At 40.3% G+C, this 144,179-nt stretch overlaps 3 protein-coding genes and 3 pseudogenes across 6 annotated transcripts in view; 4 read left to right on the top strand and 2 right to left on the bottom strand.

The window, feature by feature from the left end:
• PP2D1 (protein phosphatase 2C like domain containing 1) overlaps positions 1–16,472 on the top strand; it is a 27,677-nt gene extending 11,205 nt beyond the window's left edge. Inside the window, exons 2-3 of one of the 2 annotated variants that reach the window (XM_003826180.5) lie at positions 1–48; positions 14,550–16,472. The exon at positions 1–48 is cut by the window's left edge and continues 1,019 nt beyond it. In XM_003826180.5, coding sequence (XP_003826228.1) covers positions 1–48; positions 14,550–15,352 — 851 coding nt within the window. In that variant the 3' untranslated portion in view covers positions 15,353–16,472. Of the gene's footprint in view, positions 49–10,582; positions 11,061–14,549 lie in introns of those variants that run through there. The other variant, XM_055109559.1, reaches the window with a different exon arrangement.
• On the bottom strand, positions 3,758–3,880 carry LOC112439331 (U4 spliceosomal RNA; annotated as a pseudogene).
• On the bottom strand, positions 15,556–53,312 carry RAB5A (RAB5A, member RAS oncogene family). Its single transcript, XM_003826178.4, has 6 exons — positions 52,727–53,312; positions 49,190–49,445; positions 24,991–25,142; positions 24,571–24,693; positions 22,334–22,427; positions 15,556–17,029 (listed from the first exon to the last, which is right to left on the bottom strand). The coding sequence occupies exons 2-6, from the start codon at positions 49,350–49,352 to the stop codon at positions 16,911–16,913; spliced, it is 651 nt and encodes a 216-aa protein (XP_003826226.1). The 5' UTR covers positions 49,353–49,445; positions 52,727–53,312; the 3' UTR covers positions 15,556–16,910.
• A 3,772-nt stretch (positions 53,313–57,084) lies between these two features.
• LOC117979600 (heat shock cognate 71 kDa protein-like) lies at positions 57,085–60,245 on the top strand (annotated as a pseudogene).
• A 2,720-nt stretch (positions 60,246–62,965) lies between these two features.
• Positions 62,966–125,969, top strand: EFHB (EF-hand domain family member B). Of its 3 annotated transcripts, XM_034955953.3 has the most exons (14): positions 62,966–64,078; positions 66,754–66,989; positions 79,647–79,709; positions 80,237–80,380; positions 81,780–81,960; positions 84,777–84,887; positions 94,374–94,503; positions 100,614–100,697; positions 101,276–101,343; positions 103,280–103,434; positions 111,471–111,678; positions 115,506–115,718; positions 117,377–117,558; positions 120,284–125,969. In XM_034955953.3, exons 1-14 carry the CDS (start codon positions 63,844–63,846, stop codon positions 120,455–120,457), a joined length of 2,184 nt encoding a protein of 727 aa, XP_034811844.2. In that variant the 5' UTR covers positions 62,966–63,843; the 3' UTR covers positions 120,458–125,969. The 3 variants fall into 3 exon arrangements, with proteins under 3 accessions (XP_034811844.2, XP_034811842.1, XP_003826229.1); XM_034955951.3 differs by lacking the exon at positions 62,966–64,078 and having other exon boundaries at positions 65,056–66,989; positions 115,506–115,696; XM_003826181.5 differs by lacking the exon at positions 62,966–64,078 and having other exon boundaries at positions 65,058–66,989.
• A 27-nt stretch (positions 125,970–125,996) lies between these two features.
• On the top strand, positions 125,997–128,367 carry LOC134729927 (uncharacterized; annotated as a pseudogene).
• The last annotated feature ends 15,812 nt before the right edge of the window (positions 128,368–144,179 follow it).

Here is a 144,179-nt window from a genome sequence, read left to right as displayed (position 1 = left end):
AAGAGATGCCAAAAATAATTTCTGGAATATTACATGTTGCAAACACTGGTATGTACATTGAATAGCACCAAATAACACCTTTATGTTTTTGGTTCCTTGCAGCAAAACCCCTCATGCTTCCACAATTTTTTATTGTCTATTATTTAGTGACTTAGTACCTAGAAATTGCATTGATCAATATAAGAAACAACAAATAACCACAATTTAAATGCAGATTGCAGGCACAAAAATAATTGTAATTATTTTTTAAAGAGGCACAGATATGATATAATGTGACAAATATGTTAAAGTTTCCCAAAGGGGTAGCAACAGAGTGGTTGATAAGGATGAAAAGCAAAGTTACTACATATGCTTAAATCTGAACAAAATTAAAAACATTTTGTACACTTCCTTTTTTCAGAAAAATGGAAAGTTGTTTGCTCATTGTTAGTGTAGTTGTTTAAATTGGTCAATTACTCTGATAACTGTATTTGCAATAGGTCATTCTCATGCTCACTGGCCAAGTAGCATCTATTTCATCTCAGAGGGAATAATAATAGTTCATGCCTCAGTTTTATGAGCGTGTATTCTCTTCTTTAAGAAGTTACCTGTATTGTTTAAAGGTTATTTCAGGGAGTTTAGGAACTTGCCAAAATGGAAAGCTCAGAGGTAAAACTTTTTAGCAAAATTGACATGAGTTCCACACTGAGTTCCATGAGATACTTAACTACAGTTCTACTACCCTTTTCATAGATAGAATTATCATTAATGATAGTGTCCACTTACTGAATATTGAATACAGAGTAATTTCCTCATCTAGTCTTACAATAACTTTGATATCTAGTGATATCTAAGTATTGTTAACCCAATGTTTCAGATGAGAAATTAAAGCTAAAAAATGTGAGATAATTTGTTCAAGGTCTCAGAAGTAATAGGAATTGGAGTTGGAAATCAGTCCTACCATATCATGTTACCTCTTAAGGGGATTGTTTCCAAAGCCTGAGGAGGCTGGGCCTCCACGAGTGGGACTTTGTGGCAGAGACAGTGTTGCAAGGCTAGATAATCACAAAGAATACTACAACAAATGTCAAGGTGCCAGAAAGTCAGCCTGTTTCTGATCCAACCTGGTTCTGAGCCTGAAATGTCAAGGGCTCCAGACTAAACAATACCAAGAAAGCTAAGTGCATGTCCACTGCCTCACAGTCTTTGTCGTTTCTCAGGCTCTATGCTGAGGTTCCAAATACTTCATAGACATAATCATTACAGATTTAAGGCCAATCTGTGAACTGACCCATAGTCTTGGAATTGGGACCCCTATAGAAGATATCATTAATTATAAAAGTCTTTGTGAAATTAATATGACAAATTATGACATATTCAATAAGTGGATACTGTCATTAAATGTCTAGACACAGCTGTGGGTGGTGGCTCACGCCTGTAATTCCAGCACTTTGGGAGGCCGAGGTGGGTGGATCACCTTAGGTCAGGAGTTTGAGACCAGCCTGGCCAACATAGTGAAACCCCGTCTTTACTGAAAATACAAAAAAAAAAAAAAAAAAAAAAAAAAAAAAATTAGCCAGGCGTGGCAGGCGCCTGTAATCCCAGCTACTCAGGAGGCTGAGGCAGGAGAGTCGCTTGAGCCTGAGAGGCGGAGGTTGCAGTGAGCTGAGATCACACCACTGCACTCCAGACTGGGCAACAAAGAGAGACTCCGTCTCCAAAAAAATAAAAAATAAAAAAATGGCTGGGCGCAGTGGCTGACGCCTGTAACCAGCACTTTGGGAGGCCAAGGCGGGTGGATCACGAGGTCAGGAGATCGAGACCATCCTGGCCAACCTGGTGAAACCCTGTCTTTACTAAAAATACAAAAATTTTTCAAGAATTATTTTGTATTTTATAGAACAGGATTAATTATAGCAAGGGAATTAGGTTTCCTTGTTTAAAATTCATAATATATCAATGTCATCATGACTCTAGAATTTAAAAAAATTATTACCTTATAATGAAATATGAGTTCAATGATGAAGCCATTGAATACATGTGGAATTTGTGCATGTAGAAAAAGGTACTGCCAAACTCACATTCTTTTTAAAAATGTTTATCTATTTTATTGATACATAATAATTATAAATATTTATGGGGTACATGTGGCATTTTGATATATGCATATAATATGTAATGATCAAATCAGAGTATTTAAGATATTCATCACCTGAAATGTGTATTATTTCTTTGTGTTGGGAACACTTCAACTCTTCTAGCTATTTTAAGATATACAGTGAATTATTGTTAACTATAGTCACCCTAATGTGCTATCAAACACTAGAACTTATTCCTTGTCTCTAACTGTATGTTTGCACCTTTTTTTTTTTTTGAGACGGAGTCTCACTCTGTTGCCTAGGCTGGAGTGCAGTGGCGCGATCTCGGCTCACTGCAATCTCCGCCTCCTGGGTTTAAGCCATTCTCCTGCCTCAGCCTTCTGAGTAGCTGGGATAACAGGTGCATGCCACCACAGCTGGATAATTTTTGTATTTTTAGTAGAGACAGGGTTTCACCATGTTGGTCAGGCTGGTCCCGAACTCCTGGCCTCAGGTGACCCACCCTCCTCTGCCTCCCAAAGTGCTAGTATTACAGACGTGAGCCACTGTGCCTGGCCTATTTTTGTATTTTTAGTAGAGACAGGGTTTCAACATGTTGGTCACCCTGGTCTCGAACTCCTGACCTTGTGATCCGCTCATCTCAGCCTCCGAAAAGTGCTGGGATTACAGGGGTGAGCCACTGTGCCTGGCCTGTTTGTACTTATTAACCAACCTTACTTTATCTCCTCCTGCCCCGTCCCCAACCTTTCCCAATCTTTGGTAACCATCATTCTGCTTTACCTCATTGAGATCAACAATTTTTAGGACCCACATATGAGAGAGAACATGTAATGTTTGTCTTTCTGGTCTGGCTTATTTCACTTAACATAATGCCCTCAGTTCCATCCATGTTGCTACAAATGACAGAATTTCCTTCTTTTTCATGGCTTCATAGTATTCCGTTGTGTACATATACTATATTTTCTTTACCCATTCATCTACTGATGGACATTAAGTTGACCCTGTATCTTTACTATTGTGAATAGTGCTGCATAAAACGTGGGGGTGCAGGTATCTCCTTGATATCCATTGGCTACATACTCAGTAGTGGGATCTGCTCCCCATGACTCAAACATCTATCAGAACCCATCTCCAACATTGTTGATAAAATTTCAACATGATGTTTGGGGGGAACAAAAATACATACCATAGCAGGGCCTTTATTATGTTGAGATATGTTTCTTCTATGCCTAATTTGTTGAGAATTTTTATCATGAAGAGATGTTTAATTTTATCAGAAAAATTTGGGGGGCATTTATTGAGATAATCATATGGTATTTCTCCTTCATTCTGTTGGTAATGTGTCATATTTATTTTATTTTTAATGCTTGCTGTATTACAAGTCGTCATGGTGGGCTATTTATCATATTCAGTAGTGGGATCTGCTCCCCATGACTCAAACATCTATCAGAACCCATCTCCAGCATTGCTGATAAAATTTCAACATGATGTTTGGGGGGAACAAAAATACATACCATAGCAGGGCCTTTCTTCTGTTGAGATATGTTTCTTCTATGGCTAATTTGTTGAGAAGTTTTATCATGAAGAGATGTTAAATTTATCAAAAAAATGTTTGGCCATCTATTGAGGTTATCATATGGTATTTCTCCTTCATTCTGTTGGTAATGTGTCATATTTATTTTATTTTTAATGCTTGCTGTATTACAAGTCGTCACGGTGAGCTATGGGGAAAAGTTTTCAATTAGCAATAATCACAACGTGGCTAAACCTCACTGGCTATGATACTGCCTCTGCACAAAGCTTCACATTTATTGATTTCTGTGTGAACCATCCTTGCATCCCTGGAATAAATCCCACTTGATCACGGTGCTTTTTTTTAAAAAAAAAATATGTTGTTTGATTCAGCTTGCTAGTATTTTGTTGAGGATTTTCACATCTACATTCATCAGGGATATTGGCCTATAGTTTTCTTCTTTGTTGTGTGTTTTCTGATTTTGGTATCCAGGTAATGCTGGGCTCATGGAATGAGTTAAAAAGAATTCCTTCCTCTTCAATTTTCTGAAACAGTTTGAGAAGAATTGGTGTTAATTCTTTTTTATAAGTTTGGTAGAATTCAGCAGTGAAGCCATCTGGTCCCGGGCTTTTCATTTGGGGGACTTTTTATTACTGACTCAATCCTGCTACTTGTTATTGGTCTGTTCAGGTTTTCTATTTCCTCCTGGTCCAATCTTGGTAGGGTTGTAAGTGTCCACGTGTTTATCCATTTCCTCTAGGTTTTCTAATTTGTTAGGGTATAGTTGTTCAAATAGTCTCTAATGATCTTTTGTTTTTTAGTGGCATCTGTTGTAATGTCTCCTTTTTCATTTCTGATTTTTTTGGGATTTTCTCTCTTTTTTCTTGTTTAGGCTAGCTAATAGTTTATTGACTTTTAAAATCTTTTCATAAAAACAACCTTTTGTTTTATTGCTCCTATGTGTATTTTTTTAGTGTCTACCTTGGTTAATTCTGCTCTGATCTTTATTTTTTTCCTTCTATTAATTTTGAGTTTGGTTTGTCCTGGATTTCCTAGTTTCGTGCAGTGCATTGTTACGTTGTTTATTTGGAGTTTATTACTATAAATTTCCCTATTAGTATCACTTTTGCTGCATCCCATAGGTTTTGGTATGTTATATTTTGATTTTCATTTGTTTCAAGAAGTTTTTGATTTCCTTTTTAATTTCTTCACTGACCCTATGATTGTTGAGGAGCACGCTGTTTAATTTCCATGTATTTGTACAATTTCCAATGTTCCTCTTGCTATTGATTACTAGTTCTATTCCATTGTGGTATGAAAAGATACTACTTTTAAAAAATCATATATGTCTCTAACTTTTGAACAAATGGCATACAGTTATAATAACTTATATCCATGCCTGCTAATTGCAACATCTGTGCCATTTTGGAGTTGGTTTCAATTGATTGACTTTTCACTTATCATGGGTGTTATTTTCCTTCTTATTGGCATGCCTGGTGTACTAGTTTCCTAAGGCTGCTGTCACAAGTTACCACGAACTTGGTGGCTTAAAACAGCAAACATTTATTCTCTCATGCTTCAGGAGGCCAGATGCCTGAAGTCAAGGTGTTCACAGGGCCATGCCTCTTCTAGGGTAGAATCCTTCCTTGGGTCTTCCAGCTTATGGTGGCTCCAGGCATTCCCTCACCCACAGCTGCATAATTCCAGTCTCTGCCTTGATTTTCACATGGCATTTTACTGTTCCACCCATGTGTCTCTACTCTGTGTATCTCTTACAAAGACATTTCTCATTGGAATTTGGGCCCGCCTGGATAATCCAGAATGGTATCATTTTGAAATCCTTAACTACAACCGCAAAAACTTTTTTTTTTTTTTGCCAATAAGAACACATTGACAGGTTGTGGGTGTTAGGAGTAAATGTGTGTTTTTGGATATATGGTCTTCAGCTTTGTTTTGGGATGAAATTACTTGGAAATAGTTTGATCCTTTTAGATCCTGTTTTTGTAATTTATTAGGCAAGTCCAGGGCAGTGTTGAGTTTGGTCCAATTATTCTCTACTACTGAGGCAAAACATTCCTAAGCATGCTACCTAATGATTCACGAATTAATATCTTTTCAGTCTGGCTGGTTGGAACAGGAATTATTCTCCAGCCCTATGAGTCCTCAGCAATGCTCCCTCTAATCCTTTTCAAATGTTTCTTTTCCCAGTGTTGTGGAGTTTCCTCACACACATGTATTCACCAGTACCCATCTAAACACTTGAGAAAGACTCACTTGAGAAAGACCCTTGAAAGATATCTGGAATACTCTGTGCCTTCTTTTCTCTCTGGTATTCTGTCCTCGGCAAGCTCTAGCTGCATTGGTTTCCCTGGACTCTTGGCTCTGTCTCTTCAAAACAGATGAAAGTGTAAATCCAGTCACTGTTATTGTATCTTGACCAGAAAGATAAGAAATTCCATATAATGTATGTTTAGGGGAATTATTTGAGAGATGTGTCATCCAGAGTACTGCATTTCCTCCTGCCTGGTGTCTGCCTGTTGACACTATCAATATGTACTAAGTGATCCATTTGAGGATTTCAGACTACAAATACATGAAGGTTGGTGGTTTCACATTCTTTGTTTTGCAGAGATGGGGTGTTGTTATATTGCCCAAGCTGGTCTCAAACTCTTGGACTCAAGTGATCCTCCTATTTGGCCTCCCAAAGTGCGCTGATGCTTTGATGAGCTTTAATCTTCTAATGTATTAAACATGTGATTATCCTTTCCTCACAGGATTACAGATGTGAGCTACAATGTCAAGCCAGTTCCAAGTTCTTTGTAGCTTCCTTTCTTCCCTCTTTCTCTCTTTGGCGTAATTTGAAATAGTCATTTTTTCTGTAGTCTGTGTGGTGGCAACAGGCATAGGTTTATTTTTGGTTCACTGTTTCGGTGAGGCCATCATCCTCTGGGGTCCTAGCTTTGTTGTGGTGAGTCATTTAGTCTTCCCCATCTTGGACAATCCCTAGGTTTTGTCTCCTGTTTCATAAACCTGTGATTTTTTTTTTTAAGACAGAATTGGGCCTGGTGCAGTGGCTCACTCCTGTAATCCCAGCACTTTGGGAGGCCAAGGTGGGTGGATCACAAGGTCAGGAGTTCAAGACCAGCCTGGCCAACATGGTGAAACCCAATCTCTACTAAAAAATACAAAAATTAGCCGGGGGGTGGGCACCTGTAATCCCAGCTACTTGGGAGGCTGAGGCAGAGAACTGCTTGAACCTGGGAGGTAGAGGTTGCAGTGAGCTGAGATCGCACTACTGCACTCCAGCCTGGGCGACAGAGCGAGACTCCATCTCAAAACAAACAAACAAACAAACAAACAAACAAACAAACAAACAGTCTTGCTCTGTTATCCACACTGGAGTAGAGTGGCTCGATCTTGGCTCACTGCAACCTCCACCTCCCGGATTCAGGGTCCAAGCGATTCTCCTGCCTCAGCCTCCCAAGGAGCTAAGATTACTGGCATGTGCCACCATGCCCAGCTAATTTTGTTTTATGTAAAGACGGGGTTTCACCATGTTGGCCAGGCTGGTCTCAAACTCCTGACCTTAAGTGATCCACCCGCTTTGGCCTCCCAAAGTGCTGGGATTATAGGTATGAGCCACTGCACCTGGCCACCTTGTGAAAATTTAATGTGGATTCGGCTCAATACGTGGTCTCAGGTAAAAGCTGGTTTCTTCTCTTGGTATACCTGAATTTAGTCATTATTCGTCTTGAGTATTTTGCACTTTCTGCTATATTATCCAGGATATTTACTTGTTCTCAGTGGAAGGGTCAATCTAAGACCCAGACTGCCCCATTACTGCTCCTTTTTGAGTGCTTTAGTGTATCTGTTATTCCAATATCTTTATGTCTAGATTGTACATTTGTTAATAATTCTTTTTAATGAGGCCCTGTAAACTACTTTTATTTCTAGTGTCCTAGCTTTCTGTCTCATAAGCTCACAGTAGATTCAGAGACCAGGCACAACTTTACCCACCATTTCACAACTTTACCCACTATTTCTCTATTATTCTTTTTCTTTTTCTTTTGAGATGAGGTTTTGCTATGTAGCCAGGAGTGCAGTGGTTATTCTTAGGCTCACTCAGAGGATACTGCAGCCTGGAACCCCTAGCCTCAAGCAGTCCTCCTGCCTCAGCCTCCCAAGTAGCTAGGCCTTCAGCCTCCTGCCTCAGCCTCCCAAGTAGCTAGGCCTTCAGCCTGCGCCACCACAGCTGGCTATCACAATTTTTAAATTGGTGGCCACCTGAAGCCCCCTTCCCTTCTCAAGACTGCCATGTCACTCCTTTCATCTAATCTTCAAAATCTGTGAGGAAAGGATAATCACATTTTTAATATATCAGAAGACTAAAGCTCATCAAAGCATTATACAAGGTTATATAACCAGTGAGTGAGCCAGGACTCCAGTCTTCCAGGCTTGAAGTCTGGTTACTTCAAATGAACAGTACTAGCTTTCTCCTGTTTTTAGGATATCTTCATTTTTATGTGGACCTTTCTGTCTTCATTCATCACTAATGCGGTATTTGCAGACCTAAGTTGTCTTTCTTCTCTAGATGTGATTGTTTCCATGGGTGTGAAAATGTGTTCATTTGGACTAGTTTAATAAGTTGCTTTTAAAATTATCCCCATCCCTACCGTTTTCCTCTAAAGTCTAATTCAACTCCAGAATCTCCTTCAATTTTGTGCAGGAAAAAAGCCAAATTCTTAACACTGACATTTTATATACCTTCCCTTCCCCTTCTCCGTTTTTTTTGATGGTGGTGCTGAGGAACTCTCACATGCTTACGAACCTGATTCTGAGAACACATTCAACAAATATTTCACACATAGTTGAGACTTGTGCGTAATATAGTTAGGCTTTAGGGGTACAATGGTGAGCAATGAACAATGGACATGAATTTCATGATCACACATCTATAAAACAAAAGGACATTTTGAACATCCAATGAAAGCTAGTTCAACATGAGTAAGACTCTTATGCTAACCATTCTTAGGAAGTCACAAAGCTCCTGTCCATGCATAAAATTAAACAAATTCAGCCTCTTTTGCTGAAACTACAGCACTGAAGAAAAACTGGATACAGACTGTTTCCCCTAACCTTGTTTACATGCAATCCTAATTTACCTATGCTCCTTTACAATTGTAATTTTTCCTTTCCCCAGTAACTATTTCAATTTTCCCTAAGTTCCAAGTTACCACTGCCTACTATCTTAAGCCTGTAATTCTACTTCGCATTTTCTTATAATTCTTTTATAAATGGGTCTGAAATGAAACATTTTTCATTTCCCCTCAATTTCTTTTGAATAGCCTCTCTACCTGCTTTTCTCTTCTTGGAACACTAAATAACCTCTAAGTGTCTACCTCTTAAATTAGCTTATTGAGTTTCACAATAACTTTGACAAATAACACTGCAGGTGAAAACCTGTTACTTAGTGAAATAAAGTGACCTAATGAAGGCCACATAGACAAAAGTTTGGGGTTAAAGTCTGACTGTCAGGCTCCTAAATCCTTCCACTCCCCATACTGTTTTTCTACACCAAACTGTCCTTATTACCCCTGGCAACGTTGTGCATCCTAGGTGTGTTTTTATTTTTCCTGCTTCACCCATCACGTATATAGGTATGTCTTTTTCTGACCACCACATAAAGTTTCTTTTCCTCTTCTCTCATTCTTTCTTTAAACTCTCTTGTTTTAATCAACACTAAGTCACCTTTCTGGCTTTATCTGAGAAAAATGCTGATATTGCCTACTCAGCTCTAGAATTCCCTGGTTGGGATTCCAGAGTTCACTCTGTAAGTTTACTGGACTTTTCCTTTTCACAAAAGTCAGTGATAACCCAGTAATTGCAGGAGGCAGCCACATCATTACCCTCTGCATAAGAAACACTGTACCTGACTATGCCACTTTAAAAAGGCTTGAGCATCATCTCAAAGCGGCTCTTTTTAATCCCCAAGATTATTGTTCCTAAACACATTGCTCTTCCAGTAATCCTGTTCCATTTTTGTTCTGATCACATTTTCTGAAGAGCGCAATCTCTCCAAATACTGAAAGCTGTTACCTTTGTCTAGGAATTCATTTATGCTTAGATTAAAATTGTGTAGTGGTCTTCAACACAGTTCATTGCTTGGTTAGCTGTTCGCATTTCCTCCAAACAGATGTTACCAATAAACTTTTTTAAAAGCCAAATTGTCCTTTCTCTTAAACTATTGAAGGCTGGTTCCTCTCCACTTCTCCAGACTATGTGGACATAACAGTGATACTTAATAATCTTCCTCTACTTGCAGTGAGCCGAGATCGCACCACTGCACTCCAGCCTGGGCAACAGAGCAAGACTCCTCAAAAAAAAAAAAAAAAAATCTTCCTCTAATTTCCCATCTTCATGGAAACCTTTTGTTCATTATTCTGTTCAAGCTTTCAGTTTAATATAGCACTTGACTTCAAACACCGTTTGTAGCTGACAGCATATGCCACTCATTGTTACAAAATGAAACTATTGACTCTGCACATCTAGTTTTTTAGTTCGTTCTATTAGTAGTCTTCCTGATGAATCTCACCCTCTGCTTCCTGGGTTATATACACAAATAGTTAAGAAACGCTGGCTACTTCTTCTCCTTCACTTTTTCTTTCCTTCATGCACCATTCATACAGGTAAAGAATGTGCTGCTGGGTGCAGTGACTGGCACCTGTAATCCCAGCATTTTGGGAGGATCGATTGAGCCCAGGAGTTTGAGACCAGCCCGGGCAACATAGCAAAAGCCTGTCTCTACGAAAAAATGTAGAAATTAGCCAGGTGTGGTGGAACATGCCTTTAGTCCCAGCTCTCGGGAGGCTGAGGTGGGAGGATCACCTGAGCCCAGGGAGGTCAAGGCTGCAGTAAGCCGTGATCATGCCACTGCACTCCAGCCTGGGTGACTGAGTGAAACCCTGTCTCGCATTATCTCCCTTTTTAACAGGTAGAGGAAGAACTGCAACCAGGATTTAATGTCCTTTCTCCTAGAATATTTTATTGTGCTGAATCCAAAGGATGTTCACAAGTAATAAAGTGGGCCAACATGGTATGTCCTACTCTGTAGCACAGGAAAAAAAAAAAAAGGCAAATAGTGCATAACGCTACACTTGTCAAGCTCTCTGCAGAGGTAACTAAAATAAAAATAACCTGTTTACCATCCTTCCATTGTAAGTACATATTTCTATTAAATTATTTTCAAATCACATACTAGGAAAATAATGCTTTTTCTTTTTGCTAAATGGCCTTTGACTTGCCACATGCAAATAAACATTTACAAAGTCAATGGATTTGACTATTGTGAGCCAAACTATGTCCCTTTCGTTTTCAGAGCTATGGCCGCACAATTCATATGTATGCACACACGTAAAAATTTTTCTCATTTAAGAGGTACTGAACCATATGTACTAACAATTCCATTTACTCAGTTGGCACATTAAGTGCCACTTCATGTTGTCTTGCTGATTCAGTAATAATTTATAATCCAGCAAAAGTCAAGATTTTACTGACTTATGTTCTGCAAAATCTAAGTCGAATAATCAACAGTAAGACAAGTTAACACACAATATTAATAACCAAACTATAAAGAAATGAGGGGCCATATAGCCTTTAGAACTATGTATGTAAAGTTTCCAAAATGTTTTTCACAAACACCATCTTTTAGTCCCAATCCAGTAGCTCAGCTATTAAAAATTCCTATTATATAAATGAGACAACAGTTTCTGTCTATATCTGATACTAATGCTTTACCAATTTAGGCTTTTTTTGAGTCTCACTCTGTCGCACAGGCTGAAGTGCAGTGATGCGATCTCGACTCACTGCAACCTCTGCCTCCCGGGTTCAAGCAATTCTTGTGCCTCAGCCTCCTGAGTAGCTGGGATTACAGGTGTGCACCATCACGCCCGGCTAATTTTTGTATTTAGTAGAGACAGAGTTTCACCATGTTGGCCAGGCTGGTCTCGAACTCCTGGCCTCAAGTGATCCTCCTGCCTCAGCCTCCCAGAGTGCTGCAATTACACGCATGAGCCACCACACTGGCCACCAATTTAGACTTTCCAATTATACCACTATACTAGTTGCATGGACCTCAACCTTTTTTTTTTTTTGGGGAGTCTTGCTTTGTCACCCAGGCTGGAGTGTAGTGGCATGACTTCGTATTACTGCAACCTCCACCTCCTGTGTAGAGGCGGTTCTTGTGCCTCAGCCTCCCGAGTAACTGGGATTACAGGTGTGCATGCGCCACCATGCCCTATCGGGGGAACCACCCCCAATATTTCATGTAGGTTCTTTCCTATTTCCCTAAGTGTCCGTCGGTCTCAGAAATAAAGGGAAAGAGTACAGTAAAGACAGAAATTTTAAAGCTGGGTGTCCGGGGGAGACATCACACGTTGGCAGGTTCCGTGATGCCCCCTCAAGCCACAAAACCAGCAAGTTTTTATTAGAGATTTTCAAACGGGAGGGAGCGCACGATAAGTTGTGGGTCACAGAGATCACATGCTTCACAAGGCAATAAAATATCACAAGGCAAACGGGGGCAGAGCGAGATCACAGGACCTGGGTGAAATTAAAATTGCTAATGAAGTTTTGGGCATGCATTGTCATTGATAACATCTTATCAGGAGACAGGGTTTGAGAGCAGGCAACAGGTCTAAAATTTACTAGGCAGGAATTTCCTCATCCTAAAAGGCCTGGGGGTGCTACAGGAGACTGGGGCTTATTTCATCCCTTATGTGCAACCGTACAAGAGACATTCCCAGAGAGGCCATTTCAGAGACCTCCCCCTAGGAATGCATTCTCTTTCTCAGGGCTGTTCCTTGCTGAGAAAAAGAATTGAGCGGTATTTCTCCTATTTGCTTTTGTAAGAAGAGAAATATGGCTCTGTTCCGCCCAGCTCTCAGGCAGTGATACCTGATGGTTATCTCCCTTGTTCCCTGAACATCGCTGTTATCCTGCTCTTTTTTCAAGGTGTCCAGATCTCATATTGTTCAAACACACATGCTTTATCAACAATTTGTGCAGTTAACGCAATCATCACAGGGTCCTGAAGCGACATACATCCTCAGCTTATGAAGATGACAGGATTAAGAGATTAAAGACAGACATAAGAAATTATGAGTATTGACTGGGGAAGTGATAAATGTCCATGAAATCTTCACAATTTATGTTCAGAGATTGCAGTAAAGACATGCGTAAGAAATTATAGAAGTATTAACTTGGGGAACTAATAAATGTCCATTAAATCTTCACAATTTATGTTCTTCTGCCATGGCTTCAGCCAGTCCCTCTGTTCAGGGTCCCTGACTTCCCGCAACAATGCCCGGCTAATTTTTTTGTGTTTTTAGTAGAGATGGGGCTTTGCCATATTGCCCCAGCTGGTCTCAAACTTCTGGCTTCAAGTGATTTGCCTGCCTCAGCCTCCCAAAGAGTGGCGATTACAGGTGTAAGCCACCATACCTGGCCTTGGACCTCAACCTTCTAAGCCTAAATACGTAAAAAACTGTGGGCCTAGAATTGAACTCCCCCTGCAAGCAACTAAATGATCCCAGGTACAATATCATATTTAAAACCAGAATATTCTATGTAAATTTGGCTTCCTATTCCAGGAATTTTAAATCTCAAAGATGTTATAATATTCAAATATCATTAACCCCATCTCAGAAGTTTAATAACTTTCTATAAATCACAAATGATTTAATATCAAGAAAAACAATATGTAATTATATGTAATTTAAAAAATACGTAATTATATTCCTAAAAACTTGGGGAAAATCAATTTTTCCTAACAAACTAAAAAAATTCAGTGGTTCTTAAAAAATACACCAAAAAAAGTTACAGTAATATATAACCACCCTGCAATCTGTTCAGATCATGTTTAAACTGTAAGATTTCAATGAAGCACACCATCACAGATTCATTTGAACCACGGACAAACTACAATCAACTTTTAAGATTTCAGTTTCCAACCAAAGGGTTTAATGTTGGCTGCCTATTATTCATGTAATACATTAATAACATATTTCTCCACAGGAATGATTTTTTTTTTTTTTTTTTTTTGAGGCAGATTTTTGCTCTTGTTGCCCAGGCTGGAGTGCAATGGCATCATCTCAGCTCACCACAACCTCCACCTCCCAGGTTCAAGCAATTCTCCTGCCACAGCCTCCCAAGTAGCTGGGATTACAGGCACATGGCCACCACGTCCGGCTAATTTTTTGTATTTTTAGTAGAGATGGGGTTTCTCCATGTTGGTCAGGCTGGTCACGAACGCCTGACCTCAGGTGATCCGCCCACCTCAACCTCCCAAAGTGCTGGGATTAAAGGCTTGAGCCACCACACCTGGCCGATTGACTTAAATTTTAGAATCTACACATTATAGCAACCTAGTTAAGACTACATTAATAGTGACATTCTAATTTTTTCATCACCCATGACCTAAGTACATTCAAGTTTTAACTTGTACTGGTTACACAACTGTCATTCTGTTTTTTAAAAAAATCAAAGTTTGTGTTTTAAATTGAAAAAGCATTTATCTTAAAAACATTTAAAAATCTGCTAGATGGAATACATGTTGGCTATAAAAAAGTTCAACTCATGACTCTGCAATGTGAGTAATATTAAGTCATTTCATTTCAAAATTTAGAAGTTACTTTGCATTATCTGTAATGTTAATACTAAATGTAATAGTTTTAAACACTAAAAGTTGCTTAACAAATGAGGGATAAATTGACCTGTTTGAAATCTGTATTTACTGTAAATCATTCAGTAGTGATATATTACACATATTTAAACAGTACTTTTACATAGCCTGCTTTCTGTTTAGCATTGAAACACAGAATTTACTAAAGTTAGCAGTAGATTTTGATACAATTGGTTATCCCTAGGATAAAAATTTCTTCTTTTAAAAAATAATCTTTTAGGTAATGTGCAAGCAGTCTTATGCAGAAATGGGAAAGGTTTTTGCCTAACCAAAGAACATACTACACGAAACACAAATGAAAGAAGAAGAATACTTCAGAATGGAGCAGTCATTAGTTCAAATGAACCATACGGGCTTGTAGAGGGCCAAGTAAAAACTACACGAGGACTTGGATTTCATGGAAATCTCAAGCTGAAAAAATCCATTATCCCAGCACCTCAAACTATTTCTGTCCCTATAGATGACCTATGTCAATTCCTTATTTTAGCTACTAATGGACTTTGGGAAGTTTTGGATAAAGAGGAAGTTACTGCCCTGGCAATGACAACATTTCACATGTATAAAGAAACATACTGTCCTATCATACCTAACAAATCACCATCCAAAGGGCCTCTGCTTTTTTCAACCAGTGAACCAAACCTTACTAAATCACAGAGTAATATCCACGTATTGTTTCAGTATAAATCTGTATCTGAAGTACGTGTGTCAACTACAAATTCCAAAGAAAATTTATCCGATTCAAACTATTCTAAATACTGTATTTATAACCCTGAGAATGTAGAAACATTTCCAGCAGAAACGACTCATCGTAAACCTTGCAGTGAAAAAGTAACTGACAGACCAACTAGTGTAAATGATGTGGCAACAAATGAAAAAGAATCAGACACTAAGAGTTTCTATGAAGGCGCAGCTGAGTATGTTAGCCATGAACTTGTAAATGCTGCTTTACTGGCTGGCTCCAGAGACAACATTACAGTTATGGTAATATTTCTCAATGGAAGTGAATATCAGCTTCTGACATAAAAAATAAAGTTCCAATTATCCAGAGCACCAAAATATAAAGCGATTCTTCAATGATCCAGCTATTAGGATGATTCATCAATACCATGCAAATAATTTTATGAACATAGTAAAGAAAATATAAAAGCGGATACTAGGTCATATAGTATCATTTATATATATTCACTGTTTTATGCCAAAAAAAAGGAAAAGAGAAAAGCCGATACTTGCTTTTTATACCACTTTATTCCAACCTGAGCACCTCAATATAAAACTAAACACTGGTGAACCGTTTTCCTAATTCTGCATTATCATAAATGTACAAGTTCTCCTAGCAGTCCAACACTTAAATAGATTAAATCATCTCTGACACATGGTAGCTTTCATATAATGAAAATACCTAAAATAATTAGTGCAATATACTGAACTGATCAAAATAAAATGAACTTTGGAAAGGAAGGCTGCAAGATTGTTACTAACATATTGCAATACTTTATGTTACAAATTACGGGTACATTGTTTATTATGGTTCTAGCCATGGAGGAACAACTGAAGCCCCTTCCTGTCAAAGGGGGAGAGAGAAATAATTAGCTGTTTTAGTAACAGTACATTTTGTATACTTTTAAGCAACTCTTAAATATTACAGAAAAGTAATACAGATATGGAGACTACAATGCAGTACCCTATTTACAGTACAGCTGAAGATCAAATTTAAAATAATCAAGTTTGAATATACATAATTGTTAGTGCATTGACTATATTATGTCAAAAGGGAACAAAAGCCCCCTCCCCACCCCAAACAACAAAACCTGTGTAATGGCCAGCGGTGATTAATTAGAAATCACAGACACCTGGTTTATTTCATTTTTGTTAAAGAACTCACATGTTTGAAAGGAACACTGTCCATTAAGGTGCATTTATTAGTTCTCAAAATTCCTAAAACAAGATGGGGTTGCATTTGATTTTTACCTCATTTAAAAAAAAAAAAAACCAGACTGGGTATAATTAAGATACCATTAATACTCTTCCCCACCCCTGACCTTGTATATGTGGGATTATTTTCTTGTGGTTAATTTATTAAAATGTGGAATGTGCATTTTAAATACAGGTACCAGGAGAAATGAACATGTGCCTGAATACTATGGCTAAACATCATAAATAACTTTAGAATCTCCTTCTAAACAAAGAATGTTTTTGAAAAGCCCAAATTAGTAAGTTCCAATTTTTTTTTTCACAGGTGACTACTGTACCAGTGTGGAGAAATGGGCTGGTTAACTGTGTGGGTCCAGACAGTCATTTGTCTATATTCCTAGTGATGAGAAATTATTCCCCCTAACCTTCCAATGAAACAAGTGTCCACATAGTTCTCATTTTTCCCTATTGTTGAAACATTAGTGAGAGGGACCCATGCATGTTATTAAAAATTAAGTTCAAAACACTTAAAATAATTCTGTATTAGAAACTTGACTCTATCATAAGTCTCTTCTTTTGGAAGTCATACTGGGCTGGTTAAATGCTCCAATTCCATTGTTATTAACATTTAGGAAGCAGACGACTATTCCAGCTAGTTCAAACTAGAGGTTTAGTTACTACAACACTGATTCCTGGTTGGTTGTGTGGGTTCGGTAAGGTCTACTCCTCCTCTTCCTCTGGCAGAATTTGCTCCTGGATTTTGTGGTTCATTCTTTGGCAATTTTTTAGCTGAAAGAAAATGATCAAATAAATAGAATATTTGAATACTCATATTAATATCAGTTTCACCTGCTTATCTATAATTTTTCTTTCCAGTTAGGTTACCCCCAAAGTATCATATAACCATATGTTCATTCTTTTCAAATGTTTACTGAGTATTGAACGCCAAAATATTGGTTGCTGTCTTAGGGAGTTTGATTTCTGGGGTAATTGTGTTGGGGGAAGGGTAGATGGGGACTGGTTGTAGATACAATTAAAACTTAAGCCTAACTAGTGCTTTATGTAATTCTCTATACCGATTCACTCAATAATACCAGAAAAGTTCTATTTTATTTTATACTCATTATTACTTCTTTTTTTTTTTTTTGAGATGTAGTCTCACTCTGTCACCCAGGCTCACCTAGGCTGGAGTGCAATGGCGTGATCTCAGTTCACTGCAACCTCCACCTCCTGGGTTCAAGTGATTCTCGTGCCTTGGCCTCTCGAGTAGCTGGAATTACAGGCATGCCCCACCACACCCAGCTAATTTTTGTTTTTTAGTAGAGACGGGGTTTCACCATGTTGCCCAGGCTGATCTTGAACTCCTGACCTCAGGTGATCCACCTGCTTCAGCCTCCCAAAGTGTTGGGATTATAGGCGTGAGCCATGGCACCTGGCCTCATTATTACTTCTATTAAATAAAATCTAAGTCAATAAAGATGATGGCCAGCCAGTAAGTTTATAAAGAAGCTCAGCTCATATCAGCGTTCTCTAGACTGCCACAAACATTTTTTAGAACAAGTCAGGATACAAATACCTTTGCAATCATCACCCCAACGAAACTTGTCCTCTACTGTGCAACTAATTATCACCCCGAATTGTGACAGATCATATCTACTATTTCCTTCCTGGCTTCCACAGCCTTTGGCCTTAAAACATCTATATACATGTTCTCTCTCTCTTTTTTTTTTTTTTTAAGAGACAAGGTCTCACTCTGTCACCCAGGATTAAGTGCAGTGGTATGATCATGGCTTACTGCAGTCCTGAGTTCCAAAGTGAGATGGGGTCTCACTTTGTTGCCTAGGCTGGTCTTGAACTCTTGGGCTCAAGCAACTCTTCCGCCTCAGACTCCCACGTGCTGGGACTGCAAGCATGAGCCACCATGCTCGACCGCTTAGTTTTTAAAAGAGAAACTTACACCTTGCAGAGTAACCATCAGCTGCCTTCAAATAAAGGGGAAATAGATAAGAGTTGCATTTTTGAGAATGAACAATTATAATCTATGCTTTGGGCAAAGGAAGGACAGATAACACCCAAGTTAGATGCCTGCATGTGTCAAAACTTAGCATACTGGAGGAAACATACACACAAACATACCTTAGCATGCTAGTGGAAATACACTTAGACACAAACATATCCACATACATTTAGACATACTCAACACTTTGTTGTGATCTTAGTTTGAATGTAGCCTGCAGCCATACTTCTTTTCATTTTGGAGACAAGGTCTCCCTCTGTAGCCCAAGTTAGAGTGTGGTGCATCAATCATAGCTCACTGCAGCCTTGAACTCCTGGGCTCAAAAGATCCTCCCACCTCAGCTTTCCAAGTAGCTGAGACTAGGGTGTGCACCACCATGCCTGGCTTTTTTTTTTTTTGGTAGAGATAGGGTTTTCTTGCTCTGTTGCCCAGTCTGGTCTAGAACTCCTGGCCTTGAAGATCATCCCACCATGGCCTCTCAAAGTATTGGGATTATAGGAGTGAGCCACCTCAACCAACCTCATTTTCTACTTTTATGGGCTGATGAATCCTAATCTGACTGACCAGTAGCTGTACCTAATCCAAATAGAATTATCCTGAAGACCTCATCTCCAAAAACTATTTCTGAATTTTATTTGAGTCCGATGAGTGTGGCTTGTCAAATTCAGACAACACTCTCAACCAGCAGTTACGGCTTTACCTCTGCCAAGCTCTATACAGCTAGTGGCTGTTCTCTGGAGTGTGCTTCCCACTGATTAAAAAAACTTACCTGCTGGATATACAGATCCTCCTTGACTTACAATGGGGCTACATCCTGATATATCCATCCTAAGTTGTATGTTTTTGATTTATGATTTTTTTTTTTGAGGCGGAGTCTCGCTCTGTCACCCAGGCTGGAGTGCAGTGGCACGATCTCAGCTCGCTACAACCTCTGCCTCCTGGGTTCAAGCAATTCTCCTGCCTCAGCCTCCCAAGTAGCTGGGACTACAGGCACATACCACCACACCCAGCTAATTTTTCTATTTTTAGTAAAGACGGGGTTTCGACATGTTGGCCCGGCTTGTTTCCTGACCAACTCCTGACCTCAGGTGATAGCCCGCCTTGGCCTCCCAAAGTGCTGGGATTACAGGTAGTGAGCCACTGCGCCCAGCCTGATTTATGATATTTTTAATTTATGATGGGTTTCTGTATGTAATCCCGTAGTAAGTTAAGAATGTACTAAATGCATATCACTTTCACCCCATCGAGTTATAAAGTCGTAAGTCAAACCACTGTAAAGTTGGAGATTGCTGTAGTTTGTTTTAATACGTAAGATCCTTGATGTGCTAAATTCATTTTTTGAGGGGAGGCAGAATATTAAAGATGACTAAGAGTACTGATTTTAAGAGTGGCTGCACACACTGATCTCTATCAATCTTGGGGACAGACCACTATGGTAAGACTCTAACTTTACCATAGCTTTGACTCAGGTTACTCAGAAATTGAATACACTCTGCTTTGAGATCGGATCGCCTAGTTGCATTGTGGACCTTTTATCCTTTATTTGTTCTACACATTCCATTCTACATCAGCATCAATCATTTTTAGAATCCTAGATGCTGGGTTGGGCAATGGATTTGGGAGCCAGGAGCACTGAAGTTTGGAAAGAAAACCTTCAATTGGGCCACTTCTCTGGGACTGGCTCTGGGCTGGTAGCATAAATAGTATTATAATGGTAAATCTCCAGTCAAATGTATTTACAAGCAAAGCCCCAGAAATGTTGAACACTGGTACCTGGGACACAAAATAGCATTATATATTGTATATAATAACAACTTAGGTTCCGAATTGAGTAATCAATCATGTATCCCTTTAGCATGTTTCCCTAAGTGTTTAAATCAGAGGTGAGTGAGATTAAGAGGATGAAGGAGGTAAACTAGAACGAGTAACTTTTTAGTCCTTGCATTGATTAGAGTTGTTATGAGTGCACTGTGTGATTTAAGTTACTAATCTATCAAAGTATTCCTTCATAACAAAAAAAAAAAGAAAAAAAAATTTACTAACCTAGTGAAGGAAATGGAAAGGCCACAATTCCATTTACAACATAGATTTTCTTTTAAGAAGTGAAACATTCTAATTTCAGAAAAAAACAAAAAACTAAAATATGTAGGCTGCTTTCTAACTCGAAAAATGACTATTAGCATGTTTGAATAAAAAGGTACAAACTAAAGCCCATCTGGTAGAGTTTAAATATTGTGAGAAAGGTTTACAGTGCAGGCTGATTTGAGAGGCCTATTATCTCATTGTTTCCTCTAACTTTTCAGATGTGATTCTGGGTGTCATCTGTCACATTTGTAAAATGAGTATATTATCACACAATCCTTCGCAACTGTGCCAGCACTTCCCTAGCAAACTGCAAACTTGAGTTTTTCAGGAAAACAGTTTACATGAGAAAAGGCAAGTTCTTTCCCATTTCGAATGAAGTACCATTAAACTCTGTCACCTAGAGAAAAATAATAAAAATACTTGCAACTTTTACTGGGTTTTCATTATTCTCTGATTCAGCTATTAACTATTTATTTATGAGTTCAATTTAAGAATATTTCTTACTTGGGGTTAGGACTGTGAACACCCCAGTTAAGAATCAGTGCTGTAAAATAAAAGGTGTTATGGGATGAGAAGAGTGCTGGGCACATGAAAACCACAGACGGCAAACTTTGAGAACCACCAAAACAGACCCTTCAGGTAGAATCTATACATTAAAACCACTGGAAAGAGGAAAGGGTTAAAAAAAAAAATCCAAAACCAAAAAACAAAACCAACCCTTATTTTTGTTATAGAAAAAAGGAGGCTTATTACTACTCCAACTTCATTACTTATAACTGAAACAGCAATTACCATCAGTTAAAAGTACCTTAGGGCCAGGGGCAGTGGCTCGCGCCTGTAATCCCAGCACTTTGGGAGGCTGACGTGGGCGGATCACAAGGTCAGGAGATTGAGACCATCCTGGCTAACATGGTGAAACCCCGTCTCTACTAAAAATACAAAAAAAATTAGTCGGGCGTGGTGGTGGGTGCCTGTAGTCCCAGCTACAGGAGAGGCTGAGGCAGGAGAATGGCGTGAATCCAGGAGGCGGAGCTTGCAGTGAGCCGAGATCGTCCCACTGCACTCCAACCTGGGTGACAGAGCAAGACTCCATTTCAAAAAAAAAAAGAAAGTACCTTAGGCTGGGTGCAGTGGCTCACGCCTGTAATCCCAGCACTTTGGGAGGCCGAGGTGGGCAGATCACGAGATCAGGAGTTCGAGACCAGCCTGACCAACATGGTGAAACCCTGTCTCTACTATAAATACAAAAATTAGCTGGGCATGGTGGTGTGCACCTGTAATCCCAGCAATTCAGGAGGCAGAAGCAGGAGAACCGCTTGAATCCGGGAAGTGGAGGTTGCAGTGAGCTGAGATCGTACCATTGCACTCCAGCCTGGGCGACAGAGCGAGACTCTGTCTCAAAAAAAAAAAAAGTACCTTAAAGCAACAGCAAGAACATTGTGTAAGATCAAATGACCATCTGAGGTAATATAAAGTATGGATGTTGTTTTGTTTTCCTTTTTTCTCCTTACGCCTCTATGCTTTGAAATCATCTTCCTTATAATGTTTACATTAAAATAATTTGTCAATCTGTATACTTATGTGTCATGTTCTTCTGAGTTATATTTACCAATAATTTGATTTTTTAAAAGTATAATCTAATAAAAAAACATATTTATCCAAATTTCCCAGCGAAACCTTTGCAAAATCTGTCTGTCTGAACTATCAGGTTAAGGTTAAGGCTTAACTCACCTGGAAGAAGCTGCCTAAACTGACAGTATTACAACCTAATAGGTAATCATCTTTCAAATTTAACAATATTACCAACAAAATATTGTTTTGTGGAAGGGACTTAGAAAAGTGGTATAATCTCTCTCTCTCTCACACACACACACATAAACATACACACAAACCCACCCCCAAAAATTTTTTTAAAAAGAGACAGTCAAACCAAATATGCTTCACACTTGTTTTGCTTATATTGATCATTTAAAAAGAGATATTAATCTTACCTATTGCCATGAATATTTCATTTACATTCATTGATGTTTTAGCGGATGTCTCCATGAATAATAAACTATTGTCATCTGCATAGGACTGTGCTTCCTGTTTACAGAACAATAAATGAGATATATGAGATATATCTCTTGGAAATACGCTACACCTGCTTTAAACTTGTTATAGAAAAGGAGACTTTCTTATTACTACAACCTGATTCCTATAATCATCTATAATCAACAACTATATAATAAGCTACAACAGAGGTAAGAGCACTGTGCAAGATAATTTTATAATGGACTATTTCCTTTTTTGTCTGAAATTCTTGCATTATCCCACCTTGATTAATCTTTTCTTACATTAAATCTGCTTTCAAATACTGAGTTCCAGAGATGGGGGAGAATTATCTTATTCTAAATAAAACTCTCTTTGATCTCAATGGCAATTTTTATTTGCACTTACTGTCTGCAATGAAGACAAAGGGAAACCAAATATCTAACACTGGCTTCAAACACTAAATGACACCCTCATATTTAATTTTCAATGACTTCTACAGCAATATTATAATCTTGAATATATCATAAATCATTCCTTTGAAAATTACATCACTGCCCTACATTTTTGTCATGCTTTTACAGTTTACATATATTATTACTTTTGATCCTCATAGCTGTTGTGAGGGGTAACCAATGATCTTTCCCATTGGACAAAGAAACAACTGAGGTTCCTCTGAACTGTTATGTGACAGGGCCACTTCTGACTGTAATTTAAGTGTTTTCTCTGCCACTCTTGTGCTGGGAAGGCAACAATTTTGGAAAGAGTAATGGACACTACATCTCACATCGTTGTCCTAAGAATTAAATAAAATTACAAATGTAACATGCCCAACTTAATACCTAATGGTGCAAGAATACATAGATTCCATCTACTGTCATCAAAAAAGAAAACTATTCCATCACTGATATATACAGAACAGCCACAACCACCCTTCTAGTAGAGAAGCCAAAGAGCAAGAGAACAGGCACAGTTTTAAAAGGTCTAAGTATGCCGGGCGTGGTGGCTCACACCTGTAATCCCAGCACTTTTGGAGGCGGAGGCGGGTGGATCACAAGGTCAGGAGATCAAGACCACCCTGGCTAACACAGTGAAACCCTGTCTCTACCGAAAACACACAAAAAATTAGCCAGGAGTGGTGGTGGGCGCCTGTAGTCCCAGCTACTTGGGAGGCTGAGGCAGCAGAATGGCATGAGCCCAGGAGGTGGAGCTTGCAGTGAGCTTGAGATTGCACCACTGCACTCCAGCCTGGGCAACTGAGCAAGACTCCATCTTAAAAAAAAAAAAAAAAAGTCTAAGTAGAGGACTTGCTTTGTTTTTAAGTGATTGCACTTGCTCTATTTTGCAGCAGCAAACATTCTGAATTAGCAATCGTAACACAAAACTGGTTTTTCTCAGCCTTAAAAAATTTTTTTTAAATTATTAGTTTTTAGCTTATTATTTTCCAACTCTGGATACAGATTGGCAGAACCTTTATGTTTGAATGCCCCTTTAAGAACAACCACATAAGTGTTTGCGTATGTACATATGTGGGGTACACACATGTGCTGATACATATTTGCACATGAGTAGAAGAGGGTTAGGACATAAAGTATGTGTGGGATGGAGGAATTAGGGCAGGATACAATCACTTTCTGCACTGTGAACAATGACTACTTTTACTGTTTTTCTTTTTTATTTTGAGACGGAGTTTTGCTCTTGTTGCCCAGGCTGGAGTGCAATGGTGTGATCTTGGCTCACCACAACCTCCGCCTCCTGGGTTCAAGCGATTCTCCTGCCTCAGCCTCCCAAGTAGCTGGGATTACAGGCATGCACTACCATCTCCAGCTAATTTTGTATTTTTAGTAGAGACAGGGTTTCTCCAAGTTGGTTAGGTTGGTCTTGAACTCCCAACCTCAGGTGATCCACCCACCTCGGCCTCCCAAAGTGCTGGGATTACAGGCGTGAGCCACTGAACCCGGCCTTTATTGTTTAAGTCTACGAAATCTTTGGGTCAGTTTATATATTACAATAATCTATTTAAAAATTTAGGTTTATCAGAAACATTTTATTATATGTAGTACTTCATATTTGTTTTAAAAATCAGTATTTTCTATTACTTGCATGGTTTTAACATTATAACTAATTCAAGTGTTGACATGAAAGAAAAACATACAGGAAAAAAGTGCCTTTCAAATGAGAGTTAAATTTAACATACCTGGAAATCTACTGCTCTTTTATTTGCTAGGTCGGCCTTGTTTCCTGATAAAGCTATTACAATGTTAGGACTTGCTTGCCTCTGAAGTTCTTTAACCCAATTTTTTGCTCTTGCAAAGGACTCCTGTTAAACAAATAAACAGCCATTGGGCATAGGCTCAAAAAATGGTTAGGAAGCATCTTTGTGATACAAGGCTTTAAAAGACTGTCCCAAGTGACTGTGGGAAAGAAATTATTAGGACTATTGTATTATGAGACATTTTCATTTTTTTTTAAACCAGATTTTCTAATTCACAAAAGCTTCAGCAGAAAGGTCATGATTGACTATCAAAAAAAGATTTTCCAAAACATTTAATCAAAATTCTGAACACCAAAAGTGGGTACTCAAATTAGTTTTACTGTGGAATGCATCCATACTTACCTCATTTGTGATATCATATACAACTATGGCTGCTTGTGCTCCTCTGTAGTACATTGGTGCTAGGCTATGGTATCGTTCTTGACCAGCTGTATCCCATATTTCAAACTTTACTGTAGTGTCATCAAGACATACAGTTTGGGTTAGAAAAGCAGCTGAAAGAAAAGGACTACAATAAGTCAATCATTTTTCTCCAAATGTTTTCATAATATAGAAAACACCTGCTTGTATACATCTATCAAAATGTCACACTGTACCCCGTAAGTATGTACAACTATTATGTGTCAGTTAAAAGTAATAAATGAGGGGGAAAAAAAAAAGAAAACACCTAGAAACTTGACAGATTGCATACCCACAGCTGATAATAGCTTTAAATACTGGCAAACCTGTGCTTCTAAGTTATTTACATATATGCTTACATATAGGGCCTTTGTAGTGAAATCACAGATTGAAAAACTTCTGCATCTTAAAAAAGCTTGTTATAATACTAAATAAACTTAAGACTACATTTCTTTTCCTTCTTCTTTTTTTTTTTTTTTTTGATACAAGAGTCTCAGGCTAGAGTGCAGGGGCGTGATCTCAGCTCACTGCAACCTCCGCCTCCCGGGTTCAAGCAATTCTCCTGCCTCAGCCTCCTGAGTAGCTGGGACTACAGGCATGCACCACCACACGTGCCTAATTTTTGTAGTTTTAGTAGAGATGGGGTTTCACCATGTTGGCCAGGCTGGTCTGGAACTCCTGATCTCAGGTGATCCGCCCACCTTGGCCTCCCAAAGTGCTGGGATGACAGGCGTAAGCCACCAAGCCCAGCGAAGACTGCATTTCAAAATTGCTCTACAATTAAAGAAATGCACTGATAGTCTTAAAAAATGAAATTGGGGGAAACCCAGTGTGCCTAAAAGTACCATCTACACTGCTGACACCATGTCCTGTTCCATTTTACTAGTTTTTATTGGCGCACACTGGCAATTTAGTCCCAGTCCGTTACCACCAAATTAGTATTTCTTGTTATATTATCTTTTTTTTTCTTTTTTCTTTTTTTTTCCTGAGACACAGTCTTGCTCTATCTCCCAGGCTGGAGTGCCTCCCAAAAGTGCTGAGATTATAGGCGTGAGCCACCGTACCAGGCCTCTTGCTATATTATTTTTTAAAACATTGTGACACTTTAATTGTGGTAGTTATTATTACCTTAACCTAGATTTAATTTGTTCAGTTGATTCAATATTTGCTCCTACCTTTCATTCCCTGCCATAAGAATTTTTTGGATCTGTACTTTCCCTGATTCTAATTTTAACCCTAGGAAAGTAGCATTATAGGCCAGGCGTGGTGGCTCATGCCTGTAATCCCAGCAGTCTGGGAGGCTGAGGCAGGCAAATCACGAGGTCAGGAGATCAAGATCATCCTGGCCAACATGGTGAAACCCTGTCTCTACTAAAAATACAAAAATTAGCTCGACATGGTGGTGCTCGCCTGTGGTTCCGGTTACTCGGGAGGCTGAGGCAGGAGAGTCATTTGAACCCATGAGGCAGAGGTTGCAGTGAGCTGAGATCGCACCACTGCACTCCATCCTGGCAACAGAGACTCTGTCTCAAAAAAAAAAAAAAAAGTAGCATTATAAAATGATACAATATTGTTAAAATTAAAAGACCCACACACAGCCATTAGACCTCCCTCTGCTGCTGCTCTATCATTCACTGTAAATTGGTATGCTCCTCCCTTCCTTCTACGTTTAGCTCAAGGTGTGATATTCAAGCCCTATTTCCAAATTGGTATGCACTTGAATTACAATTTTCTAAAACTGTCATATTATGCAAAAGAATTATGATATATCTCTCTAAATTACAGCAGTTTATCTAGTGACATTGATAGAGATGTACTAACCAGTATCAAATGTGCTAAAGAAACAAAGTCTAATGAGATATATCTCTTTTACGTTAGACATAACATTTATTTTTCATGCTCTTTTAGGTTAACTGGTTGCTGGCTTTAGTATCAACAACTAAAATCTTCTGAATTTTGCAAACAATACTGTAAACATCTTCATTTGGACCTAGATTCTAATTAATAGTTTTATGAATTCTCATTAATCACATTGTAAATATATTCTAATCCAGTTCAAACTTTTTTTTAACCAACAATTAGCAGAATTGTCCATTTTCTAAAATATTGTATTTATGGTAAAGGATATCCAGACAGCACTATGTCACTTTTTGAAGGTCACGAGAGGTTCTCCTGTAGGATCAAAAAATGTTTTTAAACTAAAATTTTAAACTAAAATTAAGTCCCTAAGACAGTACTCTTACCAAAAAGGAAAAGAGGAAAATAAGTCACAATACATAAGCCTTTTTTCAAGTATAGTTTGATGCAGACTTGCAAAAAAAAAAAAAAAAAAGGAATTAAAATGTGCACAGACTGTTTCATTTTTCAGACATACTATGATCACAAAGTATACTAGTACTAAAAACATTCACTTATATGTCCATAAGTAAACTTCAGGCTCAGGGAAATAGCTATAGTCGTCCCTCAGTATCTGTGGAGGACTGTTTCCAGGACCTCCCCATATATCATGAAGGACTGGTTCTAGAATCCCCAATGGATAACAAAATCTGAGGATGCTCAAGTCCCCAATATAAAATTGCAAAGTATGTGTATATAACCTAAGCACATCCTCCTGTATACTTTAAAGCATCTCTAGATTACTTATAATATCTAATACAATGCCTGCACCTCACGTCATCCACATAGATTCAACATAGTATTAAGTGTGTGGCAAATTTAATTTTTGCTTTTTGGAGCTAAGTTAATTTTTTCCCCCTTAATATTTTCAACTTGCAGTTGGTTGCATTTATAAATGTGGAATTCACAGATTCAGAGGGCCAACTGTATTAGAGATGTTGCCTTAAAGAAAATATGATCCAATTCTCAAGCCAGTTAAAGACACAAGAGGCCACCATACAGGTACACCATACATGTACAAAAATGCCAAATACAAAGAAATTGCAATAAATACATTAAGACAAACAAACGCCCATGACCAAGTACATTCTTTCGGAAATACAAAACTATTACATTAACAGGCTAATGAAGAAAAATCCATTTTATTTAAACAAATTACAAAAAGGCATTTCAGTCAATATCCATTCCTAATAAACACACGAGATTCTTCCTTATGGCAAAACAGGGCATCATTCCTAAATCTAGGAACAAAACCAAGGGAAATCATGCTGAACAGGAATGGATCCCATTCAGATTAACAAAGAAGATAATCAATTTATTCCTCAACTCTGCTTAGAAACCTTCCTTCATTCCACCCTAGTTAATATCTCCTACATCTGTGCTCCCAGAGTTCTCTGTGTAATAACGTTTCACACCTTTTATAATCATTGGTTTATATCTTTTTCTTCTCCTTGATTGGGAGTTACTTGAGCAATGACCACAGGTTAAGTATCCCTTATCTGAAATGCTTGGAACCAGGAATGTTTTGGATTTTTAAAGATTTTGTAATATTTGCATAATGAGATATTTTTGGGAAGGGATCCAAGTCAAAACATGAAATTCGTTTGTTTCACATAAAGCTTGTACACATAGCCTGAAGCTAAAATAATTTTGTGCATTAAACCAAGTTTATGTACACTGACTCATCAGAAAGCAAAGGTGTTAAGTGTGGAAATTGTTCACTTGTGACATCATATTGATGCTCGAAGAATTTGGGAGCATTTCAGACTTCAGATTAGGGATGCTCAACTTGTAGTAGCTCCTCTCTGTACCAACATTTAATATAAATCCTTGTTCATACAGATGTTCAAAAATGTCTACTAAAAGAAGGAAGTTCAAAAAGATACATGGAACCATTTAGAGGCTACTTCAGATAACATTTGAATGTAGAGAGAGGCAGCTCCCAAATGTGAAAAAATAGATATTTCACAAGGTATCTACTCAAGTTGTAACACAACCTCAAAAACATCAAGATATTTTTCACCTGATAAGACTGTACTGGGCCAGGTGTGGTGGCTTCCGCCTGTAATCCCAACACTTTGTGAGGCCGAGGCAGGTGGATCACCTGAGGTCAGGAGTTTGAGACCAGCCTGACCGGTATGGCGAAACCTCGTCTCTACTAAAAATACAAAAACAATTAGCCAGGCATGGTGGTGCATGCCTGTAACCCCAGCTACTCGGAAGGCTGAGGCAGGAGAATCACTTGAACTCGGGAGGCAGAGGTTGCAGTGAGCTGAGATTGTGCCATTGCTCTCCAGCCTGGGCAACAAGAGTGTAACTCTGTCTCAAAACAACCACCACCACCACCACCACCACCACCACCACCACCACCACCACCACCGTACTACTGTTCATGTGGTATGATAAAGCATAATTTTGGGGGAGAAAAAGACCAACATTAGAGGCCAGGGAAAATCAGTTTTATAATATACTTTAAAAAATGAAAAGTGCTACATGAACAGAAATATTACTGGAATAGTGTAGCCCAGTATAATAAACTCTTGATATACATAATACACCCTAAGACGTTCATGATTTCTCAAAGTCCTAAAGTTTTAAAATACTACTATAGTGTTGTTTTTTTTTTTTTTTTGAGATGGAGTTTAGCTCTTGTTGCCCAGGCTGGAGTGCAATGGTGCGATCTCGGCTCACTGAAACCTCCGCTTCCTGGGTTCGAGTGATTCTCCTGCCTCAGCCTCCCGAGTAGCTGGGATTACAGGTGGCCACCACCACGTCTGGCTAATTTTTGTATTTTTAGTAGAGATGGGGTTTCACCATGTTGGCCAGACTGGTCTTGAACCCCTGACCTCTGGTGATCCATCTGCCTTGGCCTCCCAAAGTGCTGGGATTACAGGCATGAGCCACCACACCTGGCCAAATTCCACTACAGTGTTTAATTTCCCCTATAAAACTCGGTGAAGTGTAACTGACATTTAGGTGACATCTTCAAATCCTCAGTGCTCCTAAAAATACATTACTAGTAATTTATAAAGTTACGTAAACAAATTCTGCCACTGAAAAGATAAAACTACTACATCAATACTGTAGCAACATTAACCAACCACAAACTTACCTGAATCTGTAAAACCACTTTAATTTATCCAAAACGTCTATTTTCTGGCTAAGAACCATCACTCTTAGACCGCTTCATTTTCTCTTCACTTCCATCACCAGCACTAGCAGTTGGTTTTCTTTTCGGGCCCATATTTCACAAAGAAACAGCTTTTATCACTTCGAGAGTTACTGTGTACGCGATGACAAGTAGAGAAAAACAAAGCTGCGTTGAGATGTGGGTGCTGGCCTGTCTGATAGGCTCCCTCTGAGCTACGTGATCAGCTCCTATTTGCAAGCCTGGCAGCAAGCAAGTAACATTTCAGCCTCAGCAAAACTACAAATTACTTTACCACAGACCCTGGAATCAGGTGAGAATAGCTGAAGCTTTAAATGTCAAATCTGCAAATACCAAAGGCCTATTATAATATGCAAGACTTAAACAGTAAGCCAGGGGAAGACACTGTAACACACTGGGCAAGGGAAAGAATATCCAAATTGATGGCATTAAACCAAAGATTAATAATTAAAAAACAAAGTGGCCGGGCATAGTGGCTCACGCCTGTAATCCCAGCACTTTGGGAGGCCGAGGTGGGTGGATCACAAGGTCTGGAATTCAAGGCCAGCCTGACCAACATGGTGAAAACCCGTCTCTACTAAAAATACAAAAATTAGCCAGGCATGGTGGCATGAGCCTGTAATCCCAGCTACTCAGGAGACTGAGGCAAAAGAATCACTTGAACCCGGGAGGCAGAGGTTGCAGAGCCGAGATCGTGCCACTGCACTCCAGCCTGGGTGACAGAGTGACACTCCGTCTCAAGAAAAAAAAGAAAAACAAAGTAACCGCCACCCCATAACTAAAATGATTCTACATGAATTAAACAGAAAGGGGAAAAATACAAAAACTGAGAAACCATACAACTTCAAGCCCAAACTTATTATCAAAATTGACAGGAAAGAATTGCTTTATTAAAATTGACCAAAATTCTATATAAGACTACAGATTTGATTACACAAAAATATGAAACTTCAGGTTTGCAAAACTTGTGTCATAACATCCATAACAAAGGGGCAAACCTAATGAGAAAAATTTCTACAATGGATGCTAAGTGATTAGTATTTTCAATGTGTAGAAAGCTATTATAAATGTTTAGAAAAACTTTAGAACCTCAGGGATAAATGTGTAAAGACAATTCACAAAAGAACAGAAAAGGAGACCAGTAGTCAATGAAATCATCCACATAGTCAAAACAATTTTTATCTCCTAAATTAGCATAATGAAAAAATAAAAATACGGCAGGCATGGTGGCTCACGCCTGTAATCCCAGCACTTTAGGAGGCCGAGGCAGGTGGATCACTTGAGTTCAGGAGTTCAAGACCAGCCAGGAACATGGTGAAACCCTGTCTCTATTAAAAAATACAAAAATTAGCCGGACGTGGATGTGGGCGCCTGTAATCCCAGCTACTTGGGAGGCTGAGGCAGGAAAACCGCTTGAACCCAGGAGGCGGAGGTTGCAGTGAGCCAAGATCGTGCCTTTGCACCCCAGTCTGGGCAACAAGAGTAAGACTCCATCTCAAAAAAAAAAAAAAAAACAAAACAAAACCAAAAAACACCAATTTGCAAAAAACCCAAGCACAGCTGGTGATTTCGTACAACTCCGTTGGAAAGGATTTTGGCAACATGTAGCAAAGGCATGAAAATGCTAATACTTTTTAACCTAATAATCTCACTAAAACTCCAAAAGATAGTGTGAGGGCAGGAGAGTAGGTAGAACAAACTTTTATGCTCAAAGAATTTAAAACTATTTAATAATTAAAAACAACCTTGTTAGTGAAATGAAATCCATCATCAAGAACTGGAAGTAAGGCCGGGCACAGTGGCTCATGCCTGTAATCCCAGCACACTGTGGGAGGCTGAGGCAGGAGGATCACTTGAGGCCCAGAGTTTGAGACCAGCCTGGCCAAAATGGTGAAACCCTGGCTCTCTATTAAAAATACAAAAATTAGCTGGGCATGGTGGCACATGCCTGTAGTACCACCTACTCAGGAGGCTGAGGCATAACAATACCTTAAATCCTGCAGGCGGAGGTTGCAGTGAGCTGAGATTATGCCACTGCACTCCAGTCTGGGTGACAGACTGTCTCAAAAGAAAGAATCAGAAGTAAAGTAACTTGTGGGGAAAGAATGTAAAGAAAACACTGGGTAGTTTGGCTAGAGTATAATAAATCAGATTTTCTGGTTTTCAAAAATTTGAATTGCAGTAAAAGGAAATTTCGATGTGCTATTTTTTTCAATTTTCGGTAGTAAATAAATGTGTATAGAGAAACAATAATATAGACTGTCATATTTGAGTACCTTAAAAAAAACAATCCCAATGTGTAAGTGAAAAAAAATACTAGTAACTAAGTATTAAGTAGCAATTAAATTAAAACTAAAAGGAAAGGATGCATGCAGTGACTAGAGAGGGGAGAAAGGGTCTGTTCAAAATTTCAGAAATAGAATGAGGCTTTGTGATAAAAAAAATTCAAGTTAGAGATTGTTAGAATCAGGTACTAAAGTTATCAGTGAAGACAGAAATTGGTTCACTGGGAAAATGAGTACTAACAGCAGTAATGCGACATAACAGATTTTCTCAGACTTATGGATAAGCACTAACTTCAGATGATAAAATTACACACAGAGAAGAATAATACATAGCCAAAAACAGGAAAAATAAAAACTGAGGCCATTTTTATTTCCTATGAAAGTGTGTGTATACAGGAAGCACCCAGTGAATGGACTGCAGAAGCGACAGTCGTGAGTGTAGTTAGGGAAGAGTTACATTTCAATTAATGGGAGGAAGAGTAAGAAATAAAAGTAGAATAGGGCTAAGTATTACTCAGCACCCAGGAGGGAAAAAAGAAAAAATGAGGCACAGTAAAGCATACACACTGTGAGTAAACCCAAAAAGAAAATATTCCAAAAGCCTAACAACAAAATAAAAAATTATTATGTAGATAGCATACAGAAAGACAGCAATCTTCCCAAAATTAATCCATCTTAAGAGGTGATCTATACTAGTTTATCTACAATTCACTCTTAAAAATCAATGAGCATCTGATAAGGGACTGAAAGCTAGAACATATTAATGTAAGGAACTCCTACAACTCAGCAACAACAAAAAACCTGATTAGAAAATGGACAAAGGGCCGAGCGCAATGGCTCATGCCTATAATCCCAGCACTTTGGGAGACTGAAGTGGGTGGATCACCCGAGGTCAGGAGTTCAAGATCAGCCTGGCCAAAATGACGAAACCCTGTCTCTATTAAAAACACAAAAATCAGCTGGACGTGGTGGCGGTTGCCTGTAATCCCAGCTACTCTGGAGGCTGAGGCAGAAGAATTGCTTGTACCCAGGAGATGGAGGTTGCAGCAAGCCAAGATGGTGCCATGGCACTCCAGCCTGGGCAACAGACTGAAACTCCATCTCAAAAAAAAAAAAAAAAATGGACAAAGGACTTGAATAAACATTGATCCAACGAATATACACAAATGGCCAGTAAGAGCTGGGCACAGTGGTTCACAACTGTAATCCCAGGACTTTGGAAGGCCAAGGCAATAGAACTGCTTAAGCAGGCATTCAAGATCTGCATGAGCAATATAGTGAGACTCTGTCTCTATAAAAAATTTACATAGCCAGGCATGGGGGTATGCGCTGGACTACTTGGGAGGTACAGGCAGAAGAATCACTTGAGCTCAGGAGGTCAGGCTGCAGTGTGCTGTGATCATGCTACTGCACTCCAGTCTGGGTGACAGAGTGAGACCCTATTTCAAAAAAACTGAAATAAATAAATAAATAAATCCAATAAGCACATGGAAAGATGTTCAATATCACCAATCATTAGGGATATGCAAATCAAAACCACAAATTACCACTTCACTGCCACTAGAATGGCTATGATCAAACCAAGAGAAAAAGGTAAAGTGTGGGTGATCATGTGGAGAAACTGGAACTGCTTTGCAGCTGGTATGGAAAACTGTATAGAGATTTCTCAAATATATTAAAGATAGAATCACCATATGATCCAGCAATTCCTCTTACGGGCATACATCCAAAAGTAGTGAAAGCAGGAACTTAAAACACTATTTGTACACCAATGTTCACAGCAACATTATTCATAACAGCTAAAGATGAAAGCAACCTAAGTGTCCAATGATGGACAAGCAAGATGAAGTATATACATACAATGGAATATTATCCAGCCTAAAAAGTTTTAGGAAGGAAATTCTGGCACTTGCTTTACAACATGGATGGAACGTTGAGGACATTATGCTAAATGAAATAAGTAAACCACAAAAGTACAAATACTGTACAATTCTATTTATGTGAGGTAGCTAGAGTAGTCAGAGTCAGAGAGAAAAAGGTGAATGGTAGTTGCCAGACACGGGAAGAAGGGGTAGTTATTGTTTAGTGGGTGCAGAGTTTCAGCTAGGGAAGATAAAGTTTTGGATAGTTACACAACAATGTTAAAAGTACCTAATACCACTCAACTGTATATTCAAAAATGGTTAAAATGGTAAATTTTGTGTTACGGATATTTTACCGCAATTTTAAAAAGAAATCTGGGTAAGGCGCAGTGGTTCACACCTGCAGTCCCAGCACTTTGGGAGGCCCAGGCGGGTATGCTGCTTGAGCCCAGGAGTTCGAGACCAGCCCGGGCAACATGGAGAAATCGTCTCTACTAACAAAAATACAAAAACAGGTGTGGTGGCGTGCACCTGTAGTCCCAGCTACTGGGTGGGGGGGTTGGTGGGAGAGGTTTGTGGCTCAGGCAGGAGGATCACCTGAGCCTGGGTGGCAGTGAGACCCTGTCATCCCGTCCCCATCCCAAGCCCCAAAAAATAAAGGAAGGAAGGAAACAAATATAAAAATCTATGAGCAACATCTAAAGGTAATAGTTGTGAAACAATTTAAAATCCTGAAGAATATTAATGATACACAGGGAAGATCCTGCATGAAGTCAAGAGTGAGGTAAAGAATAAAAATTAGCATTTCTCCAACACTGTCTAGGGTAAAGGATATTGAGAAGTCAATGCTTTTTACTATCACAGCTTGACAGCAACCCTTACGGGACACCCAACTCTAAGGGAATCCACTAACCAGTACATAAGACAGTCAGCCACATGTCACCAGCTGAACATCGTCGCCCTAAGTTTTTTTTTTTTTTTTTTAAGACAGGGTCTCCCACTGTCACCCAGGTTGGGGCAGTGGTGTAATCATAGTTCACTGCGCCCTTGAACTCCTGGCCTCAAGCAATCCTCCCAAGTCAGCCTCCAGAGTAGTTGGGACTATAGGCACACACAACCACACCCGGCTAACACTAGGTATTTCTAACATACTGAGGCACATTGTTTGAAAATTAATCTTAGGGCCGGGCACAGTGGCTCACACCTGTAATCCCAGCATTTTGGGAGGCCGAGGCGGGTGGATCACTTGAGGTCAGGAGTGCGAGACCAGCCTGGCCAACATGGTGAAACCCCATTTCTACTAAAAATACAAAAATTAGTCGGGCATGGTGGCATGCACCTGAAATCCCAGCTATCTGAGAGGCAGAGACAGGTGAACCCAGGAGGCAGATGTTGCAGTGAGCTGAGATTACACCACTGCATTCCAGCCTAGGGGACAGAGCGAGACTCCGTCTCAAATAAATAAATAAAGTAAGTAAGTAAGTAAGTAAGTAAATCTTAGGAGTTTTGGCTAGGCATGGTAGCTCCCGTCTGTGTAATTCTAGCATTTTAGGAGGCCAAGGTGGGACCTGAGGTAGTTCAAGACCAGTCTGGCCAACATGGTGAAACCTTGTCTCTACTAAAACTACAAAAATAAGCCAGACGTGGTGACATGCGCCTGTAGTCCCAGCCTCAGGAGGCTGAGGCACAAGAATCGTTTGAACCAGGGAGGCAGAGGTTGCAGTGAGCCAAGATCACGCCACTGCACTCTACCCTGGGTGACTCCGTCTCAAACAAATAAATAAAATAAAATTAATCTTAGGAGTTTGTTAGTATTAAGTTAGTGCCCCAAACCTGATCACCCTAGAATAAACTGATAAAGTCAGTATGGGCGCCTTCAGGGCTAAGACCCTGTGATTGCCTCACCAAGTGGCATAATCCTAAGAAAGTCTCTGCTCACCAGATTAGATTTACGTAACAGGAACGTACCAAAACTGAATTGGGAAGAAGAATGAAAGAACACATTACAAAAACAAAGGGTATTTTTTAAAAAATGACAGGGTACGAGTTATTAACTAGAATCAGATAAAGGCTACCAAACAAATACCAACAGAGAAAAGGTTAAGGAAATTAGCTTAGCTTTAAGGGATATATAGATACAGATATATAGATATCTATAGGTAGGTAGATATATAAGTATCTACAAAAGACATTTTATCTATAGGCAACAGATACCTTACTGAACAGTTCAATAGTACTTCACTAAACTTGTCAAATGTGCAAGGATAGCGCCCAAGCTATTTTGCATACCAGGATTCCTTCCCTTCTTCTTAGTGATACCCCTTTTCTCCTGGTTCAAGAACCTAGCACATAATGCTTCCTAGCCCTCAAGAGAATCTTCCAGACCTTTAAAACATTACTGGCCTTCAAAGTGATTCTTTCATGCTTGGCAGTAAGCTTACATACTAAATGAATTTAAAAGTTCTAATATTTGGCTGGGCACAGTGGCTCACACCTGTAATCCCAGCACTTTGGGATTCCTGTCTCAGGAAGATTGCTTGAGGCCAGGAGCTCAAAACCAGCCTGGGCAACATAGCAAGACTCCATCTTAAAAATAAATTAGCCAGGCTTGGTGGCACATGCACACGTAGTACCATCTACTTGGGAGGGTGAGGTGGGAGGATCATTTGAGCCCAGGGGGTGGAGGCTGCAGTGAGCCATAATCATGCCACTGCTCTTCAGCCTGGGTGACAGAGGAAGACCTTGTCTCTCAAAACAAAAACAAAAGTTCTGATATCTGAGAATTTTACAACATAATAGAAAAGAAGACTAAACAGAGAGGGAAAACTTTAAACTCCTATTAACAGTTAGAGGAAACCTGTAATCCTAGGCTATAATTATCTATGCCAACCCCCAAAGAAACTGGATGTATCTCTAAGGGATGAAAAAGGATGAAGATTAGAATTCTTTTGATCCTACAAAACAATTTTATTAGGATAAAATTCCTTTGGGTTCAGTAATCACCTCTAGAAATTAATCTTACGAAAATAAGTTGGGGGGGGGGAGGTGAAATTCTAAGATATCCCCTATTAGGTGATTACCTAAAACAGCAAACAAAAAAGCAAACATTAAATGCCCAACAATGGAAAAGTTAAAAAATAATAAAAAGAGAAGATTGCCAGATACTAAAATATGACAATATAGATGTACTGAGAAACATTACCATTAATAAATCAAATGGAACACAGTAGTGTGACTATTATAAAGAAATCTACATAGAAATAACATGAGGTTATGAATAGTTCACAGAAAAACTAAACACAGGCTGGGCATGGTGGCTCATGCCTTTAATCCCAACACTTTGGGAGGTCAAGGTAGGAGGATGGCTTGAGGCCAGGAGTTTGAGACTACCCTGGGCAACATGAGAACCCTTCTCTACAAAAATTTAAAAATCAGCCAAGTGTGTTGGTGCATACCTGTAGTCCCAGCTATTTGGGAGGCTGAAGTGGAAATATCATTTGAGCCCAGGAGTTCAAGGCTGCAGTGAGCTATGACAGCGTCATAGCTCACCAGCCTGGGCACACCAGCCTGGGCAAGTGACACCCCGATTCAAAAAAAAATCAAAAAAGAAAAGAGAAACCAAACACAATGGGCTCTAAAAATATATACTGCAGATATACTCAGAATATGTGAGAAATTACTGCTTACTGTTATTTAGTACATTACTATTATAGCCAAAGATATAACAATGTACATATCTAAAACTAGAGAACTGATATTACTAATACGACCCATGCAAGGGAATACTGTTACAGCCAAGAAAAATGCGGATGTTCTTTTGATATAGATAGGTCTTACGGCAGACAGTACTTTTTTTTTGAGATGGACTCTCGCTCTGTTGCCCAGGCTGGAATGCAGTGGTGCAATCTCAGCTTACCACAAACTCCACCTCCCAGGTTCAAGCCATTCTCCTGCCTCAGCCTCCCGAGTAACTGGGACTACAGGCAAGCGCCACCATGCCCGGTTAATTTTTGTATTTTTAGTAGAGAAGGGGTTTCACTATGTTAGTCAGGCTGGTCTTGAACTCCTGTCCTCGTGATCTGCCCACCTCAGTCTCCCAAAGTGCTGGGATTACAGGTGTGAGCCACCTGTACACCTACACGCCCAGCCTGTAGATTGTATTTTCTAAGGCAGCTGCAACAAGACATTCTACACCACATTCTTCTTACAGTGTGATGTTGACACTCTTCCCTTGAATCTGTACAGGCCTGTGACTAGAATAGAACAGATGCTATCTATCTATGTGACTTCTGGAGCAAAGTCATAAAAGGCTACTACATGTAGGTGTGTTCTAGCTAACAGCCCCATCTGAGGTCCCAACCAATAGCCAGCACCAACTGCCGGATGTGTTGAGATGATTCTTGCCCCGTAATGAACTGCAAGAGCAAGGAAAAGATCAGAGTGAGAACCACCTACTAAGCCCACTCACCAGAACCATGGAGATGACAAAATAATTTTAAGTCTCTACATTTTGAAGGAGTCATTTGTGTCTCAGCAATAGATAACTAGAACAGCATTAAAGTGAAAAATAAAAAGTGTATTACAGTAGATCTGACATATTTCAAATTTTGTAAAAAGGGAGACAAGAATATATAGATTTGAGTATAGTAGTAACTTTGCAAGGATATATAACAAAGTAACATCATCTTTGGGAAAAAGAACTGAGTGGGCTAGATAGAAGATGAGGGGGAGATTTTTCACTGTAAATCTTATAAACCTCTTGAATTTTGACTCACATGAACAAATTAATGCATTTGATTAAAGTCAGTTAAAATATAGCGTGTGACACATGATGATGGCATAAAAATGAAAATGGTGGTGATAATTTAGGAATATGGACAATTTAAATAATCGTCTTATATTCTTTTGTTCTCAAAATACTTTCACATTATTTTCCTTAAGTGATATATAGCAAGAAGGCCCCTGTCAAATACTACATATTAACAGAACACTTGTCATGTGTACTCTAACTATGAGCCAACTTTTCTAGTCTGATAGGTTCTTGCAAGGAGAAATACACACATACACAGTACATTCCAGAACATGAATGGCATTTCAGAAAGATGACTTTAATCCCAGCTGTCACCTAGTTGCAAAACTTCAAGCATATACTTAACCTTTATTGCTTCAGTTTCCTTGTCTATAAAATTAGTACCTCCCCATATAGCCATGGTAAGGTACAGATGAAACCTGTGAAAATCCTGTTTAAGTTCTAGGAATGTATCACATAACAAGTAATTATTGTAAGTGTCCTATCTTTAAATTATCCTTTATTTCCTAGAAGTCACATTTTTCTAAAACTTACAAATTACTTATGAATGCAATAGAGGAGAAAATTCTATTCATGTTATACCTCAAATAAAAATGATAGTAACTAGGTGGAATATATTCTGGCTCTAGTTTTATGCAAAGATAAAGAACAGTTTTTTGACTGAGAAAAGCTGAAGGTGTCTGATAATTATGCAGTGACTAGTCACGTTTTATGCATAGATAAAGAACAGTTTTTTGACTGAGAAAAGCTGAAGGTGTCTGATAATTATGCAGTGACTAGTCATGTATCAAGATTACCCACTTCTTCTTTGGGGCCCAAAGAATATCCAACAACTACTAACTGCGAACACTTAAGGCTTAAAAAACCATGAATAACTAACCGGTTCTTCATCCTGCTTCTACCTTTCCTCAAACGGAGGATGAATGCTGTTTAGCAACACTTACTTCAGATATTCTGATTTGTAGAGCATTCTTATTTTCAAAGTCCAACATATGACTTCAGTAACACTTAACTTTCATCTTGAGGAATTTAGCAACTAGGTAACTAAAGTTTACATATACATCAAGGTAGCCAATGAATTAAAAGACAAAAAATGATGCCTGAAAAAGTGGCTTACGCCTGTATTCCCAGCACTTTGGGAGGCTAAGGCAGGTTGATTGCTTGAGCTCAGGAGTTCGCGACCAGCCTGGGAAACATGGAGAATAGCCATCTCTACCAAAAATACAAAATTAGCCGGGGGCAGGGGCACACATGCCTGTGGTCTCAGCTACTCAGGAGGCTGAGGTGGGAAGATGGCTGGAGCCCAGAAGTTGAGGCTGCAGTGAGCCATGATCATGCCACTGCACTCCAGTCTGGCACAGAGCGAGACCCCATCTCAAAAACAAAAACCTTTAGAAGTACTCTTATTGCTTTTCTTACTCTCACACATCTTTATTCTCCTTCACAAAGAGGTTTGCTGAAAAGGCTTTTGATGTAACTCCAAATGATACTATCCTATCATAAATTTACTCAGCATACTTCATAAACAAGATTATGTATATGCAATGTCAGGTTATTATGGTATATGACCTAAAAAAGGGAGAAAGAAACAGTTTGCCAAAATTTCCCATGTTTCTATCAAGTAAGAATTCTTATTCTATTCTAAAAGCAAAATTTTAAAACACTTCCCATCCCACAGCCTCCACCAATTATTATTCAAAACCAAGTGTCTTTCATGTGCCTCTGAGTGTGTCTCCAAAAAGATCAATTATCTGGAAACCTGATATATTCAGAACACAGCCTAGCGCGGTGGCTCATGCCTGTATCTCAGCACTTTGGGAGGCCAAGGCAGGAGATCACTTGAGGTCAGGAGTTTTAAGACCTGCTCGGGCAACATAGCAAGACCTCGCCTCTACAAAAATTTCAAAATTAGCCAGGCATGGTGGTGCACACCTGTAGTCCCAGCTACTTGGGAGGCTAAGGTGAGACGACTGCTTGACCCAAGAGGCTGAGGCTGCAGTGAGCCATGATCACATCATTGCACTTCACCCTGGGCAACAGAGCCAGACCCTGCCTCAAAAAAAAAAAAAAAAAAAAAAAAATCAGAACACAACCAGAAAGCTAGCAAAAGAAGAGTAAATGCAGCCAGAATAAATCTCACAAAGTCCATGCACTAAAGGTTATACAAATTTACAGATTTCCTCGGAATGTAACTGAGACCACTTTCTATGTATATCTTCTTTTGGAGATTGACTTATATATACATATATATGTATATAAATTAGTACATAACAAGAAGATCAGTTGGAGATTTACGCTTAATTTTTAAAAAGTGGCATATCACTTTTAAAAACCTTTAATATATAGCACCAGATTACAATGTTCACTCAATCTGTCTCTCAAACTATACCAAGAAGTTGTCCCTGATTTCTAGTTTTAGAATGATCAGAGATGATTTCTGGTTTTATTTTGATTTGCTTTAGACAACCTAATATTTCCCATATATAACAAATAAAAGCAGTAAATTAGTGAATCAGTAGCAGTTCACTAAGAGCTATTTGGCAAAATCATTCTACCAAACAGCTTGAATACTTCCAAAGCACCAGAGGACATCAACACATTAAGCACGGCAAGGCAAAAACTGATGCTCATAATGATTCCAAATCTTGAAATACATTTTAAGAAAACAAAAGTTAAATTGTATTGACTGTATTGTTTAATGAGAGGAGTACACAGTTTATAAGAACATCTGCTCTACAAGAATCCTTTTTTCTTTTTTTGAGACAGAGTCTCGCTCTGTCACCCAGGTTGAAGTGCAGTGGTGCGATCTCAGCTCACTGCAACCTCCGCCTCCCAGGTTGAAGCAATTCTCATGTCTCAGTCTCCCCTACCTCAGCGCCCTGTCACCCAGGTTGAAGTGCAGTGGTGTGATCTCAGCTCACTGCAACCTCCGCCTCCCAGGTTGAAGCAATTCTAATGCCTCAATAGCTGGGATTACAGGCACATGACACCACGCCCCACTAGTTTTTGTATTTTTAGTAGAGACAGTGTTTTGCCATGTTGGTCAGGCTGGTTTCGAACTCCTGACCTCAGGTGATATGCCTGCCTCGGCCTTCCAAAGTGTTGGGATTACAGGCGTGAGCCACCACACCTGGCCTACAAGAATCCTTACCTAGTTCAATACTCTCGTGTTACAAATGTGTAAACAGAGTTCACATAAATGCTTATGAAAGCATGTGAGGATTAGAACCATGCATACTGACTCCCAGCTCACGGGAATGTTTAAGTAGTCACATATGATAATATTTTAACCTAAGAAATTGGGGAATAATTAAGACTACCGAAAGATTTTTTTAGGTTGTGATATAAATTTGAAATATCAAATCTCTACCAACTTCTCTGGGTAACAACCTCTCAAATTCTGAATATGTACTTTTTAGGAGAAAATATGATGCACAAAGATATTATTATTTTGCTTGAAACCAAATGATTAACTTCCACAAATTTTAACTATCAATGTATCAGAAAGTAGAATGAATACTTCAAACACACATTTTTTCTCACGAATCAAAAACCACATGCTGGTGGTTAGGTCTCTAGGTCTTCTATCCTTTCTCAAAAGCACTTTTAACAATGTGCACATGCAAAAAGGTAAAAGCACATTAAATAAATGCACAGATTATAATTATACAAACAAGTCATTCTGAAGGCTAACAAGTGAAGGGCAATTGTAGAAAGCTTTCTACTACTGGAAAAACATGAGTTATTTGGATTTAAATTTTCTGGCTACCTTTTCTGTTTAGGAAGTAACTTTATTCCCCCCAGCTTTATTAAGGTATTGTTGAAAAATAAAAATCTTTATGTATTTACAATATATACTTATGTATATTAACATGATGTTTTGATACATGTACACATTGTGAGGTGACTAAATCAAGGTAATTCAATATTGATCACCTCGCCTACTTACCTTTTTTTTTTTTTGAGACAGAGTCTCACTCTGTTGCTCAGGCTGGAGTGCAGTGGTGCTATCTCAGCTCACTGCAACCTCCGCGACAGAGTCTCACTCTGTTGCTCAGGCTGGAATGCAGTGGCGCTATCTGGGCTCACTGCAACCTCTGCCTCCCAGGTTCAAGGAATACTCATGCCTCAGCCTCCTGAGTAGCTGGAATTACAGGCATGCGCGACCACGCCCAGCTAATGTTTGCTTTTTTTTTTTTTTAGTAGGGATGGGGTTTGGCCATGTTGGCCAGGCTGGTCTCAAGCGATCTGACCACTTTGGCCTCCCAAACTGTTGGGATTACAGGCATGAGCCATGCGCCCGGCACTTACTATTTTTTAATGGTGAGGACATTTAAGAATTTAGCAGTTTTCAAGTACACATTATTAAATAGTTACTGGAAAAAACTTTAATATAGGCACACGTGTAGTACTTTAGCCCTGTAATTTCTCCCTCTGAGAAACTTCCACAAATAACACAGTTGGGCTGGGCACAGTGGCTTACACCTTTCATCCCAGCACCTTGGGAGGCCGAGGTGGGAGGACTGCTGTACCCCAGGAGTTTGAGACCAGCTTAGGCACCAACAGTGAGATCTGTCCCTACAAAAAAATAAAAAATTAGCCAAGTGTGGGGTGCATGCCTATAGTCAGTCCCAGCTACTGGGAGGACCACTTGAGGCCACGTCAAGGCTGCAGTGAGCTTTGATGCCACCACTGTACACCAGCCTGGGCAACAGAGCAGGCTGTTTAAAAAAAAAAAAAAAAAAAAACAGGAAAAAAAACCACAAAATTTTTCAAATCTTCAAATTTTCTAAATCAAACGCTATGCACTAGGTGTAACAGCTACCATCTCAAGATAATACTATGTCATGACCAAACAACAAAAATATCAACAATGACAAAACGATTCAGCCAAAAGTTAACAGTGGTGATGGTAACTGTAATAGCTATAATTTAATAAACCTTTTACTGTGCCAGGCATTGTGGTAAAAACTTCAATCTGGATACAGTCTCTCTTAACCACAATAGTTTATTCTTTAGAATGACTTGGCCATAAATTGTTAGGTAAAATAGTATGTTAATAATAACTTTGAAATAAGCCTTGTTTTTCTTCATTTTAACAGTAACTTTTAATCCTGTTACAGGTTGTTTTAGAATAAAAACAACTAGTTGGCCATGCTAACCAATTTAGATGGATGTTAAATATGTAAGTAGAAACAGCACTTCACTTAGAGTTAATAATTGCACTAAATTTCCTTTTTTTTGAGACGGAGTCTCGCCCTGTCGCCCAGGCTGGAGTGGAATGGCGCGATCTCGGCTCACTGCAACCTCCGCTTCCTGGGTTCAAATGTTTCTCCTGCCTCAGCCTCCGGAGTAGCTGGGGTTATAGGCACCCACCACCACGCCTAGCTAATTCTGGTATTTTTACCATGTTGGCCAGGCTGGTCTCGAACTCCTGACCTCGTGATCTGCCAGTGTGCTGGCACCCTCCCAAAGTGCTGGGATTACAGGCATGAGCCACCGCGCCCGGCCTACACTAAATTTCTTAATTAATTTTGTGTATTATCAGGCCTTGATCATTTGTGACAAGAAAGGAGAGCAGCAGTGGTACAGATGACTGAAAACTATGGGTACTCCCTAAGTAGAGAAAAAGCAGAATACTCTTGATTGGACAGAGGGATCATACTTTCCTACAGATGTCTGGCAGGTGGCTAACAGGAAGGCATTCTCCTATAAAGAGATACAGATAACATGTAATGTGAGCAGTACATAATACATGTAATTCTCAAAGTAGGTTAGTTGCATGAACAATTTTTTTTTTTTTAAGACGGAGTCTCGCTGAGACACCCAGGCTGAAGTGCAATGGCATGACCTCGGCTCATTGCAACAACCTCCTCCGCCTCCTGGGTTCAAGCGAATCTCCTGCCTCAGCCTCCCAAGTAGCTGGGACTACAGGCGCACGCCACCATGCCTGGCTAATTTTTGTATTTTTAGCAGAGACAGGGTTTCATCACATTGGCAAGCTGGTCTCGAACTCCTGACCTCGTGATCCGCCCGCCTCAGCCTCCCAAAGTGTTGGGATTACAGGTGTGAGCTACCACGCCCAGTCAACAATGTTTTTAAAAATCCGACAAACACCACACCTCAAAAAAACCCCCCAATTATTCCATGTATGGGTGAATCAATGTTAGTACCAATGTAAAATCAACTACTCAAACTTAGCATGCCATTAGAATCATCTGGAAAACTTATTAAAACCTAGATTGTTGGTCCCACCCAAATGTTTTGATTCAACACGGGATTCTGCATTTTAACAAGTTCCTAGTTAATGCAGCTGCTTCTGGAAGTAGGAATGCTCTTTGAGGACCACTGTTCTAAGCTAATGTACAAAAATCACAGAACCAGCAAGAGGAATGTTATTTTCATGTACAGTTCCATCATCTAAACTTTAGAGTTTATAACACATTTTTTGATTAGTGCATACAAAATTGTAACTGTGGTATGAAGCACTTTTCTCAGAAGAGAAAAAAAGGATTGTCTGCTTGCTATTTCACTGCATATTCTAACCACTGAGGATTAATTTGTTTATAAATATCACATAAATGTCTTCTTAAAAATAAGTATTTTTTGAGAGTATTTACTGAAGAGCTACCAAGCCTAGAGATGCAGTACCAAGTAAAGAAGGAAGACAACTCTCTGAGCCTACTGCTCCCTGCTAATCTCTGGGCTAACTTTAGACCAACAATAGAAACATAAATGTCATGCAAACTTTAAACCCATACAAACAAGCTAGAATTCTCTAAATTGCTAAATCTACGGCACGCAATTTCATCAGAAGTGCTATAGGGGTAGGATGCATGAAGTATGGTGAGGCAACAGGGATTCTTTGTTTTGTTTTGTTTTGTTTTTGAGACAGGGTTCTCACTGTCACCCAGGCTGGAGTGTGGTGGTGCAGTCCCGGCTCACTGTAACCTCCGCCTCTTGAGTTCAAGCAATTCTCCCATTTCAGCCTTCTCAGTAGCTGGGACTACAGGTGTGTGCCACCATCCGGTTAATTTTCGTATTTTTTGTAAAGACGGGGTTTTGCTATGTTGGCCAGGCTGGTCTCAAACTCCTGGACTCAAGCGATCTGCCCACCTCAGCTTCCCAAAGTGCTGGGATTACAGATGCAAGCCACCGCGCACAGCGCAACAGGAATTCGTAAATCAAGTTATTGTATTTAGGAAGAACCACACAAATTACAGAAGAAATCTTGATATTCTTAATGAATCCAGAATCCACAAATCAAGAGTGTAACATATGATATCCACCTTCGAACACAATCAAATAGAGATTAAAATTTTGAGTGCTTCAGAACAATAACTCATGTTAGGAGATATAAACAGTAAAGTGAAAAATTAAACAGATGAGGCCAGGCGTGGAGGTTCACGCCTATAATTCCAGCAATTTGGGAGGCCGAGGCAGGTGGATCACTTGAGGTCAGGAGTCTGAGACCAGCCTGGCCAAGATGGCAAAACCCTGTCTCTACTAAAAATACAAAAGTTCACTGGGATTGGTGGTGTGGGCCTGTAATCCCAGCTACTCAGGAGGCTGAGGCAGGAGAATTGCCTGAACCTGGGAAGTAGAGGTTGCAGTCAACCTAGATCACACCACTGCACTCCAACCTGGGCCACGTAGTGAAATTCCGTCTCAAAAAAAATAAACCAACAGTTGAAATGCAAAAGAGTTGGTTGGCTTCATTTTTCAGGTAACTTCTACCACATGACAGTCAAAACAAAAATACGTATTACCTACAAGTTATGGCCCTTTCAGGTTGATCATGAAATAGCTCAAACCTTAAAATTCTTAAATGCTTTACATCTACTCTAGTTCCTAAAGGTGAAGAGCTATGAGTACAGAGCATAAAAGAATAGTGTCCACAGCTATAATCATAATGGTACTGTCATACCTCCTGAATAGTATTCACATGGGGTCAGCACAGTGAAAAAGTATATCCAATAAAGATTAACAGAAAGTTGGGCCAGGGGCAGTGGCTCATGCCTGTAATCCCAGCACTTGGAGAGCCCGAGGTAGGCAGATCACTTGAGGCCAGGAGTTCAAGACCAACCCAACCGACATGGTGAAACCCCATCTCTACTAAAAATACAAAAATTAGCCAGGAGTGGTGGCTTGTGCCTGTAGTCCCAGCTACTTGGGGGGCTGAGGCATGAGAATTGCTTGATCCTGGGAAGCGGAGGTTGCAGTGAGCCAGGGCTACACCACTGCACTCCAGCCTGGGCGACAGAGACCTTGTCTCCAAAAAAAAAAAAAAAAAAAAGGATTAATAGAAATTTGGATGCAAATTCCTTTTTGTTTTTAAACAGGAAGCTCTACACATAGAAATGAAAATCTTTATGAAAAATTCATTAATGAAATCTAGACAATGTACTTTCAGGGAAAAAAAAATCACAAAGATGTCTAATATATTGTGTATTAACATTTTTTAAAATGCCAAGACTTCTGACTCAAAATAAAAGCTCCATGATGCTTTCTGATGCTCAGCCATTAGAAAAAAACATAAAACATTCTAATATAACATTTTAACAAGATATACAAAGGCCAGAAGGTAGTAGACTTCTGTTAACTTATCTTACTAGAATGGGTCTAAGATTATGAATAACATTCTCAAGTATATTTGCAGAAGAGCATTCACTAAATGCACAGTATAAAGTTTTGCTTCTGAAAGACAGATTCCAAGAAGTTGCCACATGCCAGTTGGTATCTACCTGTCTTATTTCCAAAGTTTGACTTTAATTTTACAGGATGGGGTTAAAATATATACACGGATACCTTAGAAAACAGCATTGCTTAATTATATATCACTTGCAAAATATTGTGAAACTCAAACCGTGTGGCTCTTGCCACACATCATCTAATTGAAAAGCATCATTTCACAGATGAAACAGAGGCCCAAAAGAGGCTATCTTGTCCCACTGCTATATAATTATAGGTTTCTTTGATTAAAGTCAATTTTTTTAAGAGATGGGTTCTCATTATGTTGCCCAGGCTAGACTTGAACTCCCAAGCTAAAATAATCCTGCCTCAGCCTCCAAATACCTGGGACTACAGGAATGCACCACCATGCCCAGCTAAAATTCAATTTTCCCATTTCACGTCCTCTCTTGACGATACTGTACTGTTTGTTGTCTCCTTTTCACCCTGCATCTTACCTTCCCCTCATCTCTGTCCCACCATAACCACCCTTGTCAGTGCCTACTCTTTCCCTTCTTCTTTCATCTTTTTCTTCAGGTTCCATTTTCCTGTTATGTCCCTTTCCATTAATCACTTTGTCTCTTCCCTCAGCTTAGGAGCATTCTTACATGTGCATCTCAGCAGGGAGCACCCGTAATCACAGCTACCTGGGAGGTTGAGGCTGGAGGCTCACTTGAGGCCAGGAGTTCAAGACCAACCTGGAAACACAGCGAGACTCTGACTCTTAAAAAAAAAAAAAAAAAAAAAAAACTTGCCTGGCATGGTGGCATGCACCCTTAGGTCCAACTACCTGGTGGGAGGCTAAGGCAAGAAGATCATTTGAGCCTAGAGTTTCAGGCTGCAGTCTGCAGTGAGCTATGATCCGGACACTGCACTCCAGCCTAGGCGACAGCAAGATCCCATCTCTTAAATACCAAAAAAAAGTACATCTAGCAGTATTTAATTACATTTAATTTTATAAATAAGTATAATTATTTACAAATACTTCAGTTATATAGATCAGAATTTAAGGTTACCTTTTTTACTATTCATTTTAAACCAATATAATTGAGCACAAACATGTACTGTATTAATTTGAAGAAGCTTCTAGTTGTTAGCTAGAAATAGGTATCAGGTCAAATGTTATTACTTGAGACACTGATTCTACTCATGTTTTTTATCTGTATTTTAGCTACAATATAACCACAAGGGTTTAACCAAACAATCAAATATAAAAACACATCATTTTAACAAAGATAAAGGCAAGTTTTAAAGCTAAGGTAAGCTGAACAGCTCTTTTCTTCACTCTATGACTTATTTAGCTATTAATAATCACACAATTGGAACATCAAAATATTTTCTGTCAATGTATAATTCGATTAAATGAAGCAGGGAAAAAAGAAAATCTCACCCCCAATGGTACTCTCTTGAAATTCATGAAATTGGCCTTTCACAAAACGAAGCACTAGGCTTGATTTGCCAACAGCGGACTCTCCCAGAAGTACTAGTTTGAACTGGCATATTTTATTTCCAGTATTTGGCCCGTTGGGTCTTGTTGCGCCTCGACTAGCCATGTCCAAATTTGAAATAAGTCCCTAATTTCAGACTCTTCAATGAACTTCCAGAATTCAAGGGGCCAATATTCTTCTTTCTGGAGGTAAAGAAACCTGTAAAGAAACAATTATGAATTAAATATACAAATCAGTAAAGCATATTTACTATTAATCACTTTAAATTTTGCCTATAGCATGATTATCTTAAACTCTACTAGACCTTCAATGCCCTTTAGATTATGTCACTATCTTTTAAAGGAAATTCAAAGGTATAGGATGTGGGTCCAAAATTACTTTTTTTTTTAAAAGGCTAACCTCAAAGCTTCAACTTTGTGCCAGGCAGTGCTTTAAGTACTTAACTTCTCAACAATCCTATAAAATGAGATACTATTACAATCCTTATAAATGAGGAAACAAGCACAGAGATGTTAAGAAGCTTAATTGAGGTCACACAGTTATTGTCACAGAAGTGACACAGCCGAGTTTCAAACCCAGGCAACCTGAGAGATGACTCGAGTTCAAGTTCTGTAGCCAGGCTACTTGGATTAACATTGTTTTGAGAAAAATTATGTTATTAATAAATGGGAAACTTTTAGAACAGATCCTAAAATTTAGTATTATTTGAAGTTTTCTGTTAAACGATGCATTTTTCATTTAATTAATGGTAATTTTGGACAACAAATATTTTCAGTCTCCCAGGTTTGTGTGCCTAACGGCAGACTTAAAACTGTTTCCTCATCTGCTCAAGCATACCATACACAGAAATGCTAACAGTTGTTCTCCATGTGGTGATTATTACTGACTTATTTACTTACACTAATTGTAACTTTTTTGTAGTCTTTAGACGAACAATATACATGCCATTTTTAAAAAAAATTTTTTTGAGAAAGGGTTTTGCTCTCTCACCCAGGCTGGAGTGCAGTGGCGTGGTTACAGCTCACTGCAACCTAGACCTCCTGGGCTCAAGCAATCCTCCTGCCTCAACCTCCTGAGTAGCTGGGACAACAAGCGCTCAGAACCATGCCAGGCTAATTTTTTGGTAGAGACACTTAACTGCTATGTTGCCCAGGATGATCTTGAACTCTCGGGCTCAAGCAATCCTCCTGCCTCAGCCTCGCAAAGTGCTGGGATTACAGGTGTGAGCCACCACGCCCAGCCTGCAGGCCATTATTTTTTATTTAAACAACACATTAAAGAAATCTAGCCTGAATGGCGACTTCTATGCTAATTTTTAATCTCTAAGGAATTAGTGAATATTTGAAGAACCTTTTTCAATCCACTCACAAACCAATCTTAACAGTTTCCTTCTATCTTTAATCAAAATCCGAATACATGCTAATATATTAAACCTGATGATTCCCTCTCTAAAAACCCTGCTATATTTCATTTAGCTACCTCATATAAGAAATACGTCTTTCACACTGGACAGAGTGGCTTATACCGGTAAATCCCAACACTTTGGGGGTGAGGCAGGAGGACTTTGAGACCAGCCTGGGCAACACAGTGAGACCCTGTCTCTATATTAAAAACAAAAGAAAGAAATATGCCTTTCCCATAAAATGAGCTTATAATACGCTCTTCATAATGAATTCCCTAACATGTCCACGAGATCTTAGTTCTTAAGGCAATGAAACTACCTCCTTGCCTTAACTAAACACCAGCTTTTTAGAGTCCTTATATTTTACCATTACATACTGAAATATTTGCAGATTAATTGACGTAATATCTGAGTTGCTTCCAAATAACAAGGTATAAATAAAAATGCCCCCTCCCCCACAAACATACCAGATTTGGGGGTGTAATCCTGGCTATACAAATTTCCGTCTGGGCAAACTCTTTAATTTCCAAGTTTCTATTCCCATAATATCTAACTTGCATAGCTGATGTGACAAATAAAACAATACATGTAAACAATCTCTAATATACATAGTAGGGATTGAAATTGCCAATAATGTGCTCCTTTGATAAGAAAATGATAAAATATCAATAGATCATATATACTGAAAACGCACCAATACATCTTCAGATATTACACACAATCAATTAAAACATTTTCCATTTGTCTTTTTATTTAAGAAAGCAAGAAATTACTTATCAAGGACAATATGCTCCAAATTTCTACAGCACTTCCAAAATTTCAGGGAAAATATCAGACTCCCATTAAAAAAAAAATCAAGATTCTGATTTCACTTTGACTTTTAAGGTTTAAAGCTACTTAATTGTGGCTACTCCCCCTAAGGATCTCAAACAGGAAATAACTAAAGTTAATGGTAAATATACACTTAGCATAACACTAAGGTTAAAAATTACGTGCATTCATTTGTATTCACTGCTTATTGAAACTTGTTTTGCAAAACAAGAATTTTGCATAATATACATTTGTAATCTTTTGAAAATAACTGTTATTCATTCTATAGTTAAAATCCTTCTAAGGGTTCTTTGATCAAAAAATTGACCTGGGCACTTATTTTGTGCCAGGCACTGTTCCATGTACTTTGTTTATACAAATGCTGAGTTATCACTCCCATTTTACTTTAGGAATAAAGTTTATGAGCAGTCTTGAGTATTCCCAGAGGTGTACAAGTGTTTTTTTCTTATTATGTGAAAGGCAACTGATTGAACGCTTTGATTCCATTTAAGCAAGACAAAAACCAAGTATGTGAACTACGACGTTCAGAACTTAACAAGTTTGAAAGTCTCAGAGGTAAGCAGCTTCCAGGGAAGATAACGCCAGAGCAAGTTCCATGGTCTCTACCCAGTGAAGGAGTTCAGCGGTCCTGTTATCTTGAATTTATTTAACGCTGTAGTTCACTACCTTCCAAACAGAAAACAAGTCTCTAGACAGCCTATTTTGACGAGCCTCCCACCCACCGACACTACTCATCTTTGGAAGTTGAAGGTAGGCGGAGCTCCCCACATTGACACCTGCAGTAGGCCCAGGTTCCTGCTTGGAGAGCACCTGAGTAGCTAATAGCCAACTACAGATCGCCTGGATAAGCAGCACTCGCCAGGTCCCTTGGCCTTTCCAACCTCCTCCCCCGAACCTGATTTGCTTTGACCGAGACCCCCAGGACTGCCAGGACAGGGACCAGGCGGAACCGCGGCCTCCAGTACACTTTCCACGGCGCCATCTTGAGAAGGGAAAGGGTGACACCCGTCGCTCCCTCAGTCAGTCCCCAAATCCCGGTCTCCAGAGCCCCTTGAGGATGAGTCACCAGGGCTGGCAGAACAAGACGCCGGGTTCGATAGTTCTCTGGTCCAGGGCACTGCTGCGCGTGAGGGAGAAGGGGTGGGGGGTCTCAGTACCGGCAGGGCCGCGGACAGGCTGGGGACCGCGGATAACCTGGGGTCCAGGCCCCCGCTGCGCAGGGGGAGGGGCGGTTCGGTTCGGTTACCTGAGACCGCAGCAAGCGCAGCTGCGGGGCCGAAGCTTCCTGGCAGCAAGGCCCAGGCGTGGCCCGTAGGATGAGAGTGTATCTATGGCGGTGGTGGTGGCGGCGGCGGCGTCGCCTGCTCTTCGCGCCGCTCCCCTCACACTGGACTGTGCGGGGCTCGTGCCGTGGTGCCGCCCCTGTCGGGCTCCGTCTCCGCCTCTCGCCGCTCCGCCTTCCTCTTTCCTTTCTCCTCCTCCTCCGCCGCCGCCGCCGGCGCTGGAGTTCCGACTAATTCTTCCTCCTCCTCCTCCCTCTGCCTCCTCCCCTAAGGCCAGCCGCCGGCTCCTTCACGAACCAAAACACAAACACTCAAGTCCCACCGCCGGAGCCACTTCCGCTGCCCGGTGCCGGCCCCGCCGCCACGTCGCTGCACGCAGCGAACTGCGCCACTTCGTCACTTCCCATCATCGCCAGTCCGCCCGCTCCTTCCGCTTCCCCGCCCCTTCCCGAATCCCTCCCCGCCTGGGTTTGTTCGCGGGGCGGGGCGAGGCAGGATATCACGTGACCCTGCGAGTGGCTCAGATCCGAACTGGCCGCCTTTCTCCCCTTCCCCCACCCCAGGTACGCGCGGCCACGCCCTCTCCAGCGCCATTGTTATTTCGGCTGGGGGTCTCTGGGCTCCCGGCGGCCGGGGTCGGGGGAAATTCCTTTACTATTCTTTGGGGGAAGATCAAAATAACTTGTGTTTTTTTGTTTTTTGTGCCCAGCCCTTGTGGGAGCGGCGAGGTTCCCTCACCCCAATCCTGGCATCTCGGCTAAGGGGCTTTATTAGAGGGAACTTGTCTAGCACGAGAGAACCTCCTCCCACAAAATGGCCCTGGGGTTGGGTAGGTCGGTAAAGGCTGCTAAATCGCATTTACCCCAAGGAGGAAGAAAGGACTCTCCCTATCCCAAAAGCCGCCTTTAGGCGCCTGACAATAATAAGTCGCTTCTGTTAAGAGTTTACGTGGTTTTGGTAGGGGGCGGGGAAGGCCAAATCCTAAAATAGTGTCTACCTTTTATTCAGAATTTCCCTTCGCTCTTTACTGTACTAAACGCTTTACAGGAATTATCCCATCGAATTCTTACACTCGAGTCTTTCATTCTGAAACTAACTTGTTAATCGTCTGTTCCCTACATTCGAATTTTAGCTCCCCTTGGTGGTCCTCACCGCTGTAAATCTATGTCTAGCCCAGTGCCTGGCAGCCAAGTCTTCAGTTGTAGTTGTAGATGTTTTATAGGTAAAGAATTTGAGACACAAGTGATTGAGTAACTTGTCCGAGATCACGGCTGTGTGGTGCAGAAGCTGGATTCTGATCTGCGGCGGGTTGGCTCCAGAACGTGAGTTGTTGAACACAATTCTGGTGAAAGACAACCCAAGACGTTCGTTACCCTCCAGGGGGGACCTACTGAAGATGTGCTGCTTTAGTTGAATCCCACACCACAGTCTCTGGCGAGGCTTCAGCCACCACCCCCTCCCCAGCCTCCGCCAAAAAAACTGTTTTGATAATTTGGTGGAAGAATATTAAATTGATTTTCCTTCAGAATAAAGGCTACTTTTCAGTTTGCAGTTTACAATGTATAGCTCTGTTGTAAGGGCGAGAATATTGTCTTTGAAGTGTACCGGGTTAAGGTATCTTATGGGCGTACAGTCGGCGGCATTGTGCAATTAAGATGATTTGAACTTTGAACAGCCCGTCTTTCAGATCAACTACCTAGTTGCCAGAAGAACGTAATGTGTCATACGTAAATGATACCTGTGGTATTTTATTCTCAAGGAGTTGTTCAATATGAACTATTAATCATGGTAATAGCTCTGGGACAATCCCAGGAGGAGTCAGGAAATAGGATATGTGACATCAGTTTTGTCATGTCAACAGTATGCCCAAAACCAAACCTATTCCACTCCAAACCTGCTTCTGCTTAGAGACTGGCATTAACATCCTCCCAGTCACCCAGACTTGGAACTGCAGAATCAGCTTCACCTCTTTCTTCTCCTCACAAACCATTGTCCATTCTATCAACAAATTATCTAATCCCCAAATTTGAAGTCTAATCCCAACTCCTGGTCCATGGTAGTGTTTATATAAACTGAAATTAATGCATACTGCTGCTCTTTCTGTCCATTCTTTACACTTTAGCCACTCTACTAAAAAATGTTCAATGCTATGTCATTACTTGACAGTCTAAAGTTCTTTAACTCTAGTCCCAACCCAAGTTTCTTTCATTCTATTTCTATAGAATTCCTCTCCCCATACTCTTTATTTGTTCCCTGATCAGACGTATCTAGTCTGTGTTCCCTGAATATTGCCTGTGTGTTGCCATCTTGGTATCTGATCACTTTATTTTCTCCACCTGGAACACTATCATTGCCCATAACTGCTGGCTCCATCTTAGCCAGGACACCAGTTCCTTTGGACCGCATCTGCAGATACTTCTACTGGATTCAGTTATTATTTTTTCTGTAATTTCACAATACTTTGCCTTACTCTGTATAATGGCTGTCTTAAAATCTGCCTTATTTTAATAGCTAATGAGCACCTGGACTTTTCTCCTTAGCCTTTCATTGAATTATAACGTTTTTAAGGGCTGCGACCATCAGTTATTCATCATTTCAGTTCTTCACAGAAGACCCTTGACTGCTATAATAGGGACCCCCAAAGTATTGGTGAACTTAATTACATTTAGAATCACAAACATTAAGAAGACCTCACAACGAAAACATTTGATGCTGAAATTTATAAATTGCAAAAAACTCCCTATTTCATCGTTCCAGTGTGTTGCTTCTTCACTCGTTCCTGTTTAGTGATTTTGTCTTCACCTCCTTCATGAATACTTTTCACAATATTTTACAGTTTAGTCATAATGTTTGCCTGGAAGAGTGCTGCCCTGGTGGCTGGCATTTCTAAAGATCCGGTAGTAGTTTTAGAGAAATTGAAATGCCACAGTAAAGCTCTGTTGTTTTATTGCCACTTGCAATATGCCTATGTTTTCTTTTTCATAGCCCCAGATAACTGAGGAGGACTGATAATTGTATATATTTTAGTGTCAAATGTGGAGTCCTACCAGTTGATAGAACTTGTTAAGGAAGGTACAAAATGGATAAATAATCATGAAGACTTAAACACTGTCTTTGATGCTTATACTGCCCTCAAATCTCTAAATACTCAATAACAAATTCCCAGTGGCGGGTCTCTCTCTACCATTCACAGGATCCCATAACCTTTTCATTCTCTTCCAGGAAATCTGTCCTCCCTTGTGTAGCTAAAGAATGAATCTTTGCATAGATGATAATGAATGGTTACATTTACTTTTAATTGGAACTGTCTGGAGACAATTCAAAATTTTTCCTGGAGACAAACCAACGGTAACTCTAACATTGGCGTAGTAGCAAGTCAGTGAATAAAAGGCTGTGAAAACTTAAGCTAGTCATGTTTCAAAAGCTTGTGTCTTTGGAGGGCATCATTCAGGCTTCAGCTCAAATGTCATCTACCTAAGGGACTTCTAAGCCCACTAATTCTAAAGTGCTTTGTTACATATCGAAGTAGTCTGTTGTCTTCATAACAGCACTGTTTGATATGATATTATGCATTGTCTTCATAACACTTAGCACCATTTGATATGATACTACGCATCATTCCACTTAATGGTTATCTATCCCTACTAGAATATAAGCTCCATGAGATAGGGGTTGGGTTATACAGTCAGTCCCTCTGCTGGTGATTGGTTCTTGGACACTCCCTTCTTCCCCCACCATGTGGGTACCAAAATTTGCGGATGCTCTAGTCTCATGTAAAATGGTGTAGTATTTGCATGTAGGCTATTCTGTATGCTTTAAATCATCTTCAGATTACTTACAATAAGTAATACAATGTAAATGATATGTAAATCGTTGTATTTTTAAAATTTGTATTATTTTGTGTTTTTTTCATTTTTTAACTCAAATACTTTCTATGGAATACAGAGGGCTAACTGTATTCCCAACACCGACACAAAATAGGGAGGGACTCAATACCTGTTTGTAGAATGAATGAATGAATTGAATGAGCCCTTACCTGGATTTACATACTGCAAAGTCATTTGAAGAATTTATGGGGATTTATTGAATGCTGTGGCCACTTTTGGGGTTCCTATGTCTTTCTCTACAATCCAATCCGGCCTACATGCAAACAACCCTGTTTAAGGGACCTGCAGTTGGTATTCATCTTGGCACCATCTACTCTTGTGTGGGTGTTTTCCAGCATGTAAAAATAGAGGTAATTGCCAATGATCAGGGAAATTGAATCACTCCAAGCTATGTCACCTTTACTGATACCGAACAATTGCTCAGTGATGCCACAAAGAATCAAGTTGCAATGAACCCCATGAACACAGTTTTTGATGCCAAATCTGATTGCTGATTGGACACAGACTTGATTATGCTGTTGTCCAGTCTGATATGAAGCATTGGCCCTTCGTAGTAGTGAATAATGTTGGCAGGCCCAAGGTCCAAGTAGAATACAAGGGAGAGATAAAAAAAACTTCTGTCCAGAAAGGTGTCCTCTAGGGCCATGGACTGGTACTGGACTGTGGCCTGTTAGGAACTGGCTGCCCAGCAGGAGGTGAGTGGCAGCAAGTCAGTGAAGCTTCATCTGTATTTACAGCTGCTCCCCATCATTCGCATTACCACATGAGCTCCCCCTCCTGTCAGATCAGTGGCAGCATTAGATTCTCATAGGAGTGTGAACTCTATTGTGAATTGCACACACAAGGGATCTAGCACTTCTTATGACAATCTAATGCCTGATGATCTGTCACTCTCTTCCATCACCTCCAGATGGGACCGTCTAGTGGCAGGAAAACAAGTTCAGGGCTCCCACTGATTGTACATTATGGTGAGTTATATAATTATTTCATTATATATTACAATGTAATAATAACATAAAGTGCACAATAAATGTAATGTGCTCGAATTGTCCTAAAACTATCTTCCCCCCATCCTACCCCCTGCAACTTGGTCTGTGGAAAAATTGTCTTCCATGAAACTGGTCCCTGGTGCCAAAAAGGTTGGGGACAGCTGCTCTGTTATTCTGACAAAGATGAAGGAAATGGCAGAAGCCTACCTTGGAAAGAGTGTTACCAATGCTGTGGTCACAATATCAGCTTGGTTTAATGATTCTCAGCATCAAAGCTACCAAAGATGCTGGAACTATTGCTTATCTCAACGTACTGAGAATTATCAATGAGCTAACTGCTGCTTCTATTGCTTATGCCTTAGGCGAAAGGTTGGAGCTCAATGAAATGTGCTGATCTTTGACCTTAGAAGTGGTACTTTTAATTTTTTATTTATTTATTTTTTTTGAGATGGATTCTCGCTCTGTCACCCAGGCTGGAGTGGTGCGATCTCGGCTCACTGCAATCTCTGCCTCCCAGGTTCAAGTGATTCTCCTGCCTCAGCCTCCTGAGTAGTTGGGATTACAGGTGCCCACCACCATGCCTGGGTAATTTTTTTTGTATTTTTAGTAGAGACGTGGTTTCACCATGTTGGCCAGGCTGGTCTTGAACACCTGACTTCAGGTGATCTGCCCCCCTCAGCCTCCCAAAGTGCTGGGATTACAGGTGTGAGCCACCGTTCCTGGCCTTTTTTTTTTTTTTTTTTTTTGATGGAGTCTCACTCTTGTTGCCCATGCTGGAGTGCAGTGGCGCAATCTTGGCTCACTGCAACCTCTGCCTCCCGGGTTCAAGCGATTCTTGTGCCTCAGCCTCCCGAGTAGCTGGGATTACAGGCATGCACCACCATGCCCAGCTAATTTTCGTATTTTTAGTAGAGACGGGCTTTTGCCATGTTGGCCAGGCTGGTCTTGAACTCTTGACCTCAGGTGATCCGCCTGCCTCAGCCTCCCAAAGTGCTAGGATTACAGGCGTGAGCCATTGCGCTTGACCTGGAAGTGGCACTTTTAATGTGTCAGTCCTCACTGTTGAGGATGGAATCTTTGAGGTGAAATCTACAGCAGGAGACACCCACTTAGGTGGAAAAGACTGACAACCAAGTGGTCCACCATTTTATTGCCGAGTTCAAGTACAAGCATACAAGGGACATCAGTGAGAATAAGAGAGCTGTCTGACATCCCCATACTGCTTGTGAACATGCTAAGTATACTCTTTTCTTGAGCAGCCAGGCTAGTATTGAGATCCATTTTCTCTATGAATGAATCAATGTCTATACCTCTTACACATGCCCTATTTGAAGAACTGAATGCTGACCTGTTCTGTGACACCTGGACCCCGTAGAGAAAGCCCTTCAAGACACCAAACTAGACAAGTCACAGATTCATGATATTTTCCTGGATGGTGGTTCTACTTTTATCCCCAGGATTCAGAAGCTTCTCCAAGGCTTTTTCAATGGAAAAGAACTGAATAAGAGCATCAGCCCTAATGAAGCTGTTGCTTATGGTGCAGCTGTCCAAGCAGCCATTCTGTCTGGCAACAAATCTGAAAATGCTCAAGATTTGTTGCTCTTGTATGTCATTCTTCCTTCCCATGGTATTGAAACCGATGGTGTAGTCATGACTACATTAAGCATAATGCTACCATTCCTTCCAAGCAGACAGACCTTCACTACCTACCCTGACAAGCAGCCTGATGTGCTTATTCAGGTTTATGAAGGTGAGCATGTCATGACCAAGGATAGCAACCTGCTTGGCAAGTTTCAACTCACAGGCATACCTTTGGCACTCCAAGGCGTTCCTCACATTGAAGTCACATTTGATATTGATGCCAATGGCATCTTCAGTGTCTCTGCTGTGCACAAGAGTACAGGAAAAAGAACAAGATTACTGTCACTAATGACAAGGGCCATTTTAGCAAGAAAGACATTAAATGGGTGGTCCAGGAGGCTGAGCAGTACAAAGCTGAAGAGAAGCAGAGACAGGTGTCATCCAAGAATTCCCTTGAATCCTATGAATTCAACATGGAAGCAACTGTTGAAGATGAGAAACTTCAAGGCAAGATTCACAATGAAGACAAACAGAAGATTCTTGTCAGCCGTAATGAAATTATTAACTGGATAGATAAGAATCAGGCTGTTGAGAAGGAAGAATTTGAACATCAGCAGAAAGAGCTGGAGAGAGTCTGCAATCCCATCATTACAAAGCTCTAGCAGAGTGCAGGAGGAATGCCTAGGGGATTCACTGTTGGTGGATCTCCTCCCTCTGGTGGTGCTTTCTCAGGGCCCAACACTGAATAAGCCAGCCCAAGTACAGATGTAGCATTGTTCCACACACTTAAAACACTGAAGGACCCAAATATGTAGCAAATTCTGTGCAGTTTTTTTTCTTTTTTGATCAATGTATTTTAATTTTTCCCAGTCAAAATTTGCCTAAAAAGGCCTGTAATCTCATAAAAAAAGAAGTACATAGAAAGTAAGCCTTTAAAGGAATTGGAGAGATCATTCCAAACTGGGGCAGGAAATTGAGTTGTCTTCATGAGGAAGATGGTGTTTGAGAGACGTCGGAAGATGGCTGAGTCAATAGGGGCAGTGGGCCTTAAACTCCTGTAGAGGAAATACAATCAAATCTATAACACAAAGTTGTTGGAGGGTGCCAGAGTGTCATCCATGCCAGTTCAATATCAATTGTTCAGTTTTACAGTGGTTTATCAAAGCCTTTTTTAGATCAGACCCTGTGCATTCTATTAGAAGGCTTGCTCTTCAAGGAGCATCTAGTTTAGTACACAGACATGGAAACCCACATAGATCATAGTAGGATAAATACTGTGTTACAAGTAAGTTTGAGGTGCTATGGGAGCATGAAAGAGGGAGACCCATGGGCGGGTGCGGTAGTTCACGCCTGTAATCCCAGCACTCTGGGAGGCCGAGGCGGGCAGATCACGAGGTCAGGAGATAGAGACCATCCTGGCTAACACGGTGAAACCCCATCTCTACTAAAAATACAAAAAATTAGCCGGGTGTGGTGGCGGGCGCCTGTAGTCCCAGCTACTCTAGAGGCTGAGGCAGGAGAATGGCGTGAACCTGGGAGGCGGAGCTTGCAGTGAGCCAAGATCGCGCCACTGCACTCTAGCCTGGGCGACAGAGTGAGACTCCATCCCAAAAAAAAAACAAAAAAAAAAAAAAAAAAAAAGAAGGAGACCCAACCCAGTTTGAGTGGCAAGACATGCTATGGGAAGAAGTAATCCCTGGGTTGAGTCTTGAAGAGCATTTACCAGGCAAGGAGGGCAGAGGATCAGTTGGAATAAAGCATTCCAAGCAAGGGGGACAACAGGGGCAAAAGCAGAAAGTCATAAAGTAGGCTGGGCATGTTGACTCATGCATGTAATCCTAGCACTTTGGGAGGCCAAGGCAGGTGGATCACCTGAGGTCAGGAGTTTGAGACCAGCCTGACCAACATGGTGAAACCCTGTCTCTACTGAAAGCACAAAAATTAGCTGGGCATGGTGGCGGATGCCTGTAGTCTCAGCTACAAGGGAGGCTGAGGCAGGAGAATCGCTTGAGCCCTGGAGACAGAGGTTGCAGTGAGCCAAGATTGTGCCACTGCACTGCAGCCTGGGTGACAGAGTGAGACTCCGTCTCAAAAACAAGACAAAAGCAAACCAGAAAGTCATAAAATAGCCCAGTGTGTGAGTGGAACTACACGCCCTGGGTTGAGCTGTAGTACAGGCTGCAGTAAGGTGGCAAGCGTCAGGGATAAAGCTGAAGAGGTTGGCAGAGACTGGATCACGGAGGTCCAATTTTTGCTTCTGAAGGTTCTCTCTGGCAATCCTTGGGGTGAGGAGAGACTGCAGTGGGCTAACATGAAGGCCAGTGTAAAGGTGATTGCAAGATTCCAGTTAAGATGTAATGAGGTCTAAATCAAGTCTGTGACTGTGAAGATACCAGAGATGTTGACCCATATCTCTTATTTTTTTCCTAACATTTTATGATGAACATTTTCAAACATTCAGAAAATCAAAGTAATTGTACTGTGAACACCCATATATCTACCACCCAGATTCTACAATTAGCATTTTACTACACTTGGCTTTATCACATATGTCCAGCCATGTATCAACACTTTATGCATTTCAAAATTATGAGCATGTGTACACATTCCTTTAAACATTTCATCATGCATGCCATTTACTAGAGTTCAATATGTGAACCTTTTTAAAGTTCAAATATCCATAAAATGAAGTAAATGCAAGCGTCTTAAGAGTATAATTTCATGTTTTGACAAATGTATATACCTGTGTAACCCACATCCCTATTGAGATACGGAACATTACCGTAATCTCAGAAAGTTGCCACATGTCCTTTCCCAGTCAATCACAGCCCTTTCTCCTTTCAGAGTTGGCCTTGAGTTTGGAATGTGTGAAAATAGACATTCCAGGTGAAGGGAACCTAGGTGGCTCCCTCTCCCGCAAAGGCATGGAGGCAGGTAACTAGGGAAGAACACATAAATGTTAGTAAACAAGTTCGGATGGATGCCCTTCAGTCTTCCACCTCTCTCCCTACTAAGCCCCATTTTTTGGGTCAAAGCATAAAACATTGAAGTAGAGAGGAGTTGAGTCAAGGGACTGTCAGGCCCGCAGGAGCTAACAGTCTTCAGGGGAGGAGGAGACAGAAGCACTGACAGTCACAATTTAGTGTAACAAATGTTGAATGTTATCTTGTACCAGGGTCAGGGCTATAACCAAGGGAAGGGCAGAAAGTTAGGTAAAATACCACAAATATGCCACGAGCGTTTGTTGTATGTGTGTATGTCTGAGAGAGAGAGAAGTGATAAGTTGAGTGACTCAGACTCTTGGTACTGGGGGAGCTCAAAGGAAAAGAGAGAAGAGTATTTACCAGCCATGAAAAGTTTTCTGGAGGTAAAGTCTTAAGGGATGTTGACTGTTAAGTGTGGTAGGCATAAAGATGTTTCAGTTACAGATAACAGAAAATGTGAGTCAAGCAGGGACATTGGCCCATGTGACTGGTAAGTCTAGAGTTATGTGAGTTTTAGGTACAGTTTGATCAGAGCTTTGGTCCTGATGATCTCAGTGCTGTCCTATTTTGTGTGTGTTAGCTTTGTCTTCAGAATACTTCTTCATGGTCACAATATGACTGTCTGTAGCAGTTTAAAAATTGAGCTGCTATAGTAAATTCTTGGGCATTCTCAATACTTGAGTATGGAACATGTGCATGTGGAAGGAAATAACATTGCACTTTATAAACACTGTATTGCAAATGGAAAATGCAATGTCTTAAGTAAAACTATTTAAATTTGGCACCATAAAAAAAGAACTAAGGAGAAGAATATTTATATTAACCTTCTAGAAAGTTGTAGAAAATAGTTTTTTGTGTTTTTTTTGAGACAGTCTTATTCTGTTATCCAGGCTGGAGTGCAGTGGTGCGATCTCGGCTCACTGCAACCTCTGCCTCCCCGGTTCAAGTGATTCTCCTGCCTCAGCCTCCCGAGTAGCTGAGATTACAAGTGAGCATCACAATGCCCAGTTAATTTTTGTATTTTTAGTAGAGATGGAGTTTCGTCATGTTGGCCAGGCTGGTCTCGAACTCAAGTGATCCTCCTGCCTCAGCCTCCCTAGTATACCCTTCTCACTTTTTATTTATTTATTTATTTATTATTTTGAGATGGAGTTTCGCTCTTGTCACCCAGGCTGGAGTGCAATGGCGCAATCTTGGCTCACTGCAACGTCCACCTCCTGGGTTCAAGCGATTCTCCTGCCTCGGCCTCCCAAGTAGCTGGAATTACAAGTGCCGGCCACCATGTCCAGCTCATTTTTGTATTTTTAGTAGAAAGAGGGTTTCACCATGTTGGTCAGGCTGGTCTCGAACTCCTGACCTCAAATGATCCACCCGCCTAGGCCTCCCACAGTGCTGGGATTACAGGTATGAGCCACTGCGCCTGGCCTTATTTTTTATTTTTATTTTTTGAGACAGGATCTCACTCTATCACCCAGGCTAGAGTGTAGTGGCATGATCATATCTCACTACAGCCTTGAATTCCTGGGCTCAAGTGATCCTCCCACCTCAGCCTCCTGAGTAGCTAGGACTACAGGCATGTACCACTACACCTGGCTGATTTTTGAAATTTTTTGTAGGGACAGGTCTCACTGTGTTACCCATGCATGTCTTGAACTCCTGGACTTTTTTTTTTTTTTTCAGTCTGTCGCCCAGGCTGGCATGCAGTGGTGCAATGATGGCTCACTGCCGCATTGACCTCCTTGGCTCAAGTGATCCTCCCACTTCAGCCTCTCAGATAGCTGAGACTACAGACGTGAGCCACCACGCTGGGCTAATTGAATTCTTGGCGTTAAGCAATTCTTCTGCCTTGGCTTCCCGAAGTGTTGGGATTACAGGTGAGTGACTATGTCCAGACTCCTACACACTTTTAAAAAAACATTTTTGGATTTTAAGGGATTTTTGTAGAGTTCTGGAATCCTGTAAATTCTTTTCAAATTCTGTTTTGCTTTTTTTTTTTTTTTTTTGAGATGGAGTCTCACTCTGTCACCAGGCTGGAGTGCAGTGGTGTGATCTCGGCTTACTGCAACCTCCGCCTCCCAGGTTCAAGCGATTCTTCTACCTCAGCCTCCCAAGTAGCTGGGACTACAGGCGCCTGCCATCAGGCCCAGCTAATTTTTGTATTTTAAGTAGAAACGGGGTTTCACCATGTTGGCCAGGATGGTCTCGAACTCCTGACCTCGTGATCCACCCGCCTCTACCTCCCAAAGTGCCGGGATTACAGGCATGAGCCACTGCGCCCGGCCATTTTTTGTTTTTTATTTTTAAATGGAATCTCACTCTGTTGTTCAGGCTTGAGTGTCGTGGCACCATCAAGGCTCACTGCAACCTCTGCCTCCGGGTTTAAATGATTCTCTTGCCTCAGCCTCCTGAGTAGCTGGGATTACAGGCGCCAGACACCATGCCCAGCTAATTTTTATATTTTTAGTAGAGACAGGGTTTCGCGATGTTGGCCAGGCTGGTCTCAATCTCCTGACCTCAAGTGATCTGCCTGCCTCGGCCTCCCAAAGTGCTGGGATTAAAGGTGTGAGCCACTGTGCCCAGCCTAATTCAGTTCAAATTCCAAGCTAGGTGTTTCATATCCTATATGTGTAGAACTTGACAAATATTTACCAAATATACTTTCATTAAAATCTGAAAGGTGAAACCTCAATTTAAAAAAAAATCTCCTACTTAAAAACAATGAAGTTTTAGTTTGCCACATTATCTTTAAAATACAATATGCCTTATTGTGTAGCATATCTCAAACTTTAAAATATTTAGTTTAGGCCAGGCGCAGTGGCTCACGCCTGCAATCCAACACTTTGGAAGGCCGAGGCGGTGGATCACTTGAGGTCAGGTGTTTGAGACCAGCCTGGCCAACAAGGTGAAACCCCGTTTCTACTCAAGATACAAAAATTAGCCTAGCATGGTGGCGCATGCCTATAATCCCAGCTACCGGGAAGGCTGAGGCAGGAGAATCGCTTGGACCCAGTAGGCGGAGTTTGCAGTGAGCCCAGATTGTGCCACTGCACTCCAGCCTGGGCGACAAAGGGAGACTCCATCTCAAAAAAAAAAAATTACTTTAAATGTGATTTAAAGCCTAGTTGTTAAAGTGTAAGTGTTCTCAAGGACTTTAAGATGTCTTTATGCCACAGTTGTCAAACATAATATTTCTAGAATTTAAAGTCGTTTTTTAGCACTAAAATAACTACATGCAGGGCGGAGGTACTTGGACAAGGAAGGACCTAAAAAAAGTTTTCATCACCAGAAAGTTTATTTGTTCATCATCACCAACATTAAGAGGCCAGTGGCCAGGAAGAAGCCAATTGTTGAAACCATTCTAAAACGACTGCGTTGCTTGGGAAACCAGAGAAGTTGGTGAACATTTGATGCGCCGAAAGCCACATCACTCAAATTTTCTCGCCCTCCAAATCTAGCAAAGAAAAAGAGAGAGGAAGCAGGGATAGAGGGGAAGAGGGGGAGGGAGGGGAGAGAGGGAGAAAGGAGAGAGGAAAGGCAAGAGAGAGAGACACACAGAGAGAGAGGGAGAGAGAGAGGGAGAGGGCAAAGGAGAGGAGAGGGAGAGAGAGGAGAGAGAAGGGGGGCAGAGAGAGACAGAGGAGAGAGAAGAGGGGAGAGAGAGAGACAGAGGAGAGAGAAGAGGGGAGAGAGAGAGAGATTGAGAGAGAGAGAGAGAAGAATGAGAGATGGGCAGGGATCTGTCCAAGCAGGACTTGAGCGCCAAGCCCCGCCCCTGTTTCCCAGGTAACCGGATAAACAGACTCCATCTTTTCCTCTGTGAACTCGGCTAGGTGTTAAGAGGCAGGCAGGAAGCAATGGACAGGGAGTCCGAGTGAGGTTGTGCTCTTTCCTGAGAGAGGGGTTCCGCAAGGGATTGGAGGCGTCCTTGTAGCCAGGTACAGCTTTCCCCTTAGAGATGAGCGCTCTTGGAGAAATGAGAATGGGGAGAAATCGTCCATGAACATGGAGATTGGACATCCCCACGAAGGAAAGGATGATTTAGGAGACAAGAGGGTCATCATGGGAACAAAATTTCCCATGGAGTTGGGGATCAGAGTAGGATTAGGAAAAGAAGATTCCCGATGCGGGGAGAGCCCTGTGGTTAGTAATAAGTGTGAGGGAAGGATGGCATCACCAGAAACAAAATTTCCATTGAGCAAGGGACTTGAAATGGGATTAGAAAGACAGAATATTTCTAGGACTGTCATGCAGAGGGGTAGTTTAGGAGTCGACAGTGTCTCAGCCTCACAGGGAACAAAACCTTCTCTGTTGCCAGGAAGAATGGGGTTAGAAAATGAGAGTCTTCTTGCAGGATATACCCATGAACGGATAATACAGCCTCCTTTGGGCAGGGTGTGTGGAAGTTCACAGGCTGCAGGGAGCAGGAGAGCTCCTTTGGCTAGTGGCCCTGAAGGGGTAGAGGAATTAGTGGGAAAGCCTGCTTTCGTTATGGAACCAAGACAGGAAATGGAAAAAGAGTCTACCTGTGTTTTAATGAAACCCAACACAGAGATTAAGCTTCCTGTGGAGGTGGACATTGGACTAACCCAAGCCGAGGGGCCAGATGAGACTAAGAATACAGAGCCCCAAATGGGCTTGGTGATAGAACCTCCCCAATGCCAGTTTGCCCAACAACATGAACAGAGAAAGGAGGCTGGAAACATTGAATCAGGAGTGGAACCTCCAGATCGCATCAGACCCATATACTCTGGGAAGTTTTTTGATCGGACCCCTTGCTGGCCAAGTGTAAGTTTTTTTCCACTTTCCGTAGGAACTAAACTGTGTATAGCCATGTCTTTATTGAGATGATAAAGTGATAAAATTTGTTTTGGTTTGAAGAGACAAATCACAAAGATTTTATGAGATTCCTATATTTCTTGCCCCACTGGAATCTTTGCAGATGTTACTTAGATTTCTGATTCTCTGCCTCCCTTCCTAGATGTCAGCTTTGTTTTCTCTGCACGCCGGTGGTTTGTTCTGATTTCTCTTTTCTCCTTTAACCTTCATTTCATTTTCCTCAAGCCTCTCACATATTGAAATACATGAAGATACATGCTGTGCCCTAATATTCATACTATGAATGGAAAAGAAAAGTGTTTCTTTTTCCATTCATTGTTTAGTCTGTGAGTTATTTGTTCTTTCAGCAAAGACTTGTGGTAGCCATTGTGCCAGGTACAGGACAAACTAAATTGAAAAGTACATGATCCCTACCTCTAGGTTTAGGCTCACTCCAGTAATGGAGACAGATAACTAAAGGAATAGTATACAGTTATCTAAATGAATAAAAACACACATGATTCTTCCTTCATAGAAGTACACTCTGAATACAGAGCTCAGTGTAAAGATTGCACAATTCTGTTTAGAAGAGATGGGAAAAGCTTAATAGGGAAAGTAATATTTGAGCTAACATCGAAAGGTGTCAGTATTTGTCTGAAGAAAGAATGAGGTTAGAGCATTTTGGGCATAAAAAGGTATAGAGCACAACCAAAGCTTCCTATGTTCGAGAGGCATAAACAGTTGTATTCAGCCAGCAGGGTATTGAGAGATGAAGATGAAGAAGAAATATGTAGAAGACATCTAAAGGCCCAGAATATAGGGATAAAACATATGGATACAGCATCAATGGTGGATCTTAATAAGGGAAATAAAATTTGCCTTTTAGAAAGATAATTCTGATATCAGTAGTTATGATGGACTGGAAGGGGGAGATACTGAATGACAAGTAGGTAGTTAGAACAACATTCCAAAGTTCTGATGGACTGGAATTAATGTAGAGTTAGAAAGAATAGAAAGGAGACTGCACTTTTGAGAGGTTTTTAGATGACATTTTAAAAAATTGCCACTCAGTTGTGGATCTACGTGGTGAGTAAGGGAAGTTGGTGGATGACTCAGGAGTTTCTGTGTTGATAATGATCTCTTTGGGTTTGGTGGCAAATGAATGTCCAGTGTTGGCTATCTTCAATATGAGATGACAGGTAAAGAAGCCAGGGAAACACTTGGTAATATGAGACAATTGATGCCCCATGGGTGTGAATGGGAGAAGAAAGTCAAGGCAAGAATCTTGGGGAACATTGACATGAGGTGGTCAGTGAAAAAGATGTCAATAAGGTGAGTTCTTGAGGGCAAGGACTATATCTTGTTCATTGTTTACCTTCATGTCATACCACAATACCTGGCTTATGGTGGTCATTCAATAAATACATGTTTGAGAAATAGAAGGAAACCCGGATGATTAAATGGGAGAAAGACCAGTCGGAGAAGAAAAAAGTAAGTCTGAGACATTGGTATTGAGAAACATAAGAAAGTGTCCTTAAGTTATAATGTGAGTAAGAGATTCCACACACTGAAATTTGAAAATAAAACTCAGCTGAAGAGGTCACAGGGCTTCCACAGAATTTTGTCTGGGTTTGAAGACTTTTCCCCTTCAGACTCAGAATGTTCTTTTCTTCTTTGTCTCACACTGCTTTCTGGTTTCCTCTTTGGGTTTTCCCAGCCACTTTACTTGACCACACCGGTTCCCATTTCTGGATTGGTTCTGCAGTTTACAGCTTCTGATCTGATCTGATCTCACACACATGCAGACACCAGCTTCCAGTTTCCAGCACAGGCAATTCTAAAACCTCTGCTTCCTCCCACTTCTCATACCTTCCTTTGTAAATGTGATAGGACAAGAAAGAGAGTGTCAAGGAGAGAGTGACCAGCAGTGTTAAATCATCTCTGATAGGCCTTGTGCAGTGGCACTAGCTGTAATCCCAGCACTTTGGGAGGCTGAGGCAGGAGGGTTTTTTTGTTTTGTTTTGTTTTTTGAGACAGAGTCTCACTCCATCACCCAGGCTGGAGTGCAGGGTTGCAATCTCAGCTTGCTGCAAACTCGGCCTCCCAGGCTTAAGCGATTCTTGTGCCTCAGCCTCCCAGTAGCTGGAATTCTAGGAACATGCCACCACACCCGGCTAATTTTTTTTCCTTCTTTTTTTTTTTAAATTTAATTTTTGTATTTTTAATAGAGAAGGGGTTTCGCCATGTTGGCCAGGCTGGTCCCCTACTCCTGACCTCAAGTGTTCGGCCCACCTTGGCCTCCCAAAGCGCTGGGATTACAGGCATGAGCCACCACGCCCAGCAGGCAGCAGGATTTCTCGAGGCCAGGAGTTTGTCATCAGCCTGGGCAACATAGCAAGACTCTGCCTATACAAAAAAGAAAAATTAGCCAGGTGTGGTAGTATGTGCCTGTAGTCCTAGCTACTTGGGAGAGGTGCGAAGATCATTTGAGCCCGGGAGTTCAAGGTTCCAGTGAGCTATGATCACACCACTGCATTCCAGTCTGGGTGACAAAATGAGATCCTGTCTCTAAAAATAAAGTAAAAATAAGATTAATTAACTTTGGACATTAAGAAATTACCAACATTGTTAGAACGACATAATAGAAAAAGAATTCAGATTATAATATACTGAAGAGCGAATGGGTTATTAGAATCGGAGAAAGCTATCATGAAATTTTTTTCTCTTAAGAAGTATGACAGTGAAAAGAAAGAGTAAATATTCCACTTAGAAATCTTATTATTTAGTGAATCAGTGGAGGAGTTTGAGATAACACAAAGGAAGAGAATGGGTGGAACCAGATTCTAGAAGAGTGGAAGGGAATGGAATTAGGATTATAGGCAAGAGGAGGGATTCTAACTTTGTTAGAAACAAGGCTTCATTTAAAAATAATTTTAAGATGTTAAAATATTTATTTTGATTATAACACAAGAATAATAACATTATAGAAAATTTAGAAAACAGGGATGAAAATGCCTGGAATCTTATCACCTTAACACAATGCCTATTAGCACTTTACTGTTTCACGATTATTAATATTTATTGGTGGCTCACTATATTAATATGGCTATTCATAGACCTTTGCAGGTATTAATTCGTTTGCCCTTATTGCAACCTGTGAGGCATCTACTATTACTAAATCCTATTTTACAGGTAAGGAAATGGAAGCAAGTTTAGGTAATTCGGCTAAAGTCATATAGCTAAAAAGTGGTGGGATTTGAAATCTCAAATTCCTATTTGAGAGCCTGAGTTGTTAATTACTCTATACTTTTTATGACACTTTTATCCAAATGCACTTTTATGTAGTTGTTATTATCGAGTGCAAAATTTGTTTTGATTTTTCATTTGTTATTTATAAGATTTAACTATTACTACAAAGACTTCAAAAAGATCTTTTAATGATAAAAAATATTTAAGCCAATTCTTTTTTTTTTTTTTTTTGAGATGGAGTCTCACGCTCTCGCCCAGGCTGGAGTGCAGTGGCACCATCTCGGCTCGCTGCAATCTCCGCCTCCTGGGTTCAAGCAATTCTCCTGCCTCAGCCTCCTGAGTGGCTGGAATTACAGGTGCCTGCCCCCACACCCGGCTAATTTTTTGTATTTTTAGTAGAGATGGACAGGGTTTCATCATATTGGCCAGGCTGGTCTTGAACTCCTGACCTCATGATACACCCACCTCAGCCTCCCAAAGTGCAGGGATTACAGACGTGAGCCACCACACCTGGCCAAGCCAATTCTTTAGTTAACTCTTTCCCTCTATTGTTGGGTATTTATTTTTTATTCTTCCAGAATTTTCTATAAAATAGTTTGTCAGCCAGGCATGGTGGCTCATGCCTATAATCCCAGCATTTTGTGAGGCTGAAGTGGGAGGACTGCTTGAGCCCAGGAGTTTGAGATCAACCTAGGCAACATAGTGAGACCTTGTCTCTTAAAAAAAAAAAAAAAGTTAAAAAAAAAAGTCTTTTAATATGTATTGGAATATTTCCTTAAGGATAGAGTTTCAGCAGAAGCCAAAAGCATGTATCTTTTTCTAGTTTCTATTGCCAAATCTCTTCCTAAAAGATTGTAGCAATAAATTTTTAAAATCATAATAATTTGTTAGGCATTATTTTAATTTATGTTTCTTTAACTTATAATTAGATTGGAAATTGCTCCATATGTTTGTTTTTATTTTTTTTTTTGTCCTTGTGTGTGGTCACCTTGCTGAACTCTTATTAGACATAATTGCTTATCATTATTTCCTTTTTTAATGACTATTTTGCTTGTGTATGGATATTTTAGGTAGACAATCATATTGACACTTTTGTCCTTTTCTCTTTAGTATCTATACCTTTCATCTATCTCTATTTCCTACCTCACTGCATTGACTATGATAAGAAAAAAAATACAATATTAAAAACAATGTCTTTTGGCCGGGCATGGTGGCTTACCCCTGAAATCCCAGTGCTTTGGGAGGCCAAGGCAGACAGATCACCTGAGGTCAGGAGTTTGAGACCAGCCTGGCCAATATGGCAAAACTCCGTCTCTACTAAAAAATCAAAAATTAGCTGGGTGTGGTGGCAGGCACCTGTAATCCCAGCTACTTTGGAGGCTGAGGCAGGAGAATCACTTGAGCCTGGGTGGCGGAGGTTGCAGTGAGCCAAGATCGCACCACTGTCCTGGGCGACAGAGCGAGACTCCGCCTCAAACAAACAAACAAAACAACAACAAGGTCTCTTTTCTGATTTTGATGGGAATAATTCTAATGTTTCACTATTACATGTGATTTTGTGGGAGATTTCTGATATTTAAAGTTAAGAACACTTGTATCCATTTCCAGTTTGCTAAGAAAGTTTAAAAATCAGGACTAAACAATCTGTGAAAAGCTTTTCCCACATTTATTGAAATGTATATTTTTTCTGAATTAAAATAGTTCATTTTCTAAGGGTAAACCATCTTCATATTTTTGGCCTAAGCCCTCCTTGTGATATATTATGTTCATAATATATCCCTGGATTTGACTTGCCAGTGTTTCACTAGGATTTTTGTATTTGTGGTTCTCTGTAAATTTAGACAGTAGTTTTTCTTTTTGTGCTTGGTATTAGGGTAACGCTAGTATATAAAAAGAATTGAGAAGCTTCCCAGCTTTCCAACTGTCTTTATGCTTTCTTTATATGTTATGTATAGTATTAGCTACTATATTATTTACTATATATATAGTATATACTATATATATACTATAGTATTTGTTTATATATACTACAGTATTTATAGTATTATTTACTTCTTGTAAGCTTGGTTAAACTCAAACAGCTGAAAAAGGAAGAGAAGGCAATCCCTAACATCCTGACCAGGGGATGGGTTAGTAAAGTATTTGATGCCCCTGAGTCTCAGAGTAGGAAGGAAGTGCATTTGGGTGAGGTTGAAACCCAGTGTCAAGCATGGCTGTGAGGAGAGTTTAGATGAAAATCCCCATTGTGAATAACCTGCAAGATCAATGCTTGAGGATAATCACTTTGCATCAGGGTGCATTCAGGGAACTGGAAGAACTTACTTTAATGAGAGATCTTTCCAGTTTTGAGCGAGGAAGAGCAGATACACCTTATTTCAGGAATACTCATCCTATGGTTTGAAGTTGCTGCCCAAAGTTGGTGTTTAGTTGCGGGTGAAGGTTTGCTCTGTTGGATTTATGAGACCCATCAGGCAAGTTCTTCTAGTAAAACAGTCATGGATGTGGAACCAGTGGAGGAAGGAAAAGTTTCCAAGAAATACTGGCCTAAGGAGAGATTTCTGGTGTGTCCTTAAACAATCAAAAAGATTCTTGTGAAAGGAGGTCCTCTGTGTGGAGGCCTGGTAGCGCTTGAAAGGGCACTTGACTTTTGAAAAACACTGTCAGAGATCAAAATCTCTACAATGGTTATTTTCTAAGCTATCCCGAGACTGTCCCTTGATTTCCATCAATGCACTGACTATGGCAGAAACCTGGAGTTATTAAGACAAAACATCTGAAGCATACAAAGTGCATTGGTAAATGATATTGAGCCCTGGAATAGAAAGACGAAGAAGGAAGGAAAGCTTCAAGGGAAAGTTTACAAAAATTATAGTGTCCATGATAACATAGGGCTATGGGAGGTTGAGGCTGCAATGAACTGTGATGGTATCACTTCACTCCAGCCTGGTTGACAGAGTGAGATCCTATTTAAAAAACAAAAGCAAGTCCGGGCGGGGTGGCTCATGCCTGTAATCCCAGCACTTTGGGAGGCTGAGGCGGGTGGATCACCTGAGGTTGGGAGTTCGAGACCAGCCTGACCAACATAAAGAAACCCCGTCTCTACTAAAAATACAAAATTAGCCGGGTGTGGTGACAGGCACCTGTAATCCCAGCTACTCAGGAGGCTGAGGTGGGTGAATCACTTGAGCCCGGGAGGCGGAGGTTGCTGTGAGCTGAGATCATGCCATTGCACTCCAGCCTGGGCAAAAGAGTGAAACTCTGTCTCAAAAATAAAAATAAAAAATAAAAAAGCAGGCTGGGCATGGTGGCTCAAGCCTGTAATCCCAGCACTTTGGGAGGCTGAGGCGGGTGGATCACGAAGGCAGGAGATCGAGACCATCCTGGCTAACACAGTGAAGCCCCGTCTCTACTAAAAATACAAAAAATTAGCCAGGTGTGGTGGCAGGCGCCTGTAGTCCTAGCTACTCGGGAGGCTGAGGCAGGAGAATGGCGTGAACCTGGGAGGTGGAGCTTGCAGTGAGCCGAGATTGCGCAACTGCACTCCAGCCTCGGCGACAGAGCGAGACTCCGTCTCAAAATAAATAAATAAATTTAAAAAACCCCCAAAACAAAAAAAAAACCAAAAAAGCCAAAAAACCCATACACAAATAAACGCTGGGGCCACATAGTTGAAAAATTACATAGTACCTGCATTCAAGGAGCTTAGAGACTGGAGACCAATAGACAAATGACTTTATGATATGACAAATGTCATGCAAAGGGGTGCCTTGCTTTTTCTTGTTCTATACTAGTAGAACCTGACAGCTATTTTGGGAATAGGTGGAGGGAAAGGTGCCACCTGTTAATAAATCTTGTGGGACCTTCCTAGTTATGCAGGCCCTGGTATTGGAGAAAATACCAGGTAAAAAGATTTATTTTGTATGAATTTGCAAAGCTAATCTCTGCAGAATTCTGGGAATTGGATGTTTTTATTTGCATAATGGATTCAGTGTCTTCTGGGCAGAAAGGGAATGGGTACCATCACTCCTCATTCTCTCTGAGATGTTTAGAATTGGGGATCTCTCTGAGTAAAACAGAGGGATCTTGACCAAGGGCAAGTGGGAGAGCTGTAACCATTAAGCTAACCCACATTGAGTTTGAAGAGTGGAAGGTGGTGTGATGATTATGGGTCTGTGGGTCTTGAGCAGCTAAAAATGGTCTTATATCAACCTTCCTGAGTTGACTTGAATCTTGGGACTCACTTGTATGATAAATGAAAGAGGTACTTGGCCATTAAAGGCTGTATCACTGGGGGTTGAGTGAGGAGGTGGCCAAGCAAGGTGTCTCCGGTGTTGTTAGGGACTGAGCAAAGAGGCAGCTGAGCAAGGAGATGGTTGGTGCAGTTTGGAGTTGGGTTACAGACAGAAAGCCTAAGCAGATAAGTAAATATATTTAGGACAATAATGCCAGGGTTATTTAGGACAATAACCCTTTTCTCACTGACAGAGAAAAGTGTTATAAATATGGAAAGGGGAATAGAATGAATCCTGTTGTGTTGGATTGTGATTAGAGGTATTCATATACATTTATGATATATCTATATATCTATGACCATGGATTCTAACTACACACATTTAACTAGACAGAATATTATAGGATCAATATACATGCAAGTGTGCGGGGGTGTTTGTCTATTCATACATTTCCTAACTCTATTTTTTTTTTTTTTTTTTGAGAAGGAGTCTAGCTCTGTCGCCCAGGCTGGAGTGCAGTGGCCGGATCTCGGCTCACTGCAAGCTCTGTCTCCCTGGTTCACGCCATTCTCCTGCCTCAGTCTCCCGGGTAGCTGGGATTACAGGTGCCGGCCAGCACGCCCGGCTAATTTTTTGTATTTTTAGTAGAGATGAGGTTTCACCATGTAAGCCAGGATGGTCTTGATCTCCTGACCTCGTGATCGGCCTGCCTCGGCTTCCCAAAGTGCTGGGATTACAGGTGTGAGCCACTGCGCCCGGCCATCCTAACTCTATTTAAGAGAGCTTAGAAGCGGTATTTCTCTAGTAGCAAAGAGCACACCAAAATCCAGATCTTTATTTCTTTTTTTTTATTATTATACTTTAAGTTTTAGGGTATATGTTCACAATGTGCAGGTTAGCTACATATGTATACATGTGCCATGTACTATTCTCTTTGAAAAGAAATTAAGCTCCTTGGAGAAATGGCTGACTCTAGGACTTGCACAGGCAAGTACAATATGAACATGGAACATCCTTGTGAGCAAAAAAATGAGAAGAATCCTAAAGAATCATGCAGATATAAAACAAACTTGAAGAAACAAGGTTGATGAGTCTTCCCCTAGACCTAACTGGTGTACATTGAGTATTGAATAAAATTACCATTGAATAAAATAGAAATCCACAAGTACATAGGGATGTAAATACATAAATGTGTGAATAAATAGTGAGAAAAGGCCTGGCGCAGTGGCTCATGCCTGTAATCCCAGCACTTTGGGAGGCTGAGGAGGGAGGATCACGAGGTCAGGAGTTTGAGACCAGCCTGGCCAACATAGGGAAACCCCGTCTCTACTGAAAATACAAAAATTAGCCGGGCGTGGTGGCATGTGCCTGTATTCCCAGCTACTCGGGAGGCTGAGGCTGGAGAATCACTTGAACCTGGGAGGCGGAGGTTATAGTGAGTCAAGATCACACAACTGCACTCCAGCCTGGGCAACAGAGGACGACTCTGTCTCAAAAAAAAAAAAAAAAAAAGAGAGAGAAAAGAAAACTTCCTTGCAGTATAATGCAATTAATAAATATAGAAAGAATGCTAAAATTAGAAAGTCCTCATTTGGCAACCATCATAGGAATAATGATTTAGGAAAGAATCATCACTAGTTATTAATTTTTTTTTTAAAGAGATAAGGGTCTCACTTTGTTGCCCAGGCTGGTCTTGAACCCTGGGCTCCAGCAGTCCTCCTGCCTCCGCCTCCCAAAGTGCTGGGATGATAGGCATGGGCCACCATGCCCAGCTCATCAGTACATATTAAAACAATAGGTGAAAAGTAGAAATTTTATTTAGATTATCATATTTAAATTCTAAAGAGTTATTTCTTCTCAGGTTGTCTTTTAAAATTTCTAATATAGTTTTATAAATGCAATAAATGCAACATCTTATATCTCTCAGGTAATCTCTTTTGTTTATTTACATTTTCCTATTCCCTCTATGTTTGTGTATGTTTTTTATTAGCTTGTTTTGCCCCTCCCTTTCAAATTGGAGTCTAATAATTCATATTAAAACATTAGGCAGGCTAGGCCTGGTGGCTCACGCCTGTAATCCCACCCCTTTGGGAGGCCAAGGCGGGCAGATCACTTGAGCTCAGAAGTTCAAGACCAGCCTGTGCAACATGTCAAAAACTCGTCTCTACAAAAAAAATACAAAAATTAGCTAGGCATGGTGGCCCACACTTGTAGTCCCAGTCACTAGGGAGGCTGAGGTGGGAGGATGGTAGAGGTTGCAGTGAGCTGAGGTTGAAAGGCAGAGGTTGCAGTGAGCTGAGATCTGCACCACTGCACTCTGACCTAGAAGACCGAATCAGACCCTGTCTCAAAAACAAAACAAAACAAATGAAACATTAGGTACTACAAAGAAAATTAGTAGCTGTGTGTGTGTTGCATGGCTTGTTTACCTTGGGGCTTTTTTTTTTTTTTCCTTTTGAGACAGAGTTTCACTCTTGTTGCCCAGGCTGGAGTGCAGTGGCGCAATCTCGGCTCACTGCAACCTCCGCCTCCTGGGTTCCAGTGATTCTCCTGCCTGGGCCTCCCAAGTAGCTGGGACTACAGGCATGCGCCACCATGCCTGGCTAATTTTTATGTTTTTTTGTAGCAACGGGGTTTCATCATGTTGGTCAGACTGGTCTTAAACTCCTGACCTTGTGATCCGCCTGCCTTTGCCTCCCAAAGTGCTGGGGTTACAGGTGTGAGCCACCGCATCTGGCTGGGGCATTGTTATAGGGTGATGAAGAGATGAGGCAGCCTTTATTTTGGGAGAGTCCCGAATATTAATTTTTTTCTTCTAGGTTATTCAGATTTTCCAGAGAATAGTAATGTAATAATAGTTGAAACTTATATAGCACATAGCATGTGTGGACACTGTTCTAAGCGTTTTATATGTATTAACTCATTTAATTCTCACAATGATCTCTATGAGGTTGGTACTGTTATCACCATCTCCATTGTGAGCAAATTGAGGCTGAGTAACAGGGTGACACAGCTTATTTATTGGCAGATATTTGAACCCAAGCAAGCTGGCTTCCAAATCTCTATTTATATTCATGATGCGCTGCTGCCTTTCCTGTACACTGCCCACTGGCTAGAGGGCTGGCTTAACTCCTGGCTGCTGGCTTTCCAGGGCCCAGTGGGAGAGGAAGCTAGAGGAAATGCATTACAGAAAGTATACTTTTACTTATTAATGCCCCGCTACCTTACCTTGGGTTTGATGTTTCCGGCTGCAAAACCCCTTTGCAAAAACAAATCCACAGTTTGGCAAGAGGGATTGAGAGTTTGTGTGAAGACAAGGATAACATAGGATGAAGAAGAACTGGGGATACAATTGCCCTGAATACACACTTTCAACCAATCTTTCTATTTTCATATCCAAGCTTTACCACACCTTCTTCCAAGTGTTGAACTCTTCCTGTATCTGTTGATTCTTAACTGCCTTCAGCTCAGAATAATCCATATGCAAAAGTGGCATATTTTTGGACAGCATATTCTCATTCCCTTCATAATTTTATTTTTCTTTTTTTGAGATGGAGTTTTGCTCTTGTTGCCCAGGCTGGAGTGCAATGGCATGGCCTCGGCTCACTGCAACCTCTGCCTCCTGGGTTCAAGCAATTCTCCTGCCTCAGCTTCCCGAGTAGCTGGGATTACAGGCACGCACCACCATGCCTGCCTAATTTTTGTATTTTTAGAAGGGACAGGGTTTCACCATGTTGGCCAGGCTGGTCTTGAACTCCTGACCTCAAATGGTCCACCTACCTTGACCTCCCAAAGTGCTGAGATTACAGGTGTGAGCCACTTTGCCTGGCAGCCTTCATATTTTAAAAAATGACTTGAGTTCCTATCCTAAGTATAGAGAGAGACAATATTCCCTGGTATTAGTGAGATTTCTTATAACTTCCAACTGAATTAAAATAAATCTCACTATATCTCTTCTCCATCTTCTCAGTCTTGCTTTTGCCCAGGTTAGAACACAGAACATAGCTCCTTTCTTTTTTTTACACAAAGTTCTTCTAACACAATGTAATTGTGTGGGTAGAATTTACTGAAGATACAGCATTAAGACTGGGCTGCTTCTTACTGTCTTATTTCCCATCTTGGCCCCCCCAGCCTCTCACCCTGTTGCTAGACCTTGGACTCCACACACTTTCTCAATTTATTTGTCATCTCCTTGATTTTTCCTTCTTAGTGTATCTAATCAGAAGTTGTTTTGCCCCTCCCTTTCAAACTGGAATCTAATAATTCATATTAAAACATTAGACACTACAAAGATCATATTTTCTCCCTTTTTTTTTTAACAAAGCAATTCAGTTTTCTGCCTGGCTATGTCTGTGGGCTTCCTCTTTTATACCTAGAGATGTCAGCAAGACAGTCTCTTAAACCCTAAAGACTCTCTCACTAAAAGAAATTCCACACTCAACACTTAACATAATAATAAACTTTCACCTACCCGTATGTATTCATTCATATGTTCACCCACATCTACTCATTCATCCATCCACTCCACTCCATTCTCAATTTCTCTGCTTTTGTCTGTTTGTTCTCTTTCTTTCTCTGTTGCTCTCTACTCTTTCCAGAGACCCAGAACACTATGGGAAGTTAGTTTCTTTCTCTCAGTTTTAAATTTTATTTATTTATTTATTTTCAGAGGCAAAGTCTTGCTCCATTGCCCAGGATGGAGTACAGTGATGTGATCACAGCTCACTGTAGCCTCGAACTCCTGGCTGTGAGAAACCCTCCCTTCTTGGCCTCCCAAAGATCATACTTCTATTTCACTGTTATATAGAACAATGAATAATTAACCTATGATCTATGAGAAGATTGTTCTGAAGGTTGAATTCCTCAACATGTCACAGAATTCCTGTAACTGGATGAATCACTAACAATGTTAGTGCTGTAAAAATATATGCTTACAATTTTATAAATGTTTATAATATATACATAGCATTTAATGTTTGTTACATATGAAGATTGCTTTACATTTACTATTTGTTCTTCCTTTTTTATGTTAGTCAAAAGTAACTTTGTAGCCTCAGAGGCATAGGACAAGTTTGAAATAAATTTCATTCTTCAAAATGCTCCTCTTCCACCCTGACAATGATCAACCCATTTTTTTCCCCGAAAGGCAGGAAAAGTTATTCCAGTTGGTTACAGAGTTGCAACCTGCTTGACTGAAAAACTTCCCAGGGTGAGCACTTTCAATATACCTTTATATTTCTATTTTTACCTTCTATGTGAAAATTAAGGAATAGGCAACTCAACGTTCCTTATGAAAGTGGTATAAACTTAATGTGGTCAAATTGGATTCTTTGCTGTATTTTGAGGCCTTCTATTGATTTTGTCCAAGAAAGTGAAAATCCCAGGCTTACAATTTCTAGCTGTACAGGGATTCAATTACAGGGGATTCAATTTATTTCAGTGGGAATAACGGTTTGCTTTGTAACCTGGATACTTCCTGGTTGTTTTCTAAATACAACATTTAAAATATGTTGTTTAGGACACATGTTCTCAGGATCTGTGTCATGGAAAAAAATGTTGTTTACTTTCATTAATAAATAAATACATTTTAGGGGGATGTTCGTTATTTGGGGCTGTAGTTCCAAATGCATTTACTACATACATCACTTAAGGTTGTTGGTTGATTGGTATAGATCAGTCCTGTTAATATTTTTAGAAACTGTACTTAATACTATTTTCTTGCCTCACTCTTTGTAGCTAATTACTCCACCTGAGGCAAAAAAGTATTTCAACTTCAGATATCCACCTGCTGGAGTAGAAAGAGTATTTTACGGAAGAGCAAATGATCCCCAGATTGCACCTTATTTGACACATGGAATTAGATCTAAAATTTCAATACCGGTAAGTTATTTTCTTTTTTTCCTTGTACATTATTAATTTACCAAGGTGAAAATGCACAAATCAGGTATTAGTGAAATTCATCAGTTCCAATCTCCTTCCCACCCATATTTTTACTAGCCTTTTCTCAATCTGTCTTCCAAAAGCATTTATCTTGAGCAGTAAAAAAAAAAAGCCAAGCAGCAGCAGCCAAGACAGTGTGAAGAAATTAATAGTTTAAGCCACAAACTATCTATTGTCCTCTCAAATGATAAAAGCCTAGTTGCATTCCATTTTCTCACAATAAAGAGAAATGCTGTCAGGCTGTGTTAGACAATAAAGAAGACTGTTTTGGCAGGGCATGGTGGCTCATGCCTGTAATCCCAGCACTTTGGGAGGCCGAGGCAGGAGGATCCGCTAAGATCAGGAGTTTGAGACCAGCCTGGCCAACATGGCGAAATCCTGTCTCTACTAAAAGTAAAAAAAAAAAAAAAAGCAGCTGGGGCATGGTAGCAGGCGCCTGTAATCCCAGCTACTCGGGAGGCTGAGGCAGGAGAATCGCTTGAACCCGGGAGGTGAAGATTGCAGTGAGCTGAGATCATGCCACTGCAATCCAGCCTGGGCGACAGACCGAAACTCCATCGCAAAAAAAAAAAAAAAAAAAAGATTGTCTTGGTGACTTGCCTAGAGGCACTATAGAATACTTATATGGACATTGAGTAGAGGTGGAATCAAAATGTTGGTTATCTGCTATTGATTGAATGGACAGTCTAGATTCAGAAGACCTGATCTCTATATCTGAAGAGAACTTTTGGAAGTCAAGTGGTTCTTGTGCTTTTCATTTTCACTTTTCTTTTTTTGAGACTGAGTCTCACTCTGTCGCCCAGGCTGGAGTGCAGTGGTGTGATCTTGGCTCACTATAACCTCCACTTCCCAGGCTCAAGCCATTCTCCTGCCTCAGACTCCTGAGTAGCTGGGACTACAGGCGTGTGCCAGCACACCCGGCTGATTTTTTTTTTTTTTAGTAGTTATGGGATTTCACCATGTTGGCCAGGCTGGTCTCAAACTCCAGACCTCAGGTGATCTGCCTGCCTCAGCCTCCCAAAGTGCTGTGATTACAGGCGTGAGCCACTACACCTGGCACCACTTTTCTTAAATATTTGAGTCAAGTAACCTGGAAGCTATAATCGTAAACCTTTTAGTATCCCTGAAACCTTTTAACTCATTAGAAAGTTCTTGTAGGCGTGTTTAAACTTCACAGCCAATTCTGACAGTTCATTTGAAGGTGAGCAAAGCCAATAATGATAATGAAATGTTTTCCCACAATCGTACAGTCTCCTCTCCCCAGCTATTGATTAGGGTTTCTATTTTCAGATTTATACTTTTTTTGTTGATATATTTGTGCATTGTATGATTTATTTAGGCAAACACATTGATAAACCCACAGCCTATTACCACATTTCAACAGAAAATTAAAGATAAAAAAGAATCTATATATCTTAGCAATCGACGAGCACCATTAGGAAAATCTCACGATCAAGCACCAGGATTACCAAAAGGCATGGACACAATCAATACGACATTTGGGAGCACAGTCATCAGAGGTAGTACAAAAAAAATAAGGGGTGGGAAGGGGCTGGTAAAATAAGTCTCTTTGGAAAATTTGATTAAATATCTTATTTGTATGATGTTTGGTGATGGTGCAAACGATGACTCAAGAAGGAAAGATGGGATTGTTGCAAGAAAGTTACTCTCAGAACCAAAATCCTTGACGTGTATGTATGCAGAGGCAGGAAAAATTCAGGTATTGGAGTCCAGATATAGTGAGCATAGTAGGCATGGTGTAAAGACAGGAAAGAACTCAACAAAAATTGGCTCTGGGGCTAGCTAGAGAACTACAATCCCTTTGCCTTGGACATCCATTTGTGTGTTTTATTTCCATCAGTGCTTCACATGTGTTCATGACTCTGAACTCTTTATGCAACAGAGTTCATGGCACAGATAAGTATGGTAAATGCTGTATACCGCACTCCATTCATGCAGATCCGTGAGGTCTACCTGCATACTAACCAAATACAGAGCAGAGTGCATAGTTGACTTCCACTCTGATTTTGAGAGGGAGTAGAGTACCGTCATTCAACAAATAACTCGTTAGAGTTGATCACAGGCCATTCTTCCTTCTGAAGACCCAGGTTCCTGCCATGTTGTTGGGTGCCTTTCTTTACACCTTTCTCAGATTTCTCTCGTCTACTCTTTTTCAGGTTATCCTCTCCCTCTAGGAGTCTTACCATAGGAGATCTCAAATTCCATCTTTCTTTATTTTGTGGAGAAATTCTCTGTTTGTCTTTCCATACCCATTGAGGCTCTCTTCCAGGAACCTTAGCTTTGTTCACCGAAAGGCTCATTAGATTATTTTCCTTAAGGTAGTGACATCTACTCTGAAGATAGATTATACTTTGGAATGTAAAATCTGGAGTTGTACCTTATTGCTTCAGATCTGAAGTTTTAAAAAATATGACACATGAAAAATGTATTTTAGAGTAGATTAAATATCCTTTCCTTTTTATGTTTCTATATACATGAAACATATATATTTATATTTATAAACTATATATATTTATATTTATATAGAGGCTGGGGTCTCACCATGTTTCCAGGCTGGCCTCAAGCTCCTGGACTCAAATGATTCTCCCACCTTGGCCTCCCAGACTGCTGGGATTACAGGTGTGAGTGACTATTCCCCGCCTCTTCTTTTTGATAGGTTTAAGAAATCCGATGTATATGAACTGTTAGACATGGCATTATTTTAGGATTAGTTTATTTAATGTGGAAAGTATTCTCTAAGTGTTCCTCATTTAAATATATAAAAGAAACAATGTTTCAAAACATGTATATATGTGTATTATTAAGTGTAATGTTCATATATCAAAAAGAAGTTCTGCTTTACAGGATTATTTTGATTGGAATCATCTTCTGGTATTCTTAACTATTCATTTATATAACTCAATTCTTAGCAGAAAGGCCAAAAGAAAGGAAATTTCTTAATCTATGTTGTTAGGTCGAAAGGGAAGAGTGAAATTGTAAATGGAGTTACATTTACAAATTATTATCTAAAACAGTAAAAACAAAATTATTCACTGTACACAAAACTGGGTACCACTAGTCATGGGAATGCAGCTATTAAACAAACATCTTTTCCAGATTTAGGACCAGTAGAAGAATTTCTCCCTGATTCCAGTGATTTCCCTGGTACCTCTGGCTACATTGAGGATACAGATTCATTTTTTAAATTAATTAATTAATTAATTAATTTTTTTTTTTGAGACGGAGTCTCACTCTGTTGCCCAGGCTGGAGTGTGGTGTCGTGATCTCGGCTCCCTGCAACCTCTGCCTCCCAGGTTCAAGCGATTCTCCTGCCTCAGCCCCCCAAGTAGCTGGGATTACAGGCGTGTGCCACCACGCCTGTCTAATTTTTGTATTTTTAGTAGAGACAGGGTTTCACCATGTTGCTCAGGCTGGTCTTGAACTCCCGACCCCAGATAATCCACCCACCTCAGCCTCCCAAAGTGCTGGGATTACAGGCCTGAGCCACTGAGCCCAGCCTGGGAATACAGATTCAGATCAAAACAGACACAGGGTGTATGCTTCCATCTAAAACTGCCAAAATTTACACCATTGCTACCCCACAGGGCATTAGGGGTTCTAATTTGTGGTTCAGATTTGTTTAGATCATCTTGAGAAGTCTGCAGCAAACTAAAATAAAAATTGTACAGAGATTCTCAGGATCAGGAATTTAGCTGTGCTTGGAGTATGGCTTACCACAACTAAACAGTTAACTGATAATATAGTTTTTTTTTGAGATGAAAGTTTCGCTCTGTCGCCCAGGCTGGAGTACAGTGGTGCCATCTCGGCTCACTGCAACCTCCACCTCCCGGATTCAAGTAGTTCTTCTGCCTCAGCCTCCTGAGTAAAGTAGCTGGGACCACAGGCACGTGCTACCACACCTGGCTAATTTTTGTATTTTTAGTAGAGATGGCGTTTCACCATGTTGTCCAGGCTGGATTTTTTTTTTTTTTAGTAGAAATGGGGTTTCACCATGTTGGCCAGGCTGATCTCGAACTCCTGACTTCAGGTGATCCACCCTCCTTGGCCTCCCAAAGTGCTGAGATTACACACGTGAGCCACTGCTCCCAGCCAGTGATAATAGAGTTCTAATATGCTCTGACTTCTAGGGGATGAGCCAGGTCAAGTGGGCTTCCCTTTCTTGATAAATCATTTATGTTGGCTTTGTGATCTCTCGGGATGTCTATGTAGCCTTGCATCCAGCATACCTAATTTCTCATTTGTTCTAGTCAATATAAACGTATTATAAATAGGTTAAAAAGTGACTTGGAACTGATTTTATTAATTCTTCCTTCAGAATACTCTGCTAAAGATGTGGTGAATCCACCAAAATCCTATGAAGAAGTATTTAAAGAAGGAAATGAAGGACATGATTTGTATGTTGTTTCTCACAATGATTATTATGCAGGTAAGTGTCCTCCGATGCAAAATGGGCCTGAGGATATGGGACTCTTGGATTTGTGAAGAGGAATAAAGGAAATTAGTACATAAAGTTAAATGCCTGCCATGTAATAGGTAACTAATACAATATTATTCATAAAGTCATAAACCATGATAGCTGGGAAAACCTGTACTGCATGTACTTACGGTTTTTAAAAAATTTTTATTTAAATTTTTTTTTTAGACAGGGGTCTCTGTTGCCCATGTTGGAGTGCAGTGGTATGATCATGGCTCATTGCAGTCTCCACCTCCTAGGCTCAAGCAATCCTTCCACCTTAGCCTCCTGAACAGCTGAGACTACAGGTGTGCACCACCACGCCTGGCTAATTTTTTGAGTTTTTAAATAGATATGAGGTCTTCCTATGTTGTCCACGCTGGTCTGAAACTCCTGAGCTCAAGCGATCCTCCCACCTTGGCCTCCCAAAGTGCTGGGATTACAGGCATGCACCACTGCACTCAGCTCAAGACTTATTCTAAATGCTTAATTTTATATTAAGAATATTGGGTGATGGTCAAGTTCACAAATTTTTGAATCAGATCAGGTTCAAATCCTAGCTCATCCCTTTACTATCTTTTAAAATTTGGGCAATTTACTTATTTGATCATTATATATTCTTATCTCTTAAATGGGTATAGTAATATAGTGAGGATTGAGTAGATGTCAGATGCTTAACATAGCACCTGGAACAGAGTTAAGTGCTGATAATTATTAGCTATTATTATTATTATTAGCAATCTTGTCTTAAAGTTTCATGTCTAGTAGCATATTACTAGAATTATTCCATAGCACAACTAAAAAGGCATTAGATGTTTATAGTGCTATAAAATAAAACTCAATTGCCAGTATGTTGATGCTAAGTAAAGTCTTGACATAATAAAGGATTGAGAAGTAGACTGATACATGTCCTGAGAAAGCCCTGTGGATTGTGCATGGTTTATAAACTCAGTCTTGTGAAAATATTTTATTCACGTTTGAAAAAGTTTCATGTCTATTGCACAGTCTAATCCAATGCTCTTTAATTGTTTTAAAAGAACTTTGGTCTGGGTGCGGTGGCTCACTCTTGTAATCTCAGCGCCGGATCACTTGAGCCCAGGAGTTTGAGACCAGCCTGGGCAACATAGTGAGAATCTCTATCTACAAAAAATAAATTGAAAAATTAGTCAGGCATGGTGGTGCATGTCTGTAGTTCCAGCTACTTGGGAGGCTGAGATGGGAGGATTGTTTGAGTCCAGTAGTTCCAGGTTGCAGTGAGCCACGATTGCACTACTGCACTCTAGGCCTGGGCAGATGAATATCCAGTTTTCCCAGCACCATTTATTGAAGAGACTCTCTTTTCCTCAGTGTATGTTCTTGGCACCTTTGCCAAAAATGAGTTCACTCTAGGTGTGTGGATTTGTTTGGATTCTTTATTCTGTTCCATTGGTCTATGTGTCTGTTTTTCTGCTAGTACCATGCTGTTTTGGTTACTATAGCTCTGTAGTATAATTTGAAGTCAAGTAATGTGATTACTCTAGTTTTGATCTTTTTACTTTGGCTATTCTGGATATTTTGTGGTTTCATATACACTTTAGGATTTTTAAAAATATTTCTGTGAAGAATGTCATTGGTAATTTGGTAGGGATTGCATTGAATCTGTAGATTGCTTTTGGTAGTATGGACATTTTAACAATATTGATTCTTCCAATCCATGAACATAAAATAGTTTTTGATTTTTTGGTGTCCTGCTCAATTTCTTTCATCAGTGTTTTATAGTTTTCATTATAGAAATCTTTGATTAAGTTAATTCCTAGATATTTAATTTTATGTGTGGCTATTGTGTTTAATACATGGGATTACTTTTTAAATTTCTTTTTCACATCATTCACTGTTGGTATATAGAAATGCTACTGATTTTTGTATGTTTATTTTGTATCTTGTAACTTTACTGAATTTATCAGTTCTAATAGTTTTCTTGTGGAGTCTTTAGGTTTTTCTAAATATAAGATCATATCATCTGCAAATAAGGGTAATTTGGCCTCTTTCTTTCCAATTTGCATGCCCTTCATATCTTTCTCTTGTCTGGTTGCTCTAGCTTGGACTTCCAGTATGAAGGAAGAACTTTCAGTCTTTCCCCATTCAGTATCATACTAGCTGGGGTTCTGTTGTATATGGCTTTTATTATGTTGAGGTGTGTTCCTTCTATATCCAGTGTGTTGAGGGTTTTTATTATTACAGGCATTAGCCACTGCTAATGTTGAAGGGATGTTGAATTTTATCAGATGCTTTTTCAGCATCAATTGAAATGATCATATGGTTTTTTACTCTTCATTCTGTTGATATGATATATCCCATTGATTGATTTGCGTATGCTGAAAAATACTTGGGTCCCAGAGATAAATCCCATGAGACTTGCAAATATTATCTTAAACCCATTATTTTAACCTGATAACAACTTAACACTATTTGCATAAACAAACAACAAAGAAAAATAAAATAACAACTCTATGCCTTAACTTTCTCCCCTTAACTTTTTAACCCTGTTGTTTCTATTTATATCTTATTATAATCTCTATGTCTTGAAAAGTTGTTGTAGTTACTATTTTTGATTGGTTCATTGTTTAGTCTATCTACTCGGGATAAGAGTAGTTTGGATACCACAGTTACGGTGTTATACTACTCTGTGTGTTTCTGTGTGCTTACTATTATCAGTGAGTTTTGCACCTTCAGGTGATTATTCATTGCTTATTATTATTATTTTTCTTTCTGATTGAAATTGAAGTACTCCCTTAAGCATTTCTTGTAGGACAGGTCTGGTATTTATGAAATCCCTCTGCTTTTTTTTTTGGCCTGTGAGAGTCTTTATTTCTTCATCATGTGTGAAGGATATTTTCAGCAGATAAGATATACTATTCTAGAATAAAAGTTTCTTCTCTTCAGCACTTTAAATATGTCATGGCACTCTCTCCTGGACTGTAAAGTTTCCACTGAAAAGTCTACTGCCAGATTTATTGAAGCTCCATTGTATGTTGTTTCTTTTCTCTCACTGCTTTTAGATTCCTTTCTTCATCCTTGACCTTTGGGAGTTTGGTTATTCAATGTCTTGAGGTAGTCTTCTTTGTGTTAAATCTGCTTGGTGTTCTATAACCTTCTTGTACTTGGATATTGATATCTTTCTCTAGGTTTGGGAAGTTCTCCGTTATCCCTTTGAATAAACTTTCTACTCCTATCTCTTTCTCTATTTTCTCCTTAAGGGCAATAACTTTAAAAATAAAATAAAATTAAAAAATAAAAAATAATAATAAATTTAGTCTCACTATGTTGCTCAGGCTAGTCTCGAATTCCTGGGCTCAAGTGATCTTTGCACCTTGGCCTCCCAAAGTACTGGGATTACAAATGTGAGCCACCATGCTTGGCAAGGCCAATAACTCTTAGATTTGCCCCTTTTAGACTATTTTTCTGTATCTTTTAGTTGTACTTCATTCTTTAAATTTTTTTTTCTTTTGTCTTCTCTGATTGTATTTTCAAATAGCCTCTCTGCAAGCTCATTAACTCTTTCTTCTGCTTGATCAATTCTGCTGTTGAGAGACTGATGTACTTTTCAGTTTGTCAATTGAATTTTTCAGTTCCAGAATTTCTGCTTGATTCTTTTTGTTTTTGTTTGTTGTTGTTGTTTTGTTTTTGTTTTTTGAAACGGAGTCTCACTCTGTTGCCCAGGCTGGAGTCCAGTGGTGTGCTCTTGGCTCACTGCAACCTCTGCCTCCCAGGTTCAAGTGATTCTCCTGTCTCAGCCTCCTCAGTAGCAGGGATTACAGGCACCATCACGCCTGGCTAATTTTTATATTTTTAGTAGAGATGGGGTTTCACCATGTTGGCCAGGCTGGTCTTGAACTCCTGGCCTTAAGTGATCTACCCACCTCGGCCTCCCAAAGTGCTCAGATTACAGGTGTGAGCTACCACGCCTGGCCTTTGCTTGATTCTTTTTAATTATTTCAGTCTCTTTCTCAAATTTACCTGATAGAATTTTGAATTCCTTCTCTGTGTTATCTTAAATTTATTTGAGTTTCCTCAACACAGCTATTTTGAATTCTCTATCTGAAAGGACATATAGCTCTGTTGCTCCATGATTGTTCCTTGGTGTCTTATTTAGTTTATTTAGTGAGGTCATATTTTCCTAGATGGTGTTGATGCTTGTAGATGTTCCTTGGTGTCTGGCATTGAACAGTTAGGTATTTATTGTAGTCCTCACTGTCTGTGCTTATTTGTACCCATTCATCTTGGAAATGCTTTCCAGATATTTGAAAGGACTTGTGTGTTGTGATCTAAGCTGTATCTGCTTTAGGGGGCACCCCAAGCCCAGTAACACTGGTTTTTGCAAACTTGTAGAGGTACTGCCTTGATGGACTTGGACAAGATCTGGGAGAATTCCCTGGGTTACAAGGCAGAGGCTCATGTTCTTTTCCTTTACTTTCTCCTAAACATACAGTCTTTCTCTCGGTTCTGAGCCACCTAAAGCTGGGGGTTGAGTGACACAAGTACCCCTGTGGCCACCACTGCTGACTGTATTGGATCAGACTTGAAGCTAGTGTAGCATTTGGTCTCACCCAAGTCCTGCTGCACTCAACCTCTGGCTGCAGCCTACGTTCACTCAAGGTCCTGGGGCTCTACAATTAACAGGTGGTAAAGCCAGCCAGGCCTGTGTCCTTCCCTTCAGGGTGGTGAGGTCCCCCAGGCCCTGGGTGGGTACAGAAGTACTGTCTGGGAGTCAAGGACTAGAGTCAAAAATTTTAGACGTCTACCAGGTATTCTACTGTATTGCAGCTGAGCTGGCACTCAAACCACAAGATACAGTCTTTCCCACTCTTCCCTCCCCCTCCCAAAGACAGAGGAACCTCAATGGGTAGCCACCGCCACCCCAGGCCATGAGGAATACCGCCAGACTACCACCAATGTTCTCTTAAGGCCCAAGGTCTCTTAAGTCAGCTTGAAGTTAATGGCCTGGGACTTACCCTTCAGGGAAGTGGATTCCTTTATGGCCCAGAGCAGGTCTAGAAATGCTATTCAAGAGCCAAGTCCTGGAATCGGGAACCCTAAGAGCCTGCTTCGTGCTCTGCTCCCCTGTGGCCATGCTGGTACCCAAGGTGTAGGACAAAGTTCCCCTTACTTTTCCCTCTACTTTTCTCAAGCGGAAGGAGTTTTGCTCTGTAGCTACCACAGCTGGTAATGTGCTAAGTCTCTTCTGAAGCCAGGAAGTCTCAGAGGCTTACCCAAGGCCCTTGATATACTACCTGGGCCCTGAATAACTGCAACTGGTTATTCAGGGCCCAAGAGCTCTTCAGTTAGCAGGTGATGAATGCTGCCTGGATTGGGTTCTTTCCTTCAAGGCAGTGAAGGAAAGACACATCCTTTTGGCCCCGGATGTGTCTAGAAACGTCATCTGCAAACCAGGGCCTGGAATGGCGGCCTCCTGAGTCCCACAGTGCCCTATCTTGCTGTGGCTGAGGTGGTGTCCTAGATGCAAGGCGAAGTCTTCCCTGCTCTTCCCTCTCCTCTCCTCAAGTGGAAGGAAGGGGTCCCTTTTGGAGCCATGAGCGGAGCTGTGCAGCCTAGGGTTAAGGGAGGGGTGATGCCAGCATTCCCTTGGCTGCCCCAGCTGGTGTCCCAGTATGACATGTATCCCGCCACCCACCCCACCCCCAGTCCACTGTCTCTGGGCCTGGTTCTGCTCTGGGAGTCGCCTAAGAGTTCCAGTCCTTATGGCCTAGACTGCCTTTCAAGATTACTTGGAGACACAGAGTGCTGTAGCCCTTGGTGGCGAGGTTTGCAGGCACTCAAGTTTGGACTACTGGGATTGGCAATTCCTTTTCTGGTGGGGCTGATTTAAATGCTGCCTCTGGGGACAGGCATCAGCTGAGTTTGGTTCAGTTTTCCATTCTGCTCTAACAGGAAAGCACTGAGTTTGATACCTCACAATTGCTGTGTTCTCCCTGCCCTGGTGCCAGGAGAAGCTCTCCCCATCACTCTGCTGCTGCCGGGGTTGGGGAGGGGTGGTGTCTGTGATTCAAAACTATTTTTTCTATCTCTTGGGTGCCTTTTTTTTTCAGTGCTATGAAGTTAAAATCAGGTACTATGAGTTGCCCACCTGATTTTTGAGATGGGCACTCATATCTGTGTAGATAGTTGTCAACTTGGTCCTTGTAGGGGGTGGGGGGCGGGTGTGGGTCTGGGACACGGGACTGGGACATGATCAGTGGAGCTTTCTATTCTGCCGTCTTGCTCCACTTCCTCTCTCTGAACGTTTTTTCTAACCCCCATCCATTCAGCCATTAAATCATTAATCATTAAATAAATGGGATAATACTCTCCATGCTTTTAGGGAGCCTGCTCTATATATTTTAAATTTTTTACTTAAATAATATGTAGATAGCAATAAATATGGACCTACAACATTTAAAATACACTTAATACTTTAAAATAACTTAATTTTAATCATTACTAAAGTGATAGATACTTTTATAAAATGAAAACTATACAGAAATACACAATATACAAAAAATTCCCACAATTCTCTATCTCACACAGAACTTTCTTTCTTTCTTTTTCTTTCTTTCTTTCTTTTTCTTTCTTTCTTTCTTTCTCTTTCTTTCTTTCTTTCTTTCTTTCTCTCTCTCTCTCTTTCTCTCTTTCTTTCTTTTTTTGAGACGGAGTTTTGCTCTTTCGTCCAGGCTGGAGTGAAGTGGCCTGATCTCGGCTCACTGCAACCTCCGCCTCCTGGGTTCAAGCAATTCTCCTGCCTCGGCCTCCCAAGTAGCTGGGATTACAGGCGCCCGCCACCATGCCTGGCTAATTTCTGTATTTTTAGTAGAGACTGGGTTTCACCGTGTTGGTCAGGCTGGTCTCGAACTTCTGATCTCAGGCGATCCATCTGCCTCGGCCTCCTAAAGTGCTAGGATTACAGGCGTGAGCCACTGCGCCCAGCCGATAATATGTTCATAGATGTTTTTCTTTGCACTTTTATATATATCAGTATGTATGTTCATTTTGTTCCACATCATATATACATTTTTCCTTTTGCTTTTTTTGTCTTATGAAATATTTTGGAATGTCTTTTCATGTCAGTACCTACATTATATTTTCACTATTACAAAAACATATTGTTTATATACCTTTGTAAATGTGATTGGCTATTTCCTTAAGTTACATTCCTAGATTTCTGAGAAATTTTTACTTTTAGAGCCAAACTGTCAGCTCAAATTACTGCCCAATTTGCCCTTAGACCCAGAGTATGAGAATATCCATTTCTCCACACCCTTCCCAATAATGAGCTCAGCCAATCTTCTTTATTTTTGCTTAACTAAGAGACAATTATAATTTCTTGTTACTTCAATAACAAGACATTTACTGTTTTTATTTACATTATTTGAGTTACTAGTGAGGCTGAATATCTTTACTCCAACATTTCTTACCCTCTTGGTTGTTCTCTAGTTTCAGTCCTACTTTCTTATCTCGAAATAGAAAACTAACACCACATCAAGACTTGAAAAGAAAAAAGCACAGTATTCAGTTTTAAATAAAAAGACTCCTCTGTTGGTTTCTCAGCTCTCAATCACCCTTTGAATGTTTCTAATATGAGGTAAATGAAATATGAGGGTCGCAATGTTATGATCGCACCAAATCTCAGTGAGAACAAGTGCAAAACACCAAACCTCTCAAATCTTAGCATAGTGGAAAGTGCTGCCAGAGACCTAAATCATTGCCATACCCCCCTTGATCTTCAGGATTTCCATAACAATGGTGGAGACCCTGCAGTTTTTCATCATTGATATCTCTTTTTCCCATACAATGTCCTTACTTACTTTCTAAATATTAAAGTTCTTCACCCATTTTAAGAATTGAGCTACATATTTTCTATGAATTTTGACTATTAACCCTCTATCAGATACATAGTTTGCAAATATTTTTTTCCCAACTCATAGGTTGCCTTTTCATTTTGGTGATTGTTTCCTTTGCTATGCAGAAGGTTTTTAATTTGATGTAGTCTCATTTATTTATTTTTGCTTTTGTAGTCTGAGCTTTTGTATCTAAGACATCATTGCCAAGGCCAATGTCAATAAGTTTTTCCGCTATTTTTTCTTCTATGAGTTTTATGGTTTCAGGTCTTAATGTTTAGTTTTTTTTTTTTTAATCTATTTTTAGTTGATTTTTGTGTATGGTGTTGCATGTGGGAATCAGGTTTCCCAGGACCATTTATTGAAGAGACTATCCTTGTGTCGTTGTTTCTTCTTGCTGCCCTTGTTGAAAATTAGTGTATTGTATATGTTTGGATTTATTTCTGGGCTCTCCATTCTGTTCCACTAGCCTGTATGTCTGTTTTTATGCCAGTACCATACTGTTCTAATTACTACAGCTCTGTAATATAATTTAAATTTAGGATGTGTGATGCCTCTAACTTTTTTCTTTTTCCTAATAATTACTTTGGCTATTCAGAGCCTTTTGTGGTTCTATATAAATTTTTAAGATTTTTTTTTTCTATTTCTGTGAAGAATGCTTTTGGAATTTTGATAGGGATCACATTGAATCTGCATTTTGCTTTGGGTAGTATGAACATTTTAAGAAAATTAATTATTCTGATCAATGAGCATGGAATGAATATCTTCATTTTATTTGTGTCCTCTTCAATTTCTTTCATCATTGTTTTATAGTTTTCAGTGTACAGGTCTTTTACCCCCTTGGTTAAGTTTATTCCTAAGTATTTTTTTATGCTATCATAAATTGAATTATTTTCTTGATTTCTTTTTGTCTAGGTTGTTATTTTTTATAGAAATGCCATGGACTTTTATGTGTTGATTTTGTATTCTTTGACTTTACTTAATTCATTTATTAGTTCTTTTGTTTTTTGAGAAAGAGCCTCACTCTGTTGCCCAGGCTGGAGTACAGTGGCACGATCTCGGCTTACCACAACCTCCGCCTCCTGGGTTCAAGCGATTCTCGTGCCTCAGCCTCCGAAGTAGCTGGGATTACAGGTGCATGCCATCATGACCAGCTAATTTTTGAATTTTTAGAGAAGACACGGTTTCACCATGTTGGCCAGACTGGTGAACTGGTCTCGAACTCCTGGCCTCGAGTGATCCACCAGTCTCGGCCTCACAAAGTGCTGGGATTACAGGCATGAGCTACTGTGCCCAGCCAAATTCATTAGTTCTAACAGTTTTTTGATGGAGTCTTTGGAGTTTTTTACATATGGCTTTTCAAATATTAACACAAGGTATTGTTGTGTGTAGCATCCCACCAGTCTCCCAGCTCACATGGGGGAATGCTTCTGTCATCTGTAGCTAAATCTGTGCAGTTTCTGCACTGTTACAATTTCATTTTTTGTTCCATTCTCATTTTCAATGTCAATGAGAACATAGTGTGCATCTTGCATGATAAGGTTATTCGTGTTGCTTAAGTCATAAGTCTTCCTTTCTTTTTCCACAGGAGAGGCAAAGAACCGAAAGTATAACCCATCAAGTTTCCATAGGTGTAGTATGTATGGAGTACCAACACCACATTTTAATGATGGACGAGCCATGGCAAAATCTCTATATTGGCTCCATGAACTACAAATGTAAGTTTAATTATACTGTGCCCAGGAACAAGTGTTAGACATTTGGACTTAAAGAAAAGTTGATTTTTAAACTTTATTTTTTGAAGAGGTAATAAAATGATATGGTTCAAACAAGATGATTAGAAAAAAATAGAAAAAACAGTGTAATGTATTTCACTTCTGACACCCATCCTATCTAGTTCCTACAGAGGTAAAAATGATACTTTTTTTTTTCTATCTTTATTCTGAAGTTGCAAGCAAACATAAAGACATATATGCATGTTTTAACTCTCTGGGATCAACTTTATTTGTGTTTCTTAAATATAATGGGCTTTCAAAACTCTACCAAGACAATTGTAATTGACTTGAAATTTATTTATTTATTTATTGAGACAGCATCTTGCTCTATTGCTCAGGCTGGAGTATAGTAGGGCCTTCATAGCTCACTGCAACCTTGAACTCCTGGACTCAAGCTATCCACCTCAGCCTTCTGAATAGCTGGGAATAAAGTCATGAATAACCATCCTGTCTTGACCTGATATTTGTTATTCAGCTTTGTTGAATAGTTATTTGGGCACCTGAGCATCACTCAACTTTTCAAATTGTGACCTTTTTATCTCTTCATTCTGTAAAGACTACTTCCTTAGAAAACAAAATTGGGTCATTAGTTTTTCATTTCCTGCGTTATATTTTATATCCGAGCCAACACATAAACTTTGGAAGATTGCTCATAAAAGTCTAGATATCTTGTTATGCTTAAAAAAATCAGAAGATTGTGGATACTGGTACCATGGTTTGAACGTTGTAAATACTGGTGCCGCCCCGCCCTCCACAAAAAGATATGTCTATGTCCTGATGGCCAGAACCTATGAATGTTACTTTGTGTGGAAAAAGGGTCTTTGTAGATGTAATTAAGGATCTTGAGATGAAGAGATCATTCTGGATTATCTGAGCGGATGTTAAATCCAATGATCAGTATCCATAGAGGGGAAGAAGAAAATTTGATACACAAGAGGAAAAGACATGCAGAAGGCAAGGTATGTAAAGATGGAGATAGACATTGGTGTGATGTGCCTATAATCAAGGAATGCGAAGTAATGCCAACAGCCATCAGACTTTGGAAGAAGGAAAGAATGGGCTGGGTGTGGTGGCATATGCCTGTAGTCCCAGTGCTTTGGGAGGCTGAGGTGGGAGAATGGCTTGAGCCCAGGAGCTTGAGGCCAGCCTGGGCAACATAGCAAGATACCATCTCTAGGGAAAACAACAAAAAAAGCAAGAAATGAATTCTCCCCTAGAGCTGTTAGAGGAAATGTGGCCTTACTGACACTTTGATTTCAGACTTCTGGCTTCTAGGGCTGTGAGAGAATACATTTTTTTACGCCATCAGTTTTTGGTAATTTCTTATAGCAACCACATGAAACTAATGCATGGGCCTCGCATTCATATTTGTCAATGATAGGGGTAGATTTGTTCTGACCTCTGCCCTCTTTAAAGGAGACAATGGCCCTCTAGGTTTCCGTAGGCCCAACATGCACACAAACTTAGCATTACTGCAGGTATCCAACCTGCCTCACTCTTGCCTATTTTGTCTCTGTGACAATAACAGCTCTCAGTTATAGAGGCAAAATTCTGAGCACTTTATATATTATTAGTTTAATTCTACTAAGAACTCCACAGGATAGGTGTATTATAACTTTTATTCTTCCCATTTTACAGGTGAAAAAGCTGAGGTACAGAGGGGTTAAATCATTTGCCTAAGATCATGCAGCTCAGACGTATCAGGGGTAAGAATGAAACCCAGGCAGTATTGGCTCTAGAGGCAGCCCTAACCACTGCACCAGATCTATAGGCACTTTATTCTTGATCACCTCTTTATGGGCTTCAAAAATGATTTCCATTCCTCTTTCACTCCTTTATTACATGAGTTTCTGATACTCGAATTATTCAAAATAAGGATGGTAAAACACACACATAAAATAAATTTTTACAGTATCATAGTAACCCTGTATGAGATAGTTTTTATTTAGGATATGGATGAAGCATTTACATAATAAATATTTCTTAATTATTATTATTAAAATGGTTAAACTATGTGTAAAGTATGAAGATATTATTTAAATATTTAAGGACTACAGATATTTATAATTAAATATAATAAATAAATTGATACTTAAAAGGAGACAAATATGGTTTATCCATTTTCAATGGGTTAGAAATATAAACTTGCTATCAGTTTGTAAAACATATGAGGTAAACACATTAACAGCAATGTGGTCCTCAAGAACATCCTAAGAGCAGAGCAAATATCAATGATTTAGTGTTGCCACAGAAAAAGACACAAAGTTTATAAGGGCAAACAGTGTGCAGTGCATGCTTCCCTCCAACTTGTCTCTACTCCCAAGAGGACACTGTTTATGGAACAGTGTTTTATTTGATCATACATTTTGTATTTTTTTTTTTTTTGAGATGGAGTCTCCCTCTGTCACCCAGACTGGATTGCAGTGGCATGATCTCGGCTCACTGCAACCTTTGCCTTCTGGGTTCAAGCAATTCTCATGCCTCAGCCTCCTGAGTAGCAGGAATTACAGGTGCGTGCCACCATGCCTGGCTAATTTTTGTATTTTTAGTAGAGATGGGGTTTCACCATGATCGTCAGGCTGGTCTTGAACTCATGACCTCAGGTGATCCGCCTGCCTCAGCCTCCCAAAGTGCTGGGATTACAGGCGTGAGCCACTGCGCCCAGCCCTTTTTGTATTTTGAAACTTAATTGGAATGTTATTGCTAGCAGTAGAGAAATTCTTTATTCTTTTGGTTGCAGTTTAAAAAGAGCTCACTACTTCATTCAGTTTGATTTCTGTTACAAACGTGGAGTCAAGAGTGTTAGTTTACATTTTGAGGCATCTAATTTTATATGCACGATTTAATGTAAATTTGGTTTACTCTCAACTTTTATGGGATATATTTCCTCTGTAAAAGAGGATCTCTATTGGCTGAGCATGGTGGCTTATGCCTGTAATCCCAGCACTTTGGGAGGCTGAGGCAGGCAGATCACAAGGTCAGGAGTTTGAGACCAGCCTGGCCAACATAGTGAAGCCCTGTCTCTACTAAAAATACAAAAATTAGCTGAGTGTGGTGGCACGCACCTGTAGTCCCAGCTACTTGGGAGGCTGAGGCAGGAGAATCGCTTGAACCCGGGAGGTGGAGGTTTCGGTGAGCTGAGACGGCGCCATTGCACTCCAGCCTGGGTGACAGAGCAAGACTCTGTCTCAAAAAACAAAAACAAAAACAAACAAACAAACAAAAACGATCTCTATCTATATTTTGCTTGTGACCTTTGGTTTGAATAATCAAACCAAAGTCAAATCAAACTTTGGTTTGAGTCATCAGATGTAGGCATGCATGTGCGAGTGCATGTGTTTGTGTGCATGTGTGAATGAATGAATTCACTGGCACACAAAGAGCTTTATCTGAGTTGGTTCGTGAATGCAACTCACAATTGTTGTGTAATGATGTTGCAGTTATTGATATTCTGACATACATGGTTGCCCACAGATACTTCCTGATTGTTGCGGAAGCATACTCCAGGCAGTTCTTGACTAAAAAGAGTTGGCTCTGTGCCTTACAGTTCTTTTTCTTATCATCTCTGCATGTTCCTAATTATGTACCTTGGAGCTGATTTTTTTTTTTTTTTTTTTGAGACAGAGTTTCACTCTGTTGCCCAGGCTGGAGTGCAGTGGTGTGATCTTGGCTCACTGCAACCTCTGCCTCCTGGGTTCAAGCGATTCTCCTGCCTCAGCCTCCCAAGTAGCTGGGATTACAGGTGCCCACCACCAGGCCTGGCTAATTTTTGTATTTTTTAGTAGAGACGGGGTTTTGCCATGTTGGCCAGGCTGGTCTCGAACTGTTGACCTCAGGGTGATCCACCTGCTTCGGCCTCCCAAAGTGCTGGGATTACAGGTGTGAGCCGCTGCGCCTGGCCTGGAGCTGATTTTTAGATTGTTAACTCTGTTTGTTCAAGTTATAGCCCTAAACTGCATTGATTTATTCTGACTCCACCCACATTCTTCCGCCCGCCAACAAATGGGAAGGAAATGAAGAAACGAGATGAATTACTTATGTTTCTTCTTTTGTTCCTCCACAGAGTGTCACTCTTCTCCAGAAATTTATTCAGCTCAGTAGTTCAATAGTACAGGAGATACTTTGAAAAGCAAATGGAGTTTTAAGAATGTAATGTTCATTGTCTTTAGTCTTAGCAAAACAATAGAGAATTTATTAATTTTAATGTTATTAAATAGTAGTGTTGTAATTTTACAGGTTTCAAAAGAAATTTTATTCATTTAATCACAACAGTAGAAGTAACAAAATTATTTTACAGAAAACTGGCAAAATAAAATCTCTCATAATCCTGTTCACTTTAATTCAGCCATTATTATCATTTTAATGTATTTTTTCCTAGCGTGGCTCCCTATGTAGATTTTTGCATAGTTTTTACCAGAGTGCAATCCCATTTTATATCCTGTTTTCCACCTAACATAAAATAATTATATATTGCTGTGTATGCCAGCATTGAAAATGCATGCAGTGTATTCTTATTAATGTGACAGAATTTAATTACCCTCCACAACTGAACATTTTGATTCTTTTCTTTATTCCATTGTCATCAATGAGGCTACAAACATTTTTTATACATATAACTTTTCTACATTTTTTTTTTTTTTTTGAGACAGGCTCACTTTGTTGCCCAGGCTGGGGTGCCGTGGCATGATCTTGGCTTACTGCAGCCTCTGACTTCTAGGTTCGAGTGACTGTCCTGCCTCAGCCTCCCAAGTACCTGGGATTACAGGCGTGTTCCACCACACCTGGCTAATTTTTGTAGTTTTAGTAGAGATGGGGTTTCACCATGTTGGTCAGGCTGGTCTTGAACTCCTGACCTCAAGTGATCTGCCCACTTTAGCCTCCCAAAGTGGTGGGATTACAGGTATGAGCCACCGTGCCCAGGCTCTTTTCTACATTTTTAATTGCTATCTGGATTATATCATTATTATTGGTTCCCAGATGTGGATGAAAGGGCATGAGTGTTTTTTTGCTTTTTGATTCATATTGCCCAATTATTTTCAAAAGAACTGTAGGAATTTACACTAGCAATCTGTAAGTGTTTTACCATATTTTTTTGCCAAAGTTAGATATTCTTTCTCTCTCAATATGCTTATATATATTTGCTTGTTTACTAGGTTAGAAGTGGCACTTTGTTATTCTTTTATTTTACATTTATCTTATTACTAGAGAGTATTGTAAATTCTCCATGTATTTGCTTACTAGATGTGAGTTATTTGTTTATATCCTTTGGCTATTTATTTATTTGATGCTAAATTTTTTTATTTTTATTTTCATTTTTTGTAGAGATGGGATCTCACTATGTTACCCAGGCTCGTCTCAAATTCCTAGCCTTGATTGATCCTCCAGCTTTAGCTTCCTAAAGTATTGAGATTACAGGCATGAACCACTGTGCCTGGCCTGATGCTTAATTTTCTTCTAGCAATTTTACGAGTTACACTTACTCTATTTTATTTTTTTGAGACAGGGTCTCACTCTGTCACCCAGGCTGGAGTACAGTGACATCATCTCAGCTCACTGCAACCTCAGCCTCCCAGTCTCAAGCGATCTTCCTAGCTCAGCCTCTCGAGTAGCTGGGACTACAGGTACATGCCACCACGCCCAGCTAGTTTTTGTATTTTTTTAAGAGACAGGGTTTCGCCATGTTGCCCAGGCTAGTCTCAAACTCCTGAGCTCAAGCCATCTGCCCACCTCAGCCTCCCAAAGTGTTGGGATTACAGCAGTGAGCCACTGTGCCTGGCCAGGAGCTACACTTACAATAGTGATATTAACACCTTGTTTTATTTACTAAAAATATTGTTTGCTTACCTTATTCATTAATCAAGGTTTATTTTATTTTAGTGTAAATGAAAGAAAAATGAACACATAAAACTTTCTTTTTAGCAGAGAGTTTCTTTTGAAACTACATTTGTTCCTTGAAGGCCTAATGATACTATGGTATTCTTCGCCTTATGTATATTTGGCAGCCAAGAATACTTTAGGTAATAGAGATACCTGATAATGTTCTAATTTTGCAGGAAAAGAGGAGCTAAGTTTGTATCCAAAAGAGCAGATGATTTCAAAGAAAAGTTTCAACATAAACTTGGAAGAGTTTTAGATCCGTAAGTTAATGATTAACTTCAAATTGATAGTTTCTTTGCATAGAATTTAAAAAATACTCTTGTGGTAACTGTTGGTGTGCCTATTAGATTCTATCTATTAAATAAGAAAATCATTATTTTATTGTTAATCAGTTAATCTGTTAATATCTATAGAATTTGGGATTCCAGGAAAGCAGTGAGTTCTCCAAAATGCAGAAGGCACTGGAGAAGAGAGAGGGATAATTTTGCATAAAGCATTATTTCTGGGATATCAGAGATTTAACTTACTGTGTTTATATTTTTCTTTGTCTTTCCTGTCTGTCTGTCTTGCTCTCTATTTATACTTTGGTAATTTTGCTTTGAATGTGTTCTGTTTTTTCTTTGTAATTCTGGGCTCCTGAAAGAGGGTGAAAACATTCAGTCATTGTTAATGCAAGTGGAAGATCAGACAAAAGATCTATTGGAGAACTTTTGTTTGATCTTCATAGTTTGGTTATGAGATAAAATATGGGCTACTAAGAACATATGGCAAACATATTTTAAATTCCAGAGATGCCATGTGGTGGGTATTTTAACTAAGGATTTGTTTTCTTTGATAGCATTGCAGAAACAATGAATGTTCCCCCAGACTGCACATTTGGAGCTTGTCTCCGTCCTGAGGAATATGGTAAATATACACACTTTCTCCGTAAAAAACCCCAAACAAACAGCAACAAAATCCCCACAAAGTTATGCAGTTAAGCTCACCATCTCCTTATTTCAAAGCTTCTAATTTTAAAGACTTAAAATGTTGCATTAACATTAATGAGAAAAGTGTATAACACAGAAGTAAATTTTTTTTCATATTATGTTTGAAATAGGTACAGTTGGAAGCCCTTGTAATAAGTACTGTAAGTATAGTTAAGGCTTTGAATTTTATTTAGGAAAAATAAATATGGCCTATATTAAACAAGCCAAAGTGAAGTGGGGCAGCTTTTTAATTAATTTGGATATTGTCCTAGTCCTAACTTCTCAAAGTGTGGTCTGCAGACTGCCAGTATTGGCATCCCCTGGGAGCTCCTTAGAAATGCAGAATCTCAGGCCCCATCCCAGAACTATTGAATCAGAAACTGCATTTTAACTATATTTCCAGGTGAATTTTAAGCACATTCAAATACGAGAAAGCACTGTACTCTACAACCACATAATTAAGAACCACTCTTTTCCTACCAGCCAGCCAGCTAGCCAGTCAGTTGATCAATCAATCAATACATAAAGTAGCAGAAGAAACTTACTTGGATTTTGTCTTTATTTCTAGGCAATCTAAACAGCAGATATCCAAAGGGAAAAATATGCTACAGCTTATCAGGATTGGGCTGTATATCAGTGGTTTTCAAAACATGGGCTGCAGACTACCTGCATTAAAATCATCCGGGGAGTTTATTAAATCTGCACCTTCCTGGGACCCATGCCCTAGATATTCTGATTCAGTAGGTTCTTATATACACTAACGTTTAAGAACCACTATGAAAAATGTTTTGGCTAAAGTCAACTCATTGACAGGTAGAATAAATATTTATTGAGCTTATGCAAGACAGTGGTTTGGAGCATCATTAATTACTACATTAGGAAATTGTATTTGGGTTCTGTTTTTACACAAACTACTAATGTTTGATGGATGCCTATCCATCTTAGAGGCTTTAATAGCTTTTGAAGAGGGTAAGGGATGATTAGGAAACCATCAATTAGCTTGAAAAAGAAGTAGGTAATCATGGTAAATTCTGCCTGTTTGAGGGCAAGCTTCATGCTGGTGGGTGCTCTGTCTTGCTGTCTGTTGGATCCTCAGGGTCCAGCACATAGGACATCTTTCATCAATATTTATAGCATGAATTGATGAATTAAAAAAGGAAGAGAAAGCTGAGAGTTCTGGCAGAAAGATGGGAGATGTGTGTACGCCAGGGAAAATGAACAGAGGCAGGAGGTCTCCTCTGGCGATATCCACCGAGCCGCCATATGTGGAGCAGCATGGTCAACTCTAGTTGGGGTGTGGGTCAGGACTCTTAGTTAATGGAGCCGTGAAGGGAGGCAGGCCTCTAGTGCTGGTGGTGGCATGAGTGGAAGCAAGGCTGAGAAATGGGAACTTGGTATGCAGACTGACGGCCAACTGGAAACTCACATAGGAGAGGGTAGATAATTTAATTTTTACAAGGCTCTCCCAGTTTAGTCAGTTCCAAGGCACACTGAGTGGTCCCCACCTGGAATCAGCCCTAGCTTTCAGATCCTCAGCACTGTAGACAAATGGCCAAGAGGTAGTCAAGCAAGAACTTCACTGTCCAGGGAAAAGACTTGACAGTTGAGTGCGGTTGGTGATGTCCACACAAAATTCATTCTTTTAGATTTTCTTCTTGAGCAGAGAGGTAACATAAACCAGGAATATTAATTTTTATCAATTAATTTATGTACTTTAGAGTACATAAGGATTTTCTGACATGCTGCATAATCATGTCAGAGTTAGATGTTTCTTTCATTCACAGAGGTTGCTAGATCTCTCACTTTTTTTAAAAGAAAGAAATAATATAGAAAGACTTTAAATTTATGTAAAAAGTTTTTTCTCTCTTCAATAGGAGTTGGTGATCTCATCCATAATAGACTTCCGGATGAATATCTTCGAGGCAAGGATAGACAGCGAGCCCTGATTGCAGCAGTTCGGCATCACCTGAAGAAAGTTAATTACCAAAAGTTTGACACTTTGCTGGCAGCCTTCAGGCACTATGACAAGGCCAGTAATGGGGGAGAGCTTTTTGGTAATGCATGGGCTTACAGATCCCAGCAGTTTGGTGTAGATCAGGGGTCAGCAAACTATAGCCTGTGGGCCAAATCCAGCCCACTGTTTGTTTGTGTCAGTAAAGTTTTACTGGAACACAATCACGCCTGTGTTGTTTTCAGTATTGTCTGTGGCTGCTTTTGCACTATGAATGCAGAGTTAGGTAGTAGCAACAAAAACTGTATGGCCTTCAAAACCTAAAATATTTACTATTTGCCCCTTAACAGAAGACGTTTGCTGACCCCTTTTGTAGATTATTGGTTGTCAAAGTGTGGTTCCACTACCACCATCACTATCACTTGGGAACTTGTTAGAAATGCACATTACAAGGCCCATTTCAGAAAATACTGAGTCAGGAACTCCGGGGTGGGACCCAGCAATTTTTGCAAGCGCTCTAGTGATTCTGATGCACATTCAAGTTTGAGAACCACTGTTATGGATTATTAAACTGCAGTGTGCTGGGAGCAAGGGGCAATGGGTAGCACTGGGGATCCCTGGGGAAGACTTGACAATCTACACCTAAATCTGAATATGTACACAGAGTACCTGCATTCTAGGTCCAAGTCAAGCTTAGAATGTCTTTTCCCTGGGGAGCAGAGTGTGGTTTTAGTTTTGAGAGTGTAAGATCATTCAATGTTCAAGCTACTCTAAATTTTATTCTTTGAAAAAAATCAGATCAATCTAGGGCTACATAATTGCCTCGCTTCATTTTAGGCCATCACAGAATTGCTTTTACCGAGCTGCACTGCCTTTAGCTTATGCTGAGGAGCACTATAAGAAACTGCCATTGGAACGTGGCATATTTTTTGTTAGTATGCCCATGAGGCTTTTATTTTTGTCAGATGCATCTTCCTTATAAGAAACTCAGTCTTGACAAAGGAAATAATTGCACTTCATCTAAGTATCTCATGACTGGTTTTTATCTCATGGATAGCATGTATTTTGTATTGATTATGCACACCTTTTTACTTTGGTTACCAGGAAGCTTGGAGCCAACTCAATAAATAATGGTAGTGACATGAATAAGAGAACCTGCCATAATACGTAGTGCCCTGCTTTTAAGAATTCTTCATTTTAAATGTAATTAAAGGAAAGATGATCATCTTAATAGCTGTTGATTATCTAAGTAAACCACCAGGCATATTCCTTTTTTTCTTTTTGAGACCGAGTCTCGCTCTGTCGCCCAGGCTGGAGTGCAGTGGCGCCATCTCGGCTCACTGCAAGCTCCGCCTCCCGGGTTCACGCCATTCTCCTGCCTCAGCCTCCCGAGTAGCTGGGACTACAGGTGACCGCCACCACATCTGGCTAATTTTTTTGTACTTTTAGTACAGACGGGGTTTCACCGTGTTAGCCAGGATGGTCTCGATCTCCTGACCTCGTGACCCACCCGCCTCGGCCTCCCAAAGTGCTGGGATTACGGGCTTGAGCCACCGCGCCTGGCCCAAGCATATTCCTTATGATAAATTAAGCAGGGAGGAAATTACTGAGAATTATTTAATGCTGATATGCCTTATATATACATATATGCTTATATATAAATATATGTTGATATATAAATATAAATTATATATATATTTATATATTATTTATAACATATAGATATAAACATTTATATATAAAAACTATATATATATATTTTTTGAGACAAAGTCTTGCTCTTGTCCCCCAGGCTGGAGTGCAATGGTGTGATCTTGGCTCACTGCAACCTCCGCCTCCTAGGTTCAAGTGATTCTCCTGCCTCAGCCTCCCAAGTAGCTGGGATTACAGGCACCTGCCACCACACCATAATTTTTGTATTTTTAGTGGAGACGGGGTTTCACCATGTTGGCCAGGCTGGTCTTGAACTCCTGACCTCAGGTCATCCGCCTGCCTCAGCCTCCCAGTGTTGGGATTACAGGTGTGAGCCACCGCGCCTGGCCTTGATATACCTTTTAATAGTTAACTCAATATGCACAATGTAGCATTCAGTCACCGTAAGGAGCTTTTTTTCTGAGAGGGTAATAAGATGTGGGTCTAGTACAGCTGTAGGTTAATTTTTGATTATTTAAATCTTATATTATTGGATGCCACATTTAATTTAATGGAAAAACAAAACACAACAGAGCAAATAAACTATGATTTTCTAAATGAATCTTCTTGGCTTATGAAATTAATTCTGTTATTTATTGAGTAATCATAATACATCAAGCATTATTCTAGATAATGTGTAGACATTCCATTTAGGGAATGGAAAATCTAGAGGGAGAGTTACACATTGGGTAGCAGTAGTGTGCTAGAGTTGGCTTGAGAGAGCATACTGTTAAATTTGCAGCAAGCTTACAAGCCAGTTGACATCACAATGGTAGCTAGAAATTACCATGATGAGAGTATGAACACCATGGAAAGCAGCACCTGCTACAAATCAGGGCTTTTTTCCACCACACTGCCGAAAAGTCAGTTGTTGAACATATGTAACACAACGCTGAAGTAGAGTGAGGCCCAAGTACTATGATAAACTCAGAGTTGCAATCAGGGATTTTCGCTCCTAGCTATCATAGACTATGTAATTCATGACAGATGTTCTTAGCAATGCAAGTCAGCTGATGATTTTCTCTTTTAATTAATTGTCTAATTAAGGATGTATAGATTTGTGCTCACTTAAGCAGCACATTTGTTGTCAATATGTAAACATTGTTAACTTAAAACTAGAATAGTTTCCTAAAATAAATTTTGCTGCTAGGCTATAGGATTCTCAGTTAGGTTCAATAATTGTGTATAGTCCTTGTTTTTGGAGGGGCTGCATGAGGTCAGTAAGTCCAACCTCCTGTCTGTCCATGCCACCAGCTGATGGTATTTGCTCACCTTGTAGAATGACTGCAAATGGGGCTGGGGAAGATACCCAAAGGTGTTCAATGTGGAGGTGCAGTAACTAGGGTCATTCTCTGCTGTTTCCAATAGATTTCTTGGTAAAGTTGAGGTGGATGTCATTCAAATTGTGGTCAGAACTGCCTGGCAGTCAGTTAAAACTAAGGTGTCACCAACAGTTTGAGAGAGCTGCACTAAGGCATTTTTCTTTATGATGCAGTCCTCAGGAGTGGGCTGAAAAACAAAATATCATGATGTCCCTCACTCCCCTGAACATCCTGGGTCTAAAGTGTTCTCTCTCCAAGAGCTCGGTTGCTGCTCTCCCCCTATTGCCACAAAATCAGGGTATCCCATTCCAGTAGCTATAACTTCACCTTTTTCCCATTTACCTCCTATTTTCACCTAGAACTTTTGTCTGGAAAGGTCAGGCATAAAAGAGAATAAAACAGATCTCTGGAACTTTTCTAAGAAATCCCTGGTCCCTCTTATATCTGACCTTTCCTAACAAAAGGTCTAGGCAAAAATAGAGAATATGGGCTGGGCATGGTGGCTCATGCCTGTAATCCGAACACTTTGGGAGGCCAATCACCTGAGGTCATGAGTTCGAGACCAGCCTGACCAACATGGCAAAACTCCATCTCTACTAAAAATACAAAAATTAGCCAGGTATGGTGGCACATGCCTGTAATCCCAGCTACTCGGGAAGCTGAGGCAGGAGATTGCTTGAACTTGGGAGGCAGAGGTTGCAGTGAGCTGAGATCACACCACTGCGCTCCAGCCTGGGCAACAAAGCGAGACTCCATCTAAAAAAAAAAAAAGAAAATAGAGAATATGATTGGGGAAAAGGTGAAGTTATAGCTACTGGGATGGAACATACTGATTTTATCATTTTATTTTATTTTATTTTATTTTATTTTATTTTATTTTACTTTATTTTATTTTAGACATGAGATTCTCACTCTGTTGCCCAGGTTGGAGTGCAGTGGCACCATCATAGCTCACTGCAGGCTTGAACTCTGAGCCTCAAGTGCTCCTCCTGCCTCAGCCTCCCATGTTGCTGGGATTACAGATGTGAGCTACTGCTCCCAGCTCTCACACTGATTTTTGAGAAGTATACTCAACCAAGTGGTTATTATTCTTATGATCAAGGATTATGTAAACCCAACAAGAAAATCAGGAGGCTGAAATAGAATTAAATTTGAACCTCCTAGAATCCTTTTTATGCCTGGTTGCTACCAAAAGGGCGGACCAACCCTACTGGCCCGGGATTGCTGTTGCATGGTGCTGTTGCACCATGTCCAGGAATGGTCATGGAAGTAACACCAATTTTCAAAATAAGTCTTTATAACCCCTGCCCCTTTTATTCTGATTATTATTCAGGAAGCAGCTGAGATAGAATGAGTCCTTTCTGGGGACAGCTGCATTGAGTGACCAAACAGCTTTACTAAGATGTGGGCACCAGGAGCTGGTGAGAGAGGTAGACAGTTTTTGAGAAGGCCATTCCAATGCGCAATAATACCATATGACAATGGATGGTAGGGAGTAAGAAAGCTTCATTGAATACCTTGACTAATAGCTCATTGCTGAATAGCTTTTGTGCTATAGGGTGCACCCCATTGACAGACTGAAAATGTTCCAGAAAGCAAAACGCACAACCCAGATTAACTTAACTTTATGGGCCCTACTGTTGGGACTAGACCCATATGATTGGACTGGAATGGCAATTCCATAACTTGAATAAGTGTCAATATTGGTGTGGCACCACCAATAGCTCTGAGGAGGGAGGGGTCAGAGGTTCACTGCAGTCAGTCTGTCAGGAGCATGAGGGAGATCCCTATGTGTGATGTGTCCTCTCTCACCGTAAGACAAATGAGTCAACTTCTGGCAGTCACAAGTTTGGCATGTAGTGGTGGCTTCTGCATTAGAAACATGGAGTTCTTTACCTTGTGCTCTGTGTGTAATGGGGGTGTGTTGCCATGTATGTGCAGGCAGCAATGTTGGCAATCTGGATGGTTCAGGCTTGATCAGCAGCTTGATTCCAATCATTCCCATGCTTATGGTGAGTATCTACATGAACTACCCAGATAGTTCAATCAGTAGCCATAATTTTTGTCCTATAGTTTGCAGTCCCTTAAAGGGGTGTCTTTAATCTGCTATTTTATTGTTTTCCAAGTGTCCAACCAAATAGGTAGGCCACAGTCAACAGCCCAAGAGTCAGTAAAAATATAACAGGTTTATCAAGGGGAGTATTTGCCAGAGCCATGAGAATGGCCTTTAGTTTAGCTCAGTGAAGACCACCAGGTTTCAGCTCAGCCAGACTATAAGTGAAACAGGCCCAGGCATTTAGAGGAGGTTCTGTGAATTGAGGGTCCTCTTGAGCCAGTGGCTTTGCTTCAGGTGACAGAGTGGTGAATGAATTTTTTTTTCTAAAGGATCACTTCTCAGCTGAGTGTGGTGGCTCACACCTACAATTCTAGCATTTTGGGAGGCTGAGGCAGGAGGATAGTTTGAGGCCGGGAGTTTGAAACCAGCCTGAGTAACATAGTGAGACCCCATCTCTACAAGTAAACACAAATAATTAGCCAGGAGTGGTAGTGCCAGCTACTCAGTAGGCTGAGGCAGGAGGATCACCTGAGCCCAGGAGTTTGAGGCTGCAGTGAACTATGATTGTGCCACTGCATTCCAGCCTGGACAACTGATTGATAGCCTGTCTCAGCAGCAGCAGCAATAACAACAACAAAAATATTGCTACTCTTTTACACGTAAAGCTGAGATGTTACTGGGGTTGGGCTGGCTGCATTCTTGAATATGCCATTTCATTTGACATATGAGGCTTGTTTGCTCCTTTTTCATTTTGTTAGTCATTTAGTCCAAGTTGGCCGACCTCAAAATGATTATCGGCTGGAGAGTCAGAAGGCCTCCATGGGTCCAGTGTTCAGTTTCCAGAAGAGCTCAGTGACAGGCTAATAGCTGCTTTTCAAAAGAGGTCTACCTGGTAATTATGTTAGGGAGGCAATAATTCCTAAACTTCACGGTGCACCTCCAAGTGAAGGTTGCCTTTCTTTTCCAGAGGCTCTAATTGGCAAAACCACCAGTTATAGACTTGTAACTCAAAGGAGTCATTAGGGTTATGGGGTCCCAAAGGTAATAACAATTGTCTATACATGGCTCTTCTTGATCAGGATAATCCCCTCTGTCACATATGAACATTCACTGTACAGACATGGAAAGCATCAATACCAATTAAACATTCAGGCTTGGAAGCCGTAGCAATAATACATGGTTATCTTTAATTCTTCTCTGCAAACTCTGCCCAAACCCCATTAACTGAATTCGGACGTCCTTCCCTACCATCCTCTCCCAGGACTGACTATGATGATGACTTTGGGAACTGTATCCAAACCATAAAAATGTGAGAATCTCACCCCACTGAACAGATGCATCCCTCTTGAAGACCTGGAGCCCTTGGTCCTACTTCTAATCATCTTTCTCCCTAAAGCAGATGAGATCAGGGCTTGGGGGAGGGAGGGATTAAGGGTGCAGAGGGAGAGAATGGCTTTGCACTAGTAAGTAAGAAATATTTACTTTGATTTTGAGTGGCATGGTGGTGGCATGGTAGCTCCATGAAACAAACCACCAGTGTTTTCAGTGCACACAAAGCCCTGCATATTAGGCGGTAATTTATCATTGACAGCATCTGTTTCAGTTTTGGGGCTCTCTTGATTCAACAGCCACATCCCACATTGCTTTTCAGCTAGGATGAGTGTGGGTTTGCATTTTTGGTTGTAGTAGAGACTTTTGTTTGTTTTTGAGATGGAATTTCGCTCTTGTTGCCCAGTCTGGAGTGCAATGGCGCAGTCTCGGCTCACTGCAACCTCCGCCTCCTGGATTCAAGCGATTCTCCTGCCTCAGCCTCCCGAGTAGCTGGGATTACAGGCATGTGCCACCACGCTGGCTAATTTTGTATTTTCAGTAGAGACGGGATTTCTCCGTGTTGGTCAGGCTCCCAAAGTGCTGGGATTACAGGCGTGAGCCACCGTGCCTGGCCTGTAGTAGAGACTTTTATAAAGGAGTCTGCTTTAATCCAGGGCATTTGCAGCTGTATTGTCAAGATCATATGTTTTAAGTTCTCATTCTGTTTGAATACAAGGGTTAAGTAGGGGAAGTTTTCCAGGGCTGTGGGTCTGACTGCAAGAATTTATAATTCATCGAGTCAGTTTCTCATTCTCCAGGGGATTGCCTCCATCAGCATTGTAAATCCAGTCCTGGGCAGTAAGAGCTTAAATACTACGCAGTGACTCATTTATGATTCCTCTTGGGAGTTATTTCCTCTCAGGGAAGTCTCTCTGAGGGGGCCAAAGCTCCCTTATAGCAGGCAGAATCCACTGCAGAAACAAACAAGAAAACTGGGACCTTTGCCATCATCTCTGAATGGATTTAAGGTTGGCTTGATAGACTGCAGGAGGAACTGAGTGCTAAGATGTCCCAGCTGTTGACATTCTTCCTTAACGAACATTGTGTGCTCTGCCCCTTCATCTCCCAAGTGAATCAGCCAGTTTCTGCTGAGAGCCCTTATACATTTCCCTCTGTTCATACTCAGTGTAGGTACTTCTGTCTTTAACTGCTGTCTGAAAGGAGGTGAGACTTTTTCCCTCCACCCTCCTCCCCCTACTTACCAGGATGAATCTTAGTGTTACTTGTTTCAATGGGGCTGACCATCAGATTGGTAGCATTTCCCTCTTGCCTATAGGAGTGTTATGAAAACCAGACCACTGTCTTTGAACCCACCTCCGTGAACTTCTCCTGCAACTATCTCCCCAATTTCTCCTTAATAACAGGCAATGAAATGAAGGGCCATTTATTGCCAGGTTAAAACACAGAAGGTATTAAAAACTTTGTAAGGATAAAAATTGTAGAGAGCTGTCAAAAGTACACACCTATTGGTCATATGAAATGTCAAGCCCATATCACGGTAATAATGCTCTACCACAGTCTAACCAGCGTATTTGACTCCTCTTCTGTGAAAATTGAGACAAATTTGAATTTATGTGATGAAGCTATTTCTTTTTTCTTAAACTAAATAATGTTGCCTACTCTGCTCTTGAAGACAACTCCCATTTTATGTTCTTTTGCTTCCTGTATAACAGAAGGGAGATGGGATGATAGATAAAGACGAGCTGCAGGAAGCTTGTGACCAGGCCAACTTGAGTTTAGATGACAAGCTCCTGGACCAGCTATTTGACTACTGTGATGTGGATAATGATGGCTTCATTAACTATCTGGAATTCGCAAATTTTCTTAACTGGAAAGACAAAATGCTTCTTAAAGAGTATGAAGAGAGGGTCATTATTAAAGGTATTTAATTTTTGAAGGTTTGATGAATTATTTTTTTTTTAAATTTAAAATTTATTATTATTATTTTTAATACAGACGAGGTCTCACTATGTTGCCCAGGCTGGTCCTACTTGCCCTTGAACTCCTGGGTTCAAGGGATTCTCTTGCTTTGGCCTCCCAAAGTGCTGGGATTATTGGTGTGAGCCAGCATGCTTAGCCATTTGCTGAATTCTTAAATGGACTTCTGTATTTTAATTTTTCTAAGAGCTCAGCTATATTCAACTTTAATATTATATGAAAAATAAAAATATACATTTATACGTAGTTTTTATTTGCTTGTTTATGCATGGAATATCTGTAGTAGTGTAGGAAAGAATCAATAATATTTATTATTTCCAGGAAGAGGCAGTTGGATGGCTGAGGGACAGGGTGGCAATGAGATTCACTTTTTAATCTATATTTTTGTATCTTTTGAGTTTGGAACCATGTATTATTTATTCAAAAAAATTAAAAGCACAAAACTTACACTGAAGCTCAAAATATAAAAGACAGTTTCTCAGAAACCTGTTTAAAAACGATTATCTGAGTAGTTAGTTCCCTTTCCCAGGAAACATACAATTTGACATAAAATTAGATTTTAAAAATTTTGTATAAAAAGGAAAAACAGCATAATCTTTACTTTTGATTCAAACGTTATAATGTTTACATCAAGCTTGTCCAACCCTTGGTTCAAGACAGCTTTGAATGCTGCCCAACACAAATTTGTAAACTTTCTTAAAACGCTATGAGATTTTTTTGCGATATTTTGTTTTTAAGCTCATCAGCTGTCCTTAGTGTTAGTGTACTTTATGTGTGGCCCAAGATAAGTCTTCTTCCAGTGAGGCCCAGGGAAGCCAAATGGTTGGATACCTCTGGCCTACATTTTATCTTTCTGTATCATTACATATATAGATATACATATATACATATGTGTATATGTATATATTTTAAGCATGTCTAAAATAACACTGAACATACTATATAAGGCTTTTTAAAATTTAACTTTCGCATTTCTCTTCTTCCTTTTTTTTTTTTTTTTTGATAGGGTCTTGCTCTGTTGTCCAGGCTGGAGTGCAGTGGTGTGATCTTGGCTCACTGCAATCTCTACCTCCCGGGTTCAAGTGATTCTCGTGCCTCAGCCTCCAGAGTAGCTGGGATTATGGCAGGTGTGTGCCACCATGCCTGGCTAATTTTTTGTATTTTTAGCAGAGACAGGGTTTCACCATGTTGCCCAGGCTGGTCTCGAACTCCTGGCCTCAAGTGATCCTCCTGTCTTGGCCTCCCAAAGTGCTAGGATGACCGACAAGAGCCAACATGCCCAGCCAGCTTTCATATTTCTAAGGAATAAAGAAATGCTTTTTTGGTTTCTATGAACTACATTTCAGTTCCCTCATGCTGATATATTATGATTTACTAAACCATTTCTTTACTCTATGAAATTTAGGCTGTTTCTAGATATTTTAAAAGTAATATGCACAATGCTATAATGATCATATCTCAAAAAGCTTTTTATTTCTCATTTCTTATGAATGTTATTATTGTCTCAGAAGTAACTCTATTTTCATTTTGCTTTTCTAAATGATTTTACTGATTTGCAATTTTATCAGCTAAGTCTGTAAGGTTTTACTCCAATCTCACTACCATTGAGTGTTATTTCTAACAAAAATTCTTACATTGTTGTACTTTAGTTGGTTTATAATAATACCTCATTTGCCTTGCTTTTTTTTTTTTTTTTTTTTTTTTGAGACAGTGTCTCACTCTGTTTGCCCAGGCTGGAGTGCAGTGGTGCAATCATAGCTCATTGCAGCCTTGAACTCCTGGGCTCAAGTGATTCACCTGCCTCAGCCTCTTGAGTGGCTGTGTTGCCCAGGCTGGTTGTGAACTCCTGGCTTGAGGGATCCTCCCTCCTCAGACTCCCAATATGCTGGGATTACAGGCATGAGCCACTGCATCCAGCCTACCTTAATTTTTGTATCTTAATTATTAGAGGTTCAACTTTTTAAAAAGATATTTACATTTTTATTTCCTCTCGGGATGTCTCTCTTCTAAAAAGTGGAGATACTACTATTTTCACTTTTATTCTTGGGTCATGCCTTTCTGTGAAGTCAAAACCAAATTTTGGTCTCTCTTGATGATGCGAGCCCTTATGGGTTAGCCTTTCTATTCTATCCACTAGGAAAGCATCAGAATCTTCCCTACGTAATGAAGCTTTTTATAGAAAACAGCTCTACTCCAACCCTTTCATAAACAGGGGTGACAGAGCTTCCTTCTTGGCACAACTCATGAAGTAGTGGTAGAAAGCAAAAGCTTATTTCAGACCAGATAATTCTTCAAATTGTTTCTGGTTTTTGGATGCTGATTTCTTCAGCCATTTTAAATGGAGTTTTTGAGGATTTTCATCTTCTATGATTTTAGGGTAGAAACTGTCAAGTTTGTAGTCAGTAGGTCTAGAGGGGGCCCAGGAATGTTCTGCCAAAATTTTTCTGATATCAAATTCTATCTTACTGTTGACTTTTGGAGAAAAGTGGGTAAGTAATCTTTCAATTTTTTGAGAAATTCTTTTTCAAACTTTGTCCAGATTTCTACTTTTGGTGAGGTGGAGGGTTAGAGGATCTGGAACAGTGGGCCTGAGAATTTTCAGAGCAGCAATTGGCAGGAACTGAGTGTGGGGAGAGGTGGGGTTGCGGGGAGGAATGCGTTCTTCAGCGAGGTAAGTCTTTTCTAGTTTGCCACGGTATCCACCCTTCTCTAATACCAGCAGGTCACTTGCCTTTGCAACCCTTACTTGGGCTCCCCCAGAACCTTTAGAATTTTTCTAAAGATGGAAACACCACAGCGCTCTCTAGTGGTATATATGTAGTAACCAGATCTGAAAAAGATTGCAGGAATTTATTCCTAAATTTCAGAATTGGCTCAGCAAAGCAATCTGCAAAAGAGGACAGAGTCTTACAACTTCAGTTCTATCTCAGGGTTTTCTTTTGTACACTGACTTGTCAGGAGTTAGTTGTAGAAACAGTTCTTGAGCTCACAGTGAGTTCTTATCATCTCTCTTGATGTTGTAGCGCATGCTCCCCCCAGTCAAGTAGATGTGGAATTTTCCATTACAAGCATGTCTTGTCTTATTTCTCCCTAGTGCATAGTGCTAGGAAAAACTCTGTAGTTCAAGTTAAATATTAAAATACGCTCTTTTTTTTTTTTTTTTTTTGAGACGAAGTCTCACTGTTATCCTCCAGGCTGGAGTGCAATGGCGCGATCTCGGCTCACTGCAACCATTGCCTCCCTGATTCAAGTGATTCTCCTGTCTCAGCCTCCTGAGTAGCTGGGGTTACAGGCGCCTGCCACCATGCCTGACTAATTTTTATATTTTTAGTAGAGACGGGGTTTCATCATGTTGGCCAGGCTGGTCTCGAACTCCTGACCTCAGGTGATCTGTCCACCTCAGCCTCCCAAAGTGCTGGGATTACAGGCGTGAGCCACCGTGCCTGGCCGCTCTATTTTTTTTTTTTTTTAAGAAAAGAAATGAATGGATTCTATGTTTACATTTGGTCTCTCATATTTCAAAGCTTTATTCTAGAATAAAGTGAGTGGAGTAGCAGAAGAAAACATTAGGCCATGTTCAGATTTCCTGGCATATGACATTGGCCTGAACTTACTCTTCCACAGTTGGGTGTTGGGTCAGTGGAGGGGTCATGCCAGCTGTTTCCATTAGCAAGAAGAGACTAGATGGGAAAACTTATCCTGTTACAGAGCAGCAAGCACTAAGTAGTAATGTATTCCTGCATTTTTTCTTTCATTTATTTTCCTTAAAGGTAGAAAACCAGATTGTGTAAACCCTACTGAGGCTAATGTTGAAGAACCTGAACCAACTCTCCTCATAAAGCCAGAAGATATTGTCTTAAAAGAAGCAGGAAGCACAGAAAAGACTCTCCGGACACTTCTGAGACCAAGTGATAAAGTTTCCAACTACTATAAGACAACTTCTTCTGAGATCAATGCAATTGTAGGAGCCATTCCTTCTACTTGTATGTCACTTATTTGTCAAGTTTTAAAAGCATCAACAAACTGTCCTCTGTCTGTCATTGCATTGTCCCCTGCCTTTCTCTGTTAGACTAAGTTTCCCAAAGCTTTGTACCTTGCATTTAATTCATATTCTAACCACCTGGGGAGGAGAGGCCCACATATAAATGTTGATTGAATGGAATTGCCAATGATGACCAAAGTAAAATGATTCTTTATATATTAATGAAATGGAAACCATTATAGATCAGAACATTGAATGTTATACATTGTAGTAATTCAGACTCCACCAAGTATTAATATTAGACGATTTTAAAACCATATGATTCTTAGCTCCATACATATCTGCCTTCAAATATTTAAAGAGATTTTACATAACATTTCTCTGCATATTCATTCCCCATGTGTTAGTTTGCTGGGGCTGCTGTATCAAAGTACCACAAACTGGTGTCTTAATAGAATTTTATCGTCTCACAGTTCTGGAGGCTTGACGTGCAAGGTGTCAGCAGGATTGGTTCCTCTGGTGGATTGTAAAGGAGAATCTGTCCATGCCTCTTCCCTAGTTTCTGATGATTTGCTGGCAGTCTTTGGCACCACTTGGCTTCTTCAGCATCACCCTGATCTCTGCCTTCATCTTCACGTGGTGTTCTCCCCATTTTCATGTCTGTGTCCAAATTTCTCCATTTTACAAGAACTCTAGCCATATTAGGTTAGGGGCCCACCATACTCCAGTATGACCTTATCTTAATTAATTATACCTGAAAAGACCTTATTTCCAAATAGGGTCACACTCTGAGTTAGTGGAGGTTAGGACTTCACCATATAAATTTTGGGAGGAGACAATTCAACCTATAATATGAAGCATGGTGAATTTTGGTGATTTAGAAAAACTATTTTATGTTGATCAAGATCACACCCTTGGAATAAGGACATGATTGAGGATTTACATATTTTTCTCAACTGGATTTTTATAGACATGCTATACATTCTAGAGTAATGAAATCTTGTTACTCTCGTTAGACTGTGTTGTCCAATAGAAATAAAATTGAAGTCATCTATGTATTTACAAACTTTTTAGCATTAAAGAAAACCAGGCTGGGCATGGTGGCTCATGCCCATAATCCCAGAATCTTGGGAGGCCAAGGTGGGAGGATCAATTGAGGTGAGGAGTTCAAGACCAGCCTGGGCAACATAGTGAGACCCTGTCTCTGCAAAAAATACAAAAATTAGCTGGGCATGGTGGCAAACTCCTGTAGTCTCAGCAACCTGGGAGGCTGAGGTGGGAGGATCACTTGAGTCCAGGAGTTCAAGGCTGCAGTGAGCTATGATCATGCCACTGCATTCTAGCCTGGGTGACAGAGTGAGACCCTGTCTCAAAAAAGAAAAAGAAAAAGAAAAAAAAGTCATGTTAAAAAAAGAAACAAGTGAAATTAATTTTAATACTATATATATTCAAAATATTATCATTTCAATAACTAATCAATATAACAATTATTAAATATTTTCCTTTTTTGTACTAAAATGTTTGAATTTTACATTTGGAATACACCAAAATTCTTCCTAGCTACATTTTAAGTGCTCAGTATGCACATGTGACTGGTGGCTACTGTGTTACACAGCTTTGTTTTAGAATGTCTGTTTTCTTCCCTCATCAATGACCTAGGTTACCCCATTTGTGGTGTTCCAACCATTCGATCTGACATTCCTGCCCCCCGAATTCGTCGCATCAGTGACAGAACTAATTATGGTGAAGAAGGTAGTGCATATTCACTACTATATCCTACCATTTTCGCCCGGAAAGGAGTGTTTGAAAGAGACTTCTTCAAGACCAGATCAAAAGAAGAGGTATAGCATATAAGCATACAAAAATGGAAATGTTTTCTCTATCAACAACTGCTATTTTAGACTTTTAAAAACTTGAGTTTTTATATTTACAAAAGTCTACAGGATCCCCAAGTATAGGATTCTTGGTGAATAATCCTCAACTTGGTTGTGACATCTGGTACAATTCTTGAGGTAGAATTTATGCTGTGACAGAAAGAGCAAATTCATATTTTACATTCAATATGGTCCACGTAAAGAAGAAAAATATTTTTCTAAAACATTTAATACTATTCTAGTTGAGAAAAGGAACAGGATCAACCCCTTCCTTATGTAAGAATCCTGATGGCCTTGGGCCTCTAGAACTAAGAGTGGGCATGAGGATGGTCACTTTGCTACCCTTCTTGTCCACTGGTATCATATGTCTCAGATTATCTGTGACAAGCATTGATTTAAAATATTCTGTCTTGTTGCCACAACACAGGTAAGGTAATACATCTGTCTTATTTAATTAATTATTTATTTATTTATTTATTTTTGACTCAGAAAACATGATGCCCACATCCGAGATGTTCCTCTTCCTAGATGAGTTATAAAGCTAGGGTTATAAAACCAGCTAGGTCTGAATAGCCACTGGGGTGCTGAGGGCCAGAGATTGATAGCAGTGCTCAGTTAGACTAGCCTGTCTACATCTGTGCTTATGGAAAGCAGGTGTAATTCAGGGAGTACTTGCTTCTTCAGAACCTTCATAGCTGGAGCTAGAAATGATAAAGGAAAAGACATACGATGTCTTTTCGGACTTCAGATGAAGGGTTGATGGCTTGGAAATGTATTAAATACTAACCGAATTAATGGCAGATGCATCCCAGCAATTCTTTCACACGGACGCAGGACAGAGAGGAAGGAGAGACAGAGGCTGATGCTTGCTTACTGGCCCCAAAGGAGGAACTTGGTATCCTTCCTGTGGGTCAAAGAAGAAAACCTCCAGATTGTGTTTTCACTTTCCTCAATCACTCTGAAAGGCCTATGAAATAGAACTTTAGGGTTTCCTAAAGGAACAGAAATCTCCTGCTTGTTTCATAACCCCTAAAGGAAGTCATCCTTTTAACTAGGAAGTCATCTTTTATCCCACAATTCTAGACAAAAAGTAAGAAGTCAAAGACCTGCTTGGAATAATAATGTTGACTTGAGGGTGGATAGATTTCAGTAGACATGTTAGGTAGTCAGCATACTACTGATAGAAAGCCAAACCACTGGAGCAAAGCCTCCAAGGAGTGGGGAAGGAAGCAGGGGAGAAGGTCTGGGATGCTCAAGACTGACTCAAACCATTCCTGAGCTCACTCTGCAGGGGCCTTTTTAAACTACCAGTGGGTGGGGAAAATAGCAGCTATGCATAGGGGTATTGTGTTTTTGCTTTATAGCTGCAGTTGCTAGCAGCTCTGCTCTTCTGAATTTCAGAATTTGATTTGTATTTGAATAGTACTTAATTTGTATTTAATTACACTAATTTCCCACGAGGGTACATCATTTCTAGGGGATTTTTTAATTGTTGAGATTCTGTTTAATAGATGTATTCTGCAACTATTTTATTTCTTTGGCTATTCGCTTCTAACCTTTTCATTTCCCTTTTTGTTTTTTTTTTTTTCTGAATGCTTCATAGTAAATGCTTCTTTTAAATTTAGTTTCATTTTAAAATTTTGTTTTCACATATTTTATTCCCACTACTCATTCTATTGTTTCTTCCCGCTACTAGTTCTTACTTTCCTTTCCTATATTTTTCTTAAGACATAAGAAGCATGTTTTTCCCCACCTTCATCTGTTTTAATAATTATCACTGTAGAGAGATTATTTGTAACCAAAGGTTGCTGGTTTTCAGTGTGCTTGGCTTTTAGTGTCCTCTCTTAATCATGGGTACACTATCTGCCATTTGCACACATAGTTAAAGTTCCAACAGGCCAGTTAGATACATTTTATAAATGTTTGTATTTTAAAGAATACAAAACTTGGCCATGCCTAGAGGCTCATGCCTGTAATCCCAGCACTTTGGGAGGCCGAGATGGGTGGATCATTTGAGGTCAGGAGTTCAAGACCAGCCTGGCCAGCATGGTGAAACTTCATCTCTACTACAAATACAAAAAAACTGGCCAGGTGTGCTGGCACACACCTGTAATCCCAGCTACTCAGGAGGCTGAGACAGAAGAATCGCTTGTACCCAGGAGGCAGAGGCTGCAGTGAGCCAAGATCACACCACTGCACTCCAGCCTGGGCAACAGAGTGAGACTCGGTCTCAAAAATAAATAAATAAATAAATAAATAAATAAACGAAACTAATGTTCAAGTGGCTTAGGTGACATACACAAGACCAAAATGACAATAAATGACTGAAATGGAACTCAAACCTAGCAAGTCTTCTTTATTTTTTTCACTCTTTTTACTTAAATTTTGCTACCTCTCCTTAAAATAATGAGACATTTAAAGTTGAAAGTAACTTTATATATTGGCTAGTGTATTTGAACACCCTCATATTCATAATAACAAAATTATTCCTGAGCTGACAGTATTAAAATTTTGATATTTTCTCATTATGTATATATACAAGCACATGCACACACACAAATACATACACACACATACTTTTCACACATACTTTTTTGGAAAAATATCCATAGTCTTAGATGTTATAAAGATATTTTTCATTACAAGTTTTAAAACATATAAATCATGGTCTATTTTAAATGCCTTTTTCTAGATTGCAGAGATATTGTGTAACATTGGTGTCAAACTTTCTGATGAAGAATTTGAAAATGTATGGAATCTTGCATCAAAAAAGCATCACAGAGGAGAAGTTTGTGTTGAGAACATCAGAAATGTTCTAGATGAGCTACGGCATGCAGACCGGATCAAGTGTAAAACACCCATGTGATATTTTTGGACTTCATTCATTCAAGCAAAAGAATTATTAACTCTGTGTTTATCTAAAATGTTGAATCCATTCTGGTTTTAGATATTATGTTAGAGTTCACAGTGGTAAGACTCATATGCCTGTATGTGTTGCTAATAAATTAGATTTTGGATTTTAAAATTTATTGTTTTCCATAAAGCACCTAAGAGCTTGACAAGTGATTGAAGAGTTAACATTCGGCCTCAGCAAAGACAGTTCAGAATGATATTAGAAGTTTTGTAGGCCTAAGAATTCCATCCATTTTAGTTGGCCGTCTGAATTCATAGTGTGATTTGTGATGCCAAGTTTAATTTTCTTTGTTGGTTAAGCCAATTTGAACTGCAATTTCTGTCACAGGTGATCAAAATGTAGTAACACACCAAGAGTAAGGAGATTCATGTTTATGTAGTGGACTAAAAGCTAGATCTTGTGCATGGAACTACAGGTGAATTTTTTTTTTTTTTTGAGATGGAGTTTCACTCTGTCACCCAGACTGGAGTGCAGTGGCGCAGTGTTGGCTCACTGCAACCTCTGCCTCCTGGGTTGAAGCGATTCTCCTGCCTCAGCCTCCTGAGTAGCTGGGACTACAGGCACGTGCCACCATGTCAGGCTAATTTTTCGTAGAGACGGAGTTTCACCATATTAGCCAGGCTGGTCTCGATCTACTGACCTTGTGATCTGCCCGCCTCAGCCTCCCAAAGTGCTGGGATTACAGGCGTGAGCCACCGCGCCCACTACAGGTGAAAAATTTTAAGAAAAAAAAAAAGCGATCTTGACTTCCTTACATTTCCTTTTCTATTAAAAAATTACTTGTCTTTTAAAAATTAATTCTTTAAAAGAACAAATGAAGAATACAGCTAGAGGAGCTCTTTCCATATATTAAAAACCACAAATTTAAAGCGTTTAAGACAGCAAAAACAAGACAAAAGAAAACATAAGGTTTGGGGAATAAGCAGTCTTTTCCAAATGATCTCTAAACTCATGCTTTCTTAACACGTTTGGCTTAAGTCATCAAACTATGGTCAAGCAGGCATGGGGCCGTTGCCCTTAAGGGAGGAGATAAGCCATCTTTCAGGATGGTCCTGATTCACTTTCCTAAATCTATTCTAAAAGTACCAGTTGAGGTTCCTTTGTGTATCCTCCTCCTACCACTGGTGGGTTCTTTATATTTTGTCCCTGGTAGGCTATAAAATGGGTCAGAACTGTACGTTTTCAACGTCAAGGAAACTCCATTGACAAATTAAAAAGTTATCATTTTATTCTATTTCTCATTCCAACTTATGCCCAGTCATGTTGTCCAACATAGCGTATAAAGGATTCTACAATGAGAATTCTACAATGAGAATAAATAATAGCATTGAGATACTCTGGTAATAAAATGCCAACATAAAGATGATAAACATGAAGATGATAAAATTTGAATAAACTTTCTAGTGTCAAATTCACAGGAATAAATAATACCCAAATGTTAAATTTCCTTGCCAGTTAAAATCTGAAGATAAAATTCAAAGTAATTCAAGACTGAAATCAAATTATCTAGTGTCCAGTGAGTTAAAAATCCAAGGAAATTCTCTCTCCCTTTTTTCTGCTTCTGCCTAGTTTCAGCCAAGGTGTTTGGAAGACCTGGGGAGAGGTGTGTTTCCTTTAAGCAGCTGCGTCTTGAGCTGCTTCTCACTGGGAAGACCATAGGTCCATCCTGGCTCTTAAACTCATAGTCACTTAACTGAAGTGACTCAGCGGGCTGAGCTTCAATTTTAGGAAGTCAAAGATGTAACAAGGCATACAAGATTTCATAGCTCCCACCAAATTTAGGAAATAAGCCAATTCTTAGCTCTGAGAGCAGTTATCTCAGAGCAATTTTCTCAGTGAAAATTGTGTTTCTACTACCCAGTATCTGTATGTCACCGAAGCCATAGAAGAAATTATGTGATATCTGAGTGAAGGAGAGAAATGGAGAAAACCTTGATTTGAAACTTACCAGGGTTCTCATATGTGTACATTAGCTAGAATTTATGACCTATGGACTTAAACTAATTTGGAAGAAATGAAGTTAATTTTGATACTATGCATTTACTATATCTGGCCTAAAAATCTACTTTATATATACTGTCTTCTCTTATTGGAGCACGACATTTGAAACATTATTTCCTTCATGCAATTTAGAAATTTTGGACGGAAGCCCAGTCATTACTTTTTTTTTTCGAGATGGAGTCTTTGTCACCCTGGCTGGAGTGCAGAGGCGCGATCTCAGCTCACTGGAACCTCTGCCTCCCAGGTTCAAGCGATTCTTGTGCTTCAGCCTCCCAAGTAGCTGGGATTACAGGTGTGTGCCACCATGGCAGGCTAATTTTTTGTATTTTTCGTAGATATGGGGTTTCACCATATTGGCCAGGTTGGTCTTGAACTCCTGACCTCAGGTGATCCATCGCTTTGGCCTCCCAAAGTGGTGGGATTACAGGCGTGAACCACTGTGCCTGGCTGGTCATTACTTTTTATTATGAAGTATCTGTCTTCCCTACTCAGCCTATTCTATACTTTTCATTATTCTTTGAGGTGCTAGGGACTGAATAGAGTGCAGGTGCTATTTAGCAATCTATTGTCAATATTCTTTTCAAGTGCACCCCTTCAATTCTGTGCCTAGGAATTGCTTCCATTGCTTCTTGTTTCGGAATTGCCTAGGATTCAGAAACATACCTCCTGTTGAAGTTTCTTCTATGAGTTAAACCAGCTAGAATCAAAGTGGCACAGGTGATGGAAGTGATCCTTGAGCCACATGAATTTAAGTTTAGCTGATTGAGGGGTTTGCTCCCTGCCCTGAATGCAGGATGGCTTTGGGGCAAGGGACCTAGTGCTGCTTATCTGGGCAAACCCTGTTTAAAAGTTTGAGCCTTTTAATAAAAATTAGGGTAGCTGAACTGACATCATTTAAAAGCTTCACCTCTTGTTGTCTAGAAGATATGGATACATGGGGGCAACCCCCTTTGGGTCCCCTCCCTTTGTATGGGAGCTCTGTTTTCACTCTATTTTACTTTATTAAATCTTGCAACTGCACTCTTCTGGTCCATGTTTGTTACGGCTCCAGCTAAGCTTTCGCTCGCTGTCTACCACTGCTGTTTGCCACTGTCGCAGACCCGCCGCTGACTCCCATCCTGCTGCTGACTCCCATCCCTCTGAATCTGGCAGGGTGTCCGCTGTGCTCCTGATCCAGCCAGACTCCCATTGCCACTCCCGATCATGCTAAAGGGTTGCCATTGTTCCTGCATGGCTAAGTGCCTGGTTTCGTCCTAATCGAGCTGAACACTAGTCACTGGGTTCCACGGTTCTCTTCCGTGACCCACGGCTTCTAATAGAGCTTAACACTCACCGCATGGCCCAAGATTCCATTCGTTGGAATCTGTGAGGCCAAGAACCCCAGGTCAGAGAATACGAGGCTTGCCTCCATCTTGGAAGCGGCCCGCCATCATCTTGGAAGCGGCTCACCACCATCTTGGGAGCTCTGTGAGCAAGGACCCCGGTAACATTTTGGCGACCACGAAGGGACATCCAAAGTGGTGAGTAATATTGGACCACTTTCGCTTGCTATTCTGTTCTATCCTTCCTTAGAACTGGAGGAAAATACGGGGCACTTGTCGGGCAGTTAAAAACAATTAGCGTGGCCGCCGGACTTAAGACTCAGGTGTGAGGCTATCTGCGGAAGGGCTTTCTAACAACCCCCAACCCTTCTACTGGGGACGTTGGTCTGCCCGGAGCCAGCTTCCACTTTCAGTTTTCTTGGGGAAGCCGAGGGCCAACTAGAGGCAGAAAGCTGTTGTCCCGAACTCCCGGCAGTAGCCGGTTGAGATCATGGCGCAGCCAGAAGTCTCTACTCAGCAGTGCGCCCCTACCTTTCCTTCTGAACCATGCCTCCTGGGTCCTGACTGGGACTTTCTTGAAAGTGTAGCCCCAAAATTCTCCTTACCTCTGAATCTACTTCCTCTGATCCCTGCCTCCTAGGTACTAATGGTTCAGACTTTCATTTCCTCTAGCAAGTTGTATCTCCAAAGGGATCTAAGGAGGCGCTACGCTGCGTCCTTAGGCACCTAGGCTATAACCCAGGGAGTCTTATCCCTGGTATCCCTTCCGATTTAGGTACACAGCTCTCTACATGGGCAGTTACGTGGGACCCGTTCCCCACCACCCTTGCCAGGGCCCCAAGTTTGTAAGGCTGAGAGAGAGAGAGAGACGGAGAGAGAGAGAGAGAGAGATGGAGAGAGAGAGAGACAGAGAGACAAAGAGGGAGTCAAAGAGAAAAAGAAAGAAAAACAGAAATAGTAAAAAAAAAAAAAAAAAAAAAGTGTGCCCTATTCCTTTAAAAGCCAGGGTAAATTTAAAACCTGTAATTGATAATTGCAGATAATTGAGTGCAGAAGCGCGATCTGTTGTTGTCAGTGTAAATAAGGGCGTAGCAAGTCCTTAGCCCAGTAACCTGCGGATGGGCCAAATGCATTCAGTCGGTAGCGCAACTGCTTTGCTAAAACTAGAAAAGTAACTGTTAGAGGAAACCTCGTTGTGAGCACACCTCATAGCCAAAAAAAGCAAAAAGGTAGCTTACTAACTCAAAAATCTTAAAGTATGGGGCTATTATGTTAGAAAAGGGTAATGTAACTTCAACCACTGATAATTCCCTTAACCCAGCAGATTTCCTAACAAAGGATTTAAATCTTAATTACCACACAAAGGTCCGACCAGACCTAGGAGGAACTCCCTTCAGGACAGGACAGTAGATGGTTCCTCACAGATGATTGAGGAAAAAACCACAATGGGTATTCAGTAATTGATAGGAGACTCTTGTGGAAGCAGAGTTAAAAAATTGCCTAATAATTGGTCTCCTCAAATGTGTGAGCTGTTTGCACTCAGCCAAGCCTTAAAGTACTTACAGAATCAAAAGACTATCTCAATCCTGACTCAAAAGGTTAGCTACACCCTCTCTGAAATGAATTTGCATAAGAACTGTTGTTTATGGGAGTGCATCTTGATGGGGCAGCTGGGTTGTTATGAAATACTCAGGAACCCAGCCCAGATCTAGGACTCACCCCTGAGTGCAAAGGCAATGTTGGGCATGCTGGTAAAGGACCACTAGAATCCAGCAGCCCAGACCGCTTTCCTTGTGGTCAAGAAAGGCAGGAAAACAGATGCAGGAGTGCTACATTGGTGAGCGTAACTAATCCGATAAGCAGAGGTCCATGGGTGGTTACGCACCCTGGAAAGGAACTCACCTCTGAGCACAAAGGCAATGTTGGGCACGCTGGTAAAGGACCACTAGAATCCAGCAGCCCAGGCCCCTTTCTTTGTGGTCAAGAAAGGCGGGAAAAGGAGTGCAGGACTGCTACATCGGTGAGCGTAACTAATCCGATAAGCAGAGGTCCATGGGTGGTTATGCACCCTGGAAAGGAATAAGCATTAGGACCATAGAGGACGCTCTAGGACTAATGCTCATCAGAAAATGACTAGGGGTGCTGGCATCCCTATGTTCTTTTTCCAGATGGGAAACATTCCCCCCAAGGCAAAAACACCCCTAAGATGTATTCTGGAGAATTAGGACCAATTTGACCCTCAGACTCCAAGAAAAAAACGACTTATATTCTTCTGCAGTACTGCCTGGCCACAATATCCTCTTCAAGGGGGAGAAACCTGGCCTCCTGAGAGAAGTATAAATTATAACACCATCTTACAGTTAGACCTCTTTTGTAGAAAAGAAGGCAAATGGAGTGAAGTGCCATATGTGCAAACTTTCTTTTCATTAAGAGACAACTCGCAATTATGGTGTATGCCCTACAGGAAGCCCTCAGAGTCTACCTCCCTATCCCAGCATCCCCCCGACTCCTTCCCCAACTAATAAGGACCCCCCTTCAACCCAAATGGTCCAAAAGGAGATAGACAAATGGGTAGACAATGAACCAAAGAGTGCCAGTATTCCCCGATTATGCCCCTTCCAAGCAGTGGGAGGAGGAGAAATTGGCCCAGCCAGAGTGCATGTACCTTTTTCCTCTCTCAGACAAAGCAAATTAAAATAGACCTAGGTAAATTCTCAGATAACCCTGATGGCTATATTGATGTTTTACAAGGGCTAGGGCAATCCTTTAATCTGACATGGAGAGATATAATGTTACTGCTAGATCAGACGCTAACCCCAAATGAAAGAAGTGCCGCCATAACTGCAGCCCGAGAGTTTGGCGATCTCTGGTATCACAGTCAGGTCAATGATAGGATGACAACAGAGGAAAGAGAACGATTCCCCACAGGTCAGCAGGCAGTTCCCAGTGTAGACCCTCATTAGGACACAGAATCAGAACATGGAGATTGGTGCCACTGACATTTGCTAACTTGAGTGCTAAAAGGACTAAAGAAAACTAGGAAGAAGCCTATGAATTATTCAGTGATGTCCACTATAACACAAGGAAAGGAAGAAAATCCTACTGCCTTTCTGGAGAGACTAGGGGAGGCATTAAGGAAGCATACCTCCCTGTCACCTGACTCTATTGAAGGTCAACTAATCTTAAAGGATAAGTTTATCACTCAGTTAGCTGCAGACATTAGAAAAAAACTTCAAAAGTCTGCCTTAGGCCTGGAGCAAAACTTAGAAACCCTATTGAACTTGGCAACCTCGGTTTTTTATAATAGAGATCAGGAGGAGCAGGTGGAATGGGACAAACAGGATAAAAAAAAAAAAAAAAGGCCACCGCTTTAGTCATGGCCCTCAGGCAAGCAGCTTTGGAGACTCTGGAAAAGGGAAAAGCTGGGCAAATCGAATGCCTAATAGGGCTTGCTTCCAGTGTAGTCTTCAAGGACACTTTAAAAAAGATTGTCCAAGTAGAAATAAGCCACCCCCTTGTCCATACCCCTTATGTCAAGGGAATCACTGGAAGGCCCATTGCCCAAGGGGATGAAGGTCCTCTGAGTCAGAAGCCACTTACCAGATGATCCAGCAGCAGGACTGAGGGTGCCGGGGCAAGCGCCAGCCCATGCCATCACCCTCACAGAGCCCCGGGTATGCTTGACCATTGAGGGCCAGGAGGTTAACTATCTCCTGGACACTGGTCTGGCCTTCTCAGTCTTACTCTCCTGTCCCGGACAACTGTCCTCCAGATCTGTCACTATCTGAGGGGTCCTAGGACAGCCAGTCACTAGATACTTCTCCCAGCCACTAAGTTGTGACTGGGGAACTTTACTCTTCTCACATGCTTTTCTAATTATGCCTGAAAGCCCCACTCCCTTGTTAGGGAGAGACATTCCAGCAAAAGCAGGGGCCATTATACATCTGAACATAGGAGAAGGAACACCCATTTGTTGTCCCCTGCTTGAGGAAGGAATTAATCCTGAAGTCTGGGCAATAGAAGGACAATATGGATGAGCAAAGAATACCTGTCCTGTTCTAGTTAAACTAAAGGATTCTGCCTCCTTTCCCTACCAAAGGCAGTACCCCCTCGACCCGAGGCCCAACAAGGACTCCAAAAGATTGTTAAGGACCTAAAAGCCCAAGGCCTAGTAAAACCATGCAATAGCCCCTGCAATACTCCAATTTTAGGAGTACAGAAACACAACGGATAGTAGAGATTAGTGCAAGATCTCAGGATTATCAATGAGGCTGTTTTTTTTCTATACCCAGCTGTACCTAGCCCTTATACTCTGCTTTCGCAAATACCAGAGGAAGCAGAGTGGTTTACAGTCCTGGACCTTAAGGATGCCTTTTTCTGCATCCCTGTACATCCTGACTCTCAATTCTTGTTTGCCTTTAAAGATCCTTCGATCCCAACGTCTCAACTCACCTGGACAGTTTTACCCCAAGGGTTCAAGGATAGCCCCCATCTGTTTGGCCAGGCATTAGCCCAAGACTTCAGACAATTCTCATACCTGGACACTCTTATCCTTCAGTATGGGGATGATTTAATTTTAGCCACCTGTTCAGAAACCTTGTGCCATCAAGCCACCCAAGAGCTCTTAAATTTCCTCGCTACCTGTGGCTACAGGTTTCCAAACCAAAGGCTCAGCTCTGCTCACAGCGGGTTGAATACCTAGGGCTAAAATTATCCAAAGGCACCAGGGCACTCAGTGAGGAACGTATCCAACCTATACTGGCTTATCCTCATCCCAAAACCCTAAAGCAACTAAGAAGGTTCCTTGGCACAACAGATTTCTGCCGAATATGGATTCCCAGGTACGACAAAATAGCCAGACCATTATATACACTAATTAAAGAAACTCAGAAAGCCAATACCCATTTAGTAAGATGGACACCTGAAGCAGAAGCAACTTTCCAGGCCCTAAAGAAGGCCCTAACCTAAGCCCCAGTGTTAAGCTTGCCAACGGGGTAAGGCTTTTCTTTATATGTCACAGAAAAAACAGGAATAGCTCTAGGAGTCCTTGCACAGGTCCAAAGGATGAGCTTGCAACCTGTGGCATACCTGAGTAAGAAAATAGATGTAGTGGCAAAGGGTTGATCTCATTGTTTATAGGCAGTGGCGGCAGCAGCAGTCTTAGTATCTGAAGCAGTTAAAATGATACAAGGAAGAGATCTTACTGTGTGGACATCTCATGATGTGAATGGCATACTCACTGCTAAAGGAGACTTGTGGCTGTCAGACAACCGTTTACTTAAATATCAGGCTCTATTACTTGAAGGGCCAGTCCTGCAACTGCACACTTCTGCAACTCTTAACCCAGCCACATTTCTTCCAGACAATGAAGAAAAGATAGAACGTAACTGTTAATAAGTAATTGCTCAAACCTACGCCACTCGAAGGGACCTTTTAGAGGTTCCCTTGACTGATCCCGACCTCAACTTGCATTCTGATGGAAGTTCCTTTGTAGAAAAAGGACTTTGAAAAGTGGGGTATGCAGTGGTCGGTGACAATGGAATACTTGAAAGTAATCCCCTCAATCCAGGAATTAGTGCTCAGCTGGCAGAACTAATAGCCCTCACTCGGGCACTAGAATTAGGAGAAGGAAAATGGGTAAATATATATACAGACTCTAAGTATGCTTACCTAGTCCTCCATTCCCACACAGCAATGTGGAGAGAAAGGGAATTCCTAACTTCCGAGGGAACACCTATCAAACATCAGGAAGCCATTAGAAAATTATTATTGGCTGTACAGAAATCTAAAGAGGTGGCAGTCTTAAACTGCCAGGGTCATCAGAAAGGAAAGGAAAGGGAAATAGAAGGGAACCGCCAAGCGGATATTGAAGCCAAAAGAGCCGCAAGGCAGGACCCTCCATTAGAAATGCTTATAGAAGGACCCCTAGTATGGGGTAATCCCCTCCGGGAAACCAAGTCCCACTACTCAGCAGGAAAAACAGAATAGGGAACCTCACGAGGACATACTTCCCTCCCCTCCAGATGGCTAGCCACTGAAGAAGGAAAAATATTTTTCCCTGCAGCTCACCAATAAAAATTACTTAAAACCCTTCACCAAACCTTCCACTTAGGCATTGATAGCACCCATCAGATGGCCAAATTATTATTTACTGGGCCAGGCCTTTTCAAAACTATCAAGCAGATAGTCACGGCCTGTGAAGTGTGCCAAAGAAATAATCCCCTACACTGCAGGCCATACATTTCAATCCCTGTATCTTTAAGCTCCTTGTTAAGTTTCTCTCTTCCAGAATTGAAACTGTAAAACTACAAATAGTTCTTCAAATGGAGCCCCAGATGCAGTCCATGACTAAGATCCACCGCGGACCCCTGGAACGGCCTGCTAGCCCATGCTCTGATGTTAATGACATTGAAGGCACCCCTCCCGAGGAAATCTCAACTGTACCACCCCTACTATGCCCCAATTCAGCAGGAAGCAGTTAGAGTGGTCATCGGCCAACCTCCCCAAAAGCAATTGGGTATTCCTGTTGAGAGGTGGGGACTGAGAGACAGGACTAGCTGGATTTCCTAGGCCAACTAAGAATCCCTAAGCCTAGCTGGGAAGGTGACCGCATCCACCTTTAAACATGGGGCTTGCAACTTAGCTCACACTCAGCCAATCAGAGAGCTCACTAAAATGCTAATTAGGCAAAAACAGGAGGTAAAGAAATAGCCAATCATCTATTGCCTGAGAGCACAGCAGGAGGGACAAGGATCGGGATATAAACCCAGGTATTCAAGCTGGCAACGGCAACCCCCTTTGGGTCCCCTCCCTTTGTATGGGAGCTATGTTTTCACTCTATTAAATCTTGCAACTGCAAAAAAAAAAAAAAAAAAAAAAAAAAAAAAGAAGATATGGATACATGGAAATACTCTCTTCTCTAAAATCAGATTTTTGCCTCAGCTGCTTTTTACTGGGTCATGGCAACCTGCCATTAGCTCAGGTCACTGCCATCCACAGAGTATACCTAGTGCTCTAGCTGCATTTCGCAGTTAAGTTGCAGCAGGCAGCACCCAGAAGTCTCCTCTGCCTGTTATAGTCCTGCTGGCTGGCATTGGCTGCTAGATGTCTGCCTGAGAACTTCACCAAAGCCCTCTTGGATCTTTATGAAGGTTGACTTTCCTAATGTTTGAGCAATTGGTAGCTTTCCAGTTTATCTTTCGTTAAGGCTAGCATCTCTGCTGTTTACTTGATGTTATTTACATACACCGTCCTGTTACGGAAGAAGCAGCCTTTAATGTGTGAACCTAGCTACCATAAGCCACAGTCATCCTTGAGCAGGGCTCAGCAAAAAGCCAGTGGTCTGTGAAACCAGATGCATTGCACCACATAGACTACTGAAAAAAAGAGTTGTATGTCTGAACATGGTGCTAAGGATGTTGAAAGGTGCATGATGCTAGCAACTTTTTTTTTCACATAGAATATCAACATCTTGTCATTTACATTTCTTACCTTTGGCTGTGTTAATAAAGTGTGAAGAACGGTAATTTCAATCAAGTTTCATGCTTCAGTGATTTCTATCTCATCATTTAGTTTTTTCTATTTGCTATGATACCTCCTTCCCAAATTGTATCACATCATATACGTAATGTTGATTTCTTGATTCCCATTTGCAAAAGTTGTAGTTCCTAGCATGATGCAGTCTTTCAGCCCTCATACTTTACTTAGGCAAATTGCAAAGTGCTTAGTAATTATGGATCACCAATCAGACCCCTCCTGAGAAGCAAACTGAGAGCATTTTGAGTAATAAATTTGTCATTCACTGACTTATGACCTTATAAAGACATCTAACCTTACAAAGCTGTGGCTTTTATATTTATAAAATGGAGATAATGGCTGCCTTTTCAACTTGTAAGTTTATTTGAACAGTTATGGAGATAATGGATATCTAAGTACCTAGCACTGGTTTAGCTTAGTAAATATTAATCAAGGCTCCTAGTTCAGGTCTCAGCTCATCTCATCCACTTCTAAGTAACAGTGTTTCTCCATCTATTTATATAATCATTATATTGACCTCTTTTTTTTTTTCTCATCTCCATAATTCCTATTTTTCTTAATTGGTTGTCCTTTGTTGATTTTGATAGATTTGACAATTCCCATTGGCTTGTTGCTATCATGGCATTTCTATCACTTGTTTCAGGCTTTAAGCACAGCCTCTCATTCTATTTTTTTTTTTAAGCATGCACACAATCTGCTGGGATTTTTATTGTGATTGCATTGAATCTAAAGATCAATTTGGGGAATTTTACTTTTTTTTTTTAAAACAATGTTTTGACTTCCAAACACTAAATATGGTACATGTATACATTTATTTAGCTTTTCTTTATTGCTTTTTAGTTTTCAATGTTGAGATATTGTACCTCTTGCATTAGATTTATTCCTAGGTATGTTTTTGATGTGATACATTTAAAAATTATGTATCAATTTTTAAATAGGGTTATTGAGGTATCATCTATACACAGTAAAAAGCACCCTTTTTAGTGTGCAATTCTAAGAGTGTTGACAAATGCATATAGGTTGTGTAACTACCATCACAAACAAAATGAAGAACTGTTCCATCACTCTCTAAAATTCGCTTGTGCCTTTTTGTAGTAAATCTCTTCTTCCCCATCCCAGCCCGTCATAACCACTGATCTGTTTTCTGTTCCTATTGTTTTGCCTTAAAAAGAAGCTCATATAAATGGAACCATGGAGTGTGTAACCTTTTGAGACTGGCTTCTTTCACTCAGTACACGTTTTCAAGATCCATCATGTTATTGCACGGATTAGTAATACATTCTTTTTATTGCTGAGTAGTATTCCACTGCATAGATATGCTACAATTTGTTCATCTACTTACCATGTAAAGATGTTTGGGTTGTTTCCAGTTTTGGGGAATTCTAAATAAAGCAGCTATAAACTCTTACGTATATGTTTTGTATGACCATAACTTTTCATTTCTCTTGAAAAAATACCTATCAGGTGGGATTGCTGGGCTATATGTTAACTTTATAAGAAATCAAAAGATGGTTTTCCAAAACAGCTGCATCACTTTGCATTTTCACCAGCAATTCATGAGTATTCCAGTACATCCTTGCCAGAATGTGGTATTGTCACATATTGTCAGTTAAAAAAATGTTTTAAGCATTCTATAGGTATGCAATAATAGCACATAGTAGTTTTAATGTGCATTTCGGTAATGACTAATGATGTTGAATGTCTTTTCATAAGCTTGTTGGCCATGCATGTGTCTTCTTTGGTAAAGTTTCTATCTTAGTATTTTGCCATTTTTAAAACTGGCTTATCTTCCTATTACTGAGTTTTGAGAGATATTTCTGTATTCTGGATACAAGTCATTTATCAGATATGTGTTTTGCAGATATTTTCTCCTGTCTTTAGCTTGGATTTTTATTTTCTTAACAGTGTCTTTCAAAGAATAGAAGTTTTAAATTTTGATGAAGCCCAATTTTTCATTATTTTCATTAATGGATCATGCTTTTGGTGTCTTCTCTATGAAAGATTAGCTTACTTCAAAATCTCATAGATTTTTTTTTGTGTATGTTGAGTTATTTTAGCACTATTTTTTGAAACAGTTATTCTTACATTGAATTAATTGCCTTTGTACCTAGGCCATAAATCAATTGGCTATATTTGTATGAGTCTATTTATAGACTCACTATTTTGTTCTATTGATTTATGTGTTTACACTTTCACCAATACCACACTGTCTTCATTACTATAGCTTTAGAATATGTCTTAGAATCAGTGTGAATCCTCTTTGTTCTTTATTTGGAATTATTTTGGTTGTTCTAGTTACTTTGCTTTTCTTTTATTAGTTTTAGAATCAGTTTATTTATGGCCAAGTGTGGTAGCTCACGCCTGTAATCCCAGCACTTTGCGAGGCTGAGGCAGGCAGATCACGAGGTCAGGAGATAGAGACCATCCTGGCTAACACGGTGAAACCCCGTCTCTACTAAAAAATACAAAAAATTAGCCGGGCGTGATGGCGGGCACCCGTAGTCCCAGCTACTTGGGAGGGTGAGGCAGGAGAATGGTATGAACCCGGGATGCGGAGCTTGCAGTGAGCTGAGATCGCACCACTGCACCCCAGCCTGGGCGACAGAGCAAGACTCCGTCTCAAAAAAAAAAAGAATCAGCTTATTTATTTGCATAAAAATCTTTCCTGGATTTTTATTGGGATTGTGCCACATTTATAGATCACTTTTGAGAGAACTGCCTTCCACCGTACCTATTCAATTTCTGGAACATCTGTAATTTGTCACCACCTCTCCATTCACAGGCATTCTCCTTGTTTGACAGTGCTTCACCTATGCTTTGATGATTTTTTCTACTTATAGTCCATTCTATTCCAGCCTTTACAATCTTGCCACTACTATACCTTAAAACTTTCAACAGTTTTCCCATTTTTTAGAAAAATGTACATTCTTAGCCTAGCATCATAAGGCCCTACAGTGTTTTCCTCTAATGCTTCTTTTTGACCTCATTTCATATCACTCCCTTTCATCTATTCTTTGCTTCAGCAAGAACTGAACTATATGACGTTTCTGTGACTGCTATCCACTATACTCATATCTTCCCCTGGAAATACTTCCATCCTCCTTTCCCCACTTTCTACATGTCAACATTCTACATCTTCTTTAAGGAATAGTTCAAAGTTTACTATTGTTACAAAATTTCCCGGAATCATTCTCTGGCTACAAAGAATCTGTCTTTCCTTTGAACTTGCTTAGTTCTCTGTGCCTTTGTGAGACAACAATTACTTTGTATTTTGTCTGATAATTAGCTATATACTTGCCTCTTCTATTTAATTTATAGTATACGTTTTCTGAGGACATAATCCAAATTGACAAATTTCTAGATACACATTACCTGGCATGGAGTAGTGCTCCATAAATTTTTGGGGAACTAATGAAAAAGATATACAGACTAAACAGGGACAATAGTATGCAATCACTCACAGAGTATTGGAAGAATAAAGATTGGCCCATCAATGCCAAGTCCCGATTTAAGCCATCTATCACCTATGTAAAACTTAGATGAGAAGGTTAAGCCCTGCTCTTTCATTTGCACTGGAATCTGGGATTGGTTCTGCACTCTTAATATTTTTGGGGTCATTAATTCAACAGACGTTTATGGAGCACTTATTAAGAAGGAGGGAGAAATCAACTGACAATGCTATTTGGAGGTAAAGATGAAGCCTGAGAATTGACCATGAAGTTTGACAATTGGATGTTACTGGCAACCTTGACAGAAGCTCTTTTGATGCCAGTAGTGGAGTCACAGTTTCATGAAAATGGGTTCACAAAAGTTTAGGAGGTAAGTAGTGCGTATGATGGAGAACTCTTTAACAAACTCTGCTATGAAGAGGGCAGAGAGGGCCGGGTGTGGTGGCTCATGTCTGTAATCCCAGCACTTTGGGAGGCTGAGGCGGGAGGATTGCTGGAGCCCAGGAGTTTGAGACAAGCCTGGCCAACATGGCAAAACCCCGTCTCTACTAAAAATACAAAAATTAGCCAGGTGTGGTGATGCTCACCTGTAGTCCCACTTACTGGGGGGGCTGAGGCATGAGAATTGCTTGAACCTGGAAGGCGGAGGTTTGCAGTGAGCCTAGAGTGTGCCACTGCACTCCAGCCTGGGCAACAGAGTAAGACACCGTTTTTTTTTTTTTTTAAAGACAGCAGAGAAAAGATGCTTTTTAAACATATGAGATTTTATAGCACAATTCGTGTTGATAGGAATTGTATAGTTGAGGAGAATAAAGGAGTAAGAGGAAATAATTACAGGAGCAAATTCTTGAGTTGGGAAAGGGGTTGGGATACAGTGTAGAAGTGGAGAGGTTTCTTTGGAACAGCTGTCGGTTGTATAAGAGGACAACAGGATGGCAAGTTGTATATATAAAAAAGGGTTATCAGCTGAGAGTAAGAAAGGAGGAGGGTGTGTTGAGGGCTGGACGAAAGGTGAGGAAGGAGAACTGATTTAGAGAGTGAGGCAGTGACTTGACTAGAAAACACAGTAGGACTGCAAGCCCTCTTGAATTTTTTAATTATAAATTTAAAATGAGATTGGTCACTTGGTTTTGTGTTTTTCTTCAGTCAGTTTTTTTCTTATGCAACTACTAGACTTTGGATCTGGAATAAATGGAGATTTATATTTGACTAGGGCTGGAATTTTACCTGCGGAATAAAATGGTGGGAGGGAGGCACAAAGTTGAATTTATGCAAGGAAATAGTTCTAGTGACGTGACATGGAGACTAAGATCTGTCAGGAAGAAGTTCAGAAATGAGATGGTACTGAAAAAATGGCAGGGATAATGAACTGGGCCATTCCTATGGGTCAAAAGTTGTAGAGGAATACTATAAAAAATAAGCTAGAAAAATAAGTGTTGGTGATCAGAGTGGAATGCCTGCAAATGAGATTCTGCAGGTGGTAGAGATGTTGGTAATAAAATTTAGGGTGTGATAATGGGCCTGAGTGACTAAAGTAGGTGGAGAACAGGTTCATTAAAAAAGGGAGTTCAAGAAGTGAGAAGTCTGATGTTAAGTAGATGAATCACCTACAGGGACACTGATACCACCAAGAAAGATGACAGGGAAGGCAGCGGAGAGAGAGTGACCCAGGTTATGTATACCTTTGAAATAATGATGATAGCTATACACACTATTATTTTAGAAAAATGCATATACGTGTATACTTTTGACCATGTGATATTCAGTCACCCTATCTCCCACAGATCTCTAGACCAGATGAATACTCAAGTAGCTTCTAACTTCAAAATTTCAAATTTATCCTCAGGCAGATTTACTACCTGCCTCTGTCTCCCATCCATCCATCCATCCAGCCATCCTTCGGTGTGACTAATTGTTGCTTATCTGTGCTTTGGTTAAATACCCTTTTTGGGAGAATATTGTTCTTTGAATGGCGTGGCTAAGAAACGTGATTTCCCATTTTAACGGTAGGGGGCACCCTAGCATTTCCAAACTTAGCGATGAACCTTAGCCAACTGTGTGGAATAGCAGCAGCTGAAAAGAGAATGTTAAGCTGGAGGAAGAAGTCTACCACAACGCTTTGCAAAATCCAGGATGATCTATGCACTTTCTTTTTTAAAATTATTATTTGGTGGCAGAAATTAGGCTGAAAAGGCACATTTTAAATAGTACTAGCAACCTAGAGAGGAGGTTTGCTTGGATCATAAAGTGTCATCTGTTAGAGAAAGAAGTAAAACAATGTGAAATACTCAGATGAGATATAAATAAATATTCAAATATATCACCATGTTCTCACCTAAACTATGTTTCCATAGTGTTCAGGATAGTCTCGTTAATAGTAGAATATACTGAACCTATAAAAAGTTTTAAAGACTACTGTTTCCTAGCTCAGGCAAATAAACTTAATACATTTTGTTCACAGCATGGTTAACCAAGGAACTTGTTGGAAATATTATATGGGCCAATAAAGGGTAATTTTATTTTATGTAGTAACCACTTATGAAAGCTCACCATGGCTTGACGTGGAGAGCTGGGCTAGTTAGAGGTTAACACCCCAATCATAAACCAACAATGAGGATAGACTTGAAAGGCATTTCTTCTATTATAAAACATTTACAGTAATAACCTTGTAAAAAATAATGGGATCTATTTAAAGCTCATTTATTTCCCAGCTAAGTGGCAATTTCCCATCACTCAAAATGCTAATACTTCCTCCTGAAACCCTAGGGATAATCCAATTCATGTGTGTTCATTAAAAAAACCTGGTTAAAATAAGCAGGTGATTCTGTTTCAATAATATCTGTCCTGCCAGCAGTAAGACAGTCTCAGTTGCAAATAAATATATCAACAAACAGATTTTCTTTAAAGCACATGGGGTCTCATATCATTCCCAAATTAGCCAATTAGCATGATGCTATTGGAAGAGCTAATTAAAAAGTGCATTTAGACTAAGAAATGTTTCCTGAGAGTAATCTGGAGCTTATAGCTCTTATTCCACCTGTAATTACTCTGCCAGATTTTCTACTCTGTAAATAGTGGTGAACACACCTTCACCTGAGCAGAGGGAAAGTCTTTTTCATTCTCTTGGAGTAAATTATATATATTAATACCTTGAAGTGATTAACATACGCTTATCTTTTTAAAAAGGCACTCCTCATGCCTAGTCTCTTAGTTGTTAGGTGGTGGTGAACTAGTAATTTAGACAGACTAAGAATGCTCTTTTGTCCAGAGATCCAGCCTGTAGTTTGCCCTGTTAGAAATATTTTCATGATTAGAATTTTTGGTCAGCGGTAAATTAATCATCTTCTGCAGTAAATATACCTATCTGAATTACTGAGATTTACAGATAGACTAGCACATCCATTAATGAAAAAGAGTAACAAAAACTAAAAAAAGATTTACAGATATAAAAATTTTGCTAGGAGGAAGTGTGAATTGGGGACAATAGGGAATGAATAAATTTATATTTGATATCCTCTAAGTTAGTGTGTTTTAAATTTTAATGTGCATATAAATCGCCTGTAGATCTTGTTAAAATGCAGATTCTGATTCAGTATGTCCAGGGTGGAGCCTGAGATTACGCATTTCCAAAGCTTCCAGGTGATATGATGCAGCTGCTCTGGGATCTCACTTTGAGCAAGAAGGCTTTGAGCTTTGTGACATTTATGTGACTAAGCTCACAATTATTCACACTTGTGATGGTTAATAGTGAGTGTCAACTTGATTGGATTGAAGGATACAAAGTATTGATCCTGGGTGTGTCTGTAAAGGTGTTGCCAAAAGAGATTAACATTTGAGTCAGTGGGCTGGGAAAGGCAGATCCACCCTTAATCTGGTCGGCACAATCAAATCAGCTGCCAGCAAATGTAAAGCAGGAGGAAAAATGTGAAAAGGAGAGACGGGCCTAGCCTCCCAGCCTACATCTTTCTCCCGTGCTGGATGTTTCCTGAGCTTGAACATCTGACTCCAAGTTCTTCAGTTTTGGGACTTGGACTGGCTCTCCTTGCTCCTCAGCTTGCAGACAGCTTGTTGTGGGACCTTGTGATCATGTAAGCTAATACTTAATAAACTCCTGTCTGTCTGTCTGTCTGTCTGTCTATCTATCTATCTATCTATCTATCTATCTATCTATCTATCTATCTATCTATCTATCATCTATTCTATTAGTTCTGTCCCTCTAAGAGAACCCTGACTAATACAGATATTGGTACCAGTAGAGTGGGGCATTGCTGAAAAGATACCCAAAAATGTGGAAGTTACTTTGGAAGTGGGTAACAGGCAGTTGTTGGAACAGTTTGGAGGGCTCAGGCTCAGAAGAAGATAGGAAAATGTGGGAAACTGTGGAACTTCCTAGAGACTTGTTGAATGGCTTTGCCCAAAATGCTGATAGCAATATGGACAATAAGGTTCAGGCTGAGGTGGTCTCAGATGGAAATAAGGAAATTGTTGGGAACTGGAGCAAAGGTGATTCTTGTTATGTTTTAGCACAGAGATTGGCGGCATTTTGCCCCTGCCCTAGAGATTTGTGGAACTTTGAACTTGAGAAAGATGATTTAGGATATCTGGTGGAAGAAATTTCTAAGCAGCGAAGCATTCAAGAGGTGACTTGGGTGTGTTAAAGGCATTAGTTTTAATAAGGAAATAAGTGCATAAAAACCCAGAAAATTTGCAGCCTGTCTATGTGATAGAAAAGAAAATCCCATTTTCTGGGGAGAAATTCAAGCTGGCTGCAGAAATTTGCATAAGTAGCAGGGATCCTAATTTATTATTATTATTATTATTATTATTATTATTATTATTATACTTTACGTTCTAGGGTACATGTGCACAACGTGCAGGTTAGTTACATATGTATACATGTTCCATGTTGGTGTGCTGCACCCATTAACTCGTCATTTAACATTAGGTATATCTCCTAATGCTATCCTTCCCCCCTTCCCCCACCGCACAACAGGCCCCGGTGTGTGATGTTCCCCTTCCGGTGTCCATGTGTTCTCATTGTTCAATTCCCACCTATGAGTGAGAACATGCGGTGTTTGGTTTTTTGTCCTTGCGCTAGTTTGCTGAGAATGATGGTTTCCAGCTTCATCCATGTCCCTACAAAGGACATGAATTCATCCCTTTTTATGGCTGAATAGTAGTCCATGGTGTGTATGTGCCACATTTTCTTAATCAAGTCTATCATTGATGGACATTTGGGTTGGTTCCAAGTGTTTGCTATTGTGAATAGTGCTGCAATAAACATACGTGTGCATGTGTCTTTATAGCAGCATGATTTATAATCCTTTGAGTATATGCCCAGTAATGGGATGGCTGAGTCAAATGGTATTTCTAGTTCTAGATCCCTGAGGAATTGCCACACTGTCTTCTACAATGGTTGAACTAGTTTACAGTCCCACCAACAGTGTAAAAGCGTTCCTATTTCAAGGAGCCTAATGTTAATCCCCAAGACCATAGAGAAAATGTTTCCAGGCATGTCAGAGACCTTCACGACAGCCCCTCCCATCACGGCCCTGGCTGCCTGGAAGAAAAGTGGTTTTGTGAGCCGGGCCCAAGGTCCCTGTGCTGTGTGCAGCCTAGGGACTTGGTGCCCTGTGTCCCAGCTGCTCCAGCCATGACCGGGAGGGGCCAACATACAGCCTAGGCTGTGGCTTCAGAGGGTGGAAGCCCCAAGCTGTGGCAGCTTCCATGTGGTGTTGAGCCTGTGGGTGCACAGAAGTCAAGAATTGAGGTTTGGGAACCTCCACCTAGATTTTAGAATATTCATGGAAACGCATGGATGCCCAGGCAAAAGTTTGCTGCTGCGGCGGGGCCCTCATGGAGAACCTCTGCTAGGGCAGTGCAGAAGGGAATTGTGGGGTTGGAGTCCCCACACAGAGTCCCTACTGGGCACTGCCTAGTGGAGCTGTGAGAAGAGGGTCACCACTCTCCAGACCCCAGAATGGTAGATCTACTGACAGCTTGCACTGTGCACCTGGAAAAGCCGCAGACACTCAGTGCCAGCCTGTGAAAGCAGCCGGGAGGGAGGGGCTGTACCCTGCAAAGCCACAGGGGCAGAGCTGCCCAAAACCATGAGAACCCACCTCTTGCATTAGCATGACCTGGATGTGAGACATGGAGTCAAAGGAGATCATTTTGGAGCTTTAAAATTTGACTACCCTGCTGGATTTCAGACTTGCATGGGCCCTGTAACTCCTTTGTTTTGCCCAATTTCTCCCATTTGGAACAGTTGTATTTATCCAATACCAGTACCCCCATTGTATCTAGGAGGAAGTAACTAGCTTGCTTTTGATTTTACAGACTCACAGGTGGAAGGAACTTACCTTGTCTCAGATGAGACTTTGGACTGTGGACTTTTGAGTTAATGCTGAAATGAGTTAAGACTTTGGGCGACTGTTGGGAAGGCATGATTGGTTTTGAATTGTGAGGACATGAGATTTGGGGGGGCCTGGGGCAGAATGATGTGGCTTGGCTGTGTCCCCACCCAAATTTCAGCTTGAATTGTATCTCCCAAAATTCCCACGTGTTGTGCGAGGGACCTGGGGGAGGTCATTTAATCATGCGGGCCAGTCTTTTCCATGTTATTCTCATGACAGTGAATACGTCTCACGAGATCTGATGGGTTTATCAGGGGTTTCTGCTTTTGCTTCTTTCTCATTTTTCTCTTGCCACTGCAGTGTTAGAAGTGCCTTTTGTCTCCTGCCATGATTCTGAGGACTCCCCAGCGATGTGGAACTATAAGTCCAATTAAACCTCTTTTTCTTCCCAGTCTCGGGTACGTCTATCAGCAGCATGAAAATGGACTAATACAATACTCATAGTTCATATAGATGTTTTTCTATTTACACTCCAGGTGTGTGCACATGTGTTCTCTCCTACTCTCTCTCTCGGTAATATTCACTTTGTTTTAAAAAATAAACTTTTAACTTTAGAACAGCTTTAGGTTTACAGAAAATAGTGCCCTACACTCAGTTTCCCCAATTACTAACTTCTTACTTTAGTAAAGTACATTGGTTACAATTAATAAACCAATATTGAAATATTATTATTAACTAAAGTCTATACTTTATTTACATTTCCTTCTTTTTTTGTTTTTAAAATTTTATTTAAATAAAAAATGGATGACCTTTATAGAGTGATTGATTGATTTGTTAACTCAATGGGTGCACCACTTTATCAGATTCAGGACAGTAATTGGGGTTAGGGGACAAAAATCTAATGGAGAGGGCAGTCAATCCTGAGAACGAGTGGTTGGGAGGAGTCAGAGGAAAAAATTTCAGTGGGGGAAAAGTACATAAAGTTAAGGCTGGAGATGACACAACATAATACTACTATCTACCCTATTTGTCCTAGTTCATTTGTCTCCCATTACCTCAGAAGCAACAACACCTTTACCATGTACTTAAAACTCCTTTCCCAACCAATCCCCCTAATCCACTCTCTGGAGGATCTTGTATCCTACATGATGATGAAAATGGAAATCATCAAATGGAAACATCTTCAAATCCTGGGATCCGCCCTACAAATTTATCTGCTCTAGGGCAACCCTTGCTCCCTCCTTTATGTCACAGAGGAAGTTTCTCCTTTCCTATGTGGGGAAGGAGATAGGGAAGCTGTGTTCTAAATCAATCCACTCTCGCCTCTTCAGAAATCTTGTCACTTTAGGAAAAGACTTCATGACCAAGAACTCAAAAGCAAATGGGTTATCTCTGAATTGTATATTTTAAATTTAGGTTAAAATTTTTTTTTATTTCAATAGTTTTTGGGAAACAGGTGGTTTTTGGTTACATGGATAAATTCTCTAGTGGTGATTTTTGAGATTTTGGTGTACCCATCACCAAAGCAGTGTATCTGTCACCCGATGTGTAGTCTTTTATCCACCACTCCCACTCTTCCATCCAAGTCCCCCAACTCCATTATATAATTCTTATGCCTTTGCATCCTCACAGCTTAGCTCCCACTTATATGTGAGAAAATACGATGTTTGCTTTTCCATTTCTGAGTTACTTCACTTATAATAAGGGTCTCAACTTAATCCAGGTTGCTGCAAATGCCATTAGTTTGCTTCTTTTTATGGCTGAGTAGTATTCCATGTTGTATGTATATCACATTTTCTTCATTCACTTGTTGGTTGCTGGGCATTTAGGTTGGTTTCATATTTTTGCTATTGTGAATTGTGCTGCTATACATATGCATGTGCAAGTGTCTTTTTTCATATAATGATTCTTTTTCTTTTTTTTCTTATTTTCACTATTTATAAATATAACCTTTTTTATTATTATACTTTAAGTTCTAGGGTACATGTGCACAATGTGCAGGTTTGTTACATATGTATACTTGCGTCATGTTGGTGTGCTGCACCCATTAACTCGTCATTTACATTAGGTATATCTCCTAATGCTATCCCTCCCCCACTTCCCCCACCCCATGACAGGCCCCGGTGTGTAATGTTCCCCTTCCTGTGTCCAAGTGTTCTCATTGTTCAATTCCCACCTATGAGTGAGAACATGCGGTGTTTGGTTTTTTGTCCTTGCAATAGTTTGCTGAGAATGATGGTTTCCAGCTTCATCCATGTCCCTCCAAAGGACATGAACTCATCCTTTTTTATGGCTGCATAGTATTCCATGGAGTATATGTGCCACATTTTCTTAATCCAGTCTATCATTGTTGGACATTTGGGTTGGTTCCAAGTGTTTACTATTGTGAATAGTGCTGCAGTAAACATACATGTGCGTGTGTCTTTATAGCAGCATGATTTATAATCCTTTGGGTATATACCCAGTAATGGGATGGCTGAGTCAAATGGTATTTCTAGTTCTAGATCCTTGAGGAATCACCACACTGTCTTCCACAATGGTTGAACTAGTTTACAGTCCCACCAACAGTGTAAAAGTGTTCCTTTTTCTCCACATCCCCTCCAGCACCTGTTGTTTCCTGACTTTTTAATGATCGCTATTCTAACTGGTGTGAGATGGTATCTCATTGTGGTTTTGATTTGCATTTCTCAGATGGCCAGTGATGATGAGCATTTTTTCATATGTCTGTTGGCTGCATAAGTATCTTCTTTTGAGAAGTGTCTGTTCATATTCTTCACCCACTTTTTGATGGGGTTGTTTTTTTTTTCTTGTAAATTTGTTTGAGTTCTTTGTAGATTCTGGGTATTAGCCCTTTGCCAGATGAGTAGATTGCAAAAATTTCCTCCCATTCTGTAGGTTGCCTGTTCACTCTGATGGTAGTTTCTTTTGCTGTGCAGAAGCTCTTTAGTTTAATCAGATCCCATTTGTCAATTTTGGCTTTTGCTGCCATTGCTTTTGGTGTTTTAAACAT

This window comes from Pan paniscus, chromosome 2 (genome assembly GCF_029289425.2).
Source record: "Pan paniscus chromosome 2, NHGRI_mPanPan1-v2.0_pri, whole genome shotgun sequence".
Classification (NCBI taxonomy): domain Eukaryota; kingdom Metazoa; phylum Chordata; class Mammalia; order Primates; family Hominidae; genus Pan; species Pan paniscus.
The sequence above is the reverse complement of the archived record's forward strand: the minus strand, read 5'-3'. Positions and strand labels throughout refer to the sequence as shown.

Coding starts and splice junctions, on each gene's coding strand:
- RAB5A (XM_003826178.4), bottom strand. CDS start 49,352: ATGGCTAGTCGAGGCGCAACAAGACCCAACGGGCCAAATACTGGAAAT. Junction 24,694..24,990: donor TATATGATATCACAAATGAG/GTAAGTATGGAT, acceptor TTTGTTTAACAG/GAGTCCTTTGCAAGAGCAAA. Junction 22,428..24,570: donor AAAGAGCAGTAGATTTCCAG/GTATGTTAAATT, acceptor TTCTGTAAACAG/GAAGCACAGTCCTATGCAGA.
- EFHB (XM_003826181.5), top strand. CDS start 66,201: ATGAACATGGAGATTGGACATCCCCACGAAGGAAAGGATGATTTAGGA. Junction 84,888..94,373: donor TCACAATGATTATTATGCAG/GTAAGTGTCCTC, acceptor CTTTTTCCACAG/GAGAGGCAAAGAACCGAAAG. Junction 94,504..100,613: donor TGGCTCCATGAACTACAAAT/GTAAGTTTAATT, acceptor CTAATTTTGCAG/GAAAAGAGGAGCTAAGTTTG.